The 136453-nt window shown below is 49.8% G+C and overlaps 4 protein-coding genes and 1 long non-coding RNA gene across 11 annotated transcripts; 2 read left to right on the plus strand and 3 right to left on the minus strand.

The window, feature by feature from the left end:
- Positions 1-4656: 4656 nt before the first annotated feature.
- MKNK2 (MAPK interacting serine/threonine kinase 2) lies at positions 4657-17105 on the minus strand. Of its 3 annotated transcripts, XM_080674258.1 has the most exons (15): positions 16926-17105; positions 16645-16779; positions 13822-13909; positions 13621-13722; positions 13440-13537; positions 11408-11487; positions 10623-10696; positions 10245-10349; positions 10026-10081; positions 9819-9914; positions 9171-9365; positions 7765-7929; positions 7080-7123; positions 6660-6800; positions 4657-4682 (listed from the first exon to the last, which is right to left on the minus strand). In XM_080674258.1, exons 2-15 carry the CDS (start codon positions 16693-16695, stop codon positions 4676-4678), a joined length of 1302 nt encoding a protein of 433 aa, XP_080530384.1. In that variant the 5' UTR covers positions 16696-16779; positions 16926-17105; the 3' UTR covers positions 4657-4675. The 3 variants fall into 3 exon arrangements, with proteins under 3 accessions (XP_080530384.1, XP_080530383.1, XP_080530385.1); XM_080674257.1 differs by lacking the exon at positions 4657-4682 and having other exon boundaries at positions 6386-6800; XM_080674259.1 differs by lacking the exons at positions 4657-4682; positions 9819-9914 and having other exon boundaries at positions 6415-6800; positions 16926-17064.
- A 6163-nt stretch (positions 17106-23268) lies between these two features.
- LOC308250946 lies at positions 23269-45258 on the plus strand. 4 transcript variants are annotated; one of them, XR_013960889.1, is made up of 4 exons: positions 27808-28084; positions 34242-34351; positions 36158-36246; positions 44737-45181. It is a non-coding gene; the product is annotated as an uncharacterized lncRNA (long non-coding RNA). The 4 variants fall into 4 exon arrangements; XR_013960886.1 differs by lacking the exons at positions 27808-28084; positions 34242-34351 and adding an exon at positions 23269-23428; XR_013960887.1 differs by lacking the exons at positions 27808-28084; positions 34242-34351 and adding an exon at positions 27429-27700 and having other exon boundaries at positions 44737-45187.
- On the minus strand, positions 37501-45673 carry MOB3A (MOB kinase activator 3A; the record flags this gene model as incomplete). Its single annotated transcript, XM_080673921.1, has 3 exons — positions 37501-38204; positions 38571-38773; positions 45253-45673. The coding sequence occupies 3 exons, from the start codon at positions 45671-45673 to the stop codon at positions 38175-38177; spliced, it is 654 nt and encodes a 217-aa protein (XP_080530047.1). The 3' UTR covers positions 37501-38174.
- A 10698-nt stretch (positions 45674-56371) lies between these two features.
- IZUMO4 (IZUMO family member 4) lies at positions 56372-59052 on the plus strand (the record flags this gene model as incomplete). Its single annotated transcript, XM_080675420.1, is given in 7 exon segments — positions 56372-56479; positions 57303-57384; positions 57387-57461; positions 57527-57607; positions 57694-57765; positions 58761-58773; positions 58962-59052. Coding segments are annotated over 7 exon segments (522 nt in total).
- A 1576-nt stretch (positions 59053-60628) lies between these two features.
- On the minus strand, positions 60629-109514 carry AP3D1 (adaptor related protein complex 3 subunit delta 1). Of its 2 annotated transcripts, none has more exons than XM_080673743.1 (32): positions 109151-109514; positions 92010-92105; positions 91196-91276; positions 89030-89110; positions 86672-86779; positions 84811-84940; positions 82969-83108; positions 82722-82795; positions 80774-80823; positions 79131-79180; positions 78276-78324; positions 77537-77682; positions 77309-77457; positions 76997-77227; positions 76288-76519; positions 75692-75837; positions 75119-75260; positions 74051-74122; positions 73259-73334; positions 72794-72990; positions 72299-72372; positions 71870-72044; positions 71487-71555; positions 70478-70591; positions 69346-69489; positions 68978-69025; positions 68403-68592; positions 68135-68223; positions 67750-67835; positions 66951-67072; positions 66768-66847; positions 60629-61820 (listed from the first exon to the last, which is right to left on the minus strand). In XM_080673743.1, exons 1-32 carry the CDS (start codon positions 109244-109246, stop codon positions 61725-61727), a joined length of 3633 nt encoding a protein of 1210 aa, XP_080529869.1. In that variant the 5' UTR covers positions 109247-109514; the 3' UTR covers positions 60629-61724. The 2 variants fall into 2 exon arrangements, with proteins under 2 accessions (XP_080529869.1, XP_080529870.1); XM_080673744.1 differs by having other exon boundaries at positions 92014-92105; positions 109151-109511.
- Between the last annotated feature and the right edge of the window lie 26939 nt (positions 109515-136453).

Consider the following 136453-nt stretch of genomic DNA (forward strand, 5'->3'; position numbering starts at 1 on the left):
AACATGTCCATCATGCCAGAAAATTCTTTTGAAAGACCCGGTTCCACAGCCCAGTCTTTTTTAAAAAATATATATATATTTTATTGATTTTTTACAGAGAGGAAGGGAGAGGGATAGAGAGTTAGAAACATCTATGAGAGAGAAACATCGATCGGCTGCCTCCTGCACACCTCCCACTGGGGATGTGCCCGCAACCAAGGTATGTGTCCCTGACTGGAATTGAACCTGGGACCCTTCAGTCCGCAGGCCGACGCTCTATCCACTGAGCCAAACCGGTTTTGGCTCCACAGCCCAGTCTTACATGCTTCCATTTCCCAGTGAGAACAGCGGGTGAGCTGAGTGTCCTTAGGTTAAATACACGCACTGTTTGCTTTGAGACCTGAGGGTGGACAAGGAAGGAGTTGTAAACACACACAGTGGATACAAGTGGAAGTGGTGATTTCCCAATAAGATGTATTGTAGCAATGTCAACGATGCAGTTGTGACATTGTAATTGTTTTGCAAAATGCTACTACTGGGGAAAAGTGGGCAAAATGTTATTTCTTGCAATTGCATGTGAATCTACAATAGTTCCTGCCAAAACTCACAGCACAGCCCTGACTGGTGTGGTTCAGTTGGTCAGAGCATCGTCTTGTGCCCCAAAGGGTTGTGGGTTCCATTCCTGATCAGAGCACATACGCAGGCTGGGGGTTCGGTCCCTGATTGGTTGTGTACAGGAGGCAACTAATTGATGTTTCTCTTTCACATCTATGTGTCTCTCTCACCCTTTTCCTTCCTCTCTCTAAAATCAATGAAAACATATCCTTGGGTGTGGATTTTTTTTTTTTTTAGCAAAGCTGCTTTTGAAGCCGTTAAAAAACACCTCAGCACGTATTGTCAGGGTGAGTGCAGTTTTTTGGCGCTCCCTTAAATCTTCTGCCTAGGCAAGGGTCTTACTCAACCCTCGTTGGTTCTGGCCCCAATTTGGAGAGATTGTAAGCTGGTTTCTTGCCATGCGTGCTTGGCACCAGGCCGTGGCAAGAGGTAAAACCATCCTAGGAGACAGGGATTGTGCTCCATGATGAGGGTCTACAAGCTGCACAGGGCTGAGTCACTGGGATGATGGCATCGGGTCAGGAGTGACCCGGACTGGAACCCACAACTGTTATATGGCCCCGGCTCCTGCAGGGTGGGCGCCACTTTGAATGTACAGATAAAACTCCGGCGATGCCAGAGCATCCCGTCTGTCATTTTGGGAATCTGTCCTGGGGACTTGCTAACCTCTTGCTGGAAAGTCTCCCAAGGGCCTTTGGCACGGGCGTCCTGGGACCCCAGACTCCGGAAGGTTCCTTGGCCCCGAGCCAAGTGCGCATCACAGGGCAAGCTCCCTGTCGTTGGTACCTGAGCCTTCTGCAGTCTCACAGTAGGTCACAAAAGGGAAACTGAGGCAGGGGACGAGAATAAGCTGTTGCCCTCACATTCCATGAGGGGAAACTGAGTCTCCATGAGAGACATGATGGAAATGCCAGGCATCTTCTAGGGTTGCCCCCAAACCCCAAACCCTACATGGGGAGGGGCACTATGCGGCTTTGACAGAGGGAACGAATGCAGCCCAGAGTGGGGACCAGAGCCACCGGGCTCCAGCCACCTGTCCTCCCCTTCCCTTGCCCCAGCCAGCTCATCCCATCAAGCTTGAACTATGGGACATCCGTCCTCATATCTGACTTGATTCCATCACACTTTGCTTTAAACCCGTTTCTCAGCCCTGGCCCGGTGGCTCAGTTGGTTGGAGCTCTGTCCCTGCACCCAAGGGTTGCAGGTCTGATTCCCAGTCGGGGCATGTGCCTATGCTGCCAGTTTGATCCCCACTTGGGGCACATATGGGAGACAGCCAATCGATGTTTCTCTCATACATTGCTGTTTCTTTCTCCCTCTCCTCCCTGCTCCTCCCCGCCTCATTTCTCCCCCCTCCTCTCTCTAAAAATCAATAAAAAACATATCCTTGGTGAGGATTTTTTAAAAAGCACATAAACCCATTTCTCCTCCTTCCAATGAGTCCAAGACCAGGACGGACCACCAGGTTTCCTCTGGAGATGGGAGAATTAAGGAGGACACTGTATGGGGTGATTCACAGGGAGCGCTTGTCAAGGGGATTAGTGACAATGACATGAACGAAAGCTTGCACAAATCCCTACGTCTGGGAGGAGATGCCTGTGCTGGCCTCCTCCCCACCCCGCAGGGTGATAAGTCATTCCTTGGTGCATTTATTGAGTACTTACTGTGTACCAGACTCTACACAAATTTGGTCCCATCATCCTTTCCATTTTTATTAAGAAGGAAGTCACCCTTTTAAATTCAATGGCATTTAGTACATTTACCATATTGTGCAACCATCACCATCACTTCTTATCTAGTTCCAGAATGTTCCACCACCCCCAAAAGAAGCCCATCCCCATCAGCAGTCACTCCACATCCCTCCCAGCCTCCGAAAACCATGAACCCACTTCATGTCTCTACGGACTTGCCTGTTCTGGACATTTTACATAAATGAAATCACTGTGACTTTTCATGTCTGTCTTCTCTCACTTTATTAAAATAAATAAATAAATAAATAAATATTTTTTAAAGTTTTAGGTTTAGCCCTGGCCAGTGTGGCTCAGTTGGGTGGAGTGTTGTCTCATACACCAAAAGGTGGGGGGTTTGCCCTAGCCAGGTTTGCTCAGTGGTTAGACATCAGCCTGCAGACTGAAGAGTCGAGGGTTCAAGACCCAGTCAAGGGCATGTACCTTGGTTGCAGGCTTCATCCCCAACCCTGGTCAGGGCATGTGTGGGAGGCAACCAATCGAGGTGTCTCTCTGACATCAATGTTTCTCTCTCTCTGTCTCTCCCCCTCTGCTCCACTCTTTCTAAAAAATCAATGGGGAAGAAAAAATCCTTGGGTGAGGATTAACAACAACAAAGGTGGGGGGTTCAATTCCCAGTCGGAGCATGGGGAGGCAACCAATAGATGTTTCTCTCTCATCTCTCTCCCTTCCTCTAAAAAAAAAAAACAAAACAAAAAAAACAACAACAACAAAATGACACATATCTTGAATAAGGGTTAAAAAAAGTTTTAGGTTTACAGGAAAACTGTGCCATTAGTGCAAATAGTTTCCATAGCCCTGCCTGTTCCTCCTATTATTAGCATCGAACATCAGCATTGCCACTGTCTTGTCAAGGGGAGTGTGGAGCAGCTTCCCGTCACAGATGTGATTTTGACAGTTCTGTGCTGGGACTTGTGAGGCCAGTGCCTGTGGGCAGCTGAGGAGCCCAAGCTGGCGTCTCCATTTACCCAGGTGGAGACTGGGCCCAGGGGCCAGGGCAGCCAGTCACCAGCCTGGGAAAGGCTCCCAGCTGCTCCAGTTCCGGGATTTCCCTGTTGCTCCCGGAGGAGAGGTGGAAGGGCGGGATCTACCAAGAGGAAACTACCAACATACAATCCACAGCAGAGGCTCAGAGAACAGGCTGTGCCTGGCTGCAGGACTTGGCAGGCAACAAGGGGCAGGGAGCGGTCATTGGCATGGCTTGGTGGGGCTGGGCAGGGCTCTGTGCCACCTAGGAGGGTGGTGGCTTGGCATGTAGCAGCCACCCCTCCTTGCCCACACACCTATGCCAGGCTGGGAAAGGGACAAGCGAGGGGCCTGGGGGAACTGAGATGGAATCTTTGGGGGCTGAGTGGGGGCCAGGAGACCAGGCTGGGCTGTTGCCCTGGCTCAGGAGAGGGTAGCTGTGGGGTCTGAGAGGAAGGGTCTAGGCAGCTGAGCAAATAAATTCAGGGGGCGGGGCACAGGCTCAAGTGTGTCCAGGTTTCCTACTGAAGGGCCAGGTGGAAGGTGTGCCACCTGCTGATCTCAGGTTTCTAGACAGGAGGGGTGACCTACTGCACCTCATGTCGCAGGGATCCCTAGTGCCTATTACCTTGCCAGGCGTGCCTTCTCTCCAGACAGCCGAAAGCCCCCTTCTCACCCCGCATCCAGGCTGCCCGTAGGTGCTGGCAGGCCACCTCCTCACCATGCCTGGTGTTTGCCATTTTGTGGTCTACTGGCACCACCCCCACCAGGCTTGTCATCCCTCATCTGACTGGCTTAGAGGGTGACAATGGTTTATTGAGTCCTTCAGATCCCATCCACACTCCACACGGGGGCAAAAATGGTCCTTCCAAAAGCCACATCCGATCAGGTCTCTGCCCTGCTCACATCCCTTCCGTGGTGTCCACCCAGGAGAAATGAACACGTCCACATGTGAAATGTTTGCCATTTGTTTCCACAAGTGAACACCTGTGCACATGTCCACAGAAGCATGGCTCACTGCGGCCAAAACCGGTAACACGGACAGATGAGTGAACACAATGTGCTCCACCCAGACACTGGAGTGCTCCTCAGCCACGAACAGCAGGAAAGCATGGGCACTAATGTGGATGAGCCTCGCACATGCTCAGTGAGAGCCTGTCACAGAAGGCTCCCGGGGCCAACACTGATGGGTCACCCAAGGATCGCCTACCCCCACCCTCACAGATCCCACAGACAAGCCAATCCCACATGCCCTGTCCAAATTCCTAAGCCACAGCATCACTGACAATGAATGGCTTAGGGCCACTAGGTTTGGGACAGCTTGTTATACAGCAACAGAAAACCAGAATGAGCTTTTGTGAGTTTTATTAAATCCTTATAAAACAGAATACAAAATTCCGGCATTGACAGTTGGTGTCAAGGAAAACTTTTGAGCTGTATCAGTTTACCTGGTACAGTGGAGTTAAAGTGCTTGGATGTCTTTCCCCCACTTTTAAAGAAAATTGTCTTTTTTTAAATATATTAACATGGAAACACTGCCAGTCCCCCTTCCCTCAGCACCAGAGCAGCCTAGCAGCCTGGGACACCCTGGGACCCAGGCCCTCCTTCACAGTGACGGTTCTGGCCAGCCCTCCCGGTTGCCCTGTAGATGTGATGGGGGAAGAGTAAGTAGCTGTCCCACCTTTGAGAAGAAAATGCTGCTCACAGTCAGCTTTCCAGACTGAACTGACCACACCACCTGTAGCCAGTGAGGCCCCAGTTCTTTAACAAAAAGGCAGAATCCCCAGTCGTGATACATGGAATCACTAATGGGCAAGAAATGATGGAGGTGGGGGTGGCCGCCCACCCTGGGGTCTTTGGAAAGACCAGTCCACAGATTAGGTGGCCAGAAAGGCATCAGCCCCCAGACTGCAGCAACTGTACAAGACTTGGTGGGGGAGGCAGTGTCTGAGCCCCCCAACCCACAAGGCCCCCTGACATTCAAGTATTCTTCAAGAACAGGAAAAGGAAGTCAACTGATGTTCTTAAAATACTAATGAAACAGGATGAAAACTAGATGCCAGAGGGCTATCCAGCTGGCCTGCCTAAAAGACCCAGCCAGAGCCCAGGCCCAGCTGCCCTGAAGAGGGCTGGGGGCCGCCCACTGGCAGAAACACGTGTGCATGAAGGAAGAGGGAGCTTGTATTGCATAGTGTTTCCCACCTAAGGACAAAGAGGGGTGTCAGGGTCTCCTCGAGCCCAGCAAGTCACTAGACATCTGACCTGGACTCTGGGGTGGGGAGGTGGAGGACAGAGGTTCCTGGGTGCCTGAGAGAGGCCATTCCCCTCAAGGTGGGCAGAGCAGGAATGCTGCCTTTGGGAGTGGGGGATTCACTGGGAACCTGCGTCAGCCCTGGCTCTACGGAGGGGAGGGGACAGGGCTGGCAGAGCTTCCATGTCAACTCAAGGGTCGACTGGGGGCAGGACGTGGCCATGGTCAGACTGAGCCCTGAGAAGGGGCACTGGGGTGCCCGGGGTGGGGGATCTATGGGTCCCCCATGTTGGCTGACGAGTGCCTGTCCAGCCCCTCCCATTCCTCCAGTGCCCCTCGCCCCACCCCAGGTAGACAGAGGCCCATGGAGAGGGTGGGGAGTAGTGGTAATGGGTGCAGCCCCTCCCCTGTCAGCTGCAACTGAAGGTTAAGGTTCTCAATCAGGGGTGGGGTGAGGTGAGGCTGTTCACTCCACCTGCCCACACCCAGGACCCCCCTGGCCACCAGGGTGCCTTTCGGGTGAAAGGAGGTGCAGGGTTAGTCTGGCCTTGAGAACACTAAGGGCAGGGAAGGGGGAGGGGCGCAGGTGTGTTCCCGGGTCCCCCAGCTCTGGAAGACAGCAATGTCCTCCTCTCCTGAGTCACATTGGGCAGGGACCATGGGCACAAGGCCTTTCACAGTACAGCTGAGCCTGTACGGCCAGGGTGGCAGGGTGGGGGCATGCGCAGCACAAGTGCCCTCTGCTCTTCTCCCAGGGTGCCTGTTTACTTTTAACACCATTCAAAGGAAAAAAATGGGGGTGGGGGGCAGAAAAAAAAAAGGAAAACCCAACAGCAAAAACTTTATATAAAAAGATACCCCCCAGCTGAGCTGAGCACAGCACCTCAGAACCCAAGGAGGGGGGGTGTAGCACAGCCTGCTGGTCACTGGCTGGCAATAGCTTAAAAAAAATCTTGAGATCTGATGGGGGAGGGGGTGACCTATGTACAGAAGAAGGGAGGGGTCATGCATGGTCCCCCACCAGGACCACGGGGGCTGCAGAGAGGCTGGCTCGCTGCCGCCGCTGGGCCAACTTGGACTGGGATGGTGGGGACAGATGCAAGTAGCGTGAGGTAGCTCGGATGACCACGGGCTGGCCCTGTCCCACCTCCTCCAACGCATCCTCCTCACGCTGGGCCAGCTGCCGGTTCATGGCGATGGCCTCAGCTGCGAAGGAAGTGAGGTCTTTGGCACAGCTGTTCCTGCGGACAAGATGGGACAGTCACCAAGGAAGGGGAGGTGGCTGCCAGGTATACCCTCTGCTTCCCTTGGGACCCCAGGGTCTGTGCAGTGCCCTGGAGGAGGGGCTATGGACCCAAGCTCCCCCTCCCCCCAGCCTGGGACCTAATCCACCACCCCTACAAGGACACCCAGTTCTTGAATGGCTTCCCCTACAACTTAAAGATAACTTATTTTGTATTTTTTAAAGACCTTAACTTTTAACCTCCCCTCTCCAACCTGAGACCCCACGCAGGCCTCACCTCTGCAGAACCATGGGCGTGGGCAAGGTGTTCTCCGGGGCGCACTGCAAGGAGACCAGAGAAGCAGGTCTAGAGAACAGAGCCCGGCTCATCCCTCCTACCCAGGGCCCACCCTCCCAGGTCCCCAGCTGGCTCTGACACCAACAGGGGCCGGTGGCTCCCCAGGCCTACCTGCTCACCAGCCACCCTGCCTAACCACTCCCAGCCCAGCCCCTCCCTTCTCAATCCACGGGTTGCCTCATATTCCCAGCAGGAGTTCAGAGCCCCTTCTACTAGCTGGCTTGAGCAGGCAATCCTTTCTCCCATAGGCCCTCTACCCTGGTGGCCCCAGCTTGGATGACCATTGGCAAGGACAAACACCAGGCTCTTCTGGGATCGGAGGGGATAGAGTCCTGTCTGAGGCTGGCCACCCACCCGTCTGCCCTGTGGCTGAGCTGAGCTTGCTCGCCTCTAGGGCACAGGCCAGGGATTTGCTAAGTAGCTCCTGCAGCCAGCAGATGGGGAAGATTTCATAACTGTGCCTGGGCCCCCAGAAAATAACTGTGACTGACCTCTAGACCCACATCACAACAAGGAGTCCTGACACTGGGCCCCAAGGGTTCTCCAGCACTTGTTCTGAGCCACAGCCCCAGCCCACTAGAGACAAGGACCCATGCCTAGCTACCCCCAGGGGGCTGGCACTCACCCCCTGCACCCAGGGGTGCTGCAGGACCTGCGCAGCGCTTAGCCTCTGCTTGGCGTCTCGAACCAGCAGCTTTGAGATGAGGTCTTTGGCAGCGAAGGAGATGTGGGCCCAGTCCTTCTCAGGAAACTCATACTTGCCCTCTTGGATGCTCTCGAATAGCATGTTCTGGGGGAACACATGCAGGAGGGGGTGGCTGCAGCCAAAAGGGTTGAGGCCCACATCCTGATCTCTGATGGGCCAGCCTGGACCCCAAGGGAGCTGGGACACTGCTAAGTTGACAGGCTCTCTCAGGGCCCCAGGCCTGACAGGTGGCCCAAGAACCAGGTGCAAGGACCCCAGATTACTACCCAGACAGCGGGATGGAACTTGAGCCCTGGGATCAGCTGGCAGGATGGGGACACCTGAGGGGCCAAGGAAGGTGAGGAAGAAAGGTCTGGGGGGCCCTAGCCAGTTTGGCTCCGTGGATAGAGCATCAGCCTACGGACTGAAGGGTCCCAGGTTTGATTCTGGTCAAGGGCACACAAGTTGCAGGCTCAATCCCCGGTAGGGGGCGTGCAGGAGGCAGCCGATCAATGTTTCTCTCTCATCATTGATGTTTTTCTCTCTCTCCCTCTTCCTTCCTCTCTGAAATCAATAAAAATCATTTAAAAAAAAAAAGAGAGAGAGAGAGAAAGGGCCCTAACTGGTTTGGCTCAGTGGATAGAGCGTCAGCCTGCGGACTGAAGGGTCCCAGGTTCGATTCCGGTCAAGGGCATGTACCTTGGTTGCGGGCACATACCCGGTGGGGAGTGTGCAGGAGGCAGCTGATCGATGTTTCTAGCTCTCTGTCCCTCTCCCTTCCTCTCTGTAAAAAATCAATAAAATGTTAAAAAAAAAAAAAAAAAGAGAGAGAGAAAGGTCTGCCCTGACCGGTTTGGCTCAGTGGATAGAGCATCCGCCTGCGGACTGAAAGGTCCCAGGTTCGATTCCGGTCAAGGGCATGTATCTTGGTTGCGGGCACATTCCCAGTAGGGGGTGTACAGGAGGCAGCTGATCAATGTTTCTCATCAATGTTTCTAACTCTCTATCCCTCTCCCTTTCTCTCTGTAAAAAAAAAAATCAATAAAATATATTTTTAAAAAAATAAAGAGAAAGGTCTGAGGGTAGCTGGTCAGGAGAGCCGACCTCCTAAGGACTCCAGGACACACATGAATCCTGAGCCTCAAATACTGCATAGAAAACAGGCCTCACTCCAAACCACAGGCCTCACCCCACCACAGCTCCCTGACCAAACTGCTCTATGCTGAAAGGCAGGAGACCTAAACCTCGAGAAACCCAGGAAGGTCAGGCAGGCCAACATTACTCTGTGGATGCAATCAATATTCAGGACCAGGGCCTAAGGATTGCACAGGGCAGGGGGTGCGCACCTGGCAGGCCGGGCAAGCCTCACCGCGGTCCCAGCCGCAATCGCTGCCGCAGTGGCCCACAAAGGGTGGGTAGCCACTGAGCAGGATGTAGAGGATGACACCTAGGCTCCAGAGGTCGCAGCGCTTGTCATAGATGCTGGCCTCCTCGCTGAAGGCCTCCACCACCTCAGGGGCCATATACTCTGCAGAGCCGCACTGCGGGGAAGAAGGGGAGCGGTGATGACTAGATGCCATGGGGGAGGGGGACGCCACTGGCCGGGACTTTCCAGTGTAATGTGAGGCAAGGGACCGCCCAGTCACCTGAGCCTGAGCCCTCAATGACTGACAGCTCTGCTCGGCCAATTACAGGCTGATGACGGGTGCCAGCCCGCCCCCACCTGACCACAGCCCCGCCCCAACCCCCACCCTGCCCAATCAACAGGTGCTGGAAGCTCGCCCCTCCCTGCCTGACCGTGGTCCCGCCCCGTCACAGCCAAAGGGCCAATCAGCAGCTGTTGCTAAGCGAAATCCCGAGTTTCAAGGCCCCAGCACAGAGACAAGCTGCCCCACATCTCTCCTGGAGGTCCCAAACCACTTCTTTGGACAGAATGTAATTCTGTCCCCTTGCCCTGCCCCTCCCAGCTCGCCCCTGACCGCGTGGGTCCTCACTGGGGTTAGCAGCTCCGGGGTGGAGATGGGGGAGCAGTCCCCATTGAGTTTGATGCCACTGCCCAGGTCAAAGTCGCAGATCTTAACGGGGGAGACCTGGGAGGGGATTAGGAAGCAGCAGTGAAATGAGGTGAGGTGGCTGGAGGTCCTGTCCAGCCTGCACAGGGCCCCATCCCGCAGGGAAGGCCAACCCCCAGTGTCCCTCACCTGGTTGGGGTGCTCACAGAGGATGTTTTCCAACTTTAGGTCCCTGTGGGCGATGCCTGTGGGTAGAACCACCAGGGAGTCAGTGGTGGGATGGGTGTATCTTTAGGGAGTCCTGGGCAGCTGTACTGGGGGCAAGTCTGGACATCCATGGGACCTAGGCATCTTTGGCAGGATGGCAAAAAGTAGGTGGTACCCTGAGCAGCCAACCCCATCAGCCACCTTTGTTGTGCAGGAAATCCAGGGCACTGGCCACGTCCTGTACCACCACGCTGGCCTCCAACTCATTAAAGTGTCGTCGCTTGTGAATGTGGCTTAGGATGGAGCCTGGGGCCGGGTCATAGTGGAGGAAAAAAACATGTAAGAATAACCCCTGTGTCCCCAGGCCACTGCCCAGCACCCACTCCCACCTGGCAGGGAAGCCTCCACTCTGGCTTCCTCGGACCCAAAGTCCTTGACCCCAGCTGCTGTGTGGACAGGAAGCTCAGAGCCCACAAGCCGTCTCTGATGTACAGGACCCTCTGATAGGTCCTTCCGAGGTGGCTCTGAGCCCATAGACCATTAGGACCTAGCTGGATGTGTCTCCCAGGCCCCACATACCGCCCCGCATCTTCTCAAACACCAGGTAGAATCGGTCTTCCTCCTCGAAGAATTCAATCAGCTCTAGAACATTCCTAGGATGGGGGAGGGGGGCAGGACAGGAGTGAGACTTCCTAAGGCCCCTGTACATGCCCAGCTCATGAGGGGTCCACCCCCCCAACACCTCCACCTGCCCACAGGAAGGCTGGGACTGGGCCCACAGGCCTGCTTCCACCTTGCCCACCTCAGACTGCCAGCCTAACACTGGGTCCATTCACAATGGCCTGGAACACAGTAGGAACTCCCTAAATCAGGGATGGGGAACATTCAGCCCTCGGCCTGTTTAAGGCCTAAGAAATCATTTGGTCTGGCCCTGCCAAGGCATTAGGGATGAGTTAATTAAATGTTTGACCAAATATAGCAGGCTTTTTAAAATATGGTTTATTGATTTTAGAAAGTGAGGAAAGGAGAGGGATAGAGAAACATTGATTGGCTGCTTCCTGCACACTGTACCTACTGGGGATGGAGCCCGAAACCTGGGCATGTGCCCTGACAGGAAATCAAACCGATGACCTCTTGGTTCACGGTTCAACGCCCAGCCACTGAGCCACAACCAGCCAGGCAGCAGGTCAATTTTTAAGTTGATAAATTTGTATGGCCCATGAATGATGTTATAAATAGCCAAATGGCCCTTTGCAGATAAAAGGTTCCCCACCCCTGCCTTAAATGCTCGCTGGGGGTAAAGAGGCATTCAGGCCCATTCATCCACTAAAAGATGGCTCAGGGCTGAGGGTGGGTCACATTACCTGTGTCCCTGGCACTGATACAGCATCTCCACCTCCCGGAAAACCCTGCTCCGAATGTGGCCCGGCTGCTTCTCAATGATCTGAAACGTGTGGGGGTGGGGGGACACAGCAGCTGTGTCAGCCAGACTTTCCACAGCCCGAGGGGCCTCCACCAGAAACTTTCCCTGTGCTATACCTGAAACTGTTAAAGCTTTAGACCATTACGATCTAGAAAGCCGAGTTCTCCTATGGGGACCCAGAATCTGCCAGTCAGAACTGCAGCGTCAGCATAAGTAGTGGGCAAGGTATTTCTCAAGTGGCACCAAGAGAGGAGTGAGTGGGACAGGAAAGGCGGGGAGAAGGAGCCGGCCCTATGCACTCCTGATGGAAAAAAGTCTGAGATATATTTGGGGCCTAGGGTCCAGCAAAATACCCCTTCACAGTATCAGCTTCCCTTGGACTAAGCAACCTCCCCTTTATGACCAGGAGATTGGTGGCCACCATGCTGACTTCCACACTATCCAGGGGACTAGAGGGACCTCAGGCACCCGGCTGCCAGTCATGCCATACCCACTTGCTTCTGCACCGAGTCCTGCCTCCCCAGTTCCACACCAGTCTGGGTAGATGTCTGTGACCCCACGAGCCTGCGTGTTTCAGGCCAGCCCAGACTGGCACCCCTGCTCACCAGCAGACACAGCTTCCCAGACCCCAGAGCCTCAGGAAGCCAACACACACTTAAGTCCCCAATCCTTTCTGGCACCCAGGAACTCTAAGAACTAGAGAGTTCTGGGCCCATCCCCAAATGCCCCCCAGCAACCTTGCTTAGAGAGAGGTGGAGTTAGCAGGTGCCTCGGGTCCCCTTTTGCTGGGTGGGTGGACAGGCAGGGTCACCACCTATGTCTGAGGCTTCCTGTGCACCACAGTGGCCTAGAGGAAGGGAATGTAGTATGTTCCACAGGCCAGGCTCCTGCAGCAGGCAGGCACACAAGTCCACTGACCTCCAAGACCTGGGCCTATGCATGCCCATGTGTCTAGTGACACACCTGTCCCAAAGAGGGACAGAAAAAACAGATTCCAGGGCCTCTAGAGACAAAGCCACCAGCCACATCCTTCTACAATAACTGAACCTCATCCTGTCCCTTGGGAATCTGGCTAGGACCCCACTTCATAGAGAATACTGCAGTCCCTCAGGGGAGGGAGATGGCCTTATGGGAGATCAGACACAGTGTGACTCAGAGCCTCAATTTCCCTACTTGTCAAACAGTGACAGTAAGTCAGGCTGCCCAGCAGGTCCTTAGGAGAAAGATCCTCAGAGACACACTGGATACTCAGAAGGTACTCCATTCTTAGTGTCCAATTCTCCTGCACCATCACCCCCACTCTACCTGGGAGCTTCCAGAGGGCAGGGACCACAGCTGCCTTTGTCACTGTATTTCCACCAGGGCATCTGGTTAGCACTGCTTGCCAGGGAGTACCTGACCTCCCTGCCTGGGCAGCCAGCCTCCTGTGATCCCACCTAGTTCAGAAACAGGGTCACGAGAGAAGCCTGGAAGGTTTCTTGGAATGCAGGGTTCAATAATCTAGCCAGACAACAGAGGTCACAGGGCCACAGCTCCCAGGGTGTACCCTGGGTCAGAGGCCATATGGGCATGAAGGAGGCTCTGCCCTGGTCTCCCTAAATGCTAAGACCCCTGGGCCCTAAGTATGGCGTTGCTTTTTAATCCTAGTAACCAATATGGATAAAGCACTAGTTGTGCCTGGGGACCAGCCTGAAGTAACCCAGCAGGTGAACATTAGCTTTGACCAAAGCCCCCTCAACCCCCATCCCAAATGGTCACTCTGGCACCTGGTCTGCGGCCACCTGCATTAGGGGCCAAACTTCATGGTCACTTCCCATCTCTGCTTCAACTTGGGGCTCAGCCCAGGCTGACCTGGATTCTAGGGGTCATTTTTAGACACTGGCTTTCCCCAGTTGTGAGTCCAGGAGCTTGAATGCCAGATCCCAGGCATTGCTGGGGAGAGGTAAGGGGACAGATGAGGGTGTTGTGCTTACCTTGACTGCATACTCCTGGTTGGTGATGAGATTGATGCAGGTCTGCACACGGGCATGGGCGCCCTCCCCAAGCACATCCTCCTGTAGCTGGTAGACATCTGGAGAGCAGAGATGGCAGTGAGAGCTGTCCTGGGTGACCTAGTCACTTCCCCCTATCCCCAGCCCTGCCCACCCCACTCACCTTCGAACCTGCCTGAGAAGCTGTCAGTTGCCCGACACCGCTTCTTCTTCTTGCCCCTCTTCTTGGCGTCTGGGATGTCAATGGGCTGGCTCGTGGGCATATCTGCATCAGGAGACCCGGGCGTGAGGCCCACTTGGCCCCTGTGGCTCTCAGGCCCCACCTGACCCTCACCCACAGTCCCCTCCCTTCCAGGCCCCTCACCAGGGCGGGCTGGGCACTCCAGGCTGAAGTCAGTCTCTCCGGGGTGGGCCTGCTCTAGGGAGAAGGCCAGCTCGAAAGGATTCTGCCCCTGTAGTAGAGAAGAGAGAGCTCTCAGGCCATATTGCTGTCAGAACTGTTCCATTACAGAGTGACCCAGCCCTGTGTACATATGCCAAAGGGGTGAAAGCCTGGCTTCGCCTGACCATGAAGAAATAGCCCTTCTACCCCCAGCCAGGGCTCTTGGGGCCACCAAGTTTAGGGTGTGCAGGGTGGAGGGGGTGCAAGTTACTGTGGCACCTTGGTTTGTTCACCTGGAGAATGGGGTCAGCAGTCTGGAGATCAAAGGCAAAGAGCAGTCAGTGGGAGGTGAGTCACCAGCTCTAGGGCGGGGATCCCCGCTAGCTGCCCTGCCTGCTTTCCCACGGCCTTGTGGGCTCAGCCCTCCCTGTGTCAAGGGGTGCCATCACCCTTCCTGCCTTATGCTGCTTTCTCCTGTCTCACCAATCCCCCAGAGGCTTACAGGAAAGCTATCCATGGGCTCCAGCATGAACACTGGGCTGTTCTCTGCCTGGGCCACAGCCTGCACTGTCCTGTTCACCCCCAGAAACCCCCAGGAGTGAGCCCCACAGGCTTAGTGCCCAGTGAAGAAACCAACCCTGTTGGAGTGGGGCCTGCTCAAGATCACTGGGTGGCCCCCAAAACTGGGGGGAGGGCACTAGATCCTGCCCAAAGACAGGCATGCCAGAAATTGGATAAATCGCTTATGGGGCAAAACAAAAGGCTGTTAGGATAAATGCCATTTCTGCAGAGCAAAAGATCTTGTATAAGGGCTGACAGTCCCTCCAATAAAGGCTGAGAGACACTGAGGCCTGGCCAGGTTCCTTTAGAAGTTAGTTCTAATTAGCTCCCAACATCCTGATGGACCAGGCAGCCAGGGCCCTGGTGGGCACAGAGGGGGCCTGTATACATAATTGTGGTGTTATGGCCGATGCTGGGTGACCTGGGCCAATCACTGCCCTTCTCTGGGCCTTGTGACAGCAGGGGCTGGGGTTGTGGCAGGAGAATCATCCAACAGAGAAGGAACTCCAGGAGAGCCCCAAAAAGACCTGGAGGGGCCCGCTCTGCCAGGCCAGATTCCTGTAGACAGGAGGCCCGGAAGCCAGGCCAGCTGCAGAGGGTGCAGGCAGAGGTCAGAGGGAGCAGCTGAAAAACAGGCGGGCCCTCCCAGCCTCCCTATTCACCCTGCAGATAGTTGCTAGGAGGTGCAGGAAGGAAGGAGGAAGGGGGCACTGAAGCCAGCCTGCTGATGCTCATCCAGCAGTCCCTGTTCCTGCCCATTGAGGAGTCTGGCTCCCGTGAGGACTGCAATCAATGCTCTGATAAGTCTCCGTCCTTCTACCTGGAAGGAGTGGCTCCAGGGTGGCCACAAAAGGGGATTAGGATGGAGAGTGGACGTCAGGAAGCTGCCCCCAACAATCAAGTAAAGGCTCTAGGGCCCAAAGGGGCCAAACGTGGGTCTCCTCAGCAATCCCATACATCTCTCCCAGACCCCAATTCAGAAGAGCTGGACCCTGGAGGGCCACTTTAGAGCCAAGATTCCCTGTCCCATGTCCCCACTCCCTCCCTTGGGACTCGCACAGTCCCACCTCAGCACAGGGCATGCACAGGTCCTGGGTGGCCTGCAAAGGCCAGACTTCAGGCCTAAGCAGTGTAGGCGGGCCAGGCCCAGGGCTGGCTGTGGGCCTTTAGTCAGCAGGCCTTGGCAGGAGGCAGCTGGAACCATCCAGAAAGTTTGAGTATGCTTTGACCGCAGAGCTGGCCCTGCCCACTGACCCTGTCTGAGCTCAGACACAGTCCCAGGAGTTAACAGACCACCGTCAGTGACATCTTGGGTCTACCACCCTTCCACCCAGCCCTGGCCACTTGGGACATGCCAAGGCTGTCACTACCCTGGAGTGGAAGCTAGGATGACAGGCGTGTGTACCGGGTGGGGCGCTGGCAGGTGAATGCTGGCTGGACAGGCCTGGGAATTCTAACCCAAACACACCAGGCTGGCTCCTCCCACACTGGTGTCCAACTTGCCCACACACACACACACACACACACACACACACACACACACAGGTCCTGCCTCCTCTGCAGGGCAACAGGTTCCTGCCCAAGGAGGCCCAGGAAAGCCATTACATAACTCAGCAGGAGGGTGGGGTGGCTGCTGACATCACTGCCTCCCCTGGGCCAGGCCTCATGGGGCCCCGGCCCAGCACCTGCCAAACGACCCTAGACTTGCTCATTTGAGACTAGAACTCGGAAGCCTTGGGTCCCCCTCAGAGACTTCCCATTCCAACAGGAAACAGGACTTGGGTCTGGGAGGTGCATGTCTGGGGGTCATCCAATCCACACACACCCCTACTCTGCAGGCCACTTAGGAGGGCATGTTTGTCGGGGTAGGAATCTGCAACCCTGTCTGGCCTTTCTGGAGAGTAGACCTCACAGACCACAAGGTGCTGGGGACAGGACTCTAGCCGGCTGACGCCCCACCCAGCACTATACACCTGGCTGAGGTTTGCAGGGGACACACAGCCAAGGGCCCCACGGACAAGGGCCCCCCGACCCACCTCGGGTTCCTAGAGGAAAGACCTGAGACCTCAGGGTCCATCAGACTGGCCTGTGGTCGCACGCACGCCAGGGGCAGCGCCAAGGCCAAGGCCAAGGCGGGGGACGGGCACCAGGCCTGGGGGATCCTGAGGGCGAGCTCCGCGCCCCTCCCACCGGCCACTCAGGTAGTCCAGCCCGCGGCGCCCACCAAACCAACCCGGCCCTCACCTTGAACGAACGATGGAAGCCCTGAAGTTCGGCTGTTTTCTTCTGCACCATCTTCTGTCCGGGCCCCGCCAGCGGGGGAGGGGACGCAGGGCCCGGGGGGCGGCCCGTGGGCGGGGGGCGGCCGGGGAAAGGACCCTGCAGGCGGGGGCAGACAAAGAAGGGCGTGAGTGGCCACGGTCGGCGCACCGAGAGTACAGGCCCAGGCAGCAGGGTTCCGCGGGGCCCGATCCCCGCGCCTGAGTCGGGGCCAGGCCAGGCCGGGGTCTCTGGGCCGTACTCACTGGGGTCGGGCTTGGGGCGGGGGCGCTGTTTCTTCGCCTCCGCCGACTGAGACGCGCAGTCCGGATCCCGCTGCGCGGACCGCGTGGGGAATAGTGCCGCCGCCGCCACGACCACCACTACCGCAGAGCCATCCACCAGAGCCACCACCGCCGCCGCCGCCGCCGCCGCCGAGTGGAGTCTCGCGCGCAGCGCCGCCTCCGCCTTTATGGGCCAAGCCAGGCCCCGCCCCCAACGTAGGGCCCGCCCCTCAGTCCCCGCCCACACGCGCGCGGCGGGGGCGGGGTTGGAAGGGCGCTCTGGACCGGAGTGCGGCTGCGTGCTCTGGCCTTGGGGCGTGTCTCTGCGGCTTGCGTTGTGCGGCGAGCGTGGCTCCGGGCGCGTTAGCTAGAAAGGGTTTCGGCTGCTATGCGAGGGATTGTCTGAGACTCGGGACTCCTGCGGGGGTCTCGAGACAGAGGCGGAGCCCGGCCCTGCCCCCTTGCAGCTCCCCCAGTGTGCCGGCCGGGGGCCTAGGATACACTGACTCCTTTTGGCGACACTCCTGCTCTAGAACCTGCCTTGCAGCTCCCCATCCCGGTCTCGGCAGCCCCATATGCACACAACATGCTTTGAACTCCCCAAGAGGTCATCCCGTTGTTGGCAGGGAAAAGGGACCACAGTGGGGGATAGGTACTAAGGTCTATGCAGGATCCTTCCTCCGTCCTGCAAAGGAGCGTTTCTTCTGGACTGATGCGGTGGGGAGCCAGGACAGGAGGTAAAACAATTCCGTATTGGCTGGAACACCCGACCCAGGTTAAGATAGTCAGCCCTGGCCAGCTGCCTGTCACCCCAGCAAGGTTGAGCAAAGTCCTCAGACCCTGTGCCCTCTAAGCTCCAGCTTGTTCTTCCAGAAGCTTATGGCCACCCAACCCCAAACTCTGCCAACCAGGCCCAGCTGACCTAAAGCTCGACTGTCCCTTCTCTGACAGCCGCTTCTATTTATATGCTGCCCCCCAAAACCACAGCTCAGGCTGCAGGAGCTGTGAGGCCTCATCTCAGCCAGCCCCCTGGTCGTTTAGAAGAACCTCCCCAGCCAGCCCCTCCATGTGTGTGTGTTTGTGCACGTGTGTGTGTGTGTGTGTGTGTGTGTAGACACATACATTGGCTCCAGGTGCCTGGGGTGGGGCTGCCAGACCTGCCTGCCCAGGAGAAGCCATGGGCCCCTCCTCATCCTCCCCACCTCTCTCCTGCCACCCTTCCTCCTGTATTTATGTAATCACCTGCAGGTCTTCATACACTTCTGGATGGTAAGGTGGGTACAGATGGGCCACTGCCCTTCCCCAGAAGGTCAGCTCCACGAGAGCACAGTTCTGTCCACTGCCCAGCACAGGGCCTGGCACACAGGCAGGAAGTACTCACTGAATATTGCTGAAAAGAAGGAATGTGTTTGAGCATTTGCAAATGTGTTCATGTGCACGTGTGTGTGTATGTGTGTGTGTGTGTGTGTGTGTACTTGCATATGGGGATTGTATAAGTGTAATAGCTTCCTGAGGCTGCTGTAATAAAGTACCATACATATGGTGACTTAAAAAAACAGAAATTTGTTCTGGCTGGTGTGGCTCAGTTGGTTGGGGTTGTCCCATGTACTGAAAGGTTGCTGGTTTGATCCCCAGTCAGGGCACATGATGGTTTCAAACTCGATCCCTGGTAGGAATCCTGTAGGAGGCATCTGATTGATGTACTGTCACATTAATGTTTCTTTCTTCTCCCTCTCTATCTAAAAATCAATAAACTATTCTTAAAACACACACACACACACAAATGTATACTCTCACATTCTGGAGACCAGAAACCTGAAATCAAAGTGTTGGCAAGGCCACACCCTCGCCAGAAGGTTCTATGGGAGGATCCTTCCAGCTCCTGGTGGTGCCAACCATCCTTGATGTCCCTTGGCTTGTAGACACAGGAGGCTGAGCACTGGGACTGGCAGGCATCTGTGGGTGCCTTGGCTGTGCTGGCCTAGGTGAGGCAGCCAGCCCCAGCCCCAGCCCAGCCTGCACTAGGGACAAGGAGGCTACTCGTGGGAATCAGGGAAGGAGAAGGACCTCTGTGCCCTGCCTGCCAGCTCTCAGGCCTCAGCTCTGTCCTGCTGCAGGCCCGTCACCAGCCCCAGACAGCCAATACCTGTCATCTTCCTGGAGATGGTTCTCTTTACAGGCCCAGCCACAGAGGTGCCGGGCACCTAGGGGCTGGGGAAGGAGAAGGGCTGGAAGGTTCCTGGGGGCACAGCTGGGCCTTCCCACTCTGCTTTTCCTGGGGCCCTCAGGGATATCCCCTGCCTCAGGGAGGGAGATCCCACCTGCCCCTGTGTGGAAGGAACTTGCTAGGCAGGTGAGGCAGGAAGCCTGGCCCCTACTTCTCAAGCCTTCTCAGTTTTTAGGCAGCAGGTTTTATCTATCCAGGCTGGGGCAGTAACAGTCAGCAAGGGGCAGGTCCAGCCAGGGCTGGTGGGCAGGACAGGCAGGGCCCAGGACAAGGATACTCCCACCAAAGGATGCCAGAGAAAATGGCCAGCCTGAGAGGGGGACTCAGGATTGCCCTGATGGTCCAGAGGCCAGCCTGAGGCTCCCAGGGCAGAGAGAAGGTCCTAGGAAGTGATGACCAAAAAAAGGAGAAACTAGTAGTAAATGCTCTTCCTGCCCAAGTCATGAAGGGGGCTTGACAAGCCTTGGGCTGAAGGTGTAGGGAGCTGGCTCTCTAGGGAGTGCCCTGTCTGCCTCCAGCCAGCTCCTGAGAAGTCCCTCACTTTTACAGGCTGACTCTCAGGGTCACCCCAAAACCCCAGAGGAGACACCAGGCAGGTCCTGACTGCCAGCCCTGGGGCCTCTGCTTCCCCTGAGCAGGAGGAGGCAGGCTGGTGGTGGGTGGGTGGGTGGGGGGGTGATGGTGTCCACTTTGATCTGGTCAGGTAGCTGGAGCCCTGGCATCCTGGGGGCTCAGTCGTGCAGAGTTCACCTCCTGGGAAGTGTCCAGGGAACCCCAGGGCAGCTCAGAACCTCCATAATCAGCCCATAAAAATACAGCATGCCAGTTAAATTTGAATTTCAGATAAACAAAGAATAACTTTTCAGTGTAAGCCCCATGCATAAATAATAATTATTATTAATCCTCATCCAAGGATACTTTTTACCATTGATTTTTAGAGAGAGTGGAAGGGAGGGAGGAAGGGGAGAATGAGAGCCATGGATTGGTTGCCTCTTGCATGAGCCCTGACCAGGGCCAGGGATTGAACTTGCAACTGAGGTATGTGCCCTTAACCAGGAATCGAACTGCAACCCTTCAGTCTATGGCTGACGCTCTAACCCAGTGGTCGGCAAACTCATTAGTCAACAGAGCCAAATATCAACAGTACAACAATTGTAATTTATTTTGAAAGCCAAATTTTTTAAACTTAAACTTCTTCTAATGCCACTTCTTCAAAATAGACTTGCCCAGGCTGTGGTATTTTGTGGAAGAGCCACACTCAAGGGGCCAAAGAGCCGCATGTGGCTCGCAAGCTGCAGTTTGCCAACCACTGCTTTAACCACTTGGCCAGGACCCAAGCAATTATTCATTGTTTATCTGAAAGTCAAATTTAACTGGTGTCCTGTATGTTTTCTGGCAACCCTACCAAGGGGTGACAGTAAACATCTTTGTCCCCCATTTGGTGAATCCTCACCTGAGGATACTTTTCCACTAATTTTTAGAGAGAGTAGGAGAGACAGAAACATTGATGTGAGAGAGAGACATCGATTGGTTCCTCTTGCACGTGCCCAAGTGGGGCCAGGGAATCCAGCCTGCAACCGAGGTACTTGCCCTCAACCAGAAATGAACCCGGGACTCTTCAGTCCTCGGGCTGATGCTCTATCCACTGAGCCAAACCAGTGAGGGCTGTCTCCCAACATTAATTAAAAAAAAAAAAAAAAAAAAAAAAAGCACCAGTTTGGTGTGTGTGCAAGTGCAAGCAGGCTGGGGTGTGTATGTGTGTCTGTGCATGTTCAGAGAGGCACAGCCTGGGTCTGTGTAGGACAAACCCTGTGCATCAGTGGGAGTGGGATGAAGGTGTGGGGGCCATGCACCTACTTGGTATATGCACATGTGAAAGCAGGGGGTGCCCATGCGTGGATCTGGGTGCTGTGGGGCTGATACCATTGCAGTTTCCTCATAAGCCTGTGTCTTTGAGGGGAGCGTCATTCTCTTCTCTGCTCAGAGCCTGGCACCTGAGGCTCAGAATGTTACAGGACTGGCCCTCAAGCACTGAGCTGCTGTGGGAGAAGCCCAAATCTCAACCCAAATTCTAAGCTAGAATCAGGGTATTAGAATCAGGGTCAGCACTAGAGGCTGTGGTGGCTGCGGGTATGAGGGGCAGGAGGAGTCAGTCCTGGGTTGGCATCCAGCCTGGCCTAGACTCCCTGTGCATGTTCCCACCTGTGTGGACCCCCCAGTGACAGAAACCACAAGCCCCAGGAGGTCCCCATATAAATGAGGATCACAGGCTGGGGCCTCTGGCAGTGGGCCATGAGGCAGGAACATCTGATGCAAGTGGCTGTAAGTGTCCCTTCCTGCTGGCTGACTCATGGCTCACTCCATTCCAGTGGCTCAGCAGTCCTGGGGACGGAGCCAGGGCCACAGTCCTCCTTGAGGGTGTAGGGGGTAGGGCAGGGAGAAAGGAAAGCAGGGGTGGGCGTGGCCAGGAGCTACCAGCTGTGGGTGTCTCTGCAGCCTTGGGGCCCACCCCACTGTGATAGGGGATAGTACTGCCCAAGTCCTGCCTCCCAGGGGTCAGTCACTAAAAGTCCCAAAGGCCACCACTCTGCCCGGTGACTGAGGATGGGGCACTTGGCTTATCATCACTTCTCTACCACATCCAAGGCGACACCCAGGTGACTCTTGGGGGAGCCAGGTTTCCTGTTCCCAGCTCCCAAATGGTGACCTGGGGCATCATGTACAAGTGCCCTAGTTTTCTGTGTTTTTTTGATTGAGTTTAGAGAGGAAGTGGCAGGGGGGAAGGGAAGGAGGTAAGTGAGGGGGGGTAGAGAGGAAAACATTGATTTGTTGTTCCACTTATTTATGCATTCATTGGTTGCTTCTTGTATGTGCCTGGGAGATCCAACCTGCAACCTTGGTGTGCCAGGACAGTGCTCTAACCAACTGAGCTACCCAGCCAGGGCAAAGTGCCCTAGTTTTGAAGAGAGTAGGGGGCTTTCATGGCATAGTATGGATCCTAGGAGGGGCACAGTCAAAGGAGGATAGAGAGAAGGGGCAGGGTATGGCTGGATGGATGTTGGGGGCCAGAGAGGAAAAGGGAGGTAGATGTGGGGGAAGCCCTGTGCCTGACCAGGCCACACTACTAAGCTCGCCTGCTCCCAAATCATCTTGTCTGGAATCCAAGGGCCTTTCCCTACTGGCTGACTCCAGGTGTAGTTTAGGGACCACCTCCTTGCAGGAGTTCCTTGCGTGGCCCGGAGTAGCATTGAGTTTTACATGTGCTAATGACACTCCTCCTAGCAGAGGGCAGAGCTAGCTCCATGCTTCAGTCACACCCTGGGGTCAGCAGAATAACAGCCTCCAGAGACATCGCCTTTTCAGTCCCTGTAACTGCGGATGTGCCACTTCATGAGATAGAGGGAGGGACTTTGCAGGTGGGATTAGTCAAGAACTCTGACATGTGGTTGATCCTGGATTCCCTGGGAGCCCAGTGTCATCACAAGGTCTTCATAAGAGGGAGGCAGCAGGGTCAGAGTCAGAGAGATGGAAGAGGTAGCACTGCTGGCTGTGAAATCAGAGGAAGGACCATGAGGCAGAGATGCGGTGCCACTAGAAGCTGGAAAAGTCCAGAAAAGGCTCTCCCTGGAACCTTGGGAAGGACTAGCCCCGACCACACCTGGGTTTAGCCCCATGAGGTCCATTTTGGATTTCTGGCCTCCAGAATTGTCACAGAATAAATGTCTAAGGAAGTCCCTAAATCCGTGGTAATTTGTTACAGCTGCCCTAGGAGGCTCATATGGGCACTAACCCGGGCGCATCCCAGAGTTCTCATTTTGCAGATGAGCAAAAACGAGGTGACTCCAGCCAGGCCTGGGGGAGGCAAACCTGGCTTCTCGGCCAGGTCCCTTGATGGGACAGGAGAGAGGGGCGACTTGTCCAGGGGACAGGAGAACCCTGGAAGCCTGGACTGCTGAGCCTCAGTTTCCGCCACGGAGGCCTCTTTTGGCCTGAGGTGGGGGGTTCCTCTTGACCACAGGCCGGTGCAGGAACCAGGCTCCAGGAATGTCCTCTCCCAGGGTTGAATTTGCTTGTGCTGCTAAAAGCTCGAGCCGATCTGCTGGCAGGCGTGTGACGCGGCGCCTCTGAACCCTCCCCGCCCTCTGCAGCCCGACGCCCGCGGCGCCCAGCCCGTCCCTGGAACCCCAGCCAGGCATGCCATTCCCGAGGTGCCTCCTCTTCATCCACGATGCGGGGCCTCTTGTCCGGCCACTCTGAGGTAACAGGCAGCGAGGAGCGCCAGCGTGGGGCGCCGTGGACTCGGGAGTCCGGGCCAGCCCTAGGGACCCCAGGCGGTCGAGCCTGTGCTCAGACTCCGGCCCAGGGCCAACTCTGCCTCGTAGCTGGAGCGGTTGCCAGGGCAACGCGTTTACGTCAAAGAAAGTGGCGCAGTGCCCAGGCTTTCAGGGAGTAGGAGGCGGAGTCTTGGCGCTGGGCCAATAGGATTTCAGGGACCTAGGAAAGTGGCGTGGCCTTGGCTTGCGCTTCAGCCAATGGGATTATTATTGTCTAGGCAGCGAGAATAGAGTCGCACCCCCTTTAAAGGGACCGTACGCATCTTTTTGTGGTCTATCTACTTCCTAGTTCAGGGTGGCAGGCATAGCCTGCAGTATGGGGTACGCAGAGCGGTTCCGGCTCTCCCTGAGCCTCGGTTTCCGCCAGATGCGCATAGCAGGGGCATGGAGGCAACGCATTCAGAGCCTGTGGCTTCCCTGAAGGGTGCCCCTGCATTTATGTGGCGCCACAGTATGCAACTGGACCCTATGCAGCAACCGCCCACTCTCCCTGGGGGTCACCACATCCTGAGTTTGTAGTGCCCTGAGATTGTAATGCGAGCGCGTACCACAGAAGGTCATACGGCAGGTGGGGGGCCGGATTTGTTCCCCAGGCTGGGCTCCTACGCCTACCCCTCTTCCCGAGCTCCGGGAAACATCCCTTACAGGGACCCTTACCCACCTGAAGGGGCAGAGAGGTTGGTTCTACCGAGTCTCAGGTCTCAATGCCTGGCACTATCCCCACAGGGGTGGTGGTGGTAATGAGGACCTGGACCCGGACCCTGTGGATTCTGGGGGGCAGTGACCATAGCCACAACGTCCCCCCACTATGGACAGACCCTCCTCTCCACTCTCCTGCCCACTCTGTGTCTCAACCCTGGACTGCCTCCTGGGGTGGCCCTTGGGGGCATAGAGATTGCCTGAGGCCAGGACCCTTTCCAAGGCTAGCCTCAAGGAATAGGGTTGGCATCTGGAGGGGAGGCAGGGCCCAGAGATTTGGGGAGGAGGGGGGCAATTAGCCTGGTAGGGTTCCTGGTCCATAGCAGGTTTTGAGATGTGGACCCAGCTTCCCCCTGGTGGCCCTGCGTCCTGCCCCCCCATCAACCCCCATCCCAGCACCTTTGGACGCCACTATCCTGGGGTGTCCTGCTTGGATCCTGTTCCCTTGTTCTTTATGTCCATGATGTAAGACATTAGCTTTAGGGAAACTGGGTTGGGGGCATTTGGGAACTCTTAGTATAATTTTGCAACTTTTCTGTAAGTTTAAAACTAGTTCAATATAAAGTAAAATGAAAGAGAGAGCACACACCTAATGTTAAGTAATTTCTAAACATTGTTGTGTGTCCCCACTCCCGCTGACCCATAAAATATGACCATCACAGCTCTGCATGCAGCTGGACATGCCTCCCAGGTGGCACGGCCTCCAGCTCTTCTAAAAGCAGTCTTCCTGCTTCCCACCGGTGTGCTGGGAAGGGCTGGCTTTGGTCTAGGAGGGCTGTGGGCTGTCAGTGGTCTCCACAATCCGCCTGGGCCCAGGGCCGGTGGGAAGCTTTCCCATGTATCCAGGATTCTTTGGGGTTTGTGGAGATACTACTACTGGGGTGGATTGTGAAGATGGGGAAGGGACCACCTGCCAAGGATGTGGCACCTCTAGAAGCGGGAAAAAGCAAGAAAAAGATTCTCCCCTGGAACTTCCAGAAAGAACCAGCCCGGCCACACCTGGATTTAGCCTTTTGAGGACATCTGGCCTCCAGATGTGAGGTGATAAAAGTCTGTGGTTTTAAGCCACCAAGTTTTGGTGATTTGTCACAGCAGCCCTAGGAAATCACCGTGCTGTCTCTCCAGGCTGATCCTAAGGGATGATGGTGCATAGGTCTTCTGTTGCTGCTATGACATATATAGGCATGGCTCCTCGGCAGCTTTTGGGGACTGGACTGATGGATGAGGGTGCTCATTTGACAGAAGATGAAATGGGTCCACCCTCTCTGGGCCTTTCCTAAAGGAGTCCTAGTGGAAAGCTTGTTCTTTCTTGGCCTGGCTGGGTGTTCAGAACGCATGATGGCCCCCAGAGCTGAACCAGAGGAACAGGCAGAAAGATATGCTCCCACACATGGGTCAGACGGTGGAGGGAAAACAGAGGTTCCAAAAGATGCAGGGTGTTTGCAGGGACACTGGGCTTGGGGCCACCTTCCTGCATCATGGCTGACAGGGACCGTGTTGTGGTATCCCAGCCAGTCTCAGGGCCCATCTATCACTGAAGTCAAGACCAGATCCTAGCCCTAGCCGGTTTGGCTCAGTAGATAGACCATTGAACTGCGAATCAAAGGGTCCAGGTTCTATTCCAGTCAAGGGCACGTATCTCAGTTGCAGGCTCCTCCCCAGCCTGGGCCTTGGGCTGGCGCGTGCAGGAGGCAACCAATCGATGTGTTTCTCTCACATAGATATTTCTCTCTGTCTTTCCCTCTCTTTGCCACTCCCTTAAAAAAAAAAAAAAAAAAAAAAGTCAATGGAAAAATATCCTTGGGTGAGGATTAAAAAAAATAAGACCAGAGCCCCAAGAGGCAGAAGGTTCCAGCAACTTTGTCCATCAGCACTGGGGACCTGGGCTGGGGGCTCATGGGTGAGCATGCTTGACTCCAACTCCCATTTCCAACAATGTGTTGCAGGGAGTTCAGTGTCACCAGTGTGAAACTCAGGTCAACCCTGGCATGTGATAGAAACTCAGATAGACCTTTGCGGCCAGCAACAGGGCAACGGTGACCTCGCTGGCCTGGGTGCAGGACCGGCTTCCACCTCGTCTGTTTCTAGCTGTTTTGCAGTGCAGCGACCTTTCTGGGAGCAAAATTCCCGCCCAGTGGGAGGGGCAGAGCGTGGCAGCTGATTTGTTTTTCATCCACTGTCTTTGGTTTGGAAAGAAGGCCAGATAACTCCAGAAATATCTAGGAACACTTTCCTCTCCCTCACCCCCCTCCTCTGCCCTGGGTGGTGACTGGTGCTAGCATCAGAAGGTCAGCAGAAGTGCTGTGTAAACAGGGCTGCGAAACACAGCTCCTGGCACAAAGGCACAAAACTCTGCACGTGACTGGGGACAGCCAGAGGTTGCAATGACCTACCAAATGGATGCACAGACAAGCACAAGAGGTCACCCACACACAGGAATATTGCTCAGCCATGAAAAGGAGTGAAGCACTGACACTCACTACAACATGGATGGACCTTGTACACATGATGCTCAATGAGAAAAGCCAGACATAAAAAGCCACACAGTGTGTGAGTCCATTTATGTGAAATGTCCAGAACAGGCACATCCACAGAGACAGGAAGTGGGTTCGTGGTTGTCAGGGGCTGAAGAGGAGATGGGTGGATGGATGACTACAGATGGGAACAGGGCTTCTTTTAGGGTGGTGAGACTATTCTGGCACTAGATGGAGGTGGTGATTGTACAACGCTGAATGCACCAGATGCCACTGCGATGTGCACTATAAATGGGTGAATTGTGCAGCTTGTCAGTGATATCCCAATAAAGATGTTTAACAAATGAGCCCAGCATGGTGGAGGCTCGTGATTGTGTGTGGTGCAGTGGAGCTTGATGGTGCCATTGGGGCACGAGGAGAAACTACTGTCCTATTGACTAAGACTGGACACAAAACAAATCACACAATACAGCGCCTAGCACATCCTGGCCTGGAGAGGTTATGAAGGAGAGAATCTGTGTGAACAAAAGAAGGGAACCAGTGGGGATCCCTGGGAGTCTGCAACATGTAGACCAAGAGCTGCACGCCAAGACTGCGTGCACTCAGACTGCACTTTCAAGAGAAGGATCAACACTGGGAAAAAAGGCGTTTAAGGAAACGCCTGCTTCTCACTCACAAAAAGTTTCAGGAGAATGAACTCTGCATGAGAGAGAGCATGTGTTCAAAGGTAGCCCAAACTCTGCCCAGTGGCAGACTGGGAAGGCACCAACACCCTGTGCCAGGAAAGTACCCAGAGCCTTTGCACCTGGTGACATGTCTGGTGACATCTGTGTTTGCCACATTGGAGGAGTTCTTGGCATCAGTGGGTTGGTCTAGGGTTGCTGCTCAGTATCCCATAGGGGTGAGGCTAGAGGATAATCCAGGCCCAGTGCCAGCAGTGCCAGGTGGGGAACTGGTCTAGAGAGACTCTGAAGCAGAGCAGGAAGAATCATCAAGAATGTTCCAGCAGCACTATCTCTACAAGTGAGTAACTCCAACTGCTTTCATGTCTTTAAATAGCCACCTGATTGCTGTTCCTGTCACATAATGAAGCAGGACCTGTGACTCAGGGAGTGTTACTTCCACTTAGTGAGACAAAGCTGGACAGTTGGTGGGTGGTCATGTCCTTGTGTGGTCCTCTCCCCTGACTCGCTTCTGACCAATGAGTGGGGCCATAGTCACATCAGCTGTGATGCCCTTCTGGCCTACTTTCTCTTGCTGGCTCTGCTGAAGCAAGTGGTCATGTTGGGGCGGCCCACATAGCAGCTAGCAAGAAACTGAGGCCCTCAGGCCTGCACCTGCCGGGAGCTGAATTCTGCCAACAGGCCCAGGACTTAGAAGTGGACCTATCCCCAGCTGAGCCTCTGGGTGAGATCCCAGCCCTGCTAACACCTTTACTGCAGCCTGAGCAGGGCATTTCTGACCCACGGAAACTGTGAGATAGCAAACATGTGTTGTCTTTTTTTTTTTTTTTTTTTTTTTTTTTAATGTAAAGAGGGTTTTATTTGCAGGGGAGCAGGACTCTAATCAAACAAGCCAAATCCCATATCCTCATCTGACTCCTCCTTCTTCTCATTTTTTGTTCTCTGCTGCAGCTGGGGCAGAAGCAGCAGCAGGAGCTCCAGACCCTGGGGTGGCAGAGCCAGCCACAGACCTGCCAGCAGGATCTCTGGCCAGCTTGCCAATACCCTGGGTGATGGCATCTTTGTTGTTTTTTCCATTCAGCTCACTGATGACCCTGTTGAGCTGGTAGTTGTCGGCGTCGATGCTCATGCTATCCAGAATCTTCTTTTTAAAATTTTATTTATTTTTATGATTTTTTAAAAATATATTTTTATTGATTTCAGAGAGGAAGGGAGATGGAGAGATAGAAACATCAATGATGAGAGAGAGCCATTGATCGGCTGCCTCCTGCACACCCCACATTGGGGATGGAGCCTGCAACCTGGGTATGTGCCCTTGGCCGGAATCGAACCTGAAACCCTTCAGTCCGCAGGCTGATGCTCTATCCGTTGAGCCAAACCGGCTAGGGCATATCCAAGATCTTCTTGATGTATTTGGTGCTGGGGGAGGCATTGCCAGGAGGTAGAAAACAGCTTAGCCCATCTCGATGGCAGCAGCCAGTGTATTGTCTTAAGTGGTTTTGTCTGTGATCATTTATTATGTAGTAGCCCACAAATACAGTTCCTTTCTGATTAATAACTAATAGTTAATACAGCTACTCTTTTTATTATTATTTATTACTTATTTTTAAATTCTTTATTGTTCAAAGTATTACGTATAGTATTACATGTCTCCTTTTCCCCCCATTGACCTCTCCCCGGCCACCCCCACCCGCCAGCACATGCCCTCACCCTCCTAGTGTCTGTGTCCATTGTTTATGCTTATATGCATGCATACAAGTTCTGTGGTTGATCTCTTACCCCCCACCTCCTCCCTCCCCTGCCTTCCCTCTGAAGTTTGACGGTCTGTTCCATGCTTCTCTATACAGCTAATCTTAAAGACACAGAAGTGCAATCTCCATATTATACACAGGAAGTTGATGTTTAGAGTTTATGTTTCTTGTTAGGTGTACTGACCCTACAGCCAGGACTCTTCCCTTGAACTCTGTCTGGGCTGTCCTCTCTCTCCAGGGTATCCAGGAGAAGGCTTTGAACTTGCCTATGGCTGAGAGTTATTTAACCCTGCCTATTAATCTCTAGTTTTCCTGCATTCTGCCTAGAGGCAATTGCCTGTACAAAGTTTGGTTTTTATTTTTATTTTTATTTTTTGGAATTTGACATTTTTCATAGAGTTGAATGTGTACAATCAATTAAAAAAGAAAATCAATTTTCACAAATGTTTTTATGGCCCTGGCCAGTTTGGCTCAGTGGATAGAGTGTCGGCCTGCGAACTGAAGGGTCCCAGGTTCGATTCTGGTCAGGGGCACATGCCCGGGTTATGGGCTTGGTCCCCAGTCGGGGGGCTTGCAGGAGGCAGCCGATCAGTGATTCTCTTTCATCATTGATGTTTCTATCTCCCTCTTCCTTCCTCTCTGAAGTCAATAAAAATATAAAACAAAAACAAAAACAAAAACAAATGTTTTTATGATATTCTGGCAGAAAAAGAGGTTCTCTAGTTGTTAAGAAATTTTAAAAATAGTCAGTAAATAAACCTTAATGAATTACCTATATGTGAAATATTATTTTAATTTAAATTATGTATTAATTTAATATATACACAAATAATCTGAAGTAAAATTTTTTTAAAAAAAATATATTTTTTATTTCTTTCAGAGAGGAAGGGAGGAGAGAGAGATAGAAACATCAATGATGAGAGAGAATCATTGATAGACTGTCTCCTGCACACCCCACACTGGGGATTGAGCCTGCAACCCAGGCATGTGCCCTGACCAGGAATCGAACTGTGACCTCCTGGCTCATAGGTCGATGCTCAACCGCCACGCCAGCCAGGCTTTAAAATTTTTTTAAAGCAGGTGGTAGGCTGCCTTTAGCCAACCCTGATCCATGACTGTGGCATTTGGTTTTCCGGGAACCAGTATTGTGTTATGCTGTGAAATAGTCATCATTGCTGTTTTCTGGGCTTCCTCTCTTTTTGTAGGTACTGTTTTCCTGTCTTTGTCCCTCAGTTAATCTAAAACTGTTTGACATTTTACTAGTGGTTAAATATATATGCTATTAAACTTAATTTTGCCAATTGTCATAATCTATGAAACAGTATCTACTAATTACTAATTCTGATGATAAAAGGTAGACACATTCAGCCGAAACCGGTTTGGCTCAGTGGATAGAGCGTCGGCCTGCGGACTGAAGGGTCCCGGGTTCGATTCCGGTCAAGGGCGTGTACCTTGGTTGCGGGCGCATCCCCAGTGGGAGGTGTGCAGGAGGCAGCTGATCGATGTTTCTCTCTCATCGATGTTTCTGGCTCTCTATCCCTCTCCCTTCCTCTCTGTAAAATATCAATAAAATATATTTAAAAAAAAAAAAAAAAAAAAAAAAAAAAAGGTAGACACATTCAATTAATGTCTGCAGGTGTGAGCCTCAGCCTAGCAAATGTAGGAGGATCAACTTAACATTCAGAAAAGAAGCCAGTTACAAAATCCATGGTGAAATCAAGAGATTTCCTACCTGCTCCAGACATAACCATCCAGAAAGTACAATGGGGAGAAAGGCATCATGGTTGCATAGTTGCAAGTCAAAATAACTAAGAAGTAACTTTAAAAGGAACATGCAGCCCTGGCCGGGGAGCTCAGTTGGTTAGAGCGTCGTCCCCATATGGCAAGGCTGTGGGTTCAATCCCCCAGTCAGGGCACATATAAGAATTAACCAATGAATTTATCAAGTAGAACAACAAATTGATGCTTCTCTTTCTCTCCCTTTCTCTCTCTGAAGTCAATCAATGAAAAATAAAAAGACACGGGCGGATGTGAAATGTCAAGAACAGGCACGTCTTCAGAGACAGGAAGTGGGTTCCTGCTTGCCAGGGGCTGGGGGAGGGGTGTGAGTGACTACTGAGAAGGACAGGGCTTCTTTTTGGGGTGATGAGAATGTTCTAGAATTTGATGGTGATGGTTGCACAATTTGGGGAATGTACTAAAAATTACTCAGTTGTTCACTTTAAAATAGTGAATTTTATGGCATGGGACTTATAGCTCAATTTAAAAAATTATATGAGAGCCCTGGCCAGCTTGGCTCAGTGGATAGAGCTTCAGCCTGCGGACTGAAGGGTCCCAGGTTCGATTCTGGCCAAGGGCACATGCCTGGGTTGCAGCTTGATCCCCAGTGGGGGGTGTGCAGGAGGCAGCGGATCAATGGCTCTCTCTCATCATTGATGTTTCTATCTCTCTTTCCTTCTCTCTTCCTCTCTGAAACCAATAAAGAAATATATATATTTTAAAAAATTATATGAGAAAAAAAAATAAAGAAAAACAAAATGTGCAGAATGCTTCAGGATGGAAATGACAAAGGGACACGATGGCTGGAATAAATGGCTTGAGGCACTTGAGGCTCCTGGGGACCAATCTGTGTCCCAGAATGACAACCTGGGCCCAGGTTATTTTCCAAATTTACCGAAATCCCAGAGGTATTGTTTTAAAACTTAAAGTAATTCTAAAGTTCACCTGGACTATGAACTAAATGCAATTCTAAGTATAATAATACTGTTACTCCCCTACGTATAATATTACTATGCTAAGTATTTAGAATAGTTGAGAAAATACAAAAACAATAATAATAACAAGGAACTTATATTGCCAGATATTACAATTACTCTAACTCTGTAAAAAGTACATTAAAACTGGAGCCCAGTCTGAGTGGCTCAGTGGTTGAGCGCCGACCTATGAACCAGGAGGTCACGGTTAGATTCCTGGTCAGGGCACATGCTTGGGTTGTGGGCTCGATCCCCAGTAGGGGATGTGCAAGAGGCAGCCAATCAATGATTCTCTCTCATTGTTGATGTTTCTATTATCTCTTTCTCCCTCTCCCTTCTTCTCTGAAATCAATAAAAAAAATTTTTTTTTTAAAAGAAAGGAAATGCTTTGCACACAGAACGCCCTGGGATCCATTAACTTGGTTCTCCTGGAAAAAGAGAATTAGAGGTGGGCCCTAGGGTCACGGGTTCAATTTCTGGTCCAGGACACATACATTGGTTGTAGGTTCAATCCCCACACCCTGTTGAGGCAATCAGTCAGTGTGTCTCTTTCACATGGATGTTTCTCTCTCTCTCCAAAAATCAATGAAAAATGTCCTCACTCCTTGAGTGAGGATTTAAAAAAAAACAAAAAAAAACAGAGGTGAGCTTCTGAAAGACTCCCTGAGAGTCACTCATCCCAACAGGACAGTTCATCCCAAAACTTGTCCTACCAGGAGAGATAATGGGGGGCAGGTACTGGTGCCTGGGAATCTAGTCATACAGGTGGTGGTAGAAGGAACCAGCAGTGTTCAGCTTGGACGAGACTAGCTGGCCATGTATCCTCCTGGCCAATACCCAAGGGTCTATCATTTTGGAGTGGCTGTGGATAGACAAAGAATGGGTCAAAGAATGGCAGAACGAGGCAGAGGGCAGCCTCTTATGTCTAAGAGATGTTCTTCCAGAAACTCAAGAACTCAGTGCGGCCATCCTAGAAGATCTGGAGCCCCCTGTTACTGAGTTTCTGCACCAGGGTGGGCATTGTCCTAAACCCTGCTGTTCAGTAGGGCAGCCTCTAGCTGCATGTGCCTGTTTAAACTCTAATTAAAGATTATTCCTTAGCCCTTCCCTTCACAGTAGCCCCTGCCGGTGGGGTCTTTTTTTCTTTTTCTAAATGTATTTTTATTGACTTCAGAGAAGAAGGGAGAAGGAGAGTTAGAAATATCAATAAGAGAGAATCATTGATCAGCTGCTTCCTGCACTCTCCCTACGCAGGCATGTGCCCTGACCAGGAATTGAACTGTAACCTCCTGGTTCATAGGTTGATGCTCAACCACTGAGCCACGCCAGCTGGGTCTTGATAGTCGCCCATTTCCACCATGGCAGGAGGCTTTTATCCCTCAGCAATGTTTCTAAAAGCAGTTCCTGAGTCAGAATGAATATCAAGACAGAGACGGAATCCCTGCCAGTTCATAAAAACTGATGGTTAAGTCCTGGAATTTGATGACTGGTCCTCATCTTGACTTCCAAATGGAGAGGGAGCACGGAGTCATGGAAGGGAAACAAGTCAGCGTGACATAGGGGAGTGGGCACTGTGGAAGGCTGGGCGATTTGGAGATGCCCAGACATACATATACACACTTGCCTCTCTGTTGAGAACCATGCATTTTATGGATGCCCCATAACTTAACGAATCCCCTCTTAGTTGTAGCCATTGTGTTATAGCTACAATTACTATTCCCCTAGTCAAATCTTTATAAATATCCCTAATTATTGCCATAGGTAAACCGCCAATATTGGTGTTGGTGTCAGAGGGATTTACCTTGGAAGGATGTTTTGATGGGTTGTATAGGACCCTGCAGCTAGGAGGTACCAATTATCACCTCCACGGACATGTTTCATGGTTTCTATTTCCCCACATCCTTCTCCCCACACTGTGTATTAGGCCTTGTGTCATTTATCAATCTGATGGGACAAATCCTCACGGCAGTAATGCATTGTTGACCATTTATATTGCCAATTCACATCACTGGAGAGTGGTCTTTTCTTATTGGTTAGCTAAATTCTTTATATATGGGCTTATGTTTTTATATACTTATTTATAAAAGCTTTTCTATACATATAATTTATCATATATATTACATAAATTTTTCCTGGTTTCTTGTTTGTCTTTAAGAACACTGACATACTTTTTCCTTTTTTTTTTTTACATTTTTGATTACTCTTTTCCCTGATGGTTTCTACTCTTGGTGATAAACTTATAGACTTGGGCTGGGGCAGTGATTGGCAAACTCATTAGTCAACAGAGCCAAATATCAACAGTACAACAATTGAAATTTCTTTTGAGAGCTAAATTTTTTAAACTTAAACTTCTTCTAACACCACTTCTTCAAAATAGACTCGCCCAGGCCGTGGTATTTGTGGAAGAGCCACACTCAAGGGTCCAAAGAGCCGCATGTGGCTCGCGAGCTGCAGTTTGCTGACCATGGGGCTGGGGAAGACCTTTATGTAAATATTCTCCTTCATTTTCTTCTTATTGTCCATGGTTTTCTTTCATTTATATTAAACACTGGGGAAACTAGAGAGTTTAATTTTCATGTATGGTGTGAGGTAAGGCTCTATGGAAATTTTGATTTTGTTCAATAATAAGTGAAGCCCCATTCCAGCACCATACAATGCTTCTGCACAGATTAGAAGGCTATTTATTTAAAATGTATTTTTATTGATTTCAGAAAGGGAGAGGGAGAGAGATAGAAACATCAATGATGAGAATCGTTGATCATCTGCCTCCTGCACGCCCCCTATTGGGCATGTGCCCTGACCAGGAATTGAACTGTGACCTCCTAGTTCATAGGTCGAAGCTCAACCACTGAGCACACTGGCCGGGCTGTGCAAAGCCTTTCTTTCTAGAGGGTGTATGACTTTCCTATGACTGCTGAAACCAATGACCACAAATTCAATGACTTAAATAATGTAAGTTTATTCCCTTAAAGTTCTGGGTTCAGGAGTCCAACATGGGTTACATGGGGCTAAACCCAGATATGGGCAGGGCTGGTTCTTCTGGAGGCTCCAGGGAGAATTGCTTCAGGCCTTTTCCAGCTTCTAGAGGCGCCACATCCCTGGCTTGTGGCTCCTTCCTCCATCGTCAAAGGCAGCAGCTTAGTCTCTTCCATCTCTGACTCTGACCTTCCTGCCTCCTCTTATAAGGACCCTGTGATGACAGTGCCCCACCCACCCCTGGGGAATCCAGGGTCATCCCCATCTCAGATAATTCTATCTGGGAAGTCCCTTTACCACGTGGGGTGACATGTCCACAGGTTCCTGAACTGGGATGGGGGCTGTTGAAATAACAACAGCTCCCAAATTCTTTCACTGGTCCTGGAAATTACTGAGGGTAAATTAAAGGGTAAGGAGACAATGGCTTCTTTAGAAGGTATTTCCAAGCAACATGGAATCAATTCACCTCCCTTCCCACGGTGTCAGCACGCCCTCTGGGGGCCGGAAGCCACACTGGGCTCGCAGGTTCTTTGTTGCCAGTCCACCCCATGGCTCTGCGAGGCCCTTAGCGCCTCTTCCCCACCTGTTCCCACGCCAGGGCCAGGAGCACCGCCTGCAAGCCCCCTTGCAAAAAAACAAATCCCATTGGCCCCGAAATCATGACATTTTACATTTGAAAGGGGACCCTGACAGTAAGATGTCTGCTCCCATTTTTCACTTATGAAAGAAAAGTTTGTGTCACTTTGTCCTGTGTCCAAGGTTGCAGGGCTAGTTAATAATGGCTGGAATGGGCCACAGCCGGTTTGGCTCAGTGGATAGAGTGTCAGCCTGCAGACTGAAGGGTCCCAGGTTCGATTCCAGTCAAGGGCACATGCCCGGGTTGTGGGCTCAATCCCCAGTAGGGGGCGTGCAGGAGGCAGCCAATCAATGATTCTCATCACTGATGTTTCTCTCTCTCCCCCTCTCTCTGAAATCAATAAAAATATTTAAAAAATAATAATGGCTGGAACGGGAACACCCCTCTGTTCCCTCTCAACCATTCTTCTGCACTCAGTCCAATGTTTTCTGGAAACTTCTCTCACATGGCAAAAGCCAGATTTAGAATTACATTGGGTAGGTGGGGGAAGTAATTTAGACAAGAACACAAAGCCCACCTTCCCTATGGCATTCCTTAACCTGTTTTTGACATTTTTATCCTAATAGCCCCACTCTGTACCCCATGAAATTCTAACCTACCCACATTCTGTGCATTTGTTTATCTGTTGGGGGTGCTTTGGTGGACCACAAACCATTGTGACATTTATTTCGCCACTTCAGGATGAGAGCACCCCAGCGACAATGACAGTGATGTGTCCTGATACCAAGCCCCCTGCCAGGAAAACAGAAATGACAGCTAGCAGCAGCAGGTATGAAAATGACACAATTTATTCTGATGTTCGTGTGGGAATACCCACAGGCACAAGAGAGTGGGGAGGGGACCCTTCCTGCCCCAGAGTCCCCGCTACCTTCCCCAACCTGGCCTGGCCGAGGGGAAAAACTGGTGGAGACCTGGGAGGGGACACAGTGGTTCTGGTGTTTGGTTGTGGTTTTGTATTTAAAAGGAGCTACATTCGACTGGATGGTTTTCCTTCAAGGCCTGTGTTCCCGGGGATCTGAGAGCGCGACCCGGTGGTATTCAGGACGAGGCTGAGGTTGTGTTAATTGCACTTGTTTGATGTTGGGAGATGGTGCCCCTCTCTTCTGTGGGCGTCCCAGACACCTAGAGGTCCTCAGCGGTGGGTGTGGTTGGGTGGGAGGGCTGCCATGGGAAAGGCCACTGTTGTGCCCTGTGGGCAGGATTGAGATGCAGGGAGCCTGGAACTGGGGCAGCACGTGACTTCCTGAGGTCACTTCCATGCCTGGCCATATGCCCCAGTGTTCTTCGGGGAGACAATCCTGGGACTTAGGTCACCTGGCCATGAAGGGCCACACCAAGGGTTTCATATAAAGGGCAGACTAATGGAGGGATATTTGTCTAGAGGGGAGGTGAGTTCACTATCCTATATAATAAAAGGCTAATATGCAAATTGACCAAACGGCGGAACAACCGGTCACTATGACGCACACTGACCACCAGGGGGCAGATGCTCAACACAGGAGCTGCCCCCTGGTGGTCAGTGTGCTCCCACAGGGGGAGTGCTGCTCAGCCAGAAGCCAGGCTCACGCTAAGAATGTTTGACTGCCCCTAAGTGCTCCTGGACTGTGAGAGGGCACAGGATGGGCTGAAGGGACCTCCCCCGCCGCCTCCAGTGCATGAATTTCATGCACCGGGCCTCTAGTTTATAGATAAAAAGCTGTTTTCCTTTAACATCCATCTCAAGGTGGTTGTCAGTGTGACTGTATAAAAACCTCAATTTTTGCCCTGGCTGGAGCTGCTCAATGGTTAGAGTGTTGACCCACGGACCAAAGGGTTGCAGGTTCGATTCCCAGTCAAGAGCACATACCTGAGTTTAGGTTTGATCCCCAGCCCCGTTAGCTGTGTGTGCAGGAGGCAACCAATCAATGTTTCTGTCTCTCCCCCTCCCTCCCTCCCTCCCTCCCGCCCTCCCTCCCTTTCACTCTCTCTAAAAAAACCAATGGGAAAAATATCCTTGGGTGAGTATTAACAAAAATATAAAAATAAACAGAAACTCGATCTTTTATGACATGTGAAAGGGCCCAGGAAACCTGGGGTGCAGATGTGGGGCCTGGGAAACCCTGACGGATGAGCCAAATGTTTTGGATGCCCTGAAGGAACAGAGGGACTGAGGAAGAGAGGAGGAGGGGAAGAGAGCCAGGGACACGTCGTACCTCTCATGACACAGACATGGGGCTCAGGAGGCATGCGAGGGAACTAAGGCTTAAAGCCCAGCAGAGGTGGGTTCCTGTTTTGCTGACTAACAGCCTGCGCAGTCTGTTCTCTCCTGGCCAAGCACGCTAGGGGCATTACGGGACAGATCTGCGAAGGGCAAGCAGAGTTCCAGCCTCCAGGCAGATCCAAGTGCTTTACAGATAAAGTGGATTTTCCCAGTTGCTCACAGCATACAGAATCACAGAGTTCAAGTTCAAGCTCCCCCCATGGGGCTCTGGGAGGCTGGGCCTGTGGTGCATGGACCCATAGCTGCTGTCGTCTCAGAATCAGAGAGAGGACTCAACCCCGGTGTCCAGTGCAGCATTGGGGCACAGAGGTCACCACCTGACAGCTGTGGAGGTCACCGAGCTGCCAGGGCGGAACACAGTCCATGTTCCGGGAAGGTGGCCCTCAAGTCGAAGTGTCCCCTGGCACTGCTTCGGTGACAGCAGGGCCCAGGGGCTCTCAGTGGCACATCCGTGCGGTCATTTCTTTCTGTTAAGAACAAGCAGGGCATCAGGGATTGACACAGAAGTGACGGGTATCACACACACATACAGAAAAGCAGGGGGTGCAGTCTCAGGAGACTCGTGGGCCTCACTTAAGGTCAGTCCTCACAGAAAAGGGAACAGACAGCAGCACGCCTAGGGCTGGGGGTGGGAAGCTATGTGAAGAGCTCGAGAGGCCACTGTGTCAGCTCTGGAGGCCAGATGGTGTCTGGCTGCTCACCTCTGCGCTGTTGCTGAAAGCAGCAGGAGTAGTAAGTGAATGGCTGAGTGTGCCAATAAAACGATTCACAAAACCCCGTTTACTGGCCCCAGCGTCCCCCTCCCTGGCCCCCTCAGTCCCTGCCCTACTCACCAGTGGCTCCAGCTCCTTGGTGTCTATGAGTCCGAACTCCTTGACGAAGTAGTAGAAGTGCTTGTAGCAGGTGTTGACGTGCGCCTCGGAGCCCATCTGTGCGATGCGGTCGAAGTGGTGGATATAGACGTGCACAAACACGCGGAACAGCCTGGACAGTATCTTCTTCACCACCTGCAAGAAGTTCTTGGGGAACGGCGTGCCTGTGAAGTGAGAGGACCAGGGCACTCAGGAAGCAGCCTTGGGGCCCAGCGTGGCCTGAAACCACACTGCCCCTGGATTGTGGGCGCGAACTAGCCTGTGAACTAGAGGCTCAGGGACGCTGAGACCCCTGCCCAAGTTCAGATAGGTCATGTCCCGGTTTCCTCCTGAAGTCAAGTGTTGACTGGGTGGGCAGTGTGTGTCCCCAGGAAGGAGCCCCTTTCTCCAGGACCCTCGGCTTCCTGATCCCCACCCTGGTCTTCTCACCTCCAGCTCAAGGGAGCCCACTGAAATGCCACGAGAAACCCATGGTTCTGCTGCTTAACTATGCCCAGGGAATGGACGAGGACAGGCCTAGAGGTAAAGCCCATGCTCAGGGTACTGACATCAGCCGCTCTGGCCCGCTGGTCCAGCCCTCCCTGGGAATGTGCTGGGTGCCACACATTCCTTTTGCTTTTGCCTAGTTTCCCAGAACCCAGAACCAACATTTTATTCCTCACCCACGTGTGCAAATTGTGGATCTGCTATGTGCACTTCGGGATCTGGCCATGTGTATGTGTGTATTTCTAGTAACATTTATTTTTCTTAATAGAATGGGACAATCCCTAAAAACATACCTTTTTGACCTTTGATATTTTCCACTTGATATCTTTCTCTTCATCTTAAGTAGTTTTTAAAAAATCCTCACCCGAGGATGTTTTTATTGATTTTTAGAGAGAGAGGAAGGAAGAGAGAGAGAGAGTGAGAGAGAGACATCACTGTGAGAGAGAAACACTGGCTGCTGCCTCCAGCACGCACCCTGACCAGGGATGGAACCTGCAACCTTTTGGTACACAGGACGACACTCTGACCAAGCCACCGGCCAAGGCTTACATGTGTTTTTATAATATAATTTCATGTACTTGTCAGAGCTTAACTGAATCCATGCACCATGTTGCAATTTCTCCTCTTGTTATTGTATTTAATTTCTTTACTTTAAAAAACTGTGGTAAAGAGGAGAAACCAAGGTGGCGGCATAGGTAAACACCTACACTGCTGCCTCGCACAACAATTTCAAAACTGCAACTGGAAGACAGAGCGGACATCGTCCAGAACCACCGGAAAGCTGGCTGAGTGGAAATTCTACAACTAGAAGGAAAGGTAAAAGGACACTGAGACCCAGAGGAGCTGTGGACAGAGGTGTGGAGACCCAAGCACGAGGAGAGGGCGAGAGGGCGGGCGGCTGAATATGCGGAGAGGGCGGGCAGCAAGCGCGCGGCTAGCTGTCTCGTTCGGGAGGGAAACAAAACCTCCCGACTGCACTGAAATCCAGTTCCGGATGAGACTTTGGGTACCCAGACTCATTAGGGGAGAAACTGGACTGTCTGGCAGCGGGCGAAACTCAGGGCAGCCTTCTCTCAGAGGTGCGTGCAGCCATTGCCCCGGGACACTGAGACACAGGGGCCTCGTAAGGGCGGGGCTGACGGGAAACCAAGGCTGCTCCACCCTGAGACTTCGCCCCATCCAAGCTGAGCACAGAAGCTCTCCCAGAGGAGACACAGCTGATCCTCACAGCCAATTGGCCTGGAGGTCAACTCCCCCCAGTGAAATTGACAACAATCTAGGCTTAACTACAACAAGACTGTGCACACAGTCCACAAAGGGATGTACCAAGAGTGTCCACCTCAGGTAATTGGGGAGGCTGAGCCACTGGGCCCTATAGGGCACCTAGCACACAAAGGCTCTCCATCAACTCAGGGAAGCAGCGAAAATGCGGAGACAAAGAAACAGATCACAAATGAAGGAAATGGAGGAAAGTAAACGACTGGATATAGAGTTCAAAACCACGGTTATAAGGTTTTTCAAGAATTTCCTAGAAAAGGCCGATAAATTTAACAAGGATATGAAAAAGGATCAACTAGAAATTAAGCATACACTGACTGAAAAAAAAATATTATACAGAGACCTAAAAGCAGACTAAAGAATTGCAAGAACCAAGTCAAAGATTTGGAATACAAAGAAGCAAAAAACACTCAACCGGAAAAGCAAAAAGAAAAAAGAATCCAAAAAGTTGAAGATAGTGTAAGAAACCTCTAGGATAACTTTAAGCGTACCAACATCAGAAATATGGGGGTGCCAGAAGAAGAGAGAGAGCAAGATACTGAAAACCGCCCAAACCGGTTTGGCTCAGTGGATAGAGCATCGGCCTGCGGACTGAAGGGTCCCGGGTTCGATTCCGGTCAAGGGCATGTACCTTGGTTGCGGGCACATCCCCAGTGGGAGGTGTGCAGGAGGCAGCTGATTGATGTTTCTCTCTCGTCGATGTTTCTAGCTCTCTATCCCTCTCCCTTCCTTTCTAATATCAATAAAATATATATTTTTTAAAAAAAGATACTGAAAACCTATTTGAAGAAATAATGACAGAAAACTTCCCCCACCTGGTGAAAGAAATAGACTTACAAGTCCAGGAAGCGCAGAGAATCCCAAACAAAAGGAATCCAAAGTGGACCACACCAAGACACATCATAATTAAAATGCCAAGAGCAAAAGACAAAGAGAGAATATTAAAAGCAGCAAGAGAAAAACAGTTAGTTACCTACAAGGGAGCACCCATACGACTGGCAGCTGATTTCTCAACAGAAACTATGCAGGCCAGACGGGAATGGCAAGAAATATTCAAAATGATGAATAGCAAGAAACTACAACCAAGATTACTCTACCCAGCAAAGCTATCATTCAGAATGGAAGGTCAGATAAAGGGCTTCACAGATAAGAAAAAGCTAAAGGAGTTCATCACCACCAAACCAGAATTATATGAAATGCTGAAAGGTATTCTTTAAGAAGAAGAAGAAGAAAAAGATAAAGATAAAAATTATTAAAAAAAATAAAAAAAGATAAAAATTATAAACAACAAATAGGTACCTATCAACAAGTGAATCTAAAAACCAAGGGAATAAAAAATTTGATGAACAGTATTAACTGGTGAATATAATTGAATCAGGGGCATAGAAAGGGAGTGGTCTGACAATTCTTGGGGGAAAAGGGAAGTGGGGGGGGTGCGGGAAGAGACTGGACAAAAATCGTACACCTATGGATAAGGACAGTGGGGGGAGGTAAGGGCAGAGGGTGGGGTAGGAACCTGGTGGAGGGAAGCTATGGGAGGAAAAAAGAGGAACAATTGTAATAATCTAAACAATAAAGATTTATTAAATTAAAAAAAAAAAACTGTGGTAAAGTACACCCACCTTGAGCTTCCCTATCCGAGTCATTCTAGGCGACAGTTTGGTGCCTTAGGCACATCCATGCTGCTGTGCACCATGGGCTCCTCCCACTCCTGCCTGCTTACCCCACCAAGACCTCAAGTCCCCTTCGACCCACTGGCAAGATAGAAGCAACATGTTCATGAGGTCCTACCAGTGCTACCAGATAGGTGGCCAGGTAGACTGGCCCAACCTTTTTGTTTTTTAAATTGATTTGAGAAAGAGAGAGAGAGAAAGAGAAGAGGAGAGAAACACATTGTTTTGTTATTCCACTTATCTATGCATTCACTGGTTGCCCTGACCGGAGATTGAATCCACAACCTTGGTGTATCGGGACGATGCTCTAACCAACTAAGCTAGGGCCAGATCAGCTCATCCTCGAAGAAAGGGGCTCAGGGGCCAGGTGAGGACACACAGATGTGGCTAACCATGGGAAAGCTGCGGTGCACCAGACACACACTCTCAGGAGATGGGACAGCACTGTGGTTATTGGGCCTATGGATGGCTGAGTAATGGCCCAATGAAGTCCAGGTGAGTGCATGATATCCATGTGCCGGAAGGCTAAAGATACGGTGTCCGCAGCAAAACTGGGACCTGAAGCTCTGACATGGGGAGCCAACACAGCTGCTCCCCACCGTGGAAGGTCTGAGATGTGTCCAGTTAAAAGGCAATGGGGAAAGAACAGTCTCTCTGTACATGAAAGGACCAGCCTGGCTCTGTCCACTCCTCTGAATCTGGGGCCAGATGACGTCCTCCACGTGAGAACTGATGACTCTTGTATTCCCTCAGAGAGGGGGTATCAGGAGTCAGCGAGGGTGATGCTGGGGAAGGGGAGTGATTAACAGCAGCTCATCCTAGGAGAAGGGCTTAGAAATGTAATCTCTAGACCCGGGCAGAGTGGCTTGGTTGGTTGAGCATCATCCTGTGCACCTAAAGGTTGTTGGTTTGATTCCCAGTCAAGGCACAGGCCTGGGTTTCAGGTTTTTGATCCACAGTTGGAGCAGTATGGAAGGCAATTGATCAACGTCTCTCTCTCTCTCTCTCTCCTCCCTTCCTCTCTCTAAACATGTCCTCAGGGAAGAATAAAAAAGAAAGAAAGAAAGAAATGCAATCTCCAGGACTGCATAGCCTAAGCATGCAACGGTATTCTCATGCAGGGGTTGAAATTTGGCCCACTGCCTGCTTTTGTAAATAAAGTTTTATTTAGAACACAGGCCCACCTGTTTGTTTACACAGTATCTATGATAGCTTTTGGGTTACCTGGCAGGTTTGAGGGTTGAGACATAGACCTTCTGGGTCATAAAGGTGGAAAGATATACTGTGTGGTCCTTTTTTTTTGTTCCATAGAATTTTATGGTTTTATTAACACAAATACATTCTGTCTATTCATTTTCTTCGCTGGCACTGGGATTGGTGACTGATGGCCAGCTGGGCTGCTCTTTCCACAATGGCTTTGTGGTTCTTTGAGGAGACACTGTGAGCATCTCAGCACAGTGAGATCTGTTGTACATCAGCAGCACTTCAAGCTCCTTGACACTGTGGAGCAGAAACTTCTAAAAGCCACTGGGCAGCTTTGTTTTCTTGTTGCTCCCATAACCAACGCTGGGCATCAAGATCTGGCCCTTGCATCTTCTGTGCACTCCATAGTCAATGCCTCTGGGTTCCCACCAGTTACACTTATTTTGACATTTTGGTCTAACTGGTGCTGGATGAACTTCTTGGTCCTCATTTAAAAAGTATATCTATTTTTATTGATTTCAGAGAGGAAGGGAGAGGGAGAGAGAGATAGAAACATCTATGATGAGAGAGAATCATTGATTGGCTGCCTCCTGCACACTTTCTACTGGTGATTGAGCCCATAACCTGGGCATGCGCCCTTGACTGGAATCGAACCTGGGACCCTTCAGTCTGCAAGCCGACACTCTATCCACTGAGCCTAACAGGGTAGAGCTGCCAAGTTCATTTTCTCTCAATTGGTCATCAGTTTCCTCTTTGGTAAAATTGCTGGAATTATCATTCCATAGGCGAGGAACTGACTAGAGGATTCAGGGTCTAAGTTCTAGGATGAGGACTCTTGAGGAGCTGTCAGGACTTTAGGGGGACCCAGGAGGCGGTGAGTCAAAACACGAGCATGTGCAGACACGGACTCCAGGGCCACAGCACAGACTCAGTGGCCTGATGAGTGGGTGGGGGCACCTGTGAATCCCTATTTCGGGAAAGCATCTATTCTGAGTCGGTCTTTTCTCAGATGGGCCTCTGAAAGCCCTCTGCCAGTGGCAGGCCCGTTCCCTGTACAGAGGGTGAGTGAGGTCCAGAGGGGTGAGAAAGTTGACCAGGTGCAGACCCTGTCAGCGACCAAGAGCTGGTTCCTGAAAACTGTTCACCGTTTTCCATGGTGCTGTGTTGATGCCAATGGTGACAGTGAGGAGGGCCTATGTGTGGGTCTCCTAGGACTGCTGTAACAAATTATCACTAACCTAGTGCTTAAAATAACTCATGTGTGCTCCCTCATAGTCCTGGAGACCAGAAGTCTCACGTCACTTTCATGGGGCTGATGTCAAGGTGTGGGCAAGGTTGCTTCCTTCTGGAAGGTCCAGGGAGGATCCATTTCCTGACTTTTCTGGAAGATGCTGACATTCCTGGGCTTATGATCATGTCTTCCTTCTCCTGTTGTCACATCACCTTCTCTTCTGTGTGTCTAATGTCCCTCTGCCTTCCTTTTACAGGGACCCTTGTGATGAAATTAGGGCCCATCTGGATAATCCAGAACAATCTCCCCATCTCAAGAACCTTAACATGAAGCAAACCATGGCCGATCCACATACTGGAATAGTACTCAGTCATGAAAAGGAGTTGAAGCACTGACACTTGCTACAACGTGGGTGAACAATGAAAACATGATGCTCAGTCAGAGAAGCCAGACACAAAAGGCCACACAGTGTGTGATTCCATTTATGTGGAATGTCCAGGACAGGCACATCCACAGGGGACAGGAAGTGGATTGGTGGTTATTGGGCTGGGAGAGAGGGATGGAGTGACTGCTCATGGGGATAGGGGATGTTTTGGGGATACTGAAATGTCCTGGAATTAGAAGGGATGGTTACATAACCCTGTGAATGTACTAAATGGCACTGGACTTACACTTTAAATGGGCGGATTTCATGGTTTATGAATTCTATCTCAGTGAACTGTTATTAAAAACACCCCCACCCCCCGGCCTCACCCCAGGCCGCCCAACTCACCAACGTTGGTGGGAAAGATGTCCTCGTTGTTGATCTGCACCTCGATCCAGTCCATGAGCAGGTCCATGTACCGTGGGGCTGACAGTGCTGTGGGCTTGCGGAACTTGTGCTCGTCCTGCCAGCGGTACTCGTACTTGGGGCCTCCCGACATGATGGGGCAGGACTGCTCGGTGCAGCCATCGCTAATGGTGCCGTAGATGAGGTTGACACGATTGAAGAAGTCTACCACGTGCACTGCCACCCAGTCGTTGAGCTCCTCACCGGTGGGCAGCTGCACGGCCAGCTTCAGGTCCAGCCCCGCATTCAGTGATGCCTGTGCCTTCTTGTGTAGCTCAAACCGCTGGGTGCCTGGCTCAAACTTGCGCTTGGGGCGGAAGGTCTTGTCCTTGTTGAAGACCTGCTTCAGGAAGGGGTTGGACATTGTGGTCCTCGCTGCACACTCCTGGTGTCGGCCACCAACCCAGAGGTGACTGGAAATTCACTGGCTCCCAGGTCTTCCCTGAGATCTGAAATACAGACAGAAAGAATTATCACCTGTTCCTGGAAACCCTGTTCTGGAAGCAAGAAGGGCCACACTGGGGGGTTTTCCCAGGACTTGTGGTTTTGAGTTTTACCAAAAGGGTGCCAGCTCCTTAGTAAAGAGAAGTGCCCCAAGGTGTGTCCCAACTGTCTCAGAGCAGGAGATGCTGAGTCAGGACCTCTGAGAATCCAGCCAGGCAGCATCCTACACCCGCCACAGCATCCAGCGGCTTTCTATAAAGTGGGAGAGGGTATGCTAAAACATGCACAGTGGCTCAAGGTGACCATAGCGGGCTAAGTGGTGGCCTCTGTACAGAGATGTCCACATTCCCAGGACCTGTGATTGGGACCTTATTTGGAAAGACGTCCCATTCACATATGTGATTAAGTTAAGGATCTTGGGATACGCTTGACCTGGATTATCTGGGTAGGCCCTAGATCAGTGGCTCTCAACCTTTCTAATGCCGCGACCCTTTAATACAGTTCCTCATGTTGTGGTGACCCCCAACCATTAAATTATTTTCGTTGCTACTTCATAACTGTAATTTTGCTACTGTTATGAATCATAATGTAAATATCTGTGTTTCCTGATGGTCTTAGGCTCTACAGCAGTGGTTCTCACTAAGACCATCGGAAAACACAGATATTTACATTATGATTAGGGCCCACCTCAATCCAGTGGGAACTCATGTTATCATTTTGATGATATCTGCAAAGACCCTACTTCCAACGGGTGGACATGAATTTGGGGGGACACTATTCACCCCAGAATACCATCTGAGAAGGGTGGACCAGCTTGTCTGGGACTTGTCTGTGCCTACATGGGAACATGCCATGTTCTGGGAGTCAGGGCCTTGATATGGGTGCTGTAGCTGGCGCCCCTGCCATGAAGGCTTCAATCTCCTACCCAGTCCACCTTCTCCTGTCTTTGCTCAGTCTCCTCCTCTGTTATGTGAGGAGAATAACAAGCTCCTCTCAGAGGTGAGAGGATGAAATGATCATGAAGCCAAAGGCCCTGCTCACACTCAGGCTGTAGTCACTGCATCACCCCCAATATGGCCATCACTCTGCCATTAGGATGGCGCCAGCCAACCTGCAGCCTCCTTGTCTCCATCTGCAGGCCCAGGTGGGCCCACCCTCCTGGAAGTGTGCATGTGGAGGAAACAAGGAGGGCAGGTGCCCATAGGGCTGGCAGGGTAGGAGCGGTCTTTTGGGAGTTCACCAGAGAGAGGTAATAAATAATCATTTATAATGTTATAGTAAATGCCCCCTTTTCTTTGCTTAAATTGTGGTGTGAACAAAAAAGGGGCAACAGAGTAGAACTGACAAGCCTGGGGGCCATATGGCAGCCTGGAAAGCTCAGTGACCAAGAGTAACCATAGAAGATGATCTGATCGATCCCCGCCCCAGGCAGGTTGTGGAGGGTGGTCACATCCCAGGCCCAAGGTTTCCTTAGCAAAGGTCAGTCTTTACGTTAAGTGAGCCCTGCCCACTGTTCTTGTGCATCTAGGCTAACACCTTTGAAATGTCAGAGCAATCTTTTTTCCAGGCCCCCAGGAGGGTAACCACCCCCACCAGCAAGTGTACTCCTCAGTGTTATCTGGTTGCCCACATACCATCCCTATCACTGTAAAGGCTGTTAACTATACTGCACCCTCCAATGTAAAAGAAGCACGTGTCTCATTTTACCTTTTACCCCACCCTAGGATCTCCCACTTAGCTTTCTCCTTAATCTCCCACCAACGATTTCACGTAACCGTCCTGATTGTCCTCCTTTGATTCCAAATGCATAAAAAGAACTGCAAACTGCCATTCTCCGGAGCATTGTCTCAATCCCTTGAAAACTAGCTTCTAGGCATGTCCTCAGTTTGGCTCAAAAAACCTCTGAAAATTTCTTATAAGATCCTTCTATAGTCTGGATGTTCTTTTGTGGAAGTTCATTTCTGTGACATGTGGCCAGCTGGGTTTGTCTGGTGGCCCACCCTCAAGACTCAGCACACCATGTAGCAAATGACCACAAACTAAGGGGATTGGACCTCACATCCTCTACAGGGATGCTGCTCAACCCCAAGGACCCAGGACAGCCCCAACAGAGTATGATCCACGGAGCTCAGCACGGCCAAGGCCAGGCTCAGCCAAAGGGAAGTGCACGTCCACTCTGAACACAGCACCCAGCTCAGTGCAGCAGGGTGCAGGCCAAAGTCAAGTCTAGTCCTTCCCGGGCCCAGAGAGTGAGCTGGTACATACACACTGTATCCTTGGGGCCAAGGTGACGTGACTCAGATGACAAGATGGCTTAAGGGTGAGGATTTCAGAAAATTTAGAGAGCTGAGTCATGGCTCAGGCCACATCCTGGAGTTCAGACAGCCTCCTTCAGGCTTGGCCCTGCCCATCTCGGACCCAGGAAGAGTCTCTGAGGGCAGAGGGCTCCTGGGCCTTGGTCTTCAAGAGATTTCTCCAGAACCACCGCCAACTACAGTCTCTCCAATTGCAGGGGTCAGAGGGAACAGGGCAGAGTCTGCCAGCACCACCCTTATGTACTCTATGCACTCAACAAAGACTTCATGGCAGAAGGCCAGGCTCTGTCTTCCAAAAGCCTTCAGTTTAACACCAGATACTAGATATATAATAAAAAATGCCTAAACCAGTATTCTCACCTGGGTCATCCTGCCCCTAGAGGACCTTGAGCAATATCTGAGGACATCTGTGGTTGTCACACTGGGGGTGCTCCTGGCATTGAATGGGTAGGGGCCAGGGATGCTATTCAACAACCCACAGTGCCTAGATAGCCCCCGACAGAGTGTGACCTGGCCCCAGTGCCAGGGGTGGGGGTGGGGAGCAGTAGGGGGGAAAGAGACCCTGGTGTAGGTCATTTCACATAATTGGTGAAATCTGGCCCTACCATTAGGCCTGAACCATGTAAAATACAGAAGCTGAGCATGGGGACGGAGGAGCCAACCAAAGACAACAGGGCCAGAGGACAGGAGAAACCCCAGAGCAAAGGGAAGCAAACTACCCCCACACACGAGGACAGCTGTGATAAAAAAGGACAACCAGCCCAGCCGGTATGGCTCAGTGATTGAACATCAACCTATGACCCAGGAGGTCACGGTTCGATTCCCGGTCAGGGCACATACCCAGGTTGTGGGCTCAATCCCCAGTGTGGGGTGTGCAGGAGGCAACTGATCAATGATTTTCATCATTGATGTTTGTATCTCTCCCTCTTCCTTCCTCTCTGAAATCAATAAAAATATATATTTTTAAAAAAAGGACAACCAGCCCTGACTGGTTTGGCTCAGTGGATAGAGCGTCAGCCTGCAGACTGAAAGGTCCCAGGTTCGATTCCGGTCAAGGGCATGTACCTTGGTTGCGGGCACATCCCCAGTAGGGGGCGTGCAGGAGGCAGCTGATCGATGTTTCTCTCTCATCGATGTTTCTAACTCTCTATCCCTCTCCCTTCCTTTCTGTAAAAAATCAAAAAAAAAAAAAAAAAAAAAAAAAAAAAAGACAACCAGTCCCGGCTGGAGCGTCAACCTTTACACCAAAAAAGTTGTGGGTTCGATTCCCATTCAGAGCACATACATAGGTTGCGGGTTCGATCCCTGGTCAGGGCACAAATGGGCAATATTTGGGGACATCTGTGGTTGTCCCCAGGTATTGCCCATTTGTGCCCTGACCAGTAATCACAACTGGGGGTTATCACAAGTGGATGGGGGATGGCTCCCCACATTAGAAGATACTGACTCAGTACTAACTAGCTACTAAGTCAGTGTTTCAGGCCATGCAGCTGGTAGGAGAAGCCTGAGCTTGAACCCTGAACGATATGAGTGAAGTTGTGGTTCTTTCTGCTGGGCCACATGTCTCATAACTCACCAATTATCCATTATCCCAGCTTCCACTTGTTTTATCCCAAATCCAGTGCCAGGCACCCTCGAGGCTGGTCTCTCCCCCACCCAAAACCTCTAAAATGACAGCACAGAGTGCAGACCAGCACCCATCCCTGGTTTAGGTGAGTGGGCACAGCCCTGTGGGTACAGGGCCTGGAGGGTGGGAAGGTGGTGCCTCTAATAAGGGAAATGGGCAACCATAAACACTCCACCTGCCCACTTCTCTCCTACCATAGGACAGGATGGGGCCCAGTCTCAGACACCTCCAGGAAGCTCTGATTAAGAGGCCACTTCATTGACCCTTGTCTCAGAGATTAGCTGCATCCCTCAGGGCTGGACATCCTGGGATCCCTCCATGCCATGGGCGTGTACACTGGACACACCAGGTGGGGACCCTGCAGTACCACCTATAACTGCTAATTGCCCAAGCGGCTTGAACACCTGCCCAGGAAATGAATCTGCAAACCAAGTTGTTCTCAGGCCACTCTGGGGGCAAGTCAAGGTACAGAAACTCCTGTGGGCCACCCAAAAACGCCAGCTACCTTCCCTGTGCCCGCTGCCTGCTGCCACCATGGGGACACTTCCTCATTCCTCATCCTTGGTCTTATTTCAGCCTCCCAACACCCCTCCATGTGGAGCAAGGGCAGCCCCACTTGGTAATGAGAAGACAAAGTGGAGTGCCACACCCCTCATCCAGCAGAGCGGGCTGGCCAAGCCAGGCCACGAGCCCCGCAGCTGCCTCTATTCCAGGTTCCTGTTTATCCCGCAGCAAACCTTCTACCCTGATGGAAATCCCAACCCAAAGAAACCTGCACCCACCAGGGCCCAGTTGCTACCTTCTATTTTGGGGCCGCTTTGGCGATGGCTTTGGGAGTTTAACCACTGACAACGTCACTTGGGGACATGAGACCTGGGAACACAGGAGCCTTAGGGGCAATGACAGGACCACTGAGAGGAGCCCCTGCCTAGCCAAGCCTTAGGGAGGTGGAGGCCCCACTGCCCCCACCGCCCCCGCCCCAGGAAGGCCACTTTGTCTTTTGTCCACATCCTGTCATGCCATTGCACAGAGCTCTGGAGGATGGGGTAGGGCAGTGAAAGGGGCTTGCGAGGCTCCTGCTCGCCTTTCTGACTCTTCTCAGAAGGTGGGAGGATTTTTTTTTTTTAAGTGGAAGCAACGATTTTCTGAAAAAGTTCCTGGATGGGCAGAGTTCCCATTAAAGATAAACAACTTTGTATCAGAAACACACATCCCATGCCTGAAGGGTGGCCAGCTGTGAACCAATCCACATTGCTGCCCCCATTACCATCTCGGGGCCTTTCTCTTTGATATTTTTAGAACCCCTCCAAGGGTGCAGGCGTGGGGAGGGGTTGGGAGAACCGTCTCAGAATTCAATGCTCAGGGCTCTCCTGGCTCCCTGGTTCTTCCACAGATGAGATGTGTATGGCACCTAGAAGCTTCTAGAGCAGGGGTGGGCAAACTTTTTGACTCGTGGGCCACAATGGACCGGAGGGCCGGAACAAAAGCATGGATGGAGTGTTTGTGTGAACTAATATAAATTCAAAGTAAAGAAGCGGAGGGGAGAGCATGAGAACCCTCCTCCGCTCTTTCGGCTCTGCGGGCCAGATAGAACAGCTGAACGGCCGGATCCAGCCCGCGGGCCATAGTTTGCCCACGGCTGTTCTAGAGTGACACAAGGTAAGATGACAAAATCCCCCACTCAATACACCCCCACCCCCACTTTATTTCCTGTAAACAAAACAGTTCCTCCAAGCAACGGCCTTGCCTCATGAGGTGCAGCAAAGCCCAGCCCATCACCACTTCCTTCCGGTGCCTCCACATCCTGCCTCAGCTGCTGACATTGCCACCACCTCAGGGACACTACCCCAACCTGGTGGTGGGGGTGGGATTGGAAGGACAGACCCCAATCTGGGAGATCAGCCCCTAGGTTCAGGCCAGCAGTCCAAGTGTTTAGCTGGAAGATGCTTGCGGCCCAGGGTCTGTTCCATTACAGAAGCCAGTGCCCAGCATTGTCTTCTACCATCTTAATGTTCATTTTTATTTTTTTAAATGTGTTTTTTAAAAATTGAGTTTAGAGAGGGAGGAAAGGAGAGGGATAGAGAGATAGAAACATTGATTGGCCCGACCAGCATGGCTCAGTGGTTGACTGGCGATCTATGAAGCAGGAGGTCACGGTTCAATTCCCAAGCAGGGCACATGCCTGGACTGCGGGCTCCTTTCCCAGTGGGAGGCGTGCAGGAGGCAGCTAGTCAATGATTCTCTCTCATCACTGATGTTTCTAGTCCATTGCCTTAACCACTCGGCCACGACTACTCATCACTGATGTTTCTATCTCTCTCCTCCTCTCCCTTCCTCTGTGAAGAAAGAGAAAAAAAAAGAAAAACATTGATTGGCTGCCTCCTGCACGCCCCACACTGGGGATCGAGCCCACAACACGAACATATGCCCTTGACTGGAATCGAACCTGGGACCCTTCATTCCACAAGCTGATGCTGTGCCCACTGATCCAAACTGGCTAGGGCCAATTCCAACCTTTTAAAATATACAAGTCAATGTACGGTTTTAGTAAACTCATAGAGTATGCAACCATTCCCAATTCCATAACATTCCCACTACCCCAAAAGACATGTTCAAATCCTGATCCCTGGTAACTATGAATGAAACCCTGTTTGGAAATGGGGTCTTGCGGGTGTAATTAGTTACGGTGAGGTCACACTAGAGTAGAGTGACCCTAATGCAAGGACACATGTTCTTATAAGAAGAGGGAGATTTGGACACAGACACACAGAGACGATGGTCATGTGATGACAGAGGCAGACATGGGTGATACAAGCCCAGAGGCACAAAGGACTGCCAGTAAGTCACCAAGCAGCTGAAAGAGGCAGAAGGGACCCTTCCCAGGGCTGAGAGCTAAGAACTCACAGCACATGGAGGTGGGCTGAGATCTGAACTGGGTGTCCCTACATCCCAGCCTTTCCATCAAGACAGAGAGGGGTTATGGAAGAATTAAACAGGAAAAAAAAAAAAAAAAGACAGAGAGGGGTGTGGTGTGTGCATGGACCAGCTCTTTCTGCTTCAGTTTCCCATAGGGGCAAATACAGATATATTGTTTGACAAAACCATGTCACCTGGGGGACAGAGAGGAAGGTGAGAAAGGTTATGGGTCATTGATGTGTCCACTTAGGAGCCACACCTCTTTCAATGTACCTTCACTGACCAGAGGCATGTCAGGAAGGGCAGGACACATGAAACAGTGTCCCCTGAACGCCCATCCACACTTATGCCCATCACTGGCTGTTCACGCTTCCCTTTTTTTTTTTTTTTAAATCATTCTTTATTGTTGACCATGCTTCCTTTTCACATTGGGATCCTCAGATATGGACTTGACTGTGCACTGACCTCAGAGAAAGGGGGCTATGGAGGGAAGGAGTCACAGCTCTGAGCTGTCCACTGAGGGCCAGGCCCATCCACTCAAGGGTTTCACTCTCTTGGGGCAGGGGCAGGGGGGGGCGGGAAAGGGTGTCTGTAAAGAGCTCCCAGTAAGTCAGCTACAGCTGTGGGTCTCACCCAGGGAGGTCCTGCCCTCAGGGGGCCCCAGGAAATGTCTGGGGACATCTATGTTTGTCACAATGTGGGTGTTCCTGGCATTGAGTGGGTAGGGACCAGGGATGCTGCTCAACACCCTACAGTGTCCAGGATAGCTCCCCGCAGAGTGCCCATCCCAAATGTCTTACTTGGGACTCAGCCGCAGGAGTTACCTTGTCTTTCCCAGAATCCAGTTTCTGAAGCCAGATTCCCCTTTTCTGCTTAAACTATCTGAACTTCGTAATTCCAGGAAATCAGAAACAGAGCTCACCAGCTGGGGCACGTCTGGAACTTCCCAGAGTAAAAACCCAACTTCCTAGACGCTGCTGGGGGATTCTGTTAAATCTCCATTTTATGAGGCTTTGGAGATGTGAGAACAACTCTCAAAAGATAATTAATGGCTGACTTTTCCATGAATGTAAGAGCTCAGCCTCGGAGCAAGAGCATTTCCACAGAAGAAACAGCCTGGCTTAAATTTGTCAGAATATCAATTGTCTAAAAAGTTCAGGAACTGAACTAGCACTTCCACGAATCCCGAGGGACTAAAATACAGCTTTTGGAGAGAGAGAGAGAGAGAGAGAGAGAGAGAGAGAGAGAGAGAGAGAGAGAGAACTACTTATACTTCAGATGATCACAGTTACTTGAGATGCCTGGGATACGGAGAACATTGAGCTCTGCTTTGTAGGAAATGCAATGATAAAGACATGTTCTCTCCTTTAGGGAGGTTCCAATAAAAAGTAAGCTACCAGCCATGAAAGACATGAGGAACTGTAAATGCACATGACTAAGAGAAAGAATACAGTCTGAGAAGGTGACATTGCGATTCCAACTCTACGACATTCTGGAAAAGGCAGAACTACATAGACATTAAAAGGTCTAGTGGGGGCCAGGGGTTGGGGGAGGGAGGGATGAATAAGGGGAGGGGCATAGAGGATTTTTAAGGCAGTGCCATACTCTAACAATGTCATGGTGGACACGTCACTATACATTTGTCCCAACCCAAAGAATGTACAACACAAAGAGTGAATGAACTCTTATGTCAACCATGGGCTTGGAGTAATAGTGGTGTGCCAGTGTAGGTTCATCCTTGTAACAAATACCCTTCTCTGGTCAGGAAGGTTGACAGTGTGAGAGGCTGTGCATATGTGAGGGGACAGGGTAATGGGAAATCTCTGAGCCTTCTGCTCAGTTATGCCATGAGTCCAAAACTGCTCTAAAAGTCTACTAAGCCTTAGCCGGTTTGGCTCAGCAGTTAGAGTGTCAGTCCTCGGGGTCTCTGGTTCGATTCCGGTCAAGGGCACGTACCTCGGTTTACAGGCTCCATCCCTGGCTGGCCCCATTTGGGGTGCGTGCAGGAGGCAACCAATCAATGTGTCTCTCTCATATTGATGTTTCTCTTTGTCTCTCCCCCTTCCTTCCACTCTCTCTTAAAAAAATCAATGGAAAAAAAAATCCTTGGGTGAGGATTAACTAACTAACTAACTAACTAACTAAATAAGTCTATTAGAAAAATTATAGCTAACACTAATTCACCAATTAAAAAACACCAAGCATTTGGCTAAGTCCTTTAAGTAGCTCACCCCTACGAAGAAGTTATTAAAGCCACAAACAGGAAGCAAAAAACCACGAAGCCTAGGAAAGCCAGAGTTGAACATATATTTGCAGAAAGAATAAACACCATGGAAGGCACTAGAAATATAATATACACCCATGGTTAATTTCAAAATTTTAGTAGCTACATTGAAAAGTAAGAAAATGAAAAGAAACAGGTAAAATCAATAGTCATAATATATTCTATTTAACACAAGGGTAACCAAATATCATTTCAACACCTAAGGAATACAGAAAATATTAAGGCGATATTCTGCCTTTTAAAAACATAGGAGCCCCTGTGATCTGGTGCTCATCTTGCACAAATAGCTGGTCCCAGTTTAATCCAGCCATGTTTGGAGGGCTCACTAGCTGCCCGTGGCCAGTGGCTGATGCCCTGGACAGCTTAGCTCCAGAGGGTTTTTTTGTTAATCATCACCCTAGGATATTTTTTCCATTGATTTTTGGAGAAAGTGGAGAGAGAGAGAGAAAAAAAAAATACATCCATTACTTTCTCCCCCACACGCCCCGATCAACCTGGGGATCGAACCTGTAACCCCAGGTATGTGCCCTTGACTGAAAATTGAACCCTCCACCCTTTGCTTCACAGCTGATGCTCACACTGGCCAGGGCTCCAGAGGGTTTTAAAAGAGAGGAAAATCCAGTTGTCAGAAGAAAGGAGCAATGGGACAGGTGCTGTCTAAGATGGGTGTCGATTTGGCCCAGGGAGGAAAAACACAGTTACTGGAGCAGGATCTGGGGTGAAGACACAAAGGGTGCCTTTTAGGAGGGAAGAGGGAAAAGGGAAGGAGGAGGCCCTGGGGCCAGGGCAGCCAGGACTTGCACTTACTGTTCTCACTCTATACTCAGTCTCGGGTTCGAATGACCAATTGATGTGTCTCTCTCACATCGATGTTTCTCTCTCCCTCTTTCTCTCTCCCTCTCTCTAAAAATCAATGGAAAAAATGTCCTCAGATGAGGATTAACAGAAGAAAAAAAAAGGTCACTCATTTTTTAAGATGTCAAAGGGTGGAGAACAGGGGCTCAGGGCTTTGGGAGTCTGCAGCCCAGTGGCATCACTCAGCACTGAGTCTGTAAAATGGGCTTATAAGCACCCCCTTTATATTGGGTGAGGGAAGGATGAGAAAGCAGCTGCCCAGAGGCCACGTGTAACACCAGCAAGTCCAAAACCAGATAGTGCAGACAGGCTCTGGGCTGTGAAATATGCAAAAATGCATGTACATTATACTCAAAATTTACCTATGTGCTTTAAATATGTGCAGTGCATTGTATACCAATTAAACCTCAAATGACCAGAAGAATCTTACCCTGAAATTAATACTGGCTCTCTGGGTGGTAGGTCACCCATGATTTATTTTCTGCTTTGTGACTTTCTGTATTTTCCAACCACGCCCCTCTTCCCCTTTCAGTGACATCTTATAAAATACGTGGTCATTTCAAACAAATACCAGCCCACCAGCCAGTGCAGAGACGGAACTGCGAAGTCCAAGTCCCCGCAATGGGCAGTGCGGACACCGCCAACACCTCGCGCCCAGCCTTTGCCCAGTGCTCAATGACTCGGGACCAGGAAGCAAGAAGCACGCTCCTGAAAAGCCGACTCCGCGAGGTTTAGGAGCCCTGAAATCCTGCGGAATTGACCCAAACCAGTGGCGGGAGCCTAGCGATAGTAAGTGACACGGCTCGGAGTTGATCCCAAATTGACAGTTGTAGCCACGAATTCGACCGAGAGACCACGGCTACTCCCTTCCCGCCGCCCGCGTTTGCCCCTCCTGACCAGAACTCCCGCCGCCTGCGTTCGCCACTTCGCGGTCTTCGGCTGTCCGCCGCCCGCGTTCCCCCTCCGAGGACCCACCTGCCGCCTCACGCCGACCGGCCGGGCTGCGCTGGCCTCCGTCCTCTGTCTTCTGTCCCCGGCTGCCCGCTAGTTGGGACCTCGCCTCCCGCCGAGGAGGAACTCCGCGCAGAGCCTGCCTCGGCCCCGCCCGGCCGGATCTACTTCCGCTACAGACTAAGGCCTCCCCGGAAGCGGAGCTGGTGGGCCGAGGTATCAACCGAGAGGGGGGCGCACCTCGACACCGCGCTCTATGTTGCTTGGCAACCGAAGCCGTGATGCCATTCGTTAGTGCCTGCGGTTGAAGCCTGTGGGCGGAGCTTGCACTGTGCTGGGAATGCGGGGCGGGGCCTCGAGCAGGGAACGTCCAGGAAGGAGGAGCTTGCGCCGACTGTGGGCGCTAGAAGGGTCGCGGTCCGAGGGTGGGGCCGATCTGGGGAGTGGAGACTTTCAGGGAGTGGCGGCTTCAGTTTTCCGTCGCGGGGCCCGAGGGCGCCGTTGGTTGGTGCGTGGTGGAGAGGCGTGGCGCGGGAGGTGCGGTTGGTCAGTTGGTGAGCATGGTCAGGCCATGTCCCTGCCGCTGTGACTGGAACTGAAGGCCGCGCTGGCCCGCGACTGCCTGCACTGTCATGGCAACTTCTTGGAGTTCTTCACCCGCCATCACATGAACCTCAAGTTCTGGTAGGTGTTGGGCTGCTATTCACTGACTGGAGCCAGGACATAATGAAGGCGCTGCACCTGACCATCCCCGCGATCAGTGCGTTCCCGGCCCAAGCAGACCCCGGCCCGGGCCGCTCACCGGACCCCTCCTTCAGTGCCTAGCCCGGGAAAAGCTGAACCAAGTGGCAAACACCGTGTACCAGAAGATGGAACAGCTGTCCCAGGGGAAGATATATTTCCCGGATAAGGGGATGGCCCATCCGCCCTAGGACACCCCCGACCGCCCACCGTTCAAACCTGACTTCCCTCCTCCTGCCAACCCCCATCAGGGTATTTCCCCAAGGAGCTTCAAGCCATCTTCTGGGAGCAGGTGCACCTCATCCAGAATGCCTCCGTTGAAAGTGAGCTAGTGAGGGCTGAGGGAGGGGCGTGCTTCCCAGGGCCTAGGGGACCAAGGGCCACAGGAGTATTTTACTCCCCTTATAGGCTGGGAGCCCCGGGGCCAAGGCGTGTAGCTGGGGCTGTTGTTACGTGGATAGGGTGTCAGTGCATCCAGGCATTATAACTCAGAGCCTGCGGCCAGCATGGGACCAGACAGAAATCCGGGAGGAGGGCATCTCCCTGAGAAGAACCCTTTCATTCTGTGGGCACCAGCAGGGCCCCTTGAAAGATAAATCCCATCTCTTCCTCCCTGCAACCTTCCCCAACTGGCCCCCAGAGGCACTGGTGAGTATTGCTGCCACCCTGTCCAGTGGTCACTCCATTCCAGGCTAGGAGCCACCCCAGGTGACTGATGGACAAACCCTAAGCCTTGGGCAGGCCTGAGAAGGTGGGCTGGAGTCAGGGACAGGCAGGGCCTGCTAAGAAGGTGCTCTCCATGCTCTTGTCCCTGCACAGGCCGCATTGATTGTCAGCATCACTGTGGTGAGTGAGCCTCTGTCCAGGCCATGTGTCCCTCCTCCTCCCTGCCTTTCATCACGTGGGTAGGATGGGGTGGGCACAACTGGCTCTCTGAACTCAGGGCCACAGTGGCTCCACACCGTGTCCCCACAGGTTGTCGGTGCAGTGGAACACAGCTGTGCAGTGCCTCCTCCTTTACATGAGAGTTGTAGAAATAATTGGCACAAGACCCCCCTCTCCAAACCAACATGAGTTTTATCAGTCAGTAGGCTATGTGAGGGCAGCCACCAGGAGGCAGGACCTGGACCCTGTGCTCAGTGCCCCAGATCATCTTGGTTAAAGGGTTCCTTCCCACAGTCTGGTCTTGCCCCTGCCCCAAGTGGGTAGCAGGGTTGTGGTTAGAACCTAGGAGGAACCCCCGCTCCCATGATGGATGTACCCCAGTGGAGGGACCTGGGGGTCACGGGGCTAACCAGGGCCCAGTTGTGTCTTTCAGACAGGGCAACAAGGTGAGCTCCCCCTCTCCAAAGCCCTGGCCTGGTGGGAGTTGGGTGGGGACAAAACTTTGAGGGTCTGTCTGCAACCCTGTCACATGCCCTAAATGGGAGGAGAGGCCCAGGCCCCTAGCAAACACCTACCAGTTAGGTTGAGGTGGGGATGGGAAAAGAAGTACTGAGGCACCTGTTTCTCTCTGCAGCCTGGTATCACCAAGCTTCATGGGTCTAGAGCCCCCACACTTCATCAACCTGACACTGGAAAATGCTTCTGAGTGCTTGACACAGCACTGATAGCCTTTGGGCCCACTGGACCCACCCCAGCTGCAATGTGGGGCCAGGAAGCAGCTGGGCTGTCCCAGCCTGACTCTGGAGCAGGCTTGCTGCTCTCTTGGGGTCCCTGCACAACCCCATCAGAGCCCAGGCAGGGCCAGGGCTGGGAGGAGGGGAAGGGGGATGGATTGTATACAACAGATGCTAGGTGGGATCAGAACTATATGATTAAATGTCCCTGACACTTCTCATCATGGAGCAGTCCCTGTAGGGGCAGGGAGAAACCATGTGAGGCATGGGCTGGGTCCCTGGGCAAGACACATCTGGTCATGGGCACAGGGTCCAAAGGTCAGGTCCCCACACCAATTTGTGATTTGCCAGAGCATACATGGGCAGGCTCACCTGGAAAGGAGCCTGGGAGTGAGATGGTTCTGATGATTCAAGTGAGACTGCAGTCTAGTGAAACAGGGTTGGCTTGAGTGTATCATGGGTCTCAGGTCATCAGGTCATGTGGGACTGAACCTGTCCAAGGAACCCTACAGCACTGCTTCTGAAAACACTCCACATGGATTGTGATCCAGGCAGTACAGCTGTTGCAAGACAGGAGGGAGGCTCTGAAATGCTGCCCTGAGGTACCTTTCCTGTCTGTTCTGAGCAGGCACTCCTTTCTCGGCCTGGGTGTTGCTTCCCTGACTTCCTCATCCAGCTCCCTCTTGTTCTTGCGTCTGGAGGGGGAGAGTGGGAGCTGAGTCACAGGACTCTTGAGGGCCCCACACACCTTGCATGGCTTCCTACTGAAGTTTCCCTGACAGAATGTTAGCCACATTTTCACCTGTGTGTATATTCGGTAGGATTTAAACAAAACAGCATGAGAAAGGCTCAGGCGGTATTTGGATAGACTGTCAAATAATGGAGTCATGGGATGTCTTCAATAAACACAGGGAGAGGTGTGTGCCAGGAACAGGGCTGGCTGATAACCAGGATACTGGTCACTCCGTTACTGCTATGTCTACTACCTTGGCCTCTGCCTTTCCAGCCCGAGGGCCTTGTAAGGGGTTGGTATGCTACATGATGTACTTTTCCCCACTGAGAAGTGGAAAGAGTCTGCTGGCTAACAGTGGTAGAGGCAGGACTGGTGAGGCCTTTCTCCCAACTGGTGCTCCAACTGGGGTTTAATGTGGGGCTGATCTTTACCTCCCTACACTAGGGGATTCAAGTTGTGATTGATTTAGGCTCTCTGTCCACAGACCCAGCCTGACCGGATTTGAGTCATCCCTGTCCATGCATTGTCAGGAAAAGCCAGAGGCAATGTGGTGAATTAACACCAGCAGGGCTTTCCTTCTAGCATCAGCTCCCGCCACTCACCCAGCACACCCTCTTACCAGTGCGGTTTCTGGGAAAGGGACGGTGATGGCCACTGTGTGGTGTTGGACCCTATTACTCCCAGTCCAGGGACCTGGATGGCACATGGGAGCATGTCAACTCCCAAGAGGATGAGGGTGTCCCACAGCCCCATCTGACTCTGAGCGACTCAGGGATGTTCACAGACCCCCACAACTCCCCTGCCACCAGGGGATGACCCCTGCCAACAGGTAAATGCCTATTTTGCAAGTTTATTGGATCATCTTGACACAAAATCATGACAGCAGCGTGATATGTCTCCTTTACATGGGAATGTTGATAGCAAATTCTTATATAACACATCATACAATTTCGAGATTCTAGAATCACTGCACAGGATTCTGCAATAGATTACATGCTAAAGTGACAGTTTTCATCAAAAGGATAGTTAAAACATCATTGAGGACCATCATCTCTGAGGAAAGTCTCACTGGGGTGGGCCAGAGTCCCCTTGCCCTGCCCATGAGGCGCATTAAGGGACCCGACCTCCCCAGGACGCATGTGCTTCACCATCAGGACCATGGAACCCAGGCCTGGGCCTTCCCAGCAGCTGTGGATATGATGGGAGGACAAACCCTGTGCCTCACCCCAAGCAATGTCAACCGAGACCTATTTTACTGAAAAGGAAACAAAACAATGTCCAGTCCCTGCTCTTGTTAAGGGTCCTGAATAAATCCCTACCCAGACTGTAGCCCTCACCCCTATGCCTTGCATTCCATTGCCATTCTCTACCCGGCACACAAACACAGCAGTGGGACACAATGCAATGGACAACGGCTTGCATGACCATTTCCCCACCATGTTTCCTGGTGAGAGAGAACTGACTGGCTATGAGGTGTAAAGGGGAATGTCACTGTGGTGAGCAGCCAGCCCATTTCTCACCTCCCAGGTGGGGACTTGGGAGACTAGTGGGATTGGATGACTTCACAGAAGCAGGACGTGCCTCCCTGCCCTGTCCACTGAACACCCATCATCCGGGCCCACCCAGTCCTGGCTTGGACAGTGGTCACACTCATTCCTTGAACAGTTCTTGTGGCCATGTGCAGTTGACCCCGGCTACAGGAGTCACTGATGGTTTGAGGACTGGAACAGGGTTTCTCCCCAAAGAGAGTGGGAAGAGTCAAAGTAAAAAAGATGACAGGAGAAATCAGTGAACATATGACCTCAATATCTAACCGTGACGACAGTGGACTTAATGCCGGGCTGAATAAGTACATGCGACAAAGGAGAAACTAGCATTTGGAACCTGTCTCTCCTTCACATCCTCTCTGTGGTGGCCTCAGTGACAACAGTCAGCACTTGGCCAATGTAGCCTTCATCTCCTCCAGCAGGTTGCTGAGCAGTGTGGCATCGCTGCACTTCCCATCTACCGATACAGACTTCTCACCCTAAGAAAGGGAAAATGCAGTCCAGTATGTTGAAAAATGCATGAAAATCCTGCCTCATGAGTACATGTATTGTACTTTTGATTTTTCCAAATGCTATCTGTCCCTATGTGGGGGTGCTTTCAAAATCAGAACAAATGAGGAGCTGTGGAACCGGACTGAGGCCTGCAGTGGTGGCCAGGGGCCCACAACTGGAATCAGAACCCTGGGAAGAGCTTGATAGAGCTCGGGCAAAGTGACCTGCAAAACTGTTCATGAACTGAGGACCTGCCTGAAGGTGAGCACACATGTTCCTCACCCTGACGAGCCAACACACCAGACCCTGAGAACACACAGCACCACCCAGCCCTGGCCCCACGTATGGGGGCATGTGAGGCAGCTCCGTGCTGTGGAGGACAAAGGTGTGAAAATTGCAGTAGAAGCCTATGCATCAACATTCTCCCCAGGACTTAAACAAGGCCCACAGACTTGGCATATTCAAAATATCTGGGATATAGTCCCAAATTGCTCAGCATATAAAGACCAGGGCATCTCAGCTCACTGGGAAAGAATCGATAAAACACCCACACTGAGATGAAGCAGATGTCAGACGGATCTGACAGAGCTGATGAAGTGGCTGCTATGGAATCTCCCAGAAGCAATCACAACACTCTTGAAACAAAGAGAAAACAGAGCACCTCAGGAAACAAATAGAAGATATAAAGAAAAACCTCATAGAAACATTAAACCAGAAATGTGATAATCAAAAAACTCACTGAATGGGTTCAACAGCAGAGAAAAGAGTCAGTGAACTTGACAACAGGTTATTAGAAATACTACAGTCTGAACAGCACAAGGGACTGAGGGAGCATGGGGTAGACAGAACCTCAGAGACTTTAAGAATGGTAACAGAAAGACTGGGTTCAGGTCTCTGGGCTGCCAGAAGGAGATGATAAAAAAAAAATGCAGTGCTGAAATAGTTAATAATATCTAAAACTCCCCAAATTTTACAAAGAAATAAATGCAAAGATTCACCAAGTTCAATATACCCCAAACAGATAAACCCAAAGAATTAAATGCCCAGAAACATCATAAACTGCTGGAAACTGGAGACAAAGAAAAATCTTGAGAACAGCCAGAGAAAAAGTTGCACTCCCTATCCTATCCTATATAAGCCTATATAATAAAGAGCTAATATGCAAATGGTCGTCGCACCCTCGCACCGGGGCCGGGGGACCTGAGGCCGCGCCCCCCACCATGGGGCCAGGGGACCTGAGGCCACGCCCCCCATCCAGTGGGGCTTGACAGGGGACCTGAGGCTGCACCCCCGGCCCAGTGCTGGGCTGGGGGACCTGAGGCTGCGCCCCCCGCCCTGCGGGGCTTGACGGGGGTGGGGCCAGCTGGGTCTGGGTCTGGCACGATTTTGAGGCGTGTGTGAGTGGGCGGGGACTTGACTCTGGGTCCTGCAGCACACCCCAGACTCTGATAGGAAGAAGATTTTCATATACATTTTACTAATTTTCTTTCATCTCTGACACTTCTATTATAGAGAAAAGGCAAATAGCAATTTAACGTATTTCCTCTAATTAATTCCCTTTTAATGTGCACGAATTTTGTGCACTGGGCTACTAGTATAAAGAATAAAGGTACAGAGGAGTGCGACTTCTCATCAGAAACCATGGATTCCAAGTGGAAATGGCATATTTTTAAAGTATAGTTAGTCTTGACTTACAATTTTTAGACTTTAATGCCAAACTTTGAATCTGGATCTTTTCCTGGCTAGTGGTATGCAATACAATTTCTCTTGTGATGCTGGGCTGTTGGCCCCATGATCATGACAGAGAACAACACATTCCAGTATGCTGTGTTGGTTACAACGTTTTCTGGATCTTGTGTTCTGCACACCTATAAGGCAGGCTGGGCAAAGTTCTGATGTTCGCTGGTTAGGTGTATCAAATAAAATTTTTTTTAACTTTGAGAGAGAGAGAGAGACAGAGAGAAGAGAAGAGAAGAAACATCGATTTGTTGTTCCACTTATTTATGCATTCATCAGTTGATTTTTTAAAAATATTTTTGATTTCAGAGAGGAAGGGTGAGAGAGAGAGAGACAGAAACATCAATGATGAGAGAGAATCACTGATTGGCTGCCTCTTACATGCCTCCTACTGGGAATTGAGCCCACAACCTGGGCATGTGCCCTTGACCAGAATTGAACCCGGGACCCTTCAGTCCACAGGCCGATGCTCTATCCACTGAGATAAACCAGCTAGGGCACATTAGTTGATTCTAAAAAATTGATTTTTACTGATTTTTTAGAGAGAGAGGAAGGAAGAGGGAGAGAGAAACATAGATGTGAGAGCAGAACATCAATCAGCTGCCAACTGCACACTCCCTAATGGGGACTGAGCCCGCAACCCAGGTATGTGCCCTGACAAGGAATTGAACCAGCAACTTTTTTGTGCATGGGATGAAGCCCAACCAACTGAGCCACACCAGCCAGGGCCATTGGTGATTTTTTATTGTTGTTAATCCTCACCTGAGAATATTATTTTTTTTCCACTGACTGATATATATGTGTGTGTGTGTGTGTGTGTGTGTGTATGTATATATGTGTGTGTGTGTGTGTATATATATATATATATATATATATATATATTCAGAGCGAGTGGGAGGGAGGGAGAGAGGATGGGAGTAGAGAAACATCGATGTGAGAGAGACACATCAATTGGTTGCCTCTCTCATGCACCTTGACTGTGGCTGGGGATTGAACCTGCAACCCAGGTATGTGCCCTTGACTGGAAATTGAACCTGTAAACCTTTGGTGTGGGGGCCTATGCTTTATCCACTGAGTGACACTGGCCGTGATGGTTGATTCTTGCATGTGCCCTGACCAGGGATCAAACCTACAACCTTGGTATGTTGCTCTAACCAACTGAGATACCCAGCCAGAGCCTCAAATGAATTTTCGACTTACGGTGGGTTTTTCAGGATATAACCCATTGTAAATTAAGGAGCATTGTACCAAGAGAAAAGACTAGCGAAGGCAGAATTGTATATGCAGCAAAGGTAGCCCTGAGGAATGATGAAATCCTATATAATAAAAGGCTAATATGCAAATTGACTGAACAGCAGAACGACCAGTAGCTATGATGCACACTGACCACCAGGGGGCAGACGCTCAATGCAGAAGCTGCCCCCTGGTGGTCAGTGTGCTCCCACAAGGGGAGCACCGCTCAGCCAGAATCCGGGCTCACAGCTGGTGAGCGCAGCAGCGGTGGCAGTCCTGCCTCCGCAGCAGTGCTAAGGATGTCTGACAGCTTAGGCTCACTCCCCTAAGCTATCAGACATCCCCTGAGGGCTCCCAGACAGCGAGAGGGCGCAGGCTGGGCTGAAGAACACCACCCCCGCCCTCGAGTGCACTAATTTCATGCACCGGGCCTCTAGTAAAGAATAACCAGCTGAAGCACAACTGAGAGAATCTATAGCCAACAGATCTGTCCTAAAAGAATTGCTAAAACAGCCCAGCTGGTGTGGGTCAGTGGTTGATTGCTGACCTATGGACCAGGAGGTCGAAGTTTTATTCCCAGTCAGGAAACATGCCCAGGTTGTGGGCTTAATCCCCAGTGGGAAGCAGCTGATCAATGATTCTCTCTCATCATTGATGTTTCTATCTCTCCATTTCCTTTCTTCTCTGAAATCAATAAAAAATTTCTTTTTTAAAATTGCTAAAACAAAGTTCTTCAGACAGAAGGGACTGAGCCAGAAGAAGACATGAACATTAGGAATGAGAACAATAGAAATGGTCAACACATGGGAAAGCACAACAAACACTCTGCTCCCGAATTCTCTGAAATCTATCAAGGATCAAAAACAAAGTATAATGTGATGTAATGGCTCCTTTGATGTCTGCAAGTGCAATACGACAACTGCTCACAGAGGGAGGGTCAAGGGATGGATAGGGTGGTGACATACCCATATTCCACCTGAAGTTTTTATATTGATCTTTGAAAAGATCAATGAAATTGAGTGTTAGATAAATTCAGGTCAAAGCTGCAAGTATGCAGTCCTCAAGTGTCATAGAAAAGCAATTCACTGATGACTGATCTCTCCATTCAAAAGTGTGCAGTCTTAATGTACAGTGATGAGAATCTATTATTTCATTATATTTTCATTAAAAGCTTCACTGAAAATTTAAATATATAAATAAAATTGATAAACTCTAGGATAACCAAGAAAATGAGAACACAGACAATAGTGTGGTGAAGGCTTGGGAGGGGAGAGTGTGGGGAGGAGGGGGTCAATGGGAAAAAAACAAAAACAAAAACCCAAAGGAGACATCTGTAATAATTTCAACAATAAAGAAAATTTTTTAAAAAACAAGAAAAATGAGAGAAGACACAAACTGCTAACACAGAATTGAAGGAAAGTAATTACTACTGACCACTCAGGCATTCTAAGAACAAGAGGACCACAAATGACTCTGCCCACATCAATTAATTCGGTAACTTAGGTGAAACAAACTAATTCCTTGAAAACCACAAACTACCAACACTCACCTGAAGGGGAAATAGAGAAATTGAGGATCCTATGACTATTAAATAAAAGGAATGTGTAGGTAAAAACCTCCCAAAAAAGAAACCTCCAAGCCTGGATGGTTTCCCTGGTGGATTCTGCAAAACGTGTAAGGAAGAAATACATGAATTATACACAACCTCTTCCAGGAAATGCAGGAGGGGAGAATAGCTCCCCACCTCATGTGATGAGGCCATGGGTGCCCTGATGCCCAAAACCAGCAGAAAACGCAAGGCCAACTGTCCTCATGAACATGGGCTCCATGGACCACAGCAGAGCAGTCACAGACTGAACTCAGCCATGTGTTACACAGGAGAGTATGCAGGGACTAGAGGGAAGAGACATGGTGTGAGGGGCATGGTGGCAAGGAGTGAGCAGGCTGCCTTCATGTAGGCTCACCTTTTTCACTAGGAGGCAGACGTGGTGACCCTGGATGGATCGGCTGTACAGGGAGGCGCAGGAGTCCACTCGCTCCACAACTGCAACAGAGTAAGTGGGTGAGGCCAATGTGGCCCTGAGGGGAGCAGAGTGAGAACCACGTGTTAGCAGACTCCGGCCTACCAGTCCCATCAAATCTCTTACCAGAAAAATGGTGATGAAAGCAGATCTTTGTCAAAAGGTTCTGGAAGGACATATTAATGCCATCAACCTTGATTGAGCTCATGCTCAGGTCCCCAGACTCCAGCAACTTGGCAAAGGCGTCACTGTGGAAAAGACATAGGACAGGGAGGCTGGTAATAGGCAGGCTCCACAGCATCAAGGCAGACAAAGCCTCCAGCTGTGGAGGTGGGACCCCTCCTGTGAGCCAATGACTTGGGAGGTCTCCAAGGGTCTTACAAGATATCATGGGCTAAACTGTGTCTTCCCCGCCCAATTCCTATGTTGAAGCCCCGAACTCCAGGACCTCAGAATGTGACTATATTGGGAGATGGGGATCACTAGGGGGCCCTCATCCAACATTAACTGGGTCCTTATAAAAGAAGATCAGGACAGAGGGACGACCATGTGAGGACACAAAGAAGATGGCGTCTACATGCCAAAGACAGAGGTCTCAGAAGAAATCAACCTGCCAACACCATGATCTAGGATTCCAACCTCCAACGCTGTGAGAGAGAACCAATGTTTGCTGTTTGAGCTGCTTAGCCTATGGTGTTTGTTATGTGGCCTGAGCTGCTGACATGGCAGAGGAGCCTGACTTTCTGCACTACCTACAAGCTGGTCACCCAACCCTACTGCCTTTTTACACCTTAGGTCAGAGGACTTCGTGAGGTAACTGCACAAAGAGAGCCTCACACAACAGTAAAGTGGGGTGGGACCCACTCTGACTGCCCCATGGGACTCGGGATGAAGGTGGGAAGGGAAGGCAGGTGGGCTCATGCACCTGTAGCACGGAGTCGTGATCAAGTATGAGGTGCAGCTGAAGTGCAACTTGAAGTCCAGCTTCTCATGGGTAGAGCCCTCGTCGTTCTGTGGGAGCAGGGGTGCAGGGTGAGTAGGGAGGAGGGGCTGGATGAGTGGGGTGCGGGGACTATGCCTGAGAGCTCTGGAGCAGGGTGAGTGGGTAGTGGGGACCAGGCCTTGAGCGTGGAAGCAGGATTACTAGGGAAAGGGGCAGGGTCTTCGAGCTCAGATGCATCCAGGTAATCTGGGAGTGGCTCCCATGCAGGGCCTCACTTGCTCTCTGGACACCCAGCCCTGGGTTCTGGGTGTGCTTGGAGTGGTGTGGGGTTAATGCAGGCCATTCCACTACCTTAGGCCCCGCATACCTTAGCAATAAATGACAGGGTTCCCTTGAGTTTCTGGGCCATGATGATACTCTGGATGGTGAACACAAACTGAGCTTCGTTGGAGATGCCTGGTGAGGGGGGAAGGGAGAGAGAGGCAGGCTGGCCTGAGAAGCTGCACGAAGCCAGCCCCCCGGAAGCAGGTGAGTGGGCATCCCTAGGACTGAAGGAAGGAGGTGTGATAAGAACGAGCTCAAGCCTGAGAGAATGCCTGGCCTCCACTGAGCCCTGGACGTCAGCCATTGCTCACCTGGAGGCAGCTGGAAAGGCACGGGGACGCCGTCATGGACAGAGGAGCCCTCTGGCCGGGCCAGTTTGGTGTTGAGTGAGTCCAGCACGTTGAGCTCCATGCTCTTCAGGAAGCTGCTGCTCTGGTTTTCCAGTACAATGAACACGGTGACCTGGCTGTCCTTCTGTAGGCTGCCCTGAATGTCGTATGTCTGCAAAGCAAGGCTGGGCTGAGTGGTTGTGGTGGGAGCACAGGGGCCCAAGGGAACGCAACACGCATTCCATAAGCTCAGAAGAGTGGGGAGGAATGCTTCCTAGTCCTCACTGAAAGCCTCATCTCCGTTCTGTCTGCAGTATTTAGCTATTCCTGTCCTTTCTTCAAGAACAGCTTGCCATCCCATCTGCCCCTGACCTCGCCCACGGTGAGCAGGCCTTGCTGTCACACATGTGACGTGGGGTTCTTCCCATGGAGAGGCTGCCAATGGGGGACACACAGTTGGAGTCACTCATGCCCCCCATGGTGCAGCCACCTCCCCCTCCCATACAAAGGTACCCCAAGCTACCCACCAGCGCCTCTGAAATGCCTGCATTACTCACCATTTTAACATAGGAATTCTCAGCCAGGAGAGAGTAGCTGGACATGGGCTGGGAACAAAGGAAAACGATTCAGCTTTGGTTCACCAGAGCCTTAGAGTGCCCTCACAAAACAAAGTTGGCGGGAGCTGCCAAGTGCTCTGGGTTGAAATACTAGGACTGTGAGATTTGGGGAGCAAGGAGCCCTCCCCCGTCCTGCCACAACACAAGTTTATGCCCAGGGGATTCTAATACCAGCATGGTGAGAGAGGAACCCCGCCCCCCCACTCCACCAATGTCCACAGTCAGACCCTAGGGACCACCAGCCCACCGCCTAAGGCCCGACAGGCTGCCACAGCTGGCTCCTAAGAGGTAAGTAAAGTACCCCTCACCGGAAGAGGCTCATGGAGTGCGCCATTCTCCAGGGGTTCTGCCACCCCATCATTTGCAGGAGGCTTCTTCTTGGATTTCTTCTTATCTTTGGGTCTCTCCTCCTTTTCCTTCTTATGCTTCTTCTTCTTATGTTTAGATGGTTTCTAAAGCCAGAGCATAGGTCAGGGTCAACCCCAAACTTTTATGGTGATACCCTCCCCTCATCTACCCTGGCTGAAGACACAGGGACCAAATGCACCCAGGTAAGGGTCAGATGTCAGGGTGGATGGGCCAAAAACTCCCCAGGGTCCATGGGGAATGGACGAAGCTCAGTATAACTGAGATAAGAACCTGGGAACTCACTGCCAGACAGTTGCTGCTGATTTGGAGCAAAAACATACTGGGGAAAAGAGCAAGAATTCATTCGATGGCCCAGCAAATAGGAAACTCCTCAGAGCAAACCCAAGAATTGAAAACCTATGTCCACACAGAAACCTGCCCACATGTGTTCATAGCAGCAGGATTCACAACACCAAGAAGTGAAAACAATCCAAAAGCACTTCAGTAGACGAAAGGATAAGCACAAGTAGTCCATTCGCACTGGAACATTACTCAGCCATGAAAAGGCATGAAGCACTGACACAATGTGGATGGACTTTGAAAACAATGCTCAGTGAGAGGAACCAGACACAAGGGTCACAGTGTGTGATCCCATTTATGTCCAAAACAGGCAAAATCAGAGACAGGAAGTAGATTGGTGGTTGTCGGGCTGGGCGGGGGTCAGCTTTCCTGGGGTGGTGACTATTGATGGGGACAGGTTCTTTTTTTGGGAAGAGAGGATGATGATATGTTCTGGAATTAGGCAGATGGTTGAACAACTCTTAGAATGTACCACCAACCAGTAATGAACTGTTGTTCACTTTAAAGGGCGAGCTTTGTGGTATGAGTTACAACTCAATAAAGCTATCATGAAAACCAGAACCCCTTTAACACAGCGACAGGACACCACCATTCAGGTCAATGGCCCCCACTGGAAGGATTTGGGCAATAGGTAACCATCCTCCACCCCTGAACCTTGTCTCTTCTCCCCTACTAGCCCGAGTGTAGGTGCATGGCCCACCCCAATGAGAACGACCAGGTGGGAATCCTCACCTTCTCAGAGTCTCGCTCTTCTTCCTCCTCCTCTTCCTCATCTTGCTCCTGTCTCTTGGGTTCCTCACGCTCTTCCTCAGGAGCAGTGATGACTGTGCTCACTGTTGGCTCTTCCTGCAGGGAACACGGTGGTGGAGGCTCAGGGGTGGGTGGGGGTGAAGGGAGGGGGTAGCCAGAACCCAAAACAGGGTATCCTCTACCCCTGTGCCCTGGCCTACCCTCATCCTGGGATACACCCTGGGACCCCTCTGCCCGGGCAGCCTCCTCTTGCATGCCAGATGTTTTATCAGCATGCAGGTGTGTGGCCATCAAGAAGTGCATGCGGCCCTGACCAGTTTGGCTCAGTGGATAGAGCGTCGGCCTGTGGACTGAAGGGTCCCAGGTTCCATTCCGGTCAGGGGCATGCACTTTGGTTGTGGGCACATCCCCAGTAGGGGGTGTGCAGGAGGCAGCTGATCGATGTTTCTCTCTTATTGATGTTTCTAACTCTCTATCCCTCTCCCTTCCTCTCTGTAAAAAATGAATAAAATATATTTTTAAAAAAAAGTGCATGCGGCTGACAGATGGGAGAGGAAGCCTGGTCTGAGATCAACTGGTACTGACTGGGATCACTGCATAAGACCCCAGAGCACTATCTACTTTCATATAAAGAGACTGCTCAAGGCTGCTGCCAGACTCGGGGGGCACTATGGATGGGGCTGGGGCAGTGGCAGGCTCTGTGTTGAGGGCTAGTTGCCCAACCACTGCCACATTGCTACAGCCACTTCCTTGGTAAGGCATGAGGCATGAAAGCTGCCCAAATCTGGCTGGCCTGTGTGAGAGTCCATCATTGGGGCCTGGACAGCCAGGAAGGTCCCAATGGGTGATGGAGGGGAAGGGCTTATGTGGGCAGTACGCAGAGAGGGTATCCTTGCATTCCTTAGAGAGGCAGCTCTGCCAAGGCCATGAAATGCACCCATCCAGCTGAGGACCTTGTGGGGTTAGCACAGTGCACCAGTCAGGGTCTTACCATGGATACGGCTGGGGCAGCGGCAGGTGGTGGTGGTGTGGTGGACAGCCAGAAATCTAAGTCTTCGCTCTGAAACCACAGAAAGATGGGCCTGTGGCCAAAGCAGCAGGACGGGCCCCAAGAAACCCTGGGTGGAACCTGCAAGGCGGCCCCCACCAGGCACAGGGCCATATGGATAAAATGCATGCAAACACAAAAAATATCTGGATGTTCCGCTTAGGGAGGCTGACAATAGTTCATCTTCCCCTGATCACAACAGGCTGTGACAAGTCTCAGTGCCACCAATGGCTGGGGTGCCTGCCCTGTCTCCCATACGGCTGCCCGCCTGCACCAGAGGGAGGGAGGGAGGAAGGACGATGAGATCCACGGCAGGCAGGCCTCACCTTCCGCTCCTTCTCCTTCCTTCTTTCCCGGTCTTTCTCTTTGTGCTTCTTCTCTTTCTTCCTGGGTTTCTTGCTTTTCTTTTCTATGACAGGTATATCCTCTTTCTCAGGGGACTTGGAGGTCTCGGCATTTCTATGTTTCTGGACGGGCAGTTTCTCGCTGTCAGCTAAGGGCCTGGGGGTGGGGTAGGGGCAGGTCACAGGAAAAGCCGGGCTTGTCCTCCTGCACTTGATCCCTGCCACCAGGCATGCGTGTGGCCTGTGACGAGGTCTAAAGGAAGATGAACCCTTTGCCACCCCTTCTGTCCACACACGTTGTATAAAAATGTAAAGGGTGGAGGGGGATGGCAAGGACAGAGAAACATCAGGAAAGCCTACGCCTGAGTCCAGCCCTGCAGGGCCGCTACCCAGGCCCAGCCCCACACTCACTTATCCAAGTCAATGTCCAGGGCTCTGTAGGGATCATTAGGATCTTTGTCATCCTCGTCACTGGGCAGAGCATTCTAAGGGAAAGAGATTTGGTGTTGTTCACCCAGCCCACTGGACCCTGAGCTTGAGCTTATCAGGAGGCCCCCTCCACCACCTTTCTTGGAAACAAATGCCCAGGTTCACAGACATGAGTGTATCTGATCGGCCCAAAAGGTTGGAATGGGCCAGTACCTCCAGGCTACAGGAAACAGAGTGGAAGTGCAGGGTGGGGGAGGGAAAAGACACACACACACACACACACACACACACACACACACACATCCACTCATAGCTCAACACTCCCTGGCCTTTAGGCTTGGGCATAGAACAGCACTGGCTTCAGCCTTCCTGGGGCACAGAGGTAGTGGCAATGAGGAAACACACTTGAGTGTAGCTCTCTGACCAGCTGGGTCACATGGAGGCAGGAAGAAGCCTGTGTCGGGCTAAAAGGCTGACCTCGGGCATCTCCTCAGTGACGATGTCCACCTGCTGAGCCGGGGCAATGTCCTCGTCACTCTCTGTGTGCAGCGAGCTATGGCGTCGTGCCTTGCCCTTCTTCTCCTTCCTCTTTTTCTTCCGCCTGTCCTTCTCAAGCCGCTGCCGATGCCGCCTCTCCTCCTCCAGCTTCACGTACTGCTCTGATGTGGGCAGCCCTGTAGGCATGAACGTGGGCCTCAACTCCATCCAACTCCGGCCCCAGAGCCATATGTGAGCAGCCCGGGCTCAGGAGAAGCACCCTACACCCTGCCTGCACTAGAGGGTGATGGGACATGCAGGCAATGCCCCTCGAGCCACTAGACTCGGGAGGAAGCTTTCTGAATGACAGTTGGGAACTGGGCTCAGGGTCTCCTGCCACCCCTGCCATCAGGGAGCTCCCTGTCCCTATGCCACCTGCATTCCCTAAACTAGGCAGACACTTGCCTGGCACCTTCAGGGGCACTGAGAGGTCGATCTGCACTACGGGTATGTGCTCCACGCCCGGTACATCCTGGTAACGCTGCAGAGGCAAACAGCAAAACATTATTGGGCAGGATGAACGGTGACACCTGAGGAGGGGTTCACTGCCCAGTGAGGGGGTGCTAGTGACGACGACACGGGGAAGCAAGGGGTCTTCCTGGGAGATTGTCTACAGCATGAACAAGTATAGATTGAGACACAAAACTTCCATTAACTTTCTCCCTCTGAATCCCTTTTTTCCAAGTTAGGCAGACAACACAGGTACCCTCTCACACCGCAGTGGGGAAGGGTCTGTGGGTCCCTTAGGAGGCCAAGCAGAGATCCAGCAAGCCCAAGAAGGGAAGCACCTGAGCCCACTACACAGAGACACATCTCGTGCGCAGAGCCCAATGTGCCCTCCATTGGGAGTCCACTGGGTGAAGGGTACCAATGAAAGCAGCTCGTGCCACCCTGGACCAATATGTAAAATGTTCTTGCCAAGCAGAACATCCCATGTGCAGTCCACACATGCTGAGAGGCGCCACCTTTGCAGCCTTTCTGCCTATTGGTCAAAGTAGCCTGAACCTGAGCACCATGTGTGGGACTTCCTGTTTCCTAGGTCCCAGGGTCTGGAAACCTCCTCAGTCCTGCCACGTGGATCTATGAAGACAGCCCATCACTGGCCTGCAGATGGTGGCCCCTGGTCTCCCCAAGAATGGACAGGGCCCCTGCAGGGCCGGGTGTATGTCCCTGGAGGATATTTCAGGCAGGCCTCACCTTTTGGGGGGACGGGGAACTTTTGATATAGAAGGGATTGTTGGCCTGCTCCTGTTTCCGGGCTTCTCGACGCTGTGGGGACAAGATTCAAGATCAGTAAACATGTGGAGCATAAGGGACAGAGTGAGTGGGCTGTAGAAACTGGCATAGTTTCTACCAAACTATGCCTGGTTCACAAAAGGCTGCAGGATGAACGCATACAGCTTCAACCCTTTCTCTGGTCCCATGCTGGACATGGAGGAGGAAGCATAAGCCCTTGTTCCTCCAGCTGTGGGCCACCTCCATGCTGCAGTTCCCGGGTAACTTAGGGGGCCAGGGTCCACCAGTACTTTCACTATGGGCCTTTGACTGACAAGGATACTGAGGTCAGCAGCGGTAAGTAGCAGGTGTGGGGATAGGCAGCAGGTGGCAATAACCCCAGGACGGGGGAATTACCATCTCCAAGTGCAAGGACGAGATCTCAAGTGGGGAGACCCCCTCAACTCTAGGGCACAGCCGAGATGGGAGCCAGGTCACATTGCCCAAAGGCTTAGCCTGGGAGGCCCAGGACAGTTCATAAGTGGAGGACGGGAGGAGTTCCTGAGGTGAGGGGTAGTGTCCATAATTTCAGAAAGAGAGGAGCCAGGTATGGTGGGATGGGGAAACAGGGAAACACAGCATCTCTATACTTTCTTGGGCTGTTGTTATAAAGCCCTGTACCCGGGAGCCTATGGAGCTGACAGAAGTGTGCTGAGTGCACCTATAGGGCCCTGGGCCTCCCAGGCTAAGCCTTTGGGCAGTGTGACCTGGCTCCCATCTCGGCTGTGCCCTGGAGTTGAGGGGGTCTCCCCACTTGAGATCTCGTCCTTGCACTTGGAGATGGTCAGGCCCCCATGGGTCTCTCTAGGGTCAAAGGAAGTTTCTCCTCACTGCAACAAAACTCAACTTTGGCGTCAAGGGTTGACTCAGCGCTCTGTGGAGGACAGTGGGACACAGCCTAGATCCGGCAGGACCATGCACGGCTGCCACGAGCTCGGGGTTCAGAGCCTGCTCTGAGCGGGCCAACTGCCCCAGAGTCATGGCACTCACCCGGGCCAGCTCCTCCTCATCGGCCTTGGGTGGCTGCTGCTTGGCATGCCGTTGCTCCTCATCATGGAAGATAGCCTTGGGCATCTCATCCTCAGACTCACTATCTGAGAGCGGCTCGTTGATCCAGGCATCCAGGTCTAGGCTGCAAGGCACAGCGAGGTCACATAGCAGCTCCAGCCTGTGTGCCTGACCCTGGAGTACTTATGGCAGGGGTCAAAAAGGATGAAGGACAGCCCAAGGGACCCTGGAGCCTGTGCTACACCTCACGGCCCTCCCCATATTCTGGGGCCCCCACTCTGGGGCTCACACCACCTCTGAGGTTTGTGGGAAAGAGATGCCAGCAGACCCACTTCCTGGGAGTGGTACCAAGGATGGAGACAGCAGGGCCCCACAAGATCTGGTGAACTCTGGTATGGCCTATGTGATGGGGATCCAGCCTATGGGAGCCTCAGGTACAGGAGGCCCTTTTCTCCGACTTAGACTCAGGTCCAGGCAGTGCTGCTCCCACCGCCCCTCTTGGGGCCACAAAACCTGCCCCCAACTCCATTTCCTCTTACGAGCCACGTAGCTCACCCTTCGGGGACTGGAACCTTCTTCTGGGCCTTGGGAGCCACTGGGTTCAGCTCCCCGGCAAAGAGGGCGCTCACTTCTTCTGCCACTGGCACATCCTTGGCCTGAAGCTTCTGGATGTGCTTGACCAGCTGCAAGATGCAGGATGCCTGTGGGGGCCATGGAGAAGCTATGGATGAGTCAAGGAGCACAGGGCTCTGAAAGCCATCTGACAATCACAGGGCATCACTTAGACCATGCAGGAACCCAGCCCGTGGATGGGACACTCAGCTGCTTTGTCTGGAGCCCTGCTGAGGACACCTGTAAGGCTCCACAAGAAGTCTTTGGCTGTGGAGCAAACAGTCCTGGCTCCCAGCTCCTTCAGCAGAGGTTAAGTGTGGAACAAAACCAGGCCCAAAAGCAAGATGTGTAGAAGGGGCCATGCCTAGACCACCAGCAGCACTGTGGAGCTCTAACTTAGGGTTTAAGAGTGCAACCCACTGACCCTGAGTCTGCCAACCACACACCCTTAAATCAGATCCTATTTGTCCACACATTCCCCACAACTCTCGATGGGCTCCACCTGTGCCCCCTCAGAGGTGCTGCCTACTAGCATATACCCGCTCTTGGACCTCCAGGTCTGCACTCTGTACAAACTGGGGTAGCCGTTCCACCATGAGCTGTGTGAGCTCCTGGGCTGCCTCAGCATCTGAATCCTGCTCCTTCTGCTGCAGGATGGACGCGTACAGCTTCACCACATTCTGCACATACACAGCCTGGATGTGGCCTGGCAAAGTGGTGACCTTGGGCTGCAGCATGGCCTCCAGGGTCTGGTGGGGCTCCTGCAGGTGCCTGATGGCAGGGAGAGGGTGAACAGAGAAGGGGGGTCATGCGCTCTGCTAAAGGGGGGGCTACTCCCAGCATCAGGGGTTGAGGGAGGGGATTTAAGGGAAAAAATCATGGCAACAATGTGACAATCACAGAGTAGCTAAAAAGAAAAGAGTTAAGAGAAAAAAGGGAAGGACACCATTCACCAGCAAGAATGTGGTGATGAACAGCCTGAAACGGACAAGGACAGGAAGAAAATCTGAGGAAAAAAACCCATGCACGTGAGGATGGTCACAAAGCTTACAGGGACTTTTCCCTAATGAGAAAGCAGCAGTGATGCTGCCAGTGCAGAGGTGGGAGCGCTCTGTGATGGGGAAACCAGGTCTGCAGACTAGGCTTTGGTGTGGCAGATGCCAGGGAGAGGACGAGTCTGCCGAACACGTTCCCTCATCCTTTCTTCTCGTGAGCACAGGCCCCAGGAGCCCGTTGGCGCCCACTCACTCTGAGAACTCCCCACAGATCCAGGCAGCGGCGTAGAGCACCTCACAGATCCCATTGCGCTGGGTGCTACTGGCCACCAGATGAGTGCTGTCAAGCAGCACAGACATTTGTGACACGGCGAACTTTCGGATGGCCTTCACTCGGATGGCCACATCTAGCATCTGTGCAGCAATGAGGTGGCCGTGGCGAGTGCCTTCTAGCCGGGTCAGCTCCACCAGGATGCTGATGTACCTGCAGAAGGGAGCCATTGAGACATGCCCACCAGGAGGCTGGTCCCTATGTCCCCTGGGCTATGGATGCATGGGGACGTACCATTCAAAGTTTGTGATGTGTTGGTAGTTGGACTGGCTACAGATGTCAATGATCTTTGTAAGCAGCTCGTCCCGGTAGGTTGTGCCCTCCGCCTTGTCCACGTGGGTCATCAGCTTCTTGACAATCTCCATCAGGTTCTTCTTAGACACCTGTGGGGGGGCCTTGTGAGAGAGGGGTTGGGCAAGGGAACACAGAGAATGACAGAACCGACCCCGGAGGGGCACACACCATTCCATACAGGAGGTCGAGGGCCCGCAGCCGGATGGACTCGTCCTTGTCATCCAGACACTGCAGAACGAGGTCTTTGTGGGCCTGCACAGACTTGGGGTGCGTTCTCAGGATCTTGGACATGGCCAACAGCCCCAGGTATTTCACTGAGGAGACAGTGAGACACGGTTAAACCTGAACACACAGCAAAAGGCTTCAGGGCTGACACAGAAGAGAGGCCAAGTCTGCAGATGGCCTGCCACCTGGCCCTAACCACCTGGGTGCACTGAGAACATGTTTCACTGCTGGCCCCTTCACTGCACCCTCTAGAACACCCTTCAGGCCATGTCCAGCCTGAAGCCTGTTCTGTAAATGAAGTTGAACTGGCACAAGGCCACCCGTTACTTAAATGTTGACTGAAGTCGGCTTTTAAGCTATAAGAGCAGAGACTATATAACTGCAAAACTGAAGACTTATTGGCTGTCCCTGCTCTAAACAGATCTGACCTCAAAAAGAGCAGTCAACATGCCGGGGCCTTAGAAGCCCTGGCCACCGCAGTCAGGCACTAGGCGGTGTCACTGGCTGGAATCTCTCAACAGAACACATTTACAACAGAAGAGGGCACACAAGACCAGCAGGGTTGCTCCATGTCTGTCAGAAAGACATCAAGGAGCTGTGAGCTGCCATATCTAATTAATGACAAGAAAGTCTCATGCACCCAGCAGGAATGCACACAGCTCTACAAAGGGGAGCGACTTACAGTTTTGGTCCGAGTCTTCTATTAATATCCTTAACTTCTGAACACAGAGCTGCAAACGGGGAGATGACACTGGTTACATCTCCTGAAGCAATGATGAATGCAGTGAACTCCAGCCTGCCCCACACCCCTATGAACCAGGGGGCCTCTGCACACCACGGCCTCCATACTACGGAGCACCCAGTTGAGCTCAGGAGGACTGTTTGTAAACACCACTGAGGACAGAGAGACAGTAGATACCCAATGTAGATGCATCTTACAGATGGGCAGTGAGAGCACCCACAGAAACATGCAAGGACACCCTGGCACTTTCCATGGGTGCTCACATGAGGACACAGGACAGCACAGCGATGCCTTCTGGGGCAAGGATGAGATCCGGGGACCTACTTATATGTTACTTATGTAATAAAAATAAACTTGAACCCCCAAAATAATGGAGTGACCATCGCAACGGTCCCCAGGCCACTCAGGGAGCCCATGGGACTCTGTGCTCCAGGGTGAACACAGCATTTACAGGGGTCACAAAGAAGATAGAGATCCAGGATGGGGAAAGACCTGAGAACAGGGGACAAGACATAGGCACAGGTTCAGGTTTCTGCAAGGAGAGCCAGGAGCTCCTAAAGAACTCAGAGCTGTACCAGGGCAGTCGAACAGGTATGGCCACTGGCTTGCTCCCTCTTAGGCATAGTCCAGGGTGCAGGGCACCAGGCATGAAGGATGGGGACATACGAGGGTGGGCCAGCATCTGTCAGATCACAGGAGCAGGAGGCTTCCAGGGCAGGGACACTGAAGGGAGAAGAGGCCCAGACGATGGCAGAGCCTCAGGACCCTGTGGCATGTGTCTGGCCCGGGACATACCTGGATGCTGGCACTGTGATTAGGCATGCCGGAGGACAGGGAGATGAGAACTGAAACAGACAACCTTCAGTTAAGAGCCTGGCAGGCTGACATCCACTCAACATGTCCAGTGTGTGTTTGGGGGGAGGGACCCAAATACACACTGGACATGTTGAGTGGGAAATACCATCACATTGAGAACTGCTTGGCCCAGCTGGTGTTTGTGCAGGAGGATTAACACAGCAGCCTGACCACTCTCCCTGGGAAGGCAGGCTTGCAAGTCTGTCAAGGCTGGTCCTCAGAAACAGAGTCCAGGAACTGAACTGATGGTGGGGTGGGGGGCAGGAGAGGAGCACTCCCTGTCCCTAAACTTCACAAACCCATGGTTTATGTGGAACACCTGCACTTATCCTGGAGTCTGGACCTCGCACATTCTGGGCAGAGGCGCCTGTGTGAGACCCAGTGAAAACCCTGGGTGCTGTGTCTCTGTGGTCAAGAGAAAATCAAAGCCCTAAGAGTACAGGCATCTTTGTCCAGGGTAGTTCCATAGAGCTCAGACCACACTGTCATGCCTGGTGCTCAGCACAATCACATGAGACCCTTTGCCTCTGCAATGTGCCAGCCCCTGGACAACCTGACCAAGGCCACTGCCCTCCCAGTAACCCCAATTGCTCCACCTACCTCCAGGGCCATCTCTGATCCTGCCATGCCCCATTGACTTTCCAAATGTAGGAGACTACTCTCTGGGATCTGTGGTCACCATCTCCAGGCACTGGCCTGCCCTGCATGCCACCCCTTTCTCTCCAGAACTGTCATCAACCCTTAGGGATACTCATGGCCCAGGCCACACAGCTATAGGCACGGAGCACAGACCCTGGGCCAGCTTCCTGTGATTCACTGAATTGAAGGTTGTCCATGGGTCCAGGATGAAGGACCACGAGACTGCTTCTCAACAGCTTTGGGCAGGGACGGGCAGAGACAGGCAGGCAGTGCGAAGCTGAGTCCCCTGAGCCTCCAGCTCTCACTGCCCATCTGTAAGATGCCCAGCTATAGCAACACAAGGTTCAGAAGTTGAACCAGGAGATAGCCAGCCGGCCCGGGAGTAACAACTTGAGTTCCAACAGATACAGTGGGGAGAGAGACTGTAAGTCCTCAATGGTGTGAATACCCATCAGCAGTGTTTTGCATGGCCCTGGGCCAAGTCCTGACCCTAACAAACGGCTTCTCAGAAGACCTTCTGAGGAGCAGCCATGATGGCACTGCACAAAGTCTGTGTTGTAGATTCCTACACCTAAGTACCTACAGAGTGCGACTGTAATGGATGGGACAAAAATAGCAGGATTGGACACTGGAGGCCGGTGAGGGCAGTGGACTCTGGCTGTGACACTTCCCATGGGGCTGGGAGTGGTTCAGAGATGGACTAAACATATAGCACTGAGACCAGGTGGGAATCGGGTGGAGAAGGTTGGGAATCTGCAACTCCAGGTGACCTTGTATACACTGGTGGGGGCTGGGGATGGCCATCAGGGACCAGCCCGTCCCAGGCCCCATCACCAGGATGGGCACTCTCTTGTCCCACCTGAGACCCCATGAAGTGGTAGTGGGGTAGGGCCTCCAACTAAGGACAGCCATCTGTTTCAGAACCAGGTAACTGTGGTTCTTACCTGCGATGACAGTGTTCACACATTCGTAGAGAAGGGACATGGCAGATGTGCTGGAGGAGGAACAAAGAGACGTGAGAACAGTGATGTGCTATTCTGAGAGACACAAGTAGACCCCAGTGCACTGCATCTGAAAAAATATGGTCATGTCAGCAATGGGTCCATGACAGCTAAAGTCGGAAAGTCACATCGGATATGGCTTCACCCTTTGGCCCAATCCCCCCACTCTCCCTGCTCCAAGGTGGGGCTAGGGTGGGTGTTCTGGCTCTTTTCCATGCTCCTGGCATCTGGTATCTCTGCCTGGTCAGTGAGGCCCAGAGGCTGCTCTCTCACCTCAGTCATCAGAATGCTCTGAAGGACAAGAGCATCCCATCCACTCACCACAGGCAACCTGCAACACTCCCTCCACAGGAGCCTATTCCCTTAATCTTCCAACTGTGCAACATCCATGAGGGAAAGTCAAATTCCCCACTTGCTCTGGCAGCACAAAGACAATTCTACCAGTCAGAACACCACTGCCGGTTCTACTGATGGAGGAGCCTGAGGGGCAGGCAGACATGGCCACACACAGGCAGGCAGATCACAGAAGTCCATGGCCCTAACATCTCCGCCCCCGCCCAGGGTACCTAGGGAAATGTGAGCACAGCACAGACCTACAACTAAGGTGGAGACCAAGTACATCTACTCAGCTGATATTCTCACAAGTGATGCTCTCCAGCTTAATCACCCAAACCCCAGAGTATAGAGGCCGCATGTTCCAGGAGCAGGGACATTCAGAGCCAGTCCACATACCCAGTCACAAAACTAATGGCTCCTTGCTAATCTCTGAAAACCACAGCTATGATGTAAACTCCATGATTGGTTATTTATATAAAACCCCAAAAGTCCCACGCCCAGACACCTGTTGTACCTAATTATCTTGGAACACCTAATTGGTTTATGCACTAGTAGCCCAAAGCCCAGGGGATGTCTTGAGGCCTGGACCTCATGGGGAGGAGCATGTGGCTATGATGAGCATGGGGAAAAGGCATCCAGCACCAGCAGAGGGAGCCACAAGCTATGGATTGCTGACAGCCCAAACGGGGTATGCAGGGCCAATCAGAAACAGAATCTGACATTGTCCTGCACTAGAGATTGGGAGTTGCAGCAGATCTACCTAATACATAGACACAAACCCAAAAAGGCAGCCAAATGGGGAGACAAAAAACAACCCCCAAATGAAAGAGCATGGAGACCCTGACTACCACCAACTGGATCCCTGTAAGATCAGAGGGCTCCTCATCAATAAGGGGGGCAGGGATCTTTAGCAGGCTGACCATTCAGTGTGCAGGGACCCTGCTTATTTATGCCTGGCATTGAGCCCATCCATCACCTGTGGGAACAGCTCAAACCCAAACCCCTTGGAGCCCTCACCACTATCACTTCCCAGAGAAAATGACCTCATGGCTCCAGTTCCTCCTGCTGCCCTCATCCACCTCACTGGGGGACCCTGGCAGCAGATCTACTGAACTACCTGCCATTTGGCCCCCACGATTCAACTGCAGGCATCTTAAGTGGCATGGCAGATCTTAAAACACGATCTGACAACAGACAAACTAACAACAACACGGTCATTTAAGGCCTTCACCATGATTGCCAAAGTCCACTATGAGCAAGAGGCTGAGTGAGTACCTTTCTTCATTTTCCTTTGTTTGTGTTGTTTTAAAAACAGAATGAGGGAAAGCCAGCCCAGCCTGGTCCCAGGAGGGGCAGCAGGTACCGAGGCACAGTTTTTCATCTGCAGCAAAGGCACAATGTGTGTGTTTGCTTTTCCATCCCAAGACTTTCCTTGGGTTTACCCGTCCCACATGTCGACAGTCTCCCAGGGAGCACAGGCTTGCCCACAGCAGGTGTGCCAAGGACAGGTGTGTGTGTGTGTGTGTGGTACTGGGGACAGGCCCCCGAGGCTTACCTGTGGATCAGGTTGGTGAGAGGCTCGATCAGCTTCTTGCCCAACCTTGGCTCCAAGGGGGTCAGAGCACCAAACTAGGGGATGAGAGGCCCAGGTCACAGGCAGCAAGAGCAGGATAGGCACATTTGGGATTCCACACGACCATGCTGACCAACTCCAACCCCCACCCCCTCCCAGCACTGAGAGTTCCCAGGACACCCCCATGGTCTTTCCACACACGAGAAGAAGGAAAGTTGGGAACACTTACGAGTTTGATGATTTTAATGAGGACCCAATTGTTTGTCGAGGAGGTCATCAGCTTGAAGAATAGTGGGGCCAGGGAAAGGTAGTTTTTGGGGTTGCGTCTGGCCAGCTCACAGATGACATTGACTGCCGCCGACTGGACCCCTGTGAGATCAGAGGGGTTGAGCATATGTGAGGAGCAGATGGCCCCTTCCCAAAATCCAGCTCCCCCTCCCAACGTGTGGGAATATAATGAAGGCCATCTGTACTGGCCAGCTCCGCAATCGAGGAAGGGCCAAAAAGAAACTGCACTCGAATGTGACCCGGGCTGTAAATAGCTGGCATTTTTATCTCACAGCTCATGCACGAGCACGTCTACCCTGCATGCCGTTTGCTCTGTTTTCTGTACTCTATACAACCCTGTGCTGCAAAAGCTTGTGTTGTGGAGACTTCACCAGTTGGCTACCCACAGTGCATACACAAGTTCTAATAAACTCATGTCTTTCTCAGCCAGTCCTCCAGGTTATTTCTTCAGGACCGGCAAACAATACGTTGAGGCCTTCTTGGATCTTGGCACTTTACATAAAGGAGGTCCTCATCACTAAGGGATGGGGTCCTCAGCAGGCTGACCATTCTGTGTGCAGGGTTCCTGCTTATGCCTGGCACTGCACCCATCACCTATGGGCAATGCTCAAAACCCCAATCCCTTGGGGCTCTGACCACCATTGCTCCCAGAGGAGAGGACCCAAGGCTGTGAGGTGGGTCCCCGTAGGATCAAAGTAATCCCTGGAACAAGATGCCCACCACACGAAGTGACTGTACTCCCCTCCACCTGACGGCAACCACTCTCGCCCCTAGACCACCATGTCTGCTGCCTTGGCTGCTATTTCTCCAGCCAGAACTTTCTACACCTATAATTCTCTGTGATGCACAGCAGATTCCCTGAGAAGAATCAGAACCCACAGTGGATTTAGAAAGGCTAGTTTGCACCTGCTCAGCCCAGACACGGAAGGAGTGAGAAAGTGATGGGAGGAATGAGGGCTGGAATAAGCCCCCCGGTGTAGGATGGGAGTTGAGGCATTGTAATAAACGCATGACTATTAATATGCAGACAGACAGGCCCCTGACCAGGGTGTTGGTGTCTGCTGAGGGTCTAGGAGATTGAATCCCCAGCAGCATGAGCACACTGAGTGTCCCAACCTCGGTTTCTAAATCCCACACCAATAAATGGGACTAGGGCTGCTTGAAGACATGGTGGATTCCAGGGCTGAACCTGCCTCTTGTGCCGGAAAATAAACAGGTACAGGGAGGATGGGTTTGCAGAACAGGGTTCCCGGGACCTAGTGTCCTCAACTCCTTCCTCACAACACCCTCCACCAGGTTCTAGATCAGGGGTGGGCAAACTTTTTTTTTTTTTTTTTAAATATATTTTATTGATATTTCACAGAGAGAGGAAGGGAGAGGGATAGAGTGCTAGAAACATCGATCAGCTGCCTCCTGCACACCTCCCACTGAGGATGTGCCCGCAACCAAGGTACATGCCCTTGACCGGAATCGAACCTGGGACCTTTCAGACCGCAGGCCGACGCTCTATCCACTGAGCCAAACCGGTTTCGGCTGGGCCAACTTTTTGACTCGAGGGCCACAATGGGTTCTTAAACTGGACCGGAGGGCCGGAACAAAAGCATGGATGGAGTGTTTGTGTGAACTAATATAAATTCAAAGTAAAGGAGCAGAGGGGAGAGCAAGAGAACCGGATAGAACAGCCGGATCCGGCCCGTGGGCCGTAGTTTGCCCAAGGCTGTTCTAGATACTGGAAAAATGCCACAACCCAGTACAATCCTCATCTTATCTCAAATCAACAAACCAGGGTCAGGGTCCTCCAGCTTCTCTTTCAGGCGGGGGAAGGCAGGGCGCAGAGACTCAGGGTACTTCAGGAACACCTTGTACATGATCAGCACAGCCTTCTTCCGGATGTACGGCTTGGTGTGTGACATCTGTGGGAGCAGAGGGCCATCAGGCTTCTCTCAGCACTACATCCTGTGCACCTACCCTGTACACCTGCACTGCTCACCTTCCATACTGCACTGCTCACCTTCCACACCTCCTACCCATGACTTACCTCCCCACACCTGCCCTGCTCACCTGTTGTGCACATCTCTGTGCTCACCTCCCACACCCACTACTCATGTCTCACCTTCCCACACCTGCATGTTCACCTCTCACACTGCCTTGCTCACGTCCTACGCCTGCCCGTGCCTCACCTCCATTTCCCAAAGGAAAACCCTCTCTCTAGCTTCCAACTTTCAAGCCCCACCAAGCCCAGGTATCACACAATAGTGTGCTAGGTGGGATGAAAACCTGTCTACCTGTGTCCATGACCCTAGGCTTGACCTCCAGAGTCCGAGACCCTCTCCATGGACTCACTGAGAAGCTAGTGGGGAGATTGGGGCAGAGAAGGTGAAAAGAACTTCACAATGGAAAGAGAGCCTGCCCATCAATGTTGGCCTCAGGTTATCCAGGCTGCCAAGACTTGTCCCTAGACCAGGATGCTGAGGAACGTTTCCAGATTCCCCTCACCTGGGCCTCAGTCTGCTCTGTGCCTCCACATTCCATAGCCCTGGAGCTCTGTCCTCCTCGGACTATGTTCCTGCCATGAAGGCCTCTTGGCCAGGTGGGCACACTCATCACCTGTCAAGGCCCCAGGGAGCCACCCCCTAAGAAAGCTGTCCCAGACCCCCATGACCTGGTACCAACGTGCACCATAAGCAACTCACTAACACCCCTCTGTGGGATCATATCACCTAGTCTGAGTCATCACACTTTCTAAAAGCACCAAATAGTCAGTATTTTTGGCTTGATGGGCCAAAGATTTCTGTCCAACTACTTGGTTCTGCCTCTGAGCTCTGAACCCACTATAGATACCAAGTAAATGAATGGCAGGGTCACGTACAGATACAAGGATTTACAACAGATGGCTGTAGTGTGCTGGCCCCTGATCTAAAACCTGACTGCACTGACAGTCCTTGAGGTCATGAGCTGAGGCCTGCCCACCAGCAAGCACAGCAAACAGGCTGACTGTGTAAGGCCAGAATTACCTTTTGATCATGTGGCATTAACACGATCAAAAGAAGTGTGTGTGCGCGCACGCGTGCACACACACACACACACACACACACACGCAGTTGGTGAACTAGTGCACAGTTAGTGTCTCTGAGGGCCATGATTTCTAGGAGGCCATCCATATTTAGAATGAACTTCCAGATGCCCCAGAGATCAGAACTAGTTGGGGTTATGCCTTTCAGATCAAATAAACTGTGAGAAGTCAAATTGTAAACAGACAGAAACAAATGGCCTTAGGGGTGGAGAAGGAAGAAGATAACCCTGACCACACTGCTTGTTGAGACAACCGATACCATCACCTATACCTCAATAAGAGAGTAACTGTCAGGTCACACACCTGATCTCAAGGGTGAAGACCCTCAGCTAGACCACACCTGCCAGTGATACACCCCTTCCCCAAGCAGAACTATTTCAAAGGAGGTGAAGTAAGAATTTGAGAATGATAGTGGCCACCAGATGATGAAGATGAAGACAGTGACTTGGTTTCCCCCTCTCATCCCAGGGATCCAGACCTATTTCCATATGCCTGAGTGTTCTTAGTGTGACAATTTAGCCTCAGTTTTCCAGGCATCCATGAGTTTCAAATTGCACACTCACAAACTCACCAATGTCATGATGTCGTTGGCCAAGTCTCTGGCAAGATCTGGGGTAACAAAACAGGACAGTCCAGTCAGTGCAACACCAGTGTCGTACTGGCTGGGGCTGCTCAGGTCCTGGAAAGAAAGGAAGAAGGGTTAGGGGCAGGCGCCAATCATGCATCACCCAGGTCCCCGCTGTGCCCCCGCCATCCCAAGGAGTAACACACTGCAGCCAGTTCCTGTCATTGAGAGAAGACCTGGAATAGATATAAGAGGAGGGTTGCACCTCACTCCTGACACAGCCCCATGTCTCAGGGATGCGACTAGGGCTGAGCTCCCTGCCTGTGAACCCAGGGCAGAGGAGATGGTGTGGCCAGCCAGTCCCACCCACCCACTGGGAGCCCCTCTACCTCCATTGGGGTGTCTCCCCTTCAACAGCCAGGAATCATTCCTCTGGGCCCCTCCTCAAAGCAGAAAGTTAGACCTATGCCTCATCCTCGAGGTGAACAGGAAAACCAGCCACAAAGAAGAACACATACCTAACCCCATGTCCCCACAATGTCACTCACCTGCTGCCCTCAATCTCTAGTTCTAAGACCAACCGCAGAAGTACCTCATGTTAACATTAGGCAAGTATTCTTTTTATATCACAAACTTATTTTTGTGGAGACATTTTCTAAGGAACCTCTCAAAACATTTTATACGTGCATATGTGGTAAAAAAAAACAAAAAACAATACTGATGCATTTTAAGAGTTCAGCTTCTAGACTATGCTAATAATATGAAAATTACTGGCTTTTAAAATCCACTCCAACCAAGGCTGATGAGATAAAAACACAGCAGAACTCACAGTACAGAACTCGGTCCCTGACTGGCGGACTTTCCATCTCAGAGTGATTCACAAAGGGCCAAGCAGAGGGTGGACACTATGGAGAAATGCCACGAGGCTTCTCAAAAATGGAGGATTGGGAAGAGGACACTGGTGGGCAGGTCTGTAGCAGTCGTGCTCAAAAGTCTCAGGTTCATTTAAAATGGCATGCACAGGGACTGCCAACATTGGGGATGTGAATGGAGAGGAATGGCAGTGGCAGACAGGGCCGGGGCTGCATAAAGAGAGGACCCTGTGAGTGAAGCTGAGATGACAACAGGCAGAGGGGGCAGTGGTGGTGGTTAAAGTCACCAGCCCAGATGTTACTATATCATCTGCTTTATTACGAGGACATTCTCAGGCTTGGGCCATCTCTCCAACAGAGCAAATCTAGGTGACCTGTCTCTAACACATCTTAATGTGAATCAGTGACAAATCTCTGTCTAAATCAAGGTGGTAAGGTTGTGCAGAGAGGGCCAGCAGGAAAACCAAAACTGGGCCTCAGCAGGTGGGCTGGTGTTGGGTACCCAGAGCCCCTCCACCCTCCTGCAACCCTCCCATTTACTGTCCCAACATCCTACACCCAAAGTGCTTCTACAGTCCTTCCCCTCCTCTCCAAGGCCACTACCAGTTAAGCTTGCCCCTCATCACCCCATGGCATCTGATACCCAGCACTGCTGCGCAACCTGGCCCACAACCACGCATCTCACCCCACACCCCAAGCCCTCAAGAACTGCAAGCGTAGCAGTTAAGATCTCAGACCCACATCTTATCCATGCCAACACCAGTACCTAGCTAGTGCCAGCACAGCCAACCTGCCTGCTCACAGTGTTCACCCAAGAGCCCATTCCTAGGTCACCATGTGGGATGACCAGAGCTCATGAGTGAGGACATTGTGGCTTGGACCAGAGTCACTGAGAGCCTGGGGCTACTGCCTCCAATGTGTGGCTTGGGGTCAGGAAAGGATGACACCCCCTCTGACCACAGGAAACAAAAGATGTTCAAAGTACTGGGGCCAAGGAGGACATTTTTTCAGTCAATGGCCTTCAAAGCCCATTTCAAAACAAACTTACACATAACTGAAATATAAACATAGTATGACGCAAAAGACATACTGGGAAACCAGCATACTGGGAAGGGCATGCAACCTCAACACAGGCACTCCTGCAAGAGGGACAGGACTGGAGAGAAGAGTGACCATGAAAGGAGCCCTCCAATGCCAAGAAATAAAAAGAAGAGGGCAGTCCAGCAAGCTTCCACCTCTCCCTCTTGCCCAGGCAAAAAGGCAGACCTGCTCTGCCATGTGTGGGTGTGTCTTGGGAATGATGTGACCAAGGGCAGAAGACTCTGCTCGATAAGAGAACTGTGACTGTGAGATCTCGCTGACCTTAGTGCTTTCTATTCACATGTAAGTGACAGAAAAACCAGAGCTGGAGAACAGACATTCATGTAGGGACCCAAAGGAACCCAGCCACAGAGCCAAGGAGACCATGGGGCCTACAGGAAGGGCAGCCTACCTTGCGAATCTGGTTTGTAGTCAGCATGATGACATCGGTCCCTTCGTGAAAGCACTGGGAAGCAGCAAGGTAGCCAATGCGCTGTTGAATTGAACAAAAGAAGGCATCAGAGATGATACAAGGGGACCATGCAGTATTCCTAGAGGCTCCCAGCCCTTCGCCTGATCTTGGCACCAAGCAGCCCTCAGCCTGGGGGTCACAGGTGGGTGGGCACAGGGAAGTCATTCAAAAACCAAGCTGGGAGTCTTTAAAACTCCAGAGGGAGTATATGGTCTTTGAAATACAATGCTCCTTTAAGGTTTGCCAAACCATGGAGTCCTGTTACTAATGATACCTTTTCACTTGTCAGCCAGGAATTGCTTTTATGATCTCATGCAGTAAGTTATCCTAAGCACTGGTTTTCTTAGGATTCAAATCTCTCAGCTAGGCTGATGCAGCTACCTTGTCACACTCACACATGTATATGATGCTTTAAGACACATGCAGAGCACCACCACAATTTTGGCAAGTGTAGCATTTCATTTCAAGAGAAGCCAGCAGGCAGGACGACCATGTCCTTTAGAGGGAACCTAGGCTTGATCACAGCAGAGACTCACAGGCAGGGCCCCAGGGTTGGAAACACTGCTTGGTTGGTGTGCATTGTCATCGAAAACTGAGCCAAACCAGGAAAATTCCAGAATACCCACAAATGTGCCAGGGTGTGAAAAATAGTTTTTCAGAATATGTACTAATACAGGAGGCATGTTTATATTACAACTAGAGCCTGGTGCACGGATTTGTGCACCGGTGGGGTCCCTTAGCATGGCCTGAGGAGATGGGGCGGGGGATCGGGCTGAAACTGGCATCCTACATACCCCAAGGGATATAGTAGTGCGCAAAGCAGGTGGCCGGGGAGGAGCCACTACAGCTCATCTTGGCCCCGTTCATCCCAGTCAGCCGAGCGTCTGCCCCCCCTTCCTCCCCCCCACATCTCCTGGTCTGCCACACCCAGCTATAGAGAAGTGGGTCCCTGGGACAGAGCTCCCACGGCCTCACTAGGGGTGCAGACTGAGGCTCGGAGAAGTGGGTGAGTGCTCGAGAGGTGCCTGGGGCGGACTGGAGAGTTGTGGTAGCTGCACACCGTCCTGCAAGTCCTGGGGGTGGCTCCAGTCTGATAGGAGGAGGTGGGTGCTAGGGACGAAGTTCATGGTCTCTTTTTTCCCTCCCTCCATCCCTCAGTCCTGGCTGCCCAGGCAGGAGGCAACCAGAGGGGTTGATGGGGGTCAGGGGCCCTGCGCCTCTGGAGTGGTGGAATTTGGGCTGATGGCCCAGTCTCCCAATGCTAACTGCAGCTCAGACCCACTTGCTTGCGATCTTTCACAGATTCAATTGCCTGTTTCCTTTTTCATCTGCCCAAGTTGACTGCCCCCCGATGGTCAGTGCATGTTACCGACCAGTCGCTTAGGCTTTTATATATATAGATATCAAGTGAGAAGAAAATAGTGTCCCAAATTACTCACGAGTAGTATCCCTCAGAAAATGACTGAGAGCACAGGACAATGTGATGAGTGATGGCCTCTGGGTGACATAATCAGTGCTTGTTTTCTTGAAGAGTAATGAATTCATTTTAATTTGTATTTAAAAATATATAACCAGCCTGGCTGGCATGGCTCAGTAGTTGAGCATCAACCTATGAACCAGGAGGTCAGGGTTCGATTCCCAGTCAGGGCACATGACAGGGCTGCAGGCTCAATCCTCAGTGGGGTGTATGCAAGAGGCAGCCCATCATTGAATCTCTCTCATCATTGATGTTTCTATCTCTCTCCCTCTCCCTTCCTCTCTGAAATCAGTAAATGTATATATATATATATATATATATATACACACACATACACACACACACACACACACACACATATATAAAGTCAATCTTATAAACCCATAATTTCACTTAAAATTGATATTATGTAAATAGCATTAATAATCTGACAAAATCTGGAAATGTGATGTTTGAATGGCTAGTTTGACTGAAAGAGGTAACTACTTTTTTATTTTGTTTTTTCACAGTGCAACCTCTGTCCATAGGATGGACCTCAGGAATGCCCAGGGGACTTCCCCTTCTCCACCAGGGACCTGCTTTGCCCAAGTCCCCATCACCACAGGGTTCAGGCTCCAAAGCAAGCTCACCTTGAACGTGAACTTGGAGGCACTCATCACTTCTATGATGTTGAAGGCAGCCCAGCTGATGTCGTATCCCAACATTTGCAACTGTTGGGAGAGAAACAGTGACTCACAAGCCTAAACCCTAACATCCAGCATCCCAGCTCTCAGAAGGACACATGCCACTCGCACTCTGAACATGCAGGCTTACCCAACACACAACCCGGGCATTTCATTTTTCCTGACCAGTTAAATCTTCATATTAAAGACTACAGGGACGGATTAGTAACAAACACTATAGGATGATGAACGTATGTAGCTGAAATCCTAGCATCCTGTGTATTGGTTAAAATCCTCTACAATGATATTCATGAAACCTACATGACTCTGACTAAGAAAGAGGTGGGGGGGCAGGGGGGGGTGCATGGCCCAGGCTCCCACACCAAGCAGGGACCACAGCCAGATAAGGTACACTGCAGAAAACCCACCCAGGATGGTCCAGAGCTCCACCCACCAGGCTCCTCAGCATGGCCTGAAGGGGAGCGAGGCCAGATGGGTCCGGGGCTGCACCATGCTCTGTGCACCTGATAATCATTGCTCACCCCTCCCTTGACTCTTAAGAATTAGCCTTGTATGCTGGAGGCCAGTGCCTGGAGCTGATGGCATCAATCAATGTTTGGCAGGTGGACAAGTGATGGACAGACAGAAAAATGGATGGACAGACAGAGAAATGGATGGTGGACAGAGAGATGGAGGAATAGATGGCTTGATGTTGGAGTTGATAATAGCACCAGGGGTGCAGGACAAGGGCACTGTGCAGAAGCGCCGCCTGAGCACTCACATACGTCAGCTTGCAGACGGCATTTGCTTTGACTGCGATGTTGTCCTGCTTCAGCTCTTGCTTAATTTCATCAATGCACTGAGAGATATACTTTGCCTAAAAGGAAAAAAAATTTTGAGAAATTATGAGTGCCTGGCTAAAATAGTTACAAATAATTATTTCAGAAAGAAGCCAGACCCAAAACAAAAACCCACAGAGCATTTGATTTATGTGAAAAGCCACATAGTATTTCATTTATGTGAAAAGTCCACAGCAGGCAAATCCAGAGAGACAGGTCCTAAAACTGGTTTTGTGATAGTGGCACGACTGTGATATACTAAAAACCACTGAATTTTAAAAAGCCATTTCATTTTGGTAAATATTTTTTTTTTTTATCTTCACTGGAGGACATGCTGAGGGAGGGAGAGAGGGAGAAAAGGATAGAAAGAGAAGAGAGAGAAACATCAATCAGTTGTCTTCTATATTTGCCCTGATCAGGGATCAAAACCACAACCCAGGCATATACCTTGACCAGGATTGAACCGGCAACCTTTCGGTGCACAGGATGACACTCAACCTACTGAGCCACTCAGGCTGGGCTTTTTAAATTTTTTAAAAATTTACTGATTTTAGACAGAGAGAGGAAGGGAGAAGGCGAGGGCCGGGGGGGAGAAAAAGAGAGAGAGAGACAGGGAGGGAGAGGGAAAGAAAGAAACATTGACTTGTTCTACTTATTTATTAATTCATTAGTTGCTTTTTGTATGTGCCCTGACTGGGGACCTGAAACCTTGAAGTATGAGGATGATGCTCTAACCAGCTGAGCTACACTGCCAGGGCCTAAAAAACCATTTCATTTGGATAGAATGCCTGTGATTCCTTCACCATCCTCCTCCTGAGGGCAGGGAGGGCCAGGGGAGTGCCAATGGAACAAGAGTGGTTGGTGAGGGGGAGAATGGGCCAGGCCCTGCAGCCTCCCAGGAACAGTGTTAAGGCGCACAAAGCATAGTAGGCCAGATTGTATCGGGGCTGTGACCAGCATGGAGGTACAGATAAGGAGCCAGGCTGGGGGAAGATTGGCTGTGAGAAGACACCTCCTTCCCTTAGGAACCCAGGAATCCAGTTGCTCCCAAGGAACGGGGCATCAACCACACTCAGCCAGCTCCTCCCTGCCAAGCTCTCCAGTCCCCTCTAAGCATGTCACATCAGGACAGCCTCTCCTAAAGCAGCACAGGCTTGACTAAGCATCTCTGTCTGTGGCTTCCTTGCCTCTCTCTGAGCATGATGTCAGGATCATCCAAGCTGCAGCAAGCATCAGTGCTTCATTCCAGTTCTACCATGTGCATGTGGATAACACTGTTTCTATCCATTCCCCCGTGGACACTTGGATTTTTCTCACTTTTTGCCTCTTGTGAATAGTGCTATTATGGTCATTTGTGTACAGGTGTTAGTGTGCATGTATGTTTTCAGTTCTTTTGGGTTTCCTTGCTAACTCAGAACATCTCCTAAAACACCATTCAAAAAGGTTAGACCTGCCCCTAGCTGGTTTGGCTCAGTGGATAGAGGGATAGAGCGTCGGCCTGCAGACCAAAGGGTCCCAGGTTCAATTCCAGTCAAGGGCACGTACCTTAATTGCAGGTTCCTCCCCAGCCCCAGCCCTGGTCAGGGCTCATGCAAGAGGCAACCAATCGATGTGCTTCTCTCACATCAATGTTTTTGTCTTTCCCTCTCTCTTTCACTCTCCCTAAAAATCAATGGAAAAATATCCTCAGGTGAGGATTAATAAAAAACAAAAACCAACAAACAAAAACACACACAAAAGTTAGACCTGAAGCAATACCAATCCACAAGGTCCAGAGCAACTGATGTACCCACTGGGAGAGGCATGGCACAGCCTCCTATCACCCCAGGAGATACGCCAGGGCAGCCCCAAACAGAACTGAAACCTGCTGCCAGGCAAGGAGCAGTCACCATGGGTCAGAATGGGTCTGTCCAGCACTCCATGAAGTATGAGGAGCCCCCGTCAGCAACAATAGCTTGTCCAGCTGGCGGCAGGATTCCATGTTCCCCTGCTGCACCACCTAGAGAGCCTGCCTCCCAGAGACAGGGCAGAAAGCACGCAAAGCAATAGCAGATAGCGGGCTCCTGTTCCACATGTCCCGCATGTTACCACGCATGCTCCAGGCTCAGTTCTTCGAGGGTAGCCCTAGGGACACCCACCATTCACATGCCACCCTGGACCACACTCTCAGACCCTCAGCCACCAGCAGTCTCACAGGGCAAAGAACTACTCAAGTGCCCTCAGCCACAGAATATTTTATGAATATTTTATGATCAAGAGTTGGTACAATGGAACAACTGTCACCATATCCTTCCAATGGGCTTCAGATTACTAAATCCTGCTCAGGGGACCTCAGCTCCCTGTCCCTCTACACAAATGACTCCTTCCTGCCCCCTGGATCAGGATTATTAATGATTTAAAAGGGAAAGAATAAGACGACAATCACAAGTGTTGGAGAAATCAGCCACACACAGTGAATGGGGAGTGAATAGTGCAGACATTAATAGAAGACAATGTAGCTCCTCAAAAGGGTGAACACAGTGCCCACTCTCAGGTAGACCCCTAAGAACACTGAAACAGGTGCTCAAACATACACTGGCACCTGGATATACAACCTGTGACAGCCCCAAAGCAGAAACAACCCAAATATTCACTGGCTGATAATACACAATGTGGTTCACCTGCCTATGGCAGCTTTCAGGAGGGCTGGGCAGGGTCCACTTCCGGTAATGTCTGAGCAGTTCCCACCATACTAAGGCCCCTACAAATACTGTTTACAACAACTATCCAGACACACTGGAGTACAAGCAAAAGCACTGCAGAATGTCCTGTTCTTCATAGCTTTTATATTTCCTTATTTTTAACATACTTTTTATTGATTTCAGAGAGGAAGGGAGAAGGAGAGATAGAAACATCAATGAGAGAGAGTCACTGATCGGCTGCCTCCTGCACACTCCACATTGGGGATCGAGCCCGCAACCCAGGCAATGTGCCCCGACCAGGGATCGAACTGTGACCTCCTGGCTCATAGGCCAATGTTCAACCACTGAGCCACAGCAGTGGGGCTGTAGCTTTTACCTTGAGTGCCAAGCCAAAGCTAGAAAAATAAAACATTTCACAGACCTTGTGCCCCTGTAAGAGCGGCAGAGTTGTAGTTTCAGCCCAGGCCCCAGATGAATTAACTGCCCACTAAACAAACCCTTCTCCCCACAGAATAAATAATCCTCAGAGAATACAACAGAATCCAGTCTCTACAATGTCCAGAATACAATCCAAAATTATTCAAAATAAGAAACAGGAAAACTCAACAAGAACCAATGAAGACTGGCCCTGAGAGAACCAGGATAATGAAATTCACACACAGATTTCAGTTCAGCAACAGTAACAATGCTCTCATGAAACACAAATGCACTCACAATGAATAAAGAGAGTAAATCTCAGCAGAGGAAGTGACAGAAAATAACCAAATGGGTGGACCATTTGAACCTGAAGTAGCTCTGTTGTTCAGGGACCTATCACGCATGGCCAGGATGCTCCTAAATCTCCTTCAGACGCCTGTCTTTACCCCAGAACCTAGAAGGCAGAGAAGGAACCCTAGGGCCAAGACCCTCCACATCAGCCATGGACCAGCACCCCTAGAGCGCAAGCCTGAAGCTCCAAGGAGGTGCATAAGACCACTGCCCTCCACCCCCACCCCCACATGTTGGCAGGCACCTCCTTAGGCACTTCCTTCCTTTGAGCTGGTCACCAGAGACATCTGGTTGGTTCTGAATGAGATCCAAAATCTTCAGAAGAGCACATACCTAATGTTAAGGAAGAACTCCCTCAGCCCCCTGGCAAGAGAAATATGTGTCAATACATGCTGTGGACTTCAATTGGCAAGCCCAGGCCCTTTTGGCCTTACAAGAGGCAACAGAAGCACTTCTAATACATCTCTGAGGGTGTCTATCTCCTCTCTCTACATGCTGGCCATGTTACTCTCTTCCCAAAGGATATGCAGCTGGCCAGAAGGACCTGAGGCTTCAGGAAGGACTCCGTTAAGCTGCCACCTGCCCTTGGATGATACCAGGGACTGTCTGGAGCCAGGATCAGATCCATGAAGCCCGAGGTGTTGTGTGGACTTGCTCTGAGTAGGGTGTGCATGTTGCTTTTGTAATTGTTTTTTGTGTTTTATTTTAAGGAGCAGACTGCAATGGCTTTCCTCGGCAATAGAGGTTAATGTGTAAGAAAATCAACACAGGCTCTAGCTGGTTTGGCTCAGTGAATAAAGCATTGGCCTGCGGACTGAAGGGTCCCAGGTTCGATTCCAGTCAAGGGCACATGCCCAGGGTGCGGGCTCAATCCCCAGTAGGGGGCGTGCAAGAGGCAGCCAGTCAATGATTCTCATCATTGATGTTTCTCTCTCTCTCTCCAAAATCAATTTAAAAAATCTATATATAAAAGTCTAATATGCAAAGTGCCCCCTCAGAAGTTCGATCACTCACTATGATGTGCACTGACCACCAGGGGGTGGCGCGGAACGAAGGAAGGCCCCGGCCGGCAGCCAGAAGGCCCCAATTGGTCCTGATCGCTGGCCAGGCCTAGGGACCCAACCTGTGCAAAAATTGTGTGCACTGGGCCTCTAGTGTTTGTGTGTGTGTGTACACACACACACACACATATATACTAGGGGCCCAGTGCATGAAATTCATGCATGGGGGGGGGGCAGGGGGATCCCTGGGATCAGGCCTAAACCGGCAGTCGGACATCCCTCTCACAATCCAGGACCGCTGGCTCCTAACTGCTCACCTGCCTGCCTGCTTGACTGCCCCTAACTGCTCCGCCTGCCAGCCTGGTCGCTCCCCAACTGCCCCCCTACCACCGGCCTGGTCTCCCCCAACTGCCCCCCCTCTGCCGGCCTCGTTGCCCCCAAGTGCCCCCCCCACCAGCCTGGCTGCCCCTTACTGTCCCTCCTGCCAACCTTGTCGCCCCCAACTTCTCCCCCTGCCGGCCTGGTTGCCCCCAACTACCCCCCCTGCCAGCCTGATCGCCCCCAACTGCCCTCCCTGCTGGCCTGGTCACCCCACGCAGCCTGCTGTTCAGTCATTTGGTTGTCCCTCACTAACCCCCCTGCCGGCCTTGTCGCCCCACACAGCCTGCTGTTCAGTCGTTTGGTCGTTCCTCACTAACCCCCCCCTGCCGGCCTTGTCACCCCACACAGCCTGCTGTTCAGTCGTTACTGTGACAGCATCCCGGACAATTTGCATATTCCTCTATTATTTATATATATACACACACACTGAGTGGCCAGATTATTATGATCTCTGAATGCATAATAATCTGGCCACTCAGTGTATATATGTATATGTATATGTGTGTGTGTGTGTGTGTGTGTGTGTGTGTGTATATACACACACACACATTAGAGGCCCAGTGCATAAATGGGGTCCGCCAGCCTGGCCAGGGTGAGGGGACATGAGTGGTTGGCCGGCCAGCCTGCCTGCTGGTCGAACTCCTGGTCGAGGGAACAATTTGCATATTAGCCTTTAATTATATAGAATACACACTGTGTGGCCAGATTATTATGCGTTCAGAGATCATAATTATCTGGCCACTCAGTGTATACTAGAAGCCGATGCACAAAGATTCGTGCCAGAATGGGCCTTCCTTTCCCTGGCTACTGGCACCACCTTCGCTCTGGCCAGAGCTGCCTTTCTGCCTTCCTACGCTGCCCAGAGACCCATAGCGGCTGGGGGTGATGCGGAATGCCTGCGTCCCGCCCCGCCCCCTTGGTGCCTGCGTATGCAAATTAACCCGCCATCTTTGGTGGGTTAATTTGCATACTCACTCCTGACTGGCTGGTGGGCATTGCGAAGGTATGGTCAATTAGCATGTTACTCTTTTATTAGGTAGATAATCAACACGATTCCAGAGGCCTGAGAATTATTTTCAGATAGAGATTTCCAAGGTTGACTTCAGCTTGTAAATTATTCATATGACTTCTTAGTGATTTTGAAAACATCAGATTTGCTGATATTTGCTTATTATTTTAAATTTTCCCATACCATTGAAATTTCTTACCATATGTGCATTTACTTCTACTTAACATATAAGGGGAAAAACAAGAGAAGAGCACTTCGGTCAGCTGCATGGAAGAGCCTGGCATATCTACCATACAAACCTCTGTCCTTCAGATGAACTCCATTACGGTAGTGGCAGCAACAAGCACCTATGTGGACTGAGCCTGTCAACAAATTATAGCTTTTCAAAAACTCAATTGGGGTGAAAATTGAAAATTTTCTAAGGTTTGATGTTCTGGTTCTTAGTAAATTTCTATCAAAATCATTCAGAAATTCTAACTTGTAGAACTTTATTATTTGTAAATCATAGATATAGCATAGTTTAGAACTTTAGAATCTTTCATTCCAGGATTTTACTGTATTGACAGGTATTTTTGCATCTTCTGTGTGAAGAGATGCTAGAGAGCAAAATGGAGATGAAAGAGTTAGAAAATTTAAAGGTGGAACCACAGAAGTCACCCAGTCACAGAAAAAATGTTGTTTTTTGGGGAGGAGATTAAACAGAGCCCTCAGGGACAATGTCAAAAGGTGAAATATATGGCTAACTGGGGTCACAGGAATGGAAAGGATGAGACAGAGAAAGTATCTGAAAAAATAATGGCTGAAACTTTCTGAAATTTGGTGAAAGACATACACATACAGGTTCAAGAAGCTCACCACCCCCGACAGGAAATAGAAAAGAAAACCACACCTAGACATATCATGGTCAAACTGCCAAAAACTGAAGATAAAGAGAAAATCTTAAAAGTAGCCAGAGGAAAATGACATGGTACATACAGAAAATAAATTTCTGCCAATTTTTTAAAAATGTATTTATTGATTTCAGAGAGGAAGAGACAGAAACATCAATAACGTAAGAGAATCATTGACCGGCTGCCTCCTGCATACCCCACACTGGGGATCAAGCCCGCAACCCGGGCATGTGCCCTGACCGGGAATCAAACCATAACCTGGCTCATAGATCAATGCTCAACCACTGAGCCTCGCTGGCCGGGCAATTTCTGCCAATTTCTCATTAGAAACAATGGAGGCCACAAGAACAGTAGAAAACACTGTTGACCCAGAATTCTCTATCCAAGATTATATCCCCTTTGGCAGAACAGAGCCCGATTACATCTATCCCTGCACCTCAGAACACTCACAAGGAAGAAAGAGACCCAAAGAAAGTGGCTGATGTTCAGAAAGAATCTGCCTGAACCTTATCTACCTAATAAAAGAGTAACATGCTAATTGACTGTACCTTTGCGATGCCCACCAGCCAATCAGGAGTGAGTATGCAAATTAACCCACCAAAGATGGCAGGTTGATTTGCATACGCAGGCGCCGAGCGGCCAGGGGCGGGGAGGAACTCTTGCGAACTCCTGGTCGCCATGGCGATGACGCAGGCATTCCACACCACCCAAGCCGCTCCGGGCCTCTGGGCAGCGTGGGAAGGTAGAAAGGCAGCTCCGGCCAGAGCGAAGGCGGTGCTGGCAGCCAGGGGAAGGAAGGGCCATTCTTGCATGAATCTTCGTCAGGCTTCTAGTTTTTAGGTATAAAAGAGGTACACAGGATCATGGTTCCTCCAAACGGGGAAAGATAGGAAAAGGTAATAAGATACAGAAAATAGTCCTGGCCTATTGGTTAGAGCAGTGGTCAGCAAACTCATTAGTCAAAAGAGTGGCAAACCGCGGCTCGCGAGCCGCATGTGGCTCGCAAGCCACAGTTTGCCGACCACTGGGTTAGAGCATTGGTCTGTGCACTGAATGGTTGCAGGTTCATTCCCCGTCCCCAGTTGGAGCACGTGAGGGAAGCAACCAGTCAATGTCTCTCTAACATCAATGTTTCTCTCTCTCTCTCTCTCTCTTTCCCTCCCCCCTCTTCCACTCTCTGAAAAAAGCAATGGGAAAAATATCAAGCCCTAGCCAGTTTGGCTCAGTGGATAGTTTTGGCCTGCAGACTGAAGGGTCCTAGGTTCGATCCCGGTCAAGAGCACATGCCTGGGTTGTGGGCTCAATTCCTAATAGGAGGTGTGCAGGAAGCACCAATCAATGATTCTCTCTCCTCATCGATGGTTCTATCTCTCTCCCTTTCCCTTCCTCTCTGAAATCAATAAAAACGTATTTTTTAAAAAAAGAAAGAAAAAATATCAAGTAAGGATTAACAAAAAATAAATGAAAGAGGAAAAATAACCTGCTTTATACTCACTTAAGAGTGCTAAACATTTATCTAAAAGTTATGTAAAGCTAAAGTGAAGAATGTGGGAAGAAATTATATTAATCTTTTATTTCTATACAGCACTGTTGACAGAAAGAAAAATATTACTCCTCCTCTTACAAGAAGAAAAAAGTTGGTCGGGATATACAGACATAATTTAGATCCAGAAAATTATGTAAAAACATAAATTAGAATTATTTTAATGTTTAAGATAAATGGCTTTTTATCATTGACATTTTTAGAAGAAACCAGAGGTGCAAACATGGTTACAGTTCTCTAACACCTAAGCCTGTCCCATGCCAATTCACACTTCACCACAGGGCAAATCAGCATTGTTTTTATTGTGACAGAACTTAATTTGAAACACAGGATACAAATATCTTTCATAAATGAACCCCTCAGGGCTGCAATAAAATAACCATTTCAACCCTGGCTGCTCAGAAGAGCTCCCTGGGGCACTTTTTAAAAGATCCAGACTCCAGGGCTCCCCATGGACGAGTGGTCAGGATCTCTCAGGTCAAGGCCCAGAGAGTCTATGTTTTTACAAAGCCCTGCAGTGGATTCCAAGGTGCTGGCAAGCTCAAAAGCTACATTCCCAACACTGCCCAAAGTCCCCAGAGGTAGAAGCTCCCAGTGTGAACCACTGCCCTAGAGCCAGGACATACAGTGGAAGGACACAGGGACCCATAGGTCTGGGGGAGCAGCAACAATATGAAGAGCCACAAATGACCATGCTCTTGGGGAAACTGGGCAAAGTGCATGGGTAAGAGGGGTGGGTAGTTTGAGGAGCATGCAGAAGGCTGAGGGGCCCTTGTGAAACAGGAAGACTACCAAAAGGTCCACAGTCGTGCTCAGGGCCCTGTTCTGGGAGCGGCCTCATCTGTGAGATGGACTTAGAAAAAAATTTAGAATTATCTTGTGGGGTTTTGTTGTTGTTATTATTCTGAATTTATTTTTAATTCTAATTGGCATACAGTAATACATTAGTTTCAGGTGTACAACATAGTGATTCAACGTTTACATACTTTACAAAGTGATCACCCCATAAGTCTAGTTAACATCTGACTCTATTCCCTATGCTGTAACTACATCTCCAGGACTTATTCCATAACTGGCAGGATGGACTTTTCCAGCACAAGTGGGTACAGCCCAGGGCTGGTGTTGTTCAAGGTAGTGAGCAAGATGGCAGAAGAGTAGCTGGAGGCTACCGTGGTTCAGAGGGACGAGGGGCTGTGGTGTGGGGCAATGTGTGTGTGACTGCAACACTTCAGGGGCTTAGACTGAAGGAGCAGTGGCTGTGTGGAGCTGACTGGGGGAAGGAGGTTAAGATTCAAAGGCCAGCGAGTTGGTCAGTGTAAGTCTCCTGCAGCTGCTGCAACAAGACAGGTGAGACAGAGCTGGTCTTTCCAGAAGCTCCAGGGAGAACATCCCAGCCTTTTCTAGCTTAGGAGATGGGAAGGACCCTGGATTCCCCACAGGCCCCAGTGTGATCACAGAGGTCCTTATAAGGAGGAGGCAGGAGGGTCAGAATCAGAGAGATAGATGAGGCTGTGCTGCTGGCTGTGAAGATGGAGGCAAAAGGAGAGGCATTCCTCAGAGAGGCTCCAGTGTCAGTGTGGGCTTCGAAAGTTGGTAATAGGAAACCAGGTCAGTAAACATGGGCAGAAATCCAGGCTCCCCCACCCCCGCCCAGTAGTAGCTGACTCCAAGATGGGGTTAAATGTGCCTAGATATTGTTGAGGACAACTCCTGTGACAGGAAAGAAGAGGGAGCTGGGAGTAGACTGTGTGGACCTGTCCCTGAGTGAAGGGCCAGAGAGGAAAGGCTGGATGGAAGCAGCTAAGGAAAGGTCAGCAAGACCAGTCACCTGCCTAAGTGGCCCTGCACACAGTCACCAACTGGGAATGGCAGCATGGCCTCTGGAACGTAAGGTGATGGACTTCGAAGCGGGGCCCCTAGTCAATTAAGCTCAGTAGCCTGAGGTCTTAGAGCAGCCGTGGGCAAACTACGGCCCGCGGGCTGGATCCGGCCCGTTCGGCTGTTCTATCCGGCCCACAGAGCCGAAAGAGCGGAGGGTTCTCCTGCTCTCCCCTCCGCTCCTTCACCAGCAGCAGTGTTAACATGGCAACGTCAGGAAACACGGCCGCAGCTCCTTCTGAGTGGGTGGATTTATATCCGCCCATTCAGTAGAAGGAACAACCTCTCAATCTTCCAGAGGCTCCTTGTAATGCCCGCGGACGCGTCTCCCGACATCACCCTGGGAATGCGTAGACACGTAATCGTGGTGATGTAGGGAGACACGCCCCTGGAGAGCACAGTATCAGAGCCTTTCTGAGGTAAGATTAAGAGCTCTACTCAAACACAATTTTTTCCTGTTCCCACATTCTGTACATCACAATGACTTGTTAATAAAACAACAAAGACTTTCAGCTTTTAGGGCTTGTATCCACTGCCGTTTTTTTTCCCACTGCGGACGCGCGCAGCAGGGAAAAAGACACACAGAGGACATGTCACACTAGCCATGCTGCGGCTGCATTTTTTTGCTGATACAGATGCGGTATCAGTAACGCTACCGTGGCCACTAACCGCATGTGTTAGTGGCAAAACAAATGCATTTTGTGCTGTGTTTGCTTCTCCCCCTTGCACCTGTAAAAATGTGTGCTACAGGGCATTTGTGTTAACATGCACCACTGCACATTAGCATCAACGCAAACATGATGGAAACCTGTGTACCCTGCATTAACCCTAGCTGCGCTGCATTGCAGTACTGCACCACACTGCAACGGCAGCACGGCTAGTGTGAACGAACCCTAATTCAGTGGGTTGAACAAAAAGATTGTATAGAATTGTGATGAACTAAAGATTTTATTACAAAATCGCTTAATTTCAGGGTTTCAGAAGTAATTGGACAAATGAAAAACTGAAAATCAAATGTTCATATCTAATACTTGGATGAAACCCTTTCCTAGTAATGACAGCCTGAAGTCTTGTACTTATGGACATCACCAGATGCTGGGTTTTCTCCTTTGTAATGCTCTGCCAGGCTGTCACAGTAGGGGTATATATATAAATATCCTGCCATTTCCAGCTTTTAATAAGAAAAACTGTTACAATGGGCATTTAAAAGTGGCACTTGGTTGTTTTTATAGAGTCCAGTGCATGCAATCTGACATTGATAATGGGCTCTTTCACACTATGTGCACTGTGGCTGTTTTTTGCCAGTAACGGAAGTGCTAGTGGTAACTACTGGTTACCCATGTTTTGCACTGCCCTAGCACCTCCCATACAAGTGTGTCTGGAAGACACAGCAATGTGCAGCTATGTGTGTTACCATAAACAAAGGGCCTGTGTGAAAGATACACAGGTTTCCTATGGAGGAAAGGGGTTGTTCTCTATGGTCAGGGTGTGCCTCTGAACTTTTTCAGATGATTTTGTTATATATATATTTTTTAGAAGACCAAAAATGTTATAGTAGAGCAAATTTAATCACTTGTTTTTATACTTTACTGTCTTATTTTAGCAAAGAATTTAGTAAGAGAACGGTACTGTTGGTTTTAGCCCAATATTAAACATGAGTGGACCAAAGAAAAGGAAAGTGGACAGTGAATGCCGAGTGTTTAAGAGGGAGTGGACAACAAAATATTTTTTCACCAAAGTCCGATCAATGCCGGTATGTCTGATATGCCAGGAAACACTTGCAGTCTTCAAAGAGTACAATCTCAGCCGTCACTTTGCCACAAAGCATGGCAACTATGCTAGCAAGCAGTCACCTCAAGAACGGGAGGCTACTGCACAGAGGTTGATGGCTAAATTACAGGCTCAGCAAAATGTCTTTCACAGACAAACTGCAATTCAAGAGACAACTACCAAAGCAAGTTTTATGCTATCATTCAAATTAGCAAAAGCTAGCAAACCTCTCTCTGAAGGCGAGTTTTTGAAAGAATGTATGATAGAGACAGCAGGTCTCTTGTGTCCAGAGAGCAAAGGCAAGTTTGAAAAACTCAGCTTATCGTGCAGGACAGTGACTCGTCGAGTGGAACTGATTGATGAAGACTTGGCCAGCAAGTTAAATAGTAAGGCAGAGTTCTTTAAGTTTTATTCACTAGCATTGGATGAAAGTAATGACGTAAAGGACACTGCTCAGCTCTTAATTTTTATCCGAGGGATTAGTGACAATTTTGAAATTACGGAGGAGTTTTTAGCCATGGAGCCACTGAAAGGAAAAACACGGGGAGAGGACTTGTATGACCGGGTGTCTACTGTCATCGAGTAAATGAAGCTACCATGGAGTAAACTTGCTAATGTCACGACAGATGGATCTCCAAATTTAACTGGAAAAAATGTTGGACTGCTAAAAAGAATTCAGGATAAAGTGAAAGAGGAGAACCCTAACCAAGATGTTATTTTTCTTCACTGTATTATTCACCAGGAATCATTGTGCAAGTCTATATTACAACTTAATCATGTTGTTAATCCAGTCGTAAAGCTTGTTAATTTCATTCGAGCAAAGGGACTTCAGCACCGTCAGTTTATTAAGTTTCTGGAGGAAACTGATGCGGATCACCACGACTTACTTTACCACTCTCATGTCCGCTGGTTGAGTTTGGGCAAAGTTTTCCAACGAGTGTGGGAGCTCAAAGAAGAGATTGGTGCATTTTTTAAATTAAAGGGGAAGTCTGACGAATTTACTGAGCTGAGTGACAAGAATTGGCTGTGTGACTTTGCATTTGCTGTAGATATATTTTCACATTTGAATGAGCTAAATGTGAAGCTACAGGGAAAAGATCTGTATGTACATGACATGTACACTAATGTGAAAGCCTTTAAATCGAAGCTGATTTTCTTTTCCAGACAAATTTCAGACAAAGTCTTCACTCATTTTGCCACACTAGCCACACAGAAGGAGACCATCCAAAACGTGAAGAAATACAGCAAATCACTGGATGACCTGCATGCAGAATTCTGTCGTCGGTTTTCTGATGTTGGAAAAATTGACCAGTCACTTCAACTGGTGGCCTGTCCTTTGTCACAAAACCCTGAAACAGCACCAGAAGAGGTGCAACTGGAACTCATCGATCTTCAGTCTGACTTTGTCCTAAAGGAGAAATTCAGCTCTCTTGAACTAAGAGACTTTTATGCTTCACTTAATGAAGCCACTTTTCCAAACATCCGGAGGATGGCACAGAAGATACTGGTGCTGTTTGGGTCAACCTATGTTTGTGAGCAGACATTTAGCGTCATGAACATCAACAAAGCCCCTCACAGATCCAGCTTAACTGACGAACACCTCAGATTTATCCTGAGAATAGCCACAACAAAACTAACTCCAGACTTTGATGCATTAGCTAAAAAAGGAGACCAACAACACTGTTCCCACTGAAGTTGATGTTTTAAAGACCAAAAACCTTTCAACCCAGTCTACATTGCCATCTACATCTATGTCCCGGGCATAATTTGGAAGTTGCACTAAAGAAAATGTTTAATTTACTGTTTACACATTTTGTTCTTTTCTATTGGTTTTAGTTTTAAATTATTTTATTATATTTAAGTTTAATTTGAAAGGCTTTCGTACCTTTCCTTTGTTAGGCAATTTTATTTTGCCTTTGCCATCTTCAATATAAGGTATGTTATTGTGCTATGATTCCTCCATTTTTTGAAGTTTCAAATTATAATAATTAGTGTTTACATTCTTCTTGTTAAAATGTTTGAAATGAATAAAACTATTGAAATAAAAAAAAAAAAAAAGACCGTACCCTTTTATGTAATGATGTTTACTTTGAATTTATATTAGTTCACACAAACACTCCATCCATGCTTTTGTTCCGGCCCTCCGGTCCAGTTTAAGAACCCATTGTGGCCCTTGAGTCAAAAAGTTTGCCCACCCCTGTCTTAGAGACTTCAGTGCTAGGGCTACCAATGGGCACAGAGGGAGGGCTCAGGAGCCTTGGGAAGTACAGGGAGCTTCCAGGAGACAGGTCTAAATGGAATTCAAAAGCAAAGGTAAAGGGAGGATGACTAGTCACTGGGTACTCAGCCCCAGGCAGCAAAGCAGCAGATGCAAACACAATGCTTCCCAAAACCTATTCTACCCAAATACTGAGAGGTACATACAGAGCTTGTGTCCAAGGGAGTGAACTGCAGCCCCAAACAGCAAACAACTGGAACCACTTAATGCCCACCCAAGGGGGAATAGCTAAATAAATTGATGGGAGGGTCTTCCTATGCTCTCATAGAAAGCTGTCAGTGAGATTGTTAATTCACAGGCAAGTCACAACAGAATCTTAACCTACACTCAGAAACACCCACAATTTCTATGCAGAGAAGTCTTAACGTAGACACAAACTGATTTACAGGGAGAAGTGTCCCCTTTTACTTAATAAACACTGAGCTTATTACAAAAAGTTACAGGTATAATTTTATAAAGATTAAAAGAAAAAGTTTCCCCCATAATATGAAAAGAGCCCATGAAAATAAAACATTAATTGGGGTTTTTCCTAGTCATATCCAACTTTTAGAAGCAAGGACATTCACAAGTGGATTTCCCCCTACCTGCCAACATTATCCTTGCTGTATCTTAAGAATAATAAATTTAAGCATCCAGAAATGTGTAAATCAGGCCTATTTTGGGGACTTGTTTTAAGAAATATATTTTCCCTGGTAATCCAATACATACACACATGTACACACTGAGTAGCATAAACTGAAATAAAAGTTTCAAGAAACAATTATTCTGTGTACATGAAGTCTGGGATTTTCTAGTTTCTTCTCCTTTTTTGAAGCATAACCCTTTAAATTGAATTCATAACCCACTAAAGGGCCACAGATTGAGGACTGGAAATAGCCAGGTACATGACTTCATGGGGTGTTCTGGTGCTCACAGAAGCCTGCATTATGTTATTCACTGCATCCTTATAAGCACAGTCAAGGAGAGGAGGCAGTGTTGCACCCACTTTACAGATGAGAATCAGGTTAGGGGCTCTGCCTAGGTCACTCAGTTAAACAGGCCCAAGAACTAAGACTAAAATCTCTTAAACTTCATACAAGCTCCACTAACTTATCCTGCCTTTCCAAGCAGCTTTTAAAGTCACTGCTGAACCTCATTTCTATGATACTGCACAGAAGTTTTAAGCTAAAATCTATTATAAAAAGTAACCTTTTGGGGGAAAACTATTTCTGCTGCAGGAAAGCACACTGTTAGAAGTCTCAGTTGGGGTGTGGTGGGGTGATAGGGAAGAGCCTATTTTAGAGAGTGGGGGTACTAGGAGAGTAACTCAGTAGTCATGGGCTGCGCTCCTACAGGGACAAAGATAAACCTTCAGAACGATCTTCTGATGACAAAACAACAGCACCCAGAGGCTATGTCCTGCCAGGAATCGCCCACAGGCCCAGGGCAGAGCCCACTGGGAAACCTGTGACGTTTGAAGACTTCCAGCACCAGCTTGGCCCTGCGCTACTTAAAAAAATGCTTCCACCAATACCCCGGTTTAATGGGTCCCAAGACTGTGGGGAAGGCGCTATTAATTCCCACCAATTTCAAATGAAGAAACCAAGGGTCAGGGTACTGCCCAGTGATTTGCTTAGCCACTGGCTCAGTAATAAAGGGCAACCAACTAAACTACTCTTTCAACTCAAAAGGAAAGATCAGGATAGGAGTTAGCTACACATTTGTAACCATTGCCATTAGGGAGAGCTTTCCAACAAGATGCAAAACAAGATGAAAGGTTATGGAAATGAACGAAAATAACCTAATCACATTTCAGTGAGATCACACCTATTCTGAAAAAGTGCCACAGAGGCAGAAACTCAGGCTCCCAGCAGAAGGACCTGGGCTGAGGGCACAATTGCCTCCCAGCAAATTCAACTTCCTTGCACCTCCTATTCTGTAATGCCCGACTTCCTAGGCGCCATTGTTTGGAAGGCCGGTTAGCATCTGGTAGTGGCACCTGCACAATATCAAACAGTTGCTCTCCTCAGGGCACCTTCTTTCTCTATCCAGGGAAGCAGGGACTTTCTTTAATGTCCCATGTGTAAGGATCTGCTTGGGCCTTTTCCATGAAGCCAGAGTTCTGGTGACCACTAACTGTCCCCATTCCTCCTAAATTTAGGTCACACAGGTTGCGGGGGAGGAAGAAGGAAATGATGCCCCACGGTTACAATTTTACTTCTGGAAAACCTTTCCTTGCCCCTGGCTTTTAAGGCTTCACTATTCCAGGACCCCTCAGCAGCTTCCTTATTTTGGCCTGGGACGCCAGCTGCCTCCGTCCCTCTCCCTAAGAGGGGAGTACCCACCTTCCCCGCCCCCCTCCCAGCCCCCGGACCGGGCCCCATAGGTAAGAACCAGTTCCGGGCCAGGACCCAGGGAGCGATCTGGACACGCACTAATCCCATAAGGGATTACTCCGGGGCTGCCCGAGGACAGGAGGGTCCCTCAACCAAGAGGCCTGGGGCAGGTTAGGGACTCAGTATTTGAACAGGTGATCCAGACACACAAGATTGGAGGGCCGCCGCTCGGGGCGACCTGCGAAGTCTCTTCCGGGGTCAGAGGGGAAGGGGGAAGAGAGCCCCATCACCAAGCGGGTAAACTGAGGCTCTCAAAGGGAGGCCACCCAGTGGCAGGTACCCCCAAGCAGAAGGGGCTAGAAGGGGTGTCGGAGAACCGCGGCTTGGGGACCTTCGGGGTCTCGTCTGGGGCCGCCTTCAGCCCTCGGGAGTAAACTGAGACTTCGGGAGGGAGCGGGTGTGCGGCGCCCAGGCCGGGGACAGGCGGGGCTCAAGCTGGGAGGAAGCCTCGGGACGAGCCGCAGATCGGGGTCGCGGGCAGGGCTGGGCCAGCCACGCGGCCGGCTCACCTCCTCCTCCTTGTGGTTGCGGATGCCGCGCACCAGGTCCTGCAAGTTCTTGTCGAACATGCGGTCGATGCTGCCCTTGACCATCTTGAGGGCCATAACGGCGGCGGCCGGCGGGCTGGAGCCCCGGGAGGCCTGATGCCGGGTGCCGTGCGGGGACCCAGGGGCCGCCCTTGCCGCCTGTGGAGCGCTGTGCCGCCGGCCGCCACTGCGGGACGGGCAACCAGGCCAGGCTTGCGGCGGTTCGGGGCGGAGCGGCGGCAGCGGCGGATCCGCTGGGCAGGCCGCACTCCCCTCCCCTCACGCTCCACGGAACTTGCAAATGGCGGACAAGATGGTGGCCGGTCAGCTGACAGCAGGCTCCGGGGCCGCCAGCCCGCCCCCGGAAGTCCCACCTTCCATGAAGATACCACGTTCCCACGCGACACCAGGCCGCCCAGTGGAAACAAGGATAACGCCCTCTGAGCCTACTTAGCCACGCCCAGCCCGGCTCAGGACTCTTCCCTCTTATTGGTCAGTGTCCTCCGGAGCTCCACCTACTTCCTCGTTTCGGGTAATAGCCACGCTCTAAGAAAAACCTCCCAGTCCTGCCCCTTACTAAGTGACAGCCGTGGGCGGGGCGCCCACGTGGAGCTTCTCTGGCAAGTTCCTGGAGAAGAATCCAGCTCTGCTTCTAAAAGCTGACGCTACCTGAAACTTGCAAACCCGACGCTGCGGTGAACAGATCCTGCATCTCCCGCACTTCTCACAAAATCCTGTGATATGGGCAGGACAGGTATCACCATGGCACAGAACTAGGCAGTCATTCATTCAACAAACATTTTTGTTGTTGTTAATCCTCACTTGAGGGTATTTTTCCATTGAGGGAGAGTGAAAGAGAGAGGGAAAGACAGAGAAACATCATGTGAGAGAAACACATCAATTGGTTGCCTCCTGCACGCACCAAGATACGTGCCCTTGACCGGAATCAAACCTGGGACCCTTTGTTCCCCAAGCCAGTGCTCTATCCACTGAGCCAAACCGGCTAGGGCTCAACAAACATTTATTGAGGGCCTTCCATGTGCCAGGAATGGTAACGAGATACATACAGTGCCAATCCAACAAATAAACCATTCAGAGGGTAAATAAGCCACAAACTGAGATAAGACATTTGCAATACAATGGACTTATCAGTATAGCCACAACACGGCTCAACAAAACAGAAAACCAAGAAGAACAATACAAAAATTCTTACAAATCACGAGAGATGGTAAAACACGAACATGCTCATCATCACAAAAGAAGACATCTGAATGGCCAATGGGTATATGGCTCCATCTCATTAGTCATTAGGGAAATATAAATTTAAACCACAATGAAATACCTCTGTACCCCTATGAGCATGGCTAAAGTTAGAAAGACTAATGACATCAAGTGTCTTGGGGATGGTTTTTGCTCTTCTTTTTTTTAAATTGTTTACAGTATTACATATGTCTCCTTTTTCCCCCATCAACCCCTCCCCAGCCACTCTCCACCCTACATATACACACATCAAGTGTTGAAAGGATATGGAACAACCAGATCTGTCTTTTACATTTCAGGTAGGAATGTAAAACTACACAGCTATATTGGACACCTGTCTGGCTGTATCTTGTTTTTTTTTAGGCTGTATCTTTTAAAACTAAAATATGTATAACCCTGTGACCCAGCAATTTCACTACTGTTCCCAACAAGAAACCAGTGACATATCCACCAAAGACTTGGACAAGAATGTTCAAAGTAGCTGCATTTTATTAGCAAAATCCATCCAAAATAACCCAAATGTCCATCAACAGAAATGGATACATAACTTGTAATATATTCACACAATGAAACACTATGCAGCAACTAAATAACAAATTACTTATACACAGAATGAAATGGATGAATTACACCATACAATATTGAACAAAATAAGCCAGGCACAAAAGAGTGTATTCAGTATGATCCTACTTATGTGAAGTTCAATTACAGGCAAAACCAATAGTTAGAATTAAGTATTAGAATTAGTATTTAAGTATTAGTGTTAATAGTTAATACTAAGTGATATAATTCTTAAGAAAAAGAATGACTAAGAAAACCCTGGGTGGTGTGGCTCAGTTGGTTGAGTGTCCTCTCATGCACCAAGAGGAGAGGTCACCGGTTTGATTCCCTTTCAGGGTACATGCTTGGTGGGCTCGATCCTCAGCAGGGAGTGTGCTGGAGACAACCAATCGATCTCTCTCCCTTTCTCTAAAGTCAATAAAAACATTAAAAAAGATTAATTATAAACCTATGGTAATCAAAACAGTGAAACAGACAAAAGAGAGTAAAGAAAAAGTATTTTCACATTTATATAGTCAATTGATTTACCACAAAGGTTAAATAAATGGAGGACAGAAATAGTCTTTCAACAAATGGTGCTGTAATGACTGAATAACAAAATGGAAAAAATAGTTGTCCCTGACACTTTTTTAAAAAAATGTTTTTATTGATTTTAGAGAGAGAGGAAGGGAGACTAGAGAGATAGAAACATCATTGATTGGCTGCCTCCTGCCTGCCCCCTACTGGAGAATCAAACCAGTGACCTCTTGGTTCATGGGTTGACTCTCAACCACTGAGCAACACCGGCTGGGCTCCCCATGAACTTTTAATGTCTATTGTGTCTATTGGTTTAAGACTTGCTGGGACACTGGACAGCTTCTGACTTTTTTGTCTCAGGGCCTTCTCCACAACATTCTCCAAGATCCCCTCTCCAGAGGAAACCACCATTTGTAGTTTGATATGTCTCCTTTCAGACCCTTCCCTCTGCATTTATACACTTCGTTCCATTAATGGGTGGATGCATTTTCATATAAGTGAGATCACACTGTTTTGGTCCTTGCTGTCACATAATATGTCTTGGATACTGTGGTAGGCAGAATAGCGGCCCCAAAAGACATCCTCGTCCTTGTCCCAGGACCTGTGAATGTGCCACCTTATGTGGCAGAGGGACTTTGTAGGTGGGATTAAGGACCCTGAGATGGGATGACCCTAGATCCCCCAGGCGCCAAATTCATCACAGGGTATTCATAACAGGGAAGCAGGAGGGTCAGAGTCAGAGAGACTGAAGAGGCTGCGCTGCTGGCTATGAAGATGTAGGAAGAGGCCATGAACCAGGGAAGCCATGCCTCTAGAAGCTTAAAAGGACTGGAAACGGTTCTCCCTGGAGCCTCCAGAAGAACCAGCCCTGCATTTAGCACCTTGAGGCATCAGACTCCTGACCTCCATACCAGTGTATTATTATGTGCTGTTTTAAACCACTACATTTGTGGTAATTCATTGCAGCAGCCATAGGAATCTCATACAGATAGTTTTCTACAATTGATTATGAAGCTGTATCTTGTTTTCCGTTTTATTTTTTCTCTCTTTTTTTTAAAAAAAACATATTTTATGGATTTTTTTACAGAGAGGAAGGGAGAGGGATAGAGAGCTAGAAACATCAATCAGCTGCCTCCTGCACACCTCCCACTGGGGACGTGCCCGCAACCAAGGCACATGCCCCTGACCGGAACCGAACCCGGGACCCCTCAGTCCGCAGGCCGAGGCTCTATCCACTGAGCCAAACCGGCTTCGGCTCCGTTTTATTTTTAAGAAAATTTTAATCTTACCACACCAAGTTTTTTGAAAAAAAAAATATTTTAAAACTATTTCAAGTTATTGATATTTTTTAATATATTTTATTGATTTTTTTTTTTTTTTTTTTTTTTTTTTTTTTTTTTTTACAGAAAGGAAGGGAGAGGTATAGAGAGTCAGAAACATTGATGAGCCATAGCTGGTTTGGCTCAGTGGATGGAGCATCGGACTGTGACCTGGGGGGTCCCAGGTTCGATTCCAGTCAAGGGAACATGCCCAGGGTTGTGGGCTCGATCCCCGGTTGGGGGTGTGCAGGAGACAGCCAATCAGTGATTCTCTCTCATCATTGATGTTTCTATCTCTCTCTCCCTCTCCCTTCCTCTCTAAAATTAATTTTTAAAAAAAGAAAGAAACATTGATGAGAGAGAAACATTGATCAGCTGCCTCCTGCACACCACCTACTGGGAATGTGCCCACAACCAAGGTACATGCCCTTGACCAGAATCGAACCTGGGACCCTTCAGTCCTCAGGCCGATGTTCTATCCACTGAGCCAAACCGGTTAGGGCTGAAAAAATATTTTTATTGATTTCAGAGAGAATGGAGAGGGAGCGAGAGATAGAAACATCAATGATGGGAGAGAGAGTCATTCATCGGCTGCCTCCTGTACGCCCCACACTGGGGATTGAGCTTGCAACTGGGCATGTGCCCTGACCAGGAATCAAACCATGATCTCCTGGTTCGTAAGTCAATGCTCAACCACTGAGCAACAACAGCCTGGCCTAAGTTTTGTTTTTTTAAATATTTTTATTGATTTTAGAGGGAGGGGAAGGTAGAGGAGAGAGAAAAACTGTATGTGAGAAACACCAGTCAGCTGCCTCCTGCCCCCTACTAGGGATCCACCCCACAATGAGGATATTTTTTCTATTGCTTTTTAAAGAGAGTGGAAGGGAGGGATGAAGGGGGAAGGAGAGACAAAAACATCATTGATGTGAGAGAGATACATCAATAGGTTGCCTCCCACAAGCAGCATCGACCTGCAACCAAGGTATGTGATCTTGACCAAGAATTGAATCCACAACCCTTTGGTGTGCTCTAACCAGAAAACACACCAACCAGGGCTGTTTTCCATTGCTATTTGTCATTTTCTTATTTAACCTATTGATGGAAAGACACATTGTTGCCATGTTTTGCCCTTAAAATCATTGCAGCTACCATATACAGAGGTGAGAAGCCTCCTGGGGAGAGGGGCAAGGAAAATAAAGACAGGGAGGTGACAAGCATCAAGGCAGATTAGGGGCCTGCTCTGTATGTGGAGGGAGACAAGAGGTGGGGCCTGAGAGGGCAGCAGGGAAGGGACTTGGGATCCTGTGATGAAGAGGGGGTTGGAGACAGAGCTTTCCGTTTCCCCTCCCCTGAGCACTGACAAGGTAGAACTAGGTCTCCTTCCTTCTCCACCCCTGACTCTTAGGATTTAGCACACAATAGTTTATGATAGGGTGGGTGGGTGCCTAGATGAATGACTGGAATGTTAATTCCTAGCTTAGCAGTCTAAAGCAGCCATGGTCCCACAGAACTTTCTGCCATGAAGGACAAGTCTTCTACCTGTGCTCTGCAATGTGGCAGCCACTAGCCACACATGGTTACCAAGCACTTGAAATGTGGCCAGTGGGACGTAGAAACGGTATTTGAAATGTTACCTAAAAATGAATATGTCGTGCCAAAACCGGTTTGGCTCAGTGGATAGAGCGTCTGCCTGCGGACTGAAGGGTCCCAGGTTCGATTCCGGTCAAGGTCATGTACCTTGGTTGCGGGCACATCCCCAGTGGGGGGCCTGCAGGAGGCGGCTGATCGATGTTTCTCTCTCATTGATGTTTCTAACTCTCTCTCCCTCTCCCTTCCTCTCTGAATTCAATAAAAATATATTTAAAAAATAAAATAAAATGTATCACCTTTTAGCAAACCATATTTTGACCTTGTCATCTTGTTTATTATCAGTCTCTACCACCTCCTCCACCCTAAACATAAATTATCTGATCTAGAGATCTCGGTCATCTTGTTTGCTGTAGGTGTTTAATAAATACTAGAGGCCCAGTGCATGAAATTCGTGCCTGGGGGTGGTCCCCTCAGCCCAGCCTGCACCCTCTCCAATCCGGGACCCCTTGGGGGATCTCTGACTGCTGGTTTAGGCCCGATCCCCAGGATTGGGCCTAAACCGGCAGTCGGACATCCCTCTCACAATCTGGGACCACTGGCTCCTAACTGCTCACCTGCCTGCCTGCCTAATCACCTGCCTGCCTGCCTGATCGCCCCCAACTGCCCCCCTCTGCTGGCCTGGTTGCCCCTAACTGCCCCCCCTGCCAGCCTGGTCGCCCCCAACTGCCTCCCTCCTCCGGCCTGGTCACCCCCAATTGCCCCCCTTGTTGGCCTGGTTGCCCCACGCAGCCTGCTGTTCAGTCGTTTGGTCGTCCCTCACTAACCCCCTGCCGGCCTGGTCACCCCACGCAGCCTACTATTTGGTTGTCCCTCTGGTCTGGTCATTTAAGTCATGACAGCCCCTGGCTTTTTATATATTAGGATTAGGTTAAGAAGACTAAAGAACAGTTTTGACAATAGTGGATTTTTACAGTACTGGGAGCTAGTCCTGCAACCCCCAGGATAGCCAGCAGAGGACAGTGCTTGCCAGGCCTGAGGTTAGGGACCTGGCCTGAAACTTGAACATCTGTGATCAATTCCAGCTCCACCCTGAATCAGTTCTTTTATCTACAAACAAGAGGCCCGGTGCACGAAATTCGTGCACAGGGGAGGGGGGTGTCCCTCAGCCCAGCCTGCACCCTCTCCAATCTGGGACCCCTCGAGGGATGTACGACTGCCCGTTTAGGCCTGATCCCAGTGGGATCGGGCCTAAACGGGCAGTCGTACATCCCTCTCACAATCCAGGACTGCTGGCTCCCAACTGCTTGCCTGCCTGCCTTCCTGATTGCCCCTAACCGCTTCTGCCTGCCAGCCTGATCACCCCCTAACCACTCCCCTGCCAGCCTGATTGATGCCTAACTCAGGGGTGGGCAAACTTTTTGACTCAAGGGCCACAATGGGTTCTTAAACTGGACCGGAGGGCTGGAACAAAAGCATGGATGGAGTGTTTGTGTGAACTAATATAAATTCAAAGTAAAGGAGCGGAAGGGAGAGCAAGAGAACCCTCCGCTCTTTCGGCTCCGCGGGCCGGATAGAATAGCCGAATGGGCCAGATCCGGCCTGCGGGCCGTAGTTTGCCCACGGCTGGCCTAACTGCTCCCCTGCCAGCCTGTTTGCCCCTAACTGCCCTCCCCTGCAGGCCTGGTCACCCATAACTGCCCTCCCCTGTAGGCCTGGTCACCCCTAACTGCCCTCCCCTGCAGGCCTGGTCCCTCCCAACTGCCCTTCCCTGCTGGCCTGATCGCCCACAACTGCCCTACCTTGCAGGCCTGGTCCCTCCCAACTGCCCTCCCTTGCTGGCCATCTTGTGGTGGCCATCTTGTGTCCACATGGGGGCAGGATCTTTGACCACATGGGGGCAGCCATCTTGTGTGTTGGAGTAATGGTCAATCTGCATATTACTCTTTTATTAGATAGGATAGAGGCCTGGTGCATGGGTGGGGGCCAGCTGGTTTGCCCTGAAGGGTGTCCCGGATCAGGGTGGGGGTTCCCTTGGGGTGTGAGGCAGCCTGGGTGAGGGACCTGTGGTGGTTTGCAGGCCGGCCACGCACCCTGGCAACCCAAGCGGAGGCCCTGGTATCTGGGGTTCATTTATCTTCTACAATTGAAACTTTGTAGCCTGGAGTGGAGCCAAGCCTTCTGCTTGCTGCGTGGTGGCAGCCATTTTTTTATTTTATTTATGTATCTTCTATAATTGAAACTTTGTAGCCTTAAGCGGAGGCCTGGGCCGGCCAGAGTGTGCGGAAAGCTTGTCTTCCTCCATCACCGGGGGCAACCCTAGCCTCCTGCTCTTTCCAGCTCTGAGGCTGCCCCCATTTCTGTTTGGATTTATGTATCTTCTATCATTGAAACGTTGTAGCCTTGAGTGGAGGCCTAGGCCGGCAAGGGCAGGCGGAAAGCTTGGCTTCCTCCATTGCTGGGGAAACCCAAGCCTCCCTCCTGCTCTCTGTGGCCGTAGCCATCTTGGTTGGGTTTATTTGCATATTCGCTCCTGATTGGCTTGTGGTGTAGCGGAGTGATGGTTAATTTGCATATTACTTTTTTATTAGATAGGATGAGCCAGTTCAGAACACTACTGGTTCCACATGTCTGTATTCATCTTCAGGACACCATTGAGTCCATGTATCTTTGCTCATCTTCCTGGGCCAGCCTGGTACCAGGTGCAACTTTTGAGCACCTGCCATCATTTGATTGGCCAGATCAAGCCAGGCTGCATACACACACACACACACACACACACACACACACTCACCTGTGAGTCAGGGATATTTTTCCTAAGGTTGGAAGAATTCAACCTCACTTGACAAAGTTTGTTGACACAGGGAGGGATAAAGAATATGAAAGAATGAAACAAGGAACTAAATGTGCCACTGTGGCCTTCTCATAAAATAAAAAAAACACAACAGCCCTGGCTGGGTGGGTTGGTTATTGGAGTGTTGTTCCATACACCAAAAGGTTTTGGGTTCACTTTCTGGTCAGGGCACATTCCTGGGTTTCTGATTCAATCCCAGGTAAGGTCACGTAGGGGAGGCAACCAATCGATGTATCACTCTAACGTTGATGTTTCTCTCTCTTCCTTTCTCCCTCTCTAAAAAACAAAAAAACAAAAATAACAACTATTGAGCTACATCTACGAAAAATTCATTTTTCCGCCTGTGTGTGTTTCCTTTACTTTCACACCCTGCCGTGCACACAACGTTTCTGATACCAGATACGTGGGTTTTTCCCCTACACAAAGCAATTCTCTGTGACATCAGCTGGGAGTCCCACAATTCAACTCACTCTGACACCATCTACTTGGAGATGGCATCAGACCCCACAGGTTAAGGGTTCGTCCCATTAGTCTACCCCCACTTGATGCCAATCACAAGTCCAGGTTGTCATTTGTGCTTCTGATTGACAGCCAATAGGTTGGAGGCTACAACTCCTTCCTTGGGCTCTATTAATTTGCTATAGCAACTCACAGAACTCAGAAAGACAGTTTACTTATTTTTTATTATAAAAGGATATGATAGCCCTGGCTGGTTTGGCTCAGTGGGTAGAGTGTTGGACTGCGGACTGGAAGGTCCCAGGTTCGATTCCAGTCAAGGGCACGTGCTCTGGTTGCTGGCTCAATCCCCAATGGAGGGTGTGCAGGAGGCAGCCGATCAACGACACTCTCTCATCATTGATGTTTCTATCTCTCTCTCCCTCTCCCTTCCTCTCTGAAATCAATAAAAACTTAAAAAATAAATAAATAAAAGGATATGATAAAGGGCACAGTTCAACAGTTAGATGGAAGAGATGTGTAGGGCAAGGTATGAGGGAAGGAATGCAGTTTCCATGCCATCTCCAAGACACAGCTGTCTCTGAACCTCCATGTGTTCTCTAACTGGGAAGCTCCCAAAGCCCTATACTTTGGAATTTTTATGGAGGCTTCCTCATATAGGCATGATCAATTATTAACTCCATTTCCACCTTCTCTCCTGTTCCTGGAGGATGGGGGTGGGGCTGAAAGTTCCAAGCTTCTAATCATGGCTTGTTCTTTCTGGTGACCAGCCCCACCCAGGAGCTATGCAGAGTTACCTCAACAGAACAAAAAACACTCCTATTACTTAGGAAATTCCCAGGGATTCAGGAGCTCAGTGTCAGGAACCAGGGGCAGACACAAAATATTAGAACAAAAATGCTCCCAAGTGCTCTTATCACTTAGAAAATTACAAGAGTTTTAGGAACTCTGGCCAGGAGCCAGGGGAAAGATTATATACAAACTAGAGGCCTGGTGCACAAAACTCATGCACTGGAGCGTGGGGGGAGGTCCCTCAGCCTGGCCTGTGCCCTCTCACAGTCTGGAACCCCTCGGGGGATGTTCGCCTGCCAGCTTAGGCCCGATCCCCCAGGAGGATCAAGCCTAAGCCGGCAGGCTGACATCCCTCTTGCAGTCCAGGATCCCTTTTGCAGTCTGGAACCCCTTGCTCCTTACCGGCTGCCTGCTCGCTGCTCCTTACCACTTGGCTCACTGCTCCTTAGAGCTGCTGCGGAGGTGGGAGAGGCTCCTGCCACAGCTGCTGCACACACCAACCGTGAGCCCGGCTTCTGGCTGAATGCCACTCCCACTATGGGGGCACACTGACCACCAGGGGGCAGCTCCTGTGCTCGACCGGTTGTTCTGCCGTCATTCCGCTGTTCGGTCGATTTGCATATTAGAGTTTTATTATATAGGATATAATTTCACAAGGTACACTTTACATACCATAAAATTCACCAATTCAATGTCCAACTCAGTGGTTTTTAGTATATTTATAAAGTTGTGCAACCATCAGTATTATCTATTTCTAGAACAGTTTCATCACCAAGAAACAAAAATAAAAAACAATAAACTCTATACATTAGCACTTCTCATCTCCTCCCCAGCCCCTGACAACCACTGACCCACTTCCTGTCTTTGTGGATTTACCTATTCTGGACATTTCATATAAATTGAATCATACACCATGTAGCCTTTTGTGTCTGGCTTCCCTCACAGGAAATCATGGTTTCAAGGTCCATCCACATTGCAGTGAGTAGTCAGTGCTTCGCTCCTTTTTATGGCTGAGTAATATTCCAGCATGTGGATGGACCACATTGTGTTTATACATCATCTGTTGAACATTTGAGTCATTTCCACTTTTTGGCAATTATGAATATTGCTGCTGTGAACATTCACGTACAAGTGTTTGTATAGACATATATTTTCATTTCTCTTAGGCATATACCTAGGAGTGGAATTGCTGGGTCACATGATGACTACACTGAGCGGCCAGATTATTATGATCTCTGAACGCATAATAATCTGGCCATTCAGTATATATATATATATATATATATATATATATATATATATCCCAGTGCATGTATTTGTGCATGGGTGGGGTCCGGCCAGCCTGGCCAGGGGGAGGGGACATGAGTGGTTGGCTGGCCTGCCTGTTGGTTGAACTCCTGGTCGAGGGGACAATTTGCATATTAGCCTTTTACTATATAGGACAGGGGTCCTCAAACTTTTTAAACAGGGGGCCAGTTCACTGTCCCTCAGACGGTTGGAGGGCCGGACTATAGTTTAAAAAAAAAAAAACTATGAACAAATTCCTATGCGCACTGCAGGCCCGGGACGAGTCGGCTGCTAAGCAGGACAGGCAGCGGCACCTGGCGGGCTGGATAAATGTCCTCGGTGGGCCGCATGTGGCCCGCGGGCCATAGTTTGAGGACCCTTGATATAGGATATACACTGAGTGGCCAGATTATTATGTGTTCAGAGATCAGAATAATCTGGCCACTCAGTGTATATATTTAGCCTTTTGAGGAACTTTCAGGCTATTTTCCACAGCAGCTCCCCTCTTTTGTTTCCATCAACAATGTATAAGTGTTCCAATTTCTGTACATCCTCCCAACACTTGTTATCTGTCTTTTTTATTCTAGCCATACTAGTGGTATGAAGTCGTATCTCATTGTGGTTTGGATTTGCATTTCCCTGATGATTAATGATGTTAAGCATCTTTTCATGAGCTCATTAACCATTTGTGCATCTTCTTTGGAGCAATGTCTATTCAGATTTTTTGCTCTTTCTAAATTGGATTTATTATTATTAAGTTGTAAGAGTTCTTTATATATTCTAGATACATGTCTCTTATCAGATATCTGATATGCAAATATTTTCTCCGATTTTATGGGTTGTCCTTTCATTTTCTCAATGGTGTTCTTTGAAGCACAAAAGGTTTTCACTCTGATGATGTGCAATTTGTCTACTTGCGCATACTTACGATGGATGAGTGCTCTCATATCTCTTGGTTATCCAGGACTGGAATCACTGAGTCACAGGTACGAGTATGTCCGTTTTTTTGTTGTTGTTTGTTTTTTAAAAAAATATATTTTATTGATTTTTTACAGAGAGGAAGGGAGAGGGAGAGAGAGTTAGAAACATTGATGAGAGAGAAACATCAATCAGCTGCCTCCTGCACAGCCCCTACTGGGAATGTGCCCACAACCAAGGTACATGCCCTTGACCGGAATCGAACCTGGGACCCTTGAGTCCGCAGGCTGAGGCTCTATCCACTGAGCCAAACTGGTTAGGGCAGTATGTCCGTTTAGTTGATGTCAAACAGTTTTTCAAAGCATTGTAAGAATTTACAATTCCAGCATCAGTGGGTGAATGTTCTGGTGCTATTTGTTTTCACCAACATTGGTTTTGTCAACAATGTTTGTTCAATGAATATGTGTCCATTAGGTGATTGTAAAGGTTCCCATCTGGCAGATGAAGAACTGGGTCTTAGAGAGGGAGGTGGCTTGCTCTGGTCACCCAGGTCAGTGGCATGAGCCATCTGGCTCAGAGTCAGAAAACACCTCTTGCTTCTGCCTTTGAAGGGTGGAGTCCTTAAGGCTATGACTGGTAAGTGACTGGGCACTTCTGGCCCCAGACACACCAATTAGGCTGCCTCAGGCCCCTGGTGGCTGAGGAAGGGGTCCCAGCAATGAACCCATCATCTCACATCACCTATGGTCCTGGTAACCACAGATACTAGGTCTGCAGGGAGGACGTGGAGAGGATGGCAACTCCTGTCAAGATAGCAATGCAGCCCTCTGGTTACAGTGTCAGCCCACAGATTTAGGGCTCAGGGATTTGATTCCTGGTCAAGGGCATATACCTCAGTTGCAGGCTCAATCCCCGGCCCTGGGTCAGGGCACATGCGGGAGGCAGCCAATTGATGTGTCTCTCTCACATCAATGTTTCTCTCTGTCTCCCCTCTCCCTTCCTCCTTTCTACTCTCTCTAAAAAATCAATAGAAAAAAATATTCTCGGGTGAGGATTATTAAAAAAAAAAAAAAAAAAAAGACAGCAGTGCAAGTCAGCCACCAAGGAGGTGATTAAGGAGCCTGGAGGGTTCTGGTCCTAGCCAACGCTCCACCAGGAACTCAACCTGACAGCATGATCCTGGGCCACGCTTTCCCCAGTTGTAAAGTGGGATTATGATATTCCCTGTTGGCCTGAGCTCATGAGAAAAAGGGCAAAGGTGTTAATTATGTTGACATTGATAATAATAATGAGCATATTTATCATTTATGGTGTCTAATTTGATGCCCACATATGGTTCACGTAAAAATCAGAGGCTCAGAATCCTTGTCTAACATATAATCACTAAAAAGGCAGAAATGGGAATTTGAACCCACTTATATTCCACCAGAGGGAGGCTCTGATTGGGCCACTAAGTAACCAGCCAGTTCTGGGCCCCCTGATAGGCTGCTTCTCCAATCTATGGCTGGCTGTTATGGGCAGGCAACCAATCCCTGTCAAGTCACATGATAACAAATATGGCAACGGGGATCCCAGGAAGTGCCTGTGGCCAATTTTCCAAAAGGCTGCTAAGGGCTTGGCAGATATTTGGATTTCTGGGTAGGAATGCCACCTAAAATACAGAACTGCCCGATTTAATTTGAATTTCTGATAAATGCTGAATATTGTTTAGTGTAAGCATGTCCCATTTGGGACCTACTTACATGAAAAAAAATTGTTCATTGTTTACCTGAAATTCAACTCTAACTGGGAATCCTGCATATTCATTTGCTAAATCTGGTGATCCTATTTCCAGGGATTCTCCACTGCAGACAGTACACAGGGAGGAAAAGGAAGAAGGATAGAAGTGAAAAGTTAATAAGGAAATTTGTTCCTGCATAGGGACTAAATCTGTAGGTTGTTGACCCAGGCCCCACTGGCTCCCACCCATATCGCATGCAGCCGCACCCTCTCTCAAGACCCTTCCTTTCTTTCCTCCCATGAAGAGGACAGTTGAAACGTGTCTTATTTCTCTCTTCTGAGTCTCACAACACCCAGTGGAACGTCATCAGAACAAATTTACTAACACAATTATACTAATGCAAGAACTCTGGCTTGTCCAACATTACATAGAAAAACTGAGTCTAAAGACCTGTGATTAGTAGCAGCTAATTCCAGCTTCTTTCTCTGTTTCAGAAACAGTCATTTCCCCATCACTGTCCCCTTCACTGGTAAAACACATCTAATAAAGACCTCTAGGGACACAATTATGGTCCTAGAAAGTTAGGTTTATTAACTTGTTACAGCAAAAGAGACCACATGTAGAGGCAGTATGGGGTTATGGGGTGTCTCACCAGAAAGAGAGAGAGAGAGAAAGAGAGAGAAATGATAGGAGTACTAAAGGCCCGGTGCACGAAATTTGTGCACTGGGGGACCTGGGGTCCCTCAGCCCAGCCTGTGCCATCTTGCAGTCCAGGAGCCCTCAGGGGATGTCTGACTGCCTGCTTAGGCCTGTTCCCTGTGGGAAGCAGGCCTAAGCCAGCAGTCGGACATTCCTCTCACAGTCTGGGGCCCCTCGCTCCTTACCACCCACCTGCTCGCTGTTCCTTACCAGTCGGCTCACTGCTCCTTAGCGCTACCATGGAGGCAGCGCTAAGGAGCAGTGCTCCCCTGTGGGAGCACACTGACCACCAGGAGGGCAGCTCCTGTGTTGAGTGTCTGCCCCCTGGTGGTCAGTGCACATCATAGCTACTGGTGGTTCTGCCGTTCGGTCTATTTGCATATTAGGCCTTTATTATATAGGATAAGCTCATGCTGCCAACTTGAGAGAGAGCATTGTTCTTGATAATGACATTAATACTGCTGATTCATAGGAGCTTTAAATTAATTCTGTGGAGTAGGACACCAGAATTATTAGTGTTCATTTTTAAAAAATATGTTTTTATTGATTTTTTACAGAGAGGAAGGGAGAGGACAGAGAGCCAGAAACATTGATGAGAAACACCAATCAGCTGCCTCCTGAACGCCCTCTACTGGGGATCAAGCCCCCGACCAAGGTACATGCTCTTGACCAGAATCAAACCCGGGACCCTTCAGTTTGCAGGCCAACGCTCTATCCACTGAGCCAAACCGGTCAGGGCTTAGTGTTCATTTTTATCTGAGATCTTTACTTATCTAATGTTCTTGGTCCTATTGAAACATTTCAGTATACAAAAATACTGCAGTGTTAATACCCAAGAGAAAATCCATCATAATGTGTATGCTGGTCATTATGATCAGTGTCTTACAATTTAAAAAAATAAACTATCATAAAAATAAAGTATCATGCCCTTCAAAAAAGATTATAGGATTTTTTTTGAAAAGCAGAGTTTAGGTAATATTTACATGAAACATAGTTTGATAGGTTCAAAGCTAGGCAGAGCTGTGAATAAAGAGGCTGGCACTAAGCTTGGGCTGAGAAGCAGACGCAGGGTCCTGTTTCCTTGGAAACTAACAAGTGGAGTACTGTGTCTAGACATCCTTTATTTTGAAGTTCTGCACCTGGGTTGGAAATCCAGGCTGCTAGTCTGGATCAAAGTGACTTACAGGGTCAGACCCTCCAGGCAAGAGTAAGATGTTACTTTCTCTCCAAGGGGATGGAAAACAAGAAAGATTCTAACAGTCTATGACTTTAGAGAACAATGTCTCCTTAAAACGTTAATATCCTTAATGTGATTAACAAAAGACATTTGTATAGACTCACATGACATATCACTGACTCATCACATAGAACACTTAAAAGTCCACAACATCCAGAACCCGGATCTTGGTTTCTAACCATTCTCCAATAAAAGGAACCAGAGCTCCATGGAGAAATGGATGATTCTACATTATGGAAAACAGTATGCAGTTTCCTCAAAAAATTAAATAAGGAACTGCCATTTGACCCAGAGATCACACTTCTAGGAATATATCCTAAGAATCCCAAAACTCCAGTCAGAAAGAATGTATGTACCCTTATGTTCACAGCAGCACAATTTACAATAGCTAAGATCTGGAAACAGCCCAAGTGCCCATCAGTAGATGAGTGGATAAAAAAGCTGTGGTACTTTTATACCATGGAATACTATGCAGCGGTGAAAAAGAAGAATCTCTTACCCTTGGAGAGATCTGGAGAGTATCATGCTAAGTGAAATAAGTCAGTCAGAGAAAGACAAGTACCACATGATCTCACTCATATGTGGAATCTAAGTAACAAAATAAACTGATGAACGGAGCAGATCCAGAGACATGGAAGCATGGAACAGAGTGCAAAATCTCAGAGGGAAGGCAGGGGAGGGTGGGTAGGTGGGAGGTAATCAACCAAAGACCTTGTATGCACATATGCATAACCCATGGACACAGACAATAGGGTGGTGAAGGTCTGGGATGGTGGTTGGGGGCGGGTTAGAGGGGGTCAATAGGGGGAAATGGGGACATACGTAATAATTTCAACAGTAAATATTTATTTTTTTAAAAAGGAGAGAGAATTGGCTGATTCTAGACTGGGGCTCATCATCATATACAAGATGAGCCTGGAGCAGCTTGTAGCACCAAAAAGTAAGTATTTAAAAATCCACACACACACAAAATCTACCACAAAGATGGGGATATGTCAAAGGGACAAAGGAACCAAGCTCATCTTGACCTTCTGCTCAAACCGCCAAAGTCTGATCCAGAAATATGGCCTCAATATGTGCCCCCAGTGTTTCTGACAATGTGCTAAGGATATAGGTTTCATTAAGTTGGACTAAGGGAACTTCCTTGAATGGGTCATTCAAGATATCTACCTTACTGCAAAATGCTAGCTCTTTGTACATAAAGTAAAATTTAGAAACTTCAATAAATAAAAAAGAAGACATGACCACTAAATGTCATACAGTACTCTGGATGGGATCCTGGAACAGAAAGAAGAAACAGAGTAGACAGATTCATAGAAATAGAAAGTGCATAGTGGGTTCCAGGGGTGGGGGAGGGGAATGGGAAGTTAAGTGTTTAATGGGGACAGAGTTTCCGTTTGGGAAGATGTTGGTAATGGTTGCACAACATTGTGAATGTACTTAATGCAACAAATATGTACACTTAAAAGGGTTAAAATGATAAAATTTGTCATGTATTATACAATTTAAAAAACAAACAAAAATAAGAAACTCTTAAGAATCCTATGTGGCCCAGCTGGTGTAGCTCAGTGGTTGAGTGTTGACCTATGAACCAGGAGGTCACAGTTCAATTCCAGGTCAGGGCACATGCCCAGGTTGTGGGCTCAATCCCCAGTGTGGAGTGTGCAGGAGGCAGCTGATCAATGATCCTCTCTCATCATTGATGTTTTTTATCTCTCTCTCCCTCTCCTTTCCTCTCTATAATCAATAAAAATATATTGGGGTGCCTGACCGGTTTGGCTCAGTGGATAGAGCGTCAGCCTGCGGACTCAAGGGTCCCAGGTTCAATTCCGGTCAAGGGCATGTACCTTGGTTGCAGGCACATACCCGGTGGGGAGTGTGCAGGAGGCAGCTGATCGATGTTTCTAACTCTCTATCCCTCTCTGTAAAAAATTCAATAAAATATATATATATATATATATATATGAAAAAAAAGAATCTTATGTGTTTGACTAGATGACTTTGGGAGACTTCCATGAAGTCAAAATAGCAGAAAAGATTGTCTTTTTGTTTATTTCTCCTTTAAAAAAATAATCCTCACCCAAGGATATGTTTAGAAAGAAAAGAAGGGAAGGGAAAAGGGAGAGGGAGAGAGGAAGAGAGGTAGAAAGGGAGAGGTATCGATGTGAAAGAAAAACATCAATTGGTTGCTTCCTGTACACACTCCGGCAGGGATTGAATCTGCAACTCAGGTATGTGCTCTGATCTGGAATTGAACCTGCAACCTTTTGTTGTACAGATGATGCTCCAACCAGCTGAGCCACCTGGCCAGGGCTCTCCTTTGTTTTTTTACCAGCAAGCTGAAACCCAACTGGGATAATTTAAAGCCAAAACTTGGACACTTGAGTTTGTCCAGTAGTGACTTCGACCAGTTCCTAAGAGATGTGTCCGAATAAGGATGGCTTCCTTCAATCACAGACCTCCCTACTGCACACTCATTGGGAATGTCTAAATATGAAAATATTTAGAGATTCCAGGAAAGCTCCAAGGTCTTGGGCGGCCCTAGAACTCAAGGCTTATCCCCAGCTTGAGGCCAAGTAAGAACCTGGATAGAAGGAGCCCTGAGGTGTAGTTAGCAACACAAAGAAGGAGCTAGAACCCCAGACACAAACCGCTCACCAAGAGAGGCAAGCTGGGGGGCATTTCAGTACCATGGAGAGCTCTGAGAGGCCCAGATAGTGCAAGAGCCCAGATCATGCCAGAGTGGGGAGGACACAGTGACCTGGTCTGAGAGGGGTGGAGAAGGTGCAACCTCAGACCCCAACTGTTTGGGATTCTGTGTGGGGTGAAAGAGGGTAGATAATTTCCCTCCTTGTGCTTTGAGCCCCAGTAATCAGGGACTGAGCAGGAGAATGTTGATGAGGTTTGTGCTACATTTGGGAATATGGGGAGGCTTTGTCCCAACCCCCTCAAGCTTGTTGGGCAGAGCTAGGCCGTTGATTCAAAGAGAAGTGTCCTGTCTTATATCAGGGGCTGGCACACTCTCTGCAAAGGGTCCCAGAATCAATATTTTTGGCTTTGCAGCCCAGGTGGTTTCTGTCACAACAGTCAACTGTGCAGTTGTGGCAGGAAAGCAGCCATAGATGATGTGTAAATAAATGCGTGTGGTTGTGTTCCAAAAGAACTTAAATTTTTTTTTAAAATTGACTTTTAGTGACAGATGGAGAGAAACATTGATGTGAGAGGAAGACATTGATTGGCTGCCTCCTGCATGCCCCCTACTGGGGATCAAGCCCGCAACCCAGGCATGTGCCCTGATCGGGTAACCTTTTGGTGCATGGGATGATGCTCAACCAACTGAGCCACACTGGCCAGTGCCAATAAAACTTTACTTATAAAAACAAGGGGTGGGATGGATTAGACACTGTCTTAAACCAACCCTTCTTAGGAGAGAAGGTATGACCCTTTAGAACATCCCAAAAGGGCCTGAAGGTCTGGAGGCTTTCATCCTTATCCTCTCACTGCCATTAGAACATCATGAAGTACAAAAGCCTGGCTCACCTACTGTGGGATGAGACCACAGACAGCAGGGATGAGCCCTTTAGATCAGTTAGCCTGCAAGTGGCCTACTAAATGACCCCACATAAGTGAGTGGTAAGACTAGCAGAACTGCCCCACTGGGCTCAGTCCAAATTGCTGATCTACAGAACAAGGGGTGAATTGAACAATGGTTGTTTAAATCCTAGTCAGGGGGACAGGGGTGTGTGCTCTGACAGCTCTACCAGGAAGCCCTGCAAACTCACATGGCAAAGGATGTGCACAGTCCTATTGCAGGAAAATTTGCATAGTCGGGAGCAGCAATTTCCTCCTCCCTTCCACTGCTGACCACTGTAATGTTTCTTGAGTTTGGAAGAGCCTACTTACATGCAAGCATATTTTAAGTATACTTAAATACAAACATCAGCTTGTTCTGAATCTTTTTTCACCTAACATCACATCATGTCATGCACATCTTTCTCCATGTGGACATCTTTCCAAAGTTAAGTCTGCCGGATAAGCTTACTAGTAAACTCTGCATACAGATTTATAATACTTCTTTCCTGCTGACACAAAGGCATCTGTGCCTCCAGTCGCGCCAAGAATGATCTCATTGACCCCAGGACAAAACAAATGAGGCAACAGGAATACAGCAAGGGAAGCCTCACAGGGTTCTAGATTTCTACAGCACAAGCCTACCCTTGTCTGCAAAGCTGCTCAGGTCAGTGTGATTCTAAGTGCTACCTCTGTTTTGTTTTGTACTTGAATTATGTAGGTTTCAGGTACAATTCTATCATACATTATCTGCATGTTATATTGTTTACCACAGTAAGCGTTGTTTTTTTTTAAATTGCAACAAAATGCACATAACATTTATCATCTTAACCATTTTTTAGTGCACAGCTCAGTGGCATTAAGTACATTTACAGTGTTGTGCAACCATCCCCACCATCCGTCTCCAGAACTTTCTCATTTTCCCAAACTGACACTCTGTCCCCATTAAACTCTAATTCCCTTTCCCTAGCCCCTGGCACCAGCTACCCATAGTCTGTCTCTATGGATTTGACTCCCCTAGGGACCTCCTATGAGTGGAATCACACAATATTTGTCCTTTTATGTCTGGCTTATGTCACTGAGCCTAACATCCTCCAGGTTCATCCATGTTGTAGCATGGGTCAGAATTCCCTTCCTCTTTATGACTGAACTAGAGGCCTGTTGTACAAAAATTCGTGCAATAGGCCTTCCTTCCCTTGGCTGCTGGCACCGGTTTTCATCCAGCACCCGGGACCTAGGCCTTCGCTCTGGCCGCAGCGGAGAAGCCAAGTCTCTTCAGTCTTCAGTCGTCTTCAGTCTTCGCTCAGGCCGGAGCCCTCAGTCTTCGTTCCGTGCCTGCATATGCAAATTAACCTGACATATTTGTGGGGTTAATTTGCATATACACGCCTGATTGGCTGGTGGGTGTCACGGAGGTATGGTCAATTTGCATACTTTTCTTTTATTAGTATAGATGATATTCTAGTGTGTGGATGGACCACGTTTTATTCATTCATCTGTTAATGGAAATTTGGGGTGTTCCTGCCTTTTGAGTACTGTGAATAATGCATTTATAAACATTGTGGTACAAGTATCTGAGTCTCTGTTTTCAATTCTTTTGGCTGTATACCTAGGACTGGAATCAGTGAACCATACAGTTTAACTGTGTTTAACTTTTCCAGGAACTGCCAGGCTGTTTTCCACAGTAGCTGCACCATTTACACTCCCACTGACCCAGACCTGGTTTTATGTTATTCTTTTTATTTGAGGGGTGACATACATACAAAAAGGACACAAGTGCACTGACCTTAAGTGACTAGCTTAATAAATTGTATCTCTTTCTCAAAGTAACCACCACCCAGACCACAATATAGAACATATGCAGCCTCCCAGAAGTCCCATATGCCCCTTCCCAGTCAACACCCCCAGAGACAACCTGTCTGACTTACCACTCATTGGTTTTTCCTGTTTCTGAACTTTGTATAAATGGAGTTATAAAGAAAGTCTTGTTTTGTTGTATTTGACTGCCTTCACCTAATCACTGTGGCTGACATTCATCTAATCCAGTGTGTGTGTGTGTGTCAGTAGTTCCCTTTTTTTCAATGCCACGTGGTATCCCTTTGTATGAAGATACAATTTATTCCATTCTTCTCTGGAAGGACATTTAAATCGTTTCCAGTTGCTGGCTATGGTGAATAAAGCATTGGGAACATTCTAGTGCACGTCTTTCATTGGTGAAATAAAAACTTATTTTTCTTGGGTGTACCTCCATAAGGGAAACTGCTAAGATATGGAGTCCATGTAGTTAGCTCTTGTGGGTCCTGCTGAACAGTTGTCCAATGTGGCTACTCCAATTTTCACTCCCACCAGCAATGCATGGGAGTTCTGATGACTTTCCATCATGGCCAACACTAGATATTATCAGTCTCTTTAATTTTGGCTCTTTGGGGGACAGGAATGTCCACCATGCTTTAAAACATAATAGTGACCAGGTAGGTAATCAAGATTAACATTGTAAGTCCTGTTGATGGCATGTACCCTTGATGTGACCTGATGAGAAGAGCATTTTATCTGCTGGGGTCCAAATTCCATAACGCCAGTCTAATTGCAAGAAAAATGTCAGGGGGAAAAAATCACAAACAAATTGAGGGACAAAATACCTGACCAGTACTTCTCAAAACTTTCAAGGTATCAAAACCCAGGAAAGTCTGAGAAATTGTCACAGCTTAGAGGAGACTGGGACAGAAAAAGATGTTAGGGAAAAACTAAGAACATTCAAATAAAGTCTGGACTTTATTTTATTATTATTTTTAAAAATATTTTTATTGATTTGAGAGAGGAAGGGAGAGGGAGAGAGAATCATTGATTGGCTGACTCCTGCATGCCTCCCACTGGGGATCGAGCCCACAACCAGGGCATGTGCCCTGACTGAGAACCGAACTGTGACCTCCTGGTTCCTAGGTCAACCCTCAACCATCTTTTTAAAAATATATATATTTTTATTAATTTCAGAGAGGAAGGAAGAGGGAGAGAGAGATAGAAACATCAATGATGAAAGAATCATTGATTGGCTGCCTCCTGCAAGCTCCCCACAGGGGATCGAGCCTGCAACCTGGGCATGTGCCCTTGACCTGAATCGAACCTGGGACCCTTTAGTCCGCAGATTGACACTCTATCGACTGAGCCAAACTGGCTGGGGCTCAACCATCATTTTTTGATGTTATATCACAACTAGGCTAGTGGTAGTTTCCTTTTTCCCCCCTGAATTTCACTTTATTTTCAAGTGATAGTTTCTTTTTTTTATTCCTCATGCGAGGATATTTTTCAATTGATTTTTAGAGAGAGTATAAGAGAAAGGGAAAGACAGAGAGAAACATTGATGTGAAAGAAACACATCAATTGGTTGCTTCCTGCATGCGCTCTGACCAGGGCCCGGGCTGGGGAGGAACCTGCAACTGAGGTACGTGCCCTTGACCGGAATCGAACCCGGGACCCTTCAGTTCGCAGGCCGACGCTCTATCCACTGAGCCAAACTGGCTAGGGCTAAAGTCTGGACTTCAGTTAAAAAATAATGTATTTAGATTGGTCGCTTAGTTTCCACAAATGTATCATACTAATGTGGCATGTTACAAATAGGAGGAGCCCTGGCCAGTGTTGCTCAGTGGTAGAGCATCGGCCCTCACACTGAAACGTTGTGGGTTTGATTCCCAGTCAAGGGCACATTACCTGGGTTGCAGGTCTATCCCAGGCAACCAATCAATGTGTTTCTCACATCGATGTTTCTCTCTCTCTCTCCCCACTTCCTTACCTCCCTTCCATTCTCTCTAAGAATCAATGGAAAAAAATATCCTCAGGTGAGGATTAATTAAAAAATAAAATAAATACTAGTAAAATAAGGGGAAATGGGTACAGGGCCTGCAGGTATAGGAACACTACCCAATCTTTACTACTTTTTGGTAAAGAGTATTTATCAAAGATAATACTGTAGCCCAACTGGCATGGCTCAGTGGTTGAGTGTTGACCTGTGAATCAGGAGGTCACGGTTCAATTCCAGGTCAGGGCACATGCCTGGATTGCAGCTCAGTCACCACTGGGGGCCGTGCAGGAGGCAGCTAATCAGTGATTTTCTTTCATTATTAATGTTTCTATCTCTCTGAAATCAATTAAAAAAATTTTTAAAAGAGAATACTGTAGTGTATTTCCTTGGTTTGAACATGCCTGGGCTTCTTTTCACTTTTACATTTTTGTCATCTGGATGTATGCCTTTTTAAAAAATATATATTTTTATTGATTTCAGAGAGAAAGGGAGATGGAGATAGAGATAGAAACAACAATGATGAGAGAGAATTATTGCAAGTGTGACATCCAGACTTCCCAGTCTGCAGGCCGACCTCTATCCACTGAGCCAAACCAGCTAGGACTGGATGTATGCATTTTATAAGCAATAACAAAAGATTGTTCCCAGCCCCTGGGCAAGTGTGGGTTGTGAGCAGGGGGTTTGCTCTGGAGCTGAGAACAAGACAATGGAGGAAGTGTGATACCTCCTGAAGTATTTAGAGCCATAGGAGAGGATGGGCCAGGTCACTTGGGAACTGACTCCAACACGACTGCTGCCCTGACCTTTTCTGTTGGATATGACTGTTTTGGGAGTCCAACAGCCAAGCATCTGTGTCTTGTACCTGAGGACACATCCAGGACTGTGTAGGGTAAAAATGCCTGGGAATTCATACCTTCATCAAGTCCACCCCAAAAGAACTGATAGGAGTTGGTAGAGAAGTACCCCAGTTCCCTCACCTTTCCCAGGTGGGCTAATTCCAAGGTGTGTGCACCAGTCCCTCTGAAGGTGAAGCTCCAATTGCCCCCTGTGGCAGCAGGCCTGAGAATCACCCTTTTTTGCTGCCTTCTCTTCCTTTGTGTCACCCCCGTGCTGTTGTCTGCACTTCTCAGATTAGTAACCTGCACTCAAGCCCTTGTTTTTAGCATCTCCAGGGAACTCAACCTGCAATGGGACTGTGACCATGATGAGAGGAAATACTCTGGAAAGAGATGCACAGGGGGTGATAGATAGACCATCATAGCTGGGGTCCAATCCCACCATTTCATGGAGTGGCAGGTGGGATGGGCATGGCATTTGTCATTTCATCCACAAAGCTTGTCTGAGCCCCACCGAGCTGCTCCATTCCAGGTAATCTCAGGATATAGAGGTGACCAGGATAGAGTCCCTGTCCTCACTGGATTCCGTAGGAACCAACCAGTCAGAACAATGTTAAAGCTAGGTCTCCTGATGTTGGGACTGGGTCATTCTCTGTGGGTGTGACCTGGGCACTGTGGGGTGTTGAGCAGCATCTCTGGCACCCACCCACTAGATGCCAGAGTACTGACAACCACAGATATTCTCAATGGTCCCTGGGAGCAGTCACCCTGGTGAAAACAGCTGTGCTGAAGCTGCCAGTATGGCCCTCGGTGATCTCAGCCGCTTTAGGGTCAGTACCTGCACTGAAAGCTGTCCCTCACTCTGGCTGGCTTGGCTCAGTGGATAGGGCATCAGCCTGCGGACTGGAGGGTCCCAGGTTCGATTCCAGCCAGGGGCACATGCCTGGGTTGTGGGCTCGATCCCCGGTGGGGGGTGTGCGGGAGGCAGCCAATTGATGATTCTCTCTCATCATTGATGTTTCTATTTCTCTCTTCTTCTCCCTTACTCTCTGAAATCAATAAAGAAATATATTTTTTAAAAAAGAAAGCTGTCCCTCTTTCCACCCCTCTCTTGCTTTAACACTCCCTGCGACATGACCCCTGTATAATAAATTACATCTTCTCAGTTCATTGTTCACTATCCTCTCTAGAACAGGAACTCTGCGAGGACAGGGATCCTCATCCACTCTCTTAGCTGGTATGTCCCCAGCACTCAGATGAGTGTCAGCTATGTAGTAGGTACTTAATAAACACTAGTTGGATAAAGGGTTGAACAAAGGCATGAGTGGATGAATAAATAAAGGGTTACAATGAAGGAAGGAAGGAGGGGAAGATTTCCTTTCTGCCTGTGTGGTGGATGGAAGATCAGGAAAACGGTTTATCCTAAATGGAGGGACCCACCATCCAGTTTGCCTGGGACCAAGAGGTTTCCTGGATTTCTAGTCTGAATGCTGAGACAGTGTTGGGCAAACTGAGATGGCTGGTCACCCTACCTAACTGCAATAACAACTACAACAGCAAGTGTGACAGCAAATAACTGTTATTGATTAGGCACTGTTCTAGCACTTTCCATATTAATTCATTCAATCCTCACAAACATCCTGATGTCGGGACTGCTAGTAGCAGCTGTTTGTCAGAGGTAAAGTGTTTTACCCAAGAAGCTAGGCAGAGAAGGGTGGGCCAGGACTGGAAGTGTGGCGGCATAGGGAGATACAAGGCATATCCTGGGACCTGGCCTTTTTGGGAGAGGTGCAGGAGGGTTCTGGAGAAAGTGAGGGAAGTGACACTAGAAGGAGGAGTCTAAGGAAGAATATTCTATGCAGGGGAATAGCACTGTTGATGGCCTTGGGCCCAAGGTCCCATCAAGCCAGGGCTTGCTTTGACATCCCTCACGGGGAGGAGTTGGACAGAAGCAGCTGCTGTGAGCCACTCTCTGGTTGGCTGCCTGAGTCAGGGTCTGAGAGGACCCTGGGGTCTCTGCAGAAAGTGAGGGGAAGTAGAGAAGGGGAGGAGGGAAGAAAGAAGGAGGAGGGGAAGGAAGAAGGGAGAGAGAGAGAGGAGAGGGAGCCGGAGATGTGAGGGAGGAGGAGAGAGAGGGAGTTCCCTGAGCCACTGGCTCCAGCTGCTGTGTCTTATGGGATGAAAGCTTAAAATAGCTCCTAGTTCAGGGAGCCTGGGAGCCAGAGAATCCAACTGACTGGCTCCTCTCCCTGGTAGGAGGAGGGGTGGCTGTGAGCTTTGGGTTTCTCAGGCTGAGGTGGGCGTACTGAGCAGGGACAGAGCAGGGACCCCAAACTCACGGGCCGGCGTCCCCGTGAGTTTGACATGCTTGCAGGTCCTTAATCCACAAAGCTGAACATTCCCAGCTATGAACATCCCTGTGTAACTCCCACCCCCACTCCAAGGTAACCACTAACCTGACTTTAACCTGTCAGTGGGCCTTGGTTGGGATTTCACACAAATGGAAGCAGCTACATCTCCTTCAGATCTGGTCCCTTTCTATCAGCATTGCTGGTAAGAATCACCGACAGGAGTGTGTGTGCTGCAGGGCTCCACCCTCAGCCCTCCCACCTCAAGCCTATGTGAACTTGGGTACTTTGCTGCACACCTCTGGCCCTCAGGCACCTCCTCTGGGGAGTGCAGCATCACCTCCCTTCCTGGGCAGTTGTGACACTTATGTGAGATACTGAAAAGACAAGCGGTTGGGTCCCTAGCTGCACAGATCCAACACACAAATATAATACATATACAATATATTCACACACATATGTACATATTTACAATGTATATACACAGATATATAAATATATAGCTGGCAATTGTCACAGTCAGGGAGCTGTGTTAGTAAGGATGTCCAAACAGAATCCATGGAATATGTGTGTGCATATACATGCATATATACATATATATAATACATATACACACCTGTATATAAGTATGTGTGTAATATACAATATGATACATGTATAATATATACACACATAAATATATACTTACATGTCTATAAGTGCTTATGTATACTATATATGTATATATAGCATATATTTATAACATATATATACATACAGTATATAAAAATGTCAGTATGTAGATACATGTTTATATGTATAATATACACATATATACCTATATACTATACACACATAAATATATAGGTGTGTATATACAGTATGTGTACATGTATAATATATACACATACACACAATATACAATATACACTGAGTGGCCAGATTATTCTGATCTCTGAACGCATAATAATCTGGCCACTCAGTGTATATCCTATATAATAAAAGGCAAATATGCAAATTGTCCCCTTGACCAGGAGTTCGACCAGCAGGCAGGCCAGCCAACGGCCCATGTCCCCTCCCCCTGGCCAGGCTGGCTGGACCCCACCCATGCACAAATTCATGCACCAGGCCTCTAATACACACACACACACACACACACACACACTGAGTGCCCAGATTATTATGTGTTCAGAGATCAGAATAATCTGGCCACTCAGTGTATATACAAACATATACACTATGTATATATGCACACATAAATATATGTATATATTCGCTATGTATACACATGTATACTCACTATTACACACATACATATATAGAGAGTTTTACATAAAGGTGTTGGCTCACCTGATGGTGCTGCCATCAGGTCAGAAATCTCCAGGGCCACAGCTGGAAACCCAGGGAAGAGCTGATGTTGCAGCTGGAGTCTCAGGCCTTTGAGGCAGAGTTCCCTCTTTCTAGGAAACTTCATTTTCTTCTTCCAAGACGTTCAACTGTTTGGATCAGGTCCACCCACATGTGTCTGTCACAACTTCCTTTACACAAAG

Source organism: Plecotus auritus (genome assembly GCF_963455305.1).
Source record: "Plecotus auritus genome assembly, chromosome: 6".
NCBI lineage: Eukaryota > Metazoa > Chordata > Mammalia > Chiroptera > Vespertilionidae > Plecotus > Plecotus auritus.

What these genes read in the sequence shown, in the direction of transcription:
- MKNK2 (XM_080674257.1), bottom strand. Translation starts at nt 16,695, where the DNA reads ATGGTGCAGAAGAAAACAGCCGAACTTCAGGGCTTCCATCGTTCGTTC. An exon ending in CTTCTCAGGCAGGTTCGAAG is followed by an intron (nt 13,538 to 13,620) that starts GTGAGTGGGGTG and finishes TCTGCTCTCCAG; the next exon opens with ATGTCTACCAGCTACAGGAG. An exon ending in AGCACCCCTGGGTGCAGGGG is followed by an intron (nt 7,124 to 7,764) that starts GTGAGTGCCAGC and finishes GTCTCCTTGCAG; the next exon opens with TGCGCCCCGGAGAACACCTT.
- AP3D1 (XM_080673743.1), bottom strand. Translation starts at nt 109,246, where the DNA reads ATGGCCCTCAAGATGGTCAAGGGCAGCATCGACCGCATGTTCGACAAG. An exon ending in CCGTCTGCAAGCTGACGTAT is followed by an intron (nt 91,277 to 92,009) that starts GTGAGTGCTCAG and finishes CTCTCCCAACAG; the next exon opens with TTGCAAATGTTGGGATACGA. An exon ending in ATCTGTGGGGAGTTCTCAGA is followed by an intron (nt 76,520 to 76,996) that starts GTGAGTGGGCGC and finishes CCCTGCCATCAG; the next exon opens with GCACCTGCAGGAGCCCCACC.